Source organism: Balaenoptera physalus, assembly GCF_965194825.1.
Source record: "Balaenoptera physalus genome assembly, chromosome: 5".
Classification (NCBI taxonomy): domain Eukaryota; kingdom Metazoa; phylum Chordata; class Mammalia; order Artiodactyla; family Balaenopteridae; genus Balaenoptera; species Balaenoptera physalus.
In genome coordinates, this window is record NC_138884.1 from 133,525,628 (window position 1) to 133,669,806 (window position 144,179).

A 144,179-nucleotide genomic window follows, 5' to 3' on the forward strand; every position below is an offset into this window, starting at 1 on the left:
TCAGTGTTCTCATTAACTGCAAATAAGAGAATTCTTGACATTCTCTCTCTTTTTTTTTCATAATGAAGATTAGTTTACTTTGTTGCCTTAGGAAGTAGATTATATTAAATATGACAGACATTTTTAAAAGAATTTTACATATTTAGGGCATATATAAAACTGTTATATGGTAAAGAGAATAGTAGGTTGGAAAGTTGTTTTCTGAATAGGTACAGATGTGAAAATATGCTCTGGAAGTTTTTAGTGGAAGCTTTTAAAGTAAAACTTTGATATAAGCTTATTTTTTGTGTGCTGCCTCATTTTTTTTCAGCTTTTTGAGAAAAAAATAGTTAATTAAGGGTTCCAGTTAGACGAGTTAAAGTTAATCAGGATTGACTGCTCTGGAACTAAATTCTTGAAATGACACACATAAACTTGGTTAACTTGTTTCTTTTAAGGCCCCCATATTGCATTAAGGTCAGTGGTTACCTAACCCATCCATGATAAATGGTAGTTTTCTTTTGCCAACATCATTTTAATTGCAAGTTCCAATTTCTTCAACATTTTGTTGTTTGCTGATATGAGGCCAACTTACACAGCACCTTGGTTTGCTGTTCCAGGTAATGTGTTGGCTTTCTCTCTTGCCCATAATTTACTCCAAGAAAATATAGCCCTCAACCTACAGCTTATAATTAGTAGTTAAATATATGAAATTTTCCATTAGTTATGTTTCTATATTTTAAGAATTTTAATATAAAAAGTTGGGTTAGCAATCTATTTCTTAAAAGTCTAATTTATTATTTTAAATAATAATAGACTTTTTGTTATTTTATCACTTAATGTAAACTCAAATCCTTTTACCAATAGTTATAGCTTTCCCTTTATGCCATATAGATAATTTCAGCTTTAGGGACAGAAATTCCAATCCTAGTATTATTTTACAGAAATGCAACTTACATTTTCCAATTTTTCTTTCTCTTTGTCTCTTTTTGCTAAATGTAGACACACCCCTATTTATTTAAACAAACAGTGGTTAAGAAAACAGGCTTGAGTTTCTCTTTACTTGATTCTGCTGTGTATTTCTTTGGTGTAAAGTATGCTTTACTAAGGAAAAATAGTTTTCCCTTCTCAGCAAGTGAAATGAATCACTGATCAAGCAATGACATAAAAATATAGAGTAAGTTTTTACTTAGTATATGTGACAAAGTGACACAAGCCCACCATGGCTGAGGCCAATGAGACAGAAGGATGGCTCCCTGAAAAAGATCTATCATCTTATCCGATTATCTGCTTATCTTATCATCTTATCTGCTACTGGCTCAGGTAGATTACTCACTAGCACAAAAAAGGAAGACTCCCAAGGAGGGGTTGGTATATGGGCAGAATAACCAATCATCTGGCATGCTGGCTATAAATACAAATTCACACACCTCACCTCTAGAGTTTCTGGTTAGAAAGCTTGGAGTAAGGTACAGTTAACACCACTTTAATAAATTTATTTCTCCCCACTACATCTACCAGATGTAATTCTGAAGCAGATGGTACATGGGCCAGACCCTGAGAAAAAATACACTAGACGTCATACTTCTGTGTTGAAAATTTTTTTCTGCTGTTCTGGTCAAAATGGTCAACTAGTAGCAATTTCATATGATTCAAAATAATATTTTTCCTGCCATATTTATTATATTAAACCATAAAGTTGGGTTGCTCAGGGGTTGGAAAACTCAGTGTTGTGGTGAAATAATATTTTGAAGTATTAACCAACATGTATCCCCTATATTTATGCTACTTGTGACACTTTGGCATTAAGGCAGCTAACATGAAGCAACTATTGACTTCTGGAAGAAATGTACTTATAGAATCAAAGAAAGGTCTGTTGAGGGTCACAAGCCTATATTTTTTTACAGGCAAAATCTAGCCAACAAGTAAACTCAAGGCACAAAGATACTAGATGACTCAAGGGAAATTTCACTGCTCTGTCCCCTTCTCTCTCCTCTTTCCCCACCCCAACATGAAAAGTAACTCCAAAAGGTGGAGGGAAGAAAAGAGTGAAAAGGAGATCTAAGAGTGGGTGGACATAGTGGGGTCCGAGGTGGAGATATCCATGCTCTGCTGAGCAAAGTCTTGAGGGACTTGTCTTGAGGGACAGGAGGACTCCAGATAGTTTGTAGAAAACAAGTGTAGAGGGAACCTTTGCCTCATTTTTCCTGGCAGAGATGAAGAAAGGGAAAAGTCCTGAGTCATACTGGGTTCAAATAAATCCACGAAGCCTCATACAATTTCTCTGCACTAGGCATGGATGATTTCCTTTTCCCTGGTAATCAGGGAGGGGTAAAGAGCTATATGAAGCCTCATTCAAGTTCTGTGGTCTCAGCATGACAAGAATAGCAGAGTGACTGTGTGCACCCAAGAGGGGCCCAAGCACTGAGTCATCACATGACCCATGGAGCCGCTGGACAAGATTAAATGGTGTCACAGTAGCAATCTACATGGGCAAACACACAAAGACCCGACTAAACAAGGCTGCTGCAGGAGATGCCGGGGTGGAGAGAGAGGGTGGCTACCTGGAACAGATGTCATCCTTAACTGCGTGGCACTATGTAAGCTCCTTGAAATAGTGTAGATACAAGCCCAGAGAAGGGGGAGTGGGTAATTTTGCAGGTGGGTGGAGGGATGGCTACCTAGTATAATCACAGTTCATGTTAGATATATCAGTTGGAGAAAATTTTTTTTAATCTATTTCTTAAACATCTGAATTTTGTGGATAAAATGACAGCTTGTTATGAGAATCCAAACTACACACAGTAGCAGTACATTTCAAACCAAAACAGATGATTAAAGCCTTTAACGGTCCCTTTTAACCCTGGATTGGCAATGCTTTTAGTGCATAGCCATTCTAAGCCTCTCCATGAGAAAAGTAGCTGTACTTGCTATGTCATCCTTACAGACCATCTTGCAGCCCAGGACTCTACTTATTATGTCTTAGCCACATTAGAAGCTAGCGAAATAGGTTCTCTTTGTGACTTTTGAGGAGCACATCGCTTCTCTCACTACTTTAGTGATTGCCATCAAGTACTGTCGCTCAAGAATCCAGTTTTTTACACCTTAATTCCTTCCCCTATTTTAGCGTGTGTGTATATATATGTGTTTTTACTTTTATTTTTCATATTTCTTCATCCTGCTTTATTTAATCTAAGCCCACTTATATTAAAGTTGTATAAACACAATTATGAGAGGTTCTGATTTTTAGAAACTAATGTACAAAAATTCAGTTTACATAAGTGTTATGGAGAAATTCTTTACGCCTGTGATGTTTTAATAGTCGGCCTCTTTCTAATACACTGAAAGAAACAATTCTTGCCATTCCACTGAAAGCACTGCCCTGCACAGCAGATCATTGCCTCTGTGCTAAGAAAAAGGAATCTTTCATATTTCTAAAAGAACTTTCTTTTCTCCCGAGGAGATACACAAAAGGGTTTTACTTGTGTTATTGTTGTTGTCATTGTTGTTTTAGTGTTTTTAGAGGAGTGTAAAGCACAGGTGTTGGCTCTACTGAATGTTTGAGGGAACCAGAATTCAGTAAAGTCACAGAATAAAAATCAGAGACATGAAGCCACCTCCTGGAACGCTTGCTTGCTCTGTGTCACAACCAGTATTAAATTCCACCTCTCTATAAGAATTAGTCATTGACCACCTCAATTTTATGTAGCATTAAGTTAAGTACTCTAATAGGATGTACTAACTTCTCAGTCTACAAAATGACAGCCACCTAGTTAATGTCTCACCATGCCTTGGTATAGAGGTTCCATGTGAAATCTTGGCTATAACCTCACTTTTTCAAAGCCCAGTATCTTTTGCAACCTAGATTTACAGTAAGAGCTATGTTGCCTGGTTGTAATACATATAAAAATCAAAGAAAATATTCAAAATTTCAAGCAGATAATCATCTTTCTCGCATAAAACTATTTTTTACATGTCTTCATAAATATATAATTGTCCTTGCCTGTACTTAAATATTTTTATCAGGTGTTGCCTAGTGGCAAATAAACACTTGCATGTCTAAATTAGAGAAGAGAAATAACTGAACAAGCCTAGGAGGAAAGTGAAATTGCATTTTCAACATAATTAGCTCCTTAATTGTCAGGCCCAGCTTAGTCAATGTATCTAGAAACATAAGTAATTATGATTTATTTAAACACAGTTTAAAGTGCATTCTTCTTCTTCTAAAAGCTGAATTACAGAAGGAAAAATTCAATCTTAAAATCAGCAGTGTTTACAAACATCTTATTATAATTTTTTAATGTTAATGCTGTAATTATAAAGTTAGCAGCAATTGCCCGAATGTAATTTTAAAAAGAAAACATCATGCAATATAAAGAACTATAAATTACAAGAAAAAATCAACCAGTTTATATCAAATCATCTCCTAATAGAAACATTTCTTTTTAGGTAAATCCAAACATTTTTACACCAACACACTCTAATCATAATTTACATATTGTGGTTAAAAAACACATAGCATAAAATTTACCATCTTAACCATTTTTAAGTGCACAGTTCAGTAGCATTGAGTGTGTTTACACTGTTGTGCAACCAGTCTCAGAACATTTTCATCTTGCAAAATCAAAGCTCTATACCTGTTAAACAACAAGTCCCCATTTCCACATCAACCCCCAAGCCCCTGGCAACCATCATTCTGCTTTCTGTTTATATAAATTTGACTGTTCTACATACCTCATCTAAGTGGAATCATATAGTATTTGCCTTTTTTGTGACTGGCTTATGTCACTTGGACACATTCATTCATGTTGTCACATTTGTAAGAATTCCCTTCCTTTTTAAGGCTGAATAATATGCCATTGTATGTTTATACCACCTTTTTTTACCCATTCATCCATTGACGGACACAGGTTGTTTCCACCTCTTGGCTATTGTGAATAGTGATGCTCTGAACATAGAAGTGCACTATCTCTTAAACTCCTGCTTTCAATGCTTTTGGATACACACAGAAGTGGGATTGCTGGATCATATGGTAATTTTACTTTTAATTATTTGAGGAATGACCATTCTGTTTTCCATAGTAACTGCACCGTTTTACATTCCCACCAACGATTTACAAAGGTTCCAGTTTCTCTTCAACAAAACTTATTTTCTTTTTTTTAATAATAGTCATGCTAATGGATGTGAGGTGAAACCTCATTGTTGTCTTGATTCACATTTTTCTAATGATTAATGATGTTGAGCATCTTTTCACATACTTGTTGGCCATCTGTATATCATCTTCAGAGAAATATCTATTCGAATCCTTTGCCTAAAGACAATTTTTTTAATCAGCCTCGTATATTCACTACATTTTCGAAACAAAAGAGAGGAGAATTTTTTTTTTAAATCAGAGCTAATTAGGTTCAATATCAGAGCAGAAGGAATTTGTGAAATTTTATTTTGCTTTACATTTTATTTTGTCTTCAGTACTAACTGATTAAAAACAGGAAAGAAAAAGAATTGTGCATTGGTTATTCAATTGGGTTTGCAGAAAATAAAACCTGACCTAGGTTTGATTGGATAAGGCAATTCTGGTGCCCTTAGGTGGATAAGCAGTAGGTAGCAACACCACAGTCTCAAGTACTTTTAAGATCCAGCGGAAACTGGACAGCTACGTGTAAAAGAATGAAATTAGAACACTTCCTAACACCATACACAAAAATAAACTCAAAATGGATTAAAGACCTAAATGTAAGGCCAGACACTATAAAACTCTTAGAGGAAAACATAGGCAGAACACTCTATGATATAAATTACAGCAAGATCCTTTTTGACCCACCTCCTAGAGAAATGGAAATAAAAACAAAAATAAACAAGTGGGACCTAATGAAACTTAGAAGCTTTTGCACAGCAAGGGAAACCATAAACAAGATGAAAAGACAACCCTCAGAATGGGAGAAAATATTTGCAAATGAAGCAAGTGACAAAGGATTAATCTCCAAAATTTACAAGTAGCTCATGCAGCTCAATATCAAAAAAACAAACAGCCCAATCCAAAAATGGGCAGAAGACCTAAATAGACATTTCTCCAAAGAAGATATACAGATTGCCAACAAACATATGAAAGAGTACTCAACATCACTAATCATTAGAGAAATGCAAGTCAAAACTACAATGAGATATCACCTCACACTGGTCAGAATGGCCCTCATCAAAAAATCTACAAACAATAAATGCTGGAGAAGGTGTGGAGAAAAGGGAACCCTCTTGCACTGTTGGTGGGAATGTAACTTGATACAGCCACTATGGAGAACAGTATGGAAGTTCCTTAAAAAACTAAAAATAGAACTATCATATAACTCAGCAATCCCACTACTGGGCGTATACCCTGAGAAAACCATAATTCAAAAAGAGTCATATACCACAATGTTCATTGCAGCTCTATTCACAGTTGCCAGGATATGGAAGCAACCTAAGTGTCCATCGATAGATGAATGGATAAAGAAGATGTGGCACATATATACAATGGAATATTACTCAGCCAAAACAGAAATGAAATTGAGTTATTTGTAGTGAGGTGGATGGACCTAGAGTCTGTCGTACAGAGTGAAGTAAGTCAGAAAGAGAAAAACAAATACTGTATGCTAACACATATATATGGAATCTAAAAAAAAAAAAAAAAAAAGGGTTCTGAAAAACCTAGGGGCAGGACAGGAATAAAGATGCAGACGTAGAGAATGGACTTGAGGACATGGGAAGGGGGAAGGGTAAGCTGGGACAAAGTGAGAGAGTGGCATGGACATATATACACTACCAAACGTAAAATAGATAGCTAGTGGGAAGCAGCCGCATAGCACATGGAGATCAGCTCCGTGCTTTGTGACCACCTAGAGGGGTGGGATAGGGAGGGTGGGAGGGAGGGAGATGCAAGAGGGAGGAGATATGGGGATATATGTATATGTATAGCTGATTCACTTTGTTACAAAGCGGAAACTAACACACCATTGTAAAGCAATTATACTCCAATAAAGATGTTAAAAAAAAAAAAAGATCCAGCGGAAAGTTCCACCAACCCTGCGGCTGTGGTCCTTTGAAGACCACTAGGAGTTTCAGGGTAGTCCTGAGTCACCACAGTTTGAAGGCCTGAATCACTCACTGGCCTTAACTTTATTTGTAAAGAACAGTCTTTGTTGCTCTTTTTCTCACTAGCCTGATAATTTCTTAGTATTTTGTTATGGTCACATGAACAGGATACTGTCTGATTCTTCCGTAACTATCAAAAAAATTAGTCCCAACGCTCATCCCACATTTTAATCTCTGCATTCGCTTCCTTGGTCCTCCATCCCCCGTACCAAGGATTCTCAGTTTAAGCACAATTGAGCATTGCTCTTTTATTCTTTTTCTTTTTTTTTTAAATTTATTTATTTATTTATTTTTCTTGTTTTGGCTGTGTTGGGTCTTCGTTTCTGTGCGAGGGCTTTCTCGAGTTGTGGCGAGCGGGGGCCACTCTTCATTGTGGTGCGCGGGCCTCTCACTGTCGTGGCCTCTTTTGTTGCGGAGCACAGGCTCCAGACACGCAGGCTCAGTAGTTGTGGCTCACGGGCCCAGTTGCTCCGTGGCATGTGAGATCTTCCCAGACCAGGGCTCGAACCCATGTCGCCTGCATTGGCAGGCAGATTCTCAACCACTGCGCCACCAGGGAAGCCCTGCTGTTTTATTCTAAGGTGTGTTCTCCACCTGCAGTTTGGTTTGTTGCACAGTATTAATCCCTTTATTAATCCTAGTTGCAGCCCTTTTATTTGCAAAGCTATTCATTTCTCCACTTTACCTTGAATTTCTCCAGCTGCTGGCAATGACAATTCCCTACCTTCCTCGCCAGAGTTGATTTATCCAAGGGTGGGCCATTCTGAATTCTTCCCTAGGAAGGGAAGAAGTCCCTCTCTAGTGGCAGGTTTATGAGATTTGAAGACCCCAAACTATGAAAGAAGCTGTTCAACAAACAGAAGAGGGGCAGTCCAGAGGGTGTCACATTCCTGGGTTCAGTCACTCCTTGGGCTAAACTACACCCCTCCTTTCTATGGTTAGGCAATCCAGACTTTCAATAAAGTCCCCTCTTTGCTGGAAATAATTTGAATGGATTTCTATTACTTGCAAACCAAAAGACTCAAGATGAATATATTTGTCACCTGTGGCCATTAAATCACCTTCCTTTTATGGGATCCTAACTCTGGCCTGGTTAGGACTTAGCTTCTCCTTATCTGGTTAACATGACTTTTCCTTTTTTTTTTTTTTGTATATACCACAATTTTATTTGAATCGCACAAATGAAATTAGCATGTACAAAATTTAAATGAAACAGTACGTTAAAAATAGCAGAGAACCAAAAAAATCTAAAAAGGAAGTACACCTAAAACATGAGAATTCAACATTCATTAGTGTTCCATCTTCAGTTTTGATTGATACTTGATACTTGCAAATTTTGAAACAAACTTTGAGATCATGATGACTATTCTGAAGAGATTTCAGCACCAGCACTAAGATTTGTACATTCAGTTGGTTTGCAATTGACATGTTAGCCATTTACATAGTGTATAGTACAGATGTGTCACAGGTCAGATCACAGTGTTGAAGGAAAGAAGTACCTTCCTGTAATTATAGAGTATCCCCTAAACTACACTCAGCTTAAGACATCCAATGTACAAGAGCACGAAAACCATCATAAATAATGTGGCTCCAAGGAACATAGTTTTGATAAGGAAAATAACCTAAGCTTCTGTTTCCCATTTTAATTACTGAAATCTCTAACAATGACAAAACTGTCACAAAGGACAGTAAACGTATACAGTAATTCAATCAAACTTCTTGGAAAGAACACATTTAGCAATCTGGGATAACGTGGAATGACAGAAAATATAATGTGATTCAATACTGGTTCTTTTTGTCATTTTACACAGACATCATGTTAATATTAGATCAAGGCACAAAACGTTTAGTGCATAAACCAGTTTCTTTTTTAAGATCTGATCAAAGAAGACTTATACTGAGATCAGCTCAGGGAAGTAAGGGTGAAGATAAGAAAACTGCCTTAATGTGATGGTTTCAGCTCTGTAAGGTCAGAGTGGGTTTGGGGGGTTGGAGCCATTTTGGTTTCATTATGAATTTTACAATGAATGCCTATCTATGAGTGGTAGGGCAGAGTACAGCACAGTTCTGTAAACAAGTCATCTATGCAGAAAAGCAGATTTGAATGGAAGTTTGTAACGGATCTACCACCCAGGGGCTTTTAGCAGCTCACTTCACAGAGCTCCAGCCTCACGGCCTAGCCCATGCCCTTATTCTGATGTAAGGAGATAGTTCAAATATTCTGTGAGAAATACAACTCTGTACATGTTGAGAAAATCCTTTGTGTTCTTTGCTCCCATTAAGGGTAATCAAAAACAGACCAAAAAAACCCAGGGCAACACCTCTAGTCATGAACTAATCATTATTTTACACCTCGTATGTTCATGCCTGCTTCAGCAAATTTCCATGAGAATTCTAAATGTTTTGATTGCTCAGTAACCACTGACAAAATGCAAGGGGCCTGAGCAGCCATAGCAGGCCTCCCCAAGTGCGAATTCCCAAAACCTGCTTATTTGCTAGCAGCTGCGGTCTTCTGAGCTCCAAAGGTACATTTGCTTGGAGCCCAGCCTTTGTTTAGATCAATTAAAGTGCCTTGGGCAAAATGTATGTCTTTTCCTTTAAGGTACTTTTCCTTCTGAGTTGCCTGCAATGTATTGACTATAAAGAAAACTTAAGAATATAAAGAAGCTTATTTGGGGGATTAAAAACAATGCTATTAAAAATAATTCTAGAAATTCATCTTTCCTCTTACCCTTTGATTCATGAACTGGAAATGTCATTGGAACCTTCTTTTGGGGGAATTTACTCTTGAATCTTGTGTCAGTTACAATTTCATAGTAGAGGAGATACAAGCATATTTTGAAAATATATATATATACTTTTAAAGCTTCTGGCTGTTCCTATTTTGACTGAGCACCTTCAGGGAACATATGTCTTTTCCAGTCTTATCAGAATTAAGGAACGCTTTGAAACTGTTTGTTAGTGCCTGGTGCAGTGTGAAGGGTGGGTGTGGACCTCAAGTTTAAGCTGGAAGAAAAGAGAGAAGTGACAGGTTAACAGTAGGGATCCAAATGACCAGGTAGTCTCCCCCAAATCAATAAAAGACTGGATTACAGGATGGAAGACACAAAGCAATATTGCCACAGCCCAGGGTTATAGGAAGGCTGACCTGAACAAAATGCAAACAGATTATCAACTACTGTCATAAAATTAAATTCTCTTTCAATACTGGAATATGGTTTTAAACTTTTCTCTCTTCATTTTGCCTGCTTGTTTTCTTCTTTGTAAATGTTCGAGATTTCATGTCACCTGATTATTGGGAATATACTGAAATTTATTACCACTCAAATTTAATTCTGAACATTTTAATTTTATTAAAATTTATGAAAAATTGTAAATTGAGTCTCTAGTGTTACCAATCAACAGTATCTGAAATTTAGGTATACTAGCTCTCATTTTATGCTTTGTAAAGTATTTTCTTATAATTGTATGAAGAGCTAGAAGAAGATGAATTATTATTTCTAATTTATAGATGATAGAACAGTGGCTCAGAAAGTAACGTAGAACAAAGGACAGCAAAGCATAAGTGACTTTTTCAGGTCTCCTGGAAACTCGGTGCTTTTTTCAACACATCACATGCCATTTAAAAAAATTCTCCAAAAATTAAATGACCAAGGGAATGGTCCCTATAGAAACCTAAGAAATGAAGTTTTTGAGGTTTTGTTTTCTTTAAGTGTTCTACATACAATTAACATTGATGCTGAAGATAATTTTGCCAGGAATAAAGCATACATGTAAATGCAAGAGATTTTGCAATTTAGCATTTGAATCATTAGCGGATAGAATTCATGTTTCATGTGAACAGAAAACACAATGCCATTAATCCTTCAGTGTCACTAAAGGGCAGCTAACAATACCTTATTTATCCTTGCTAGTTGATGGATTGCTGTGAAAAGGTAGGAATACATTTTTTTGTTGTAGTTTTAATGAATAAAAACACTTTCCGTTGTGGACTGGTTTTTTAGTTGGTATTTTGTTTGTTTTGCTTTCTCTCGTTTTGTTTTGGTAAAGGCACTGAGTGTGTATTAAGGCCCTGTTCCAAAATCAGTTTATATATAATAGCTTATTGTATTTTCATCTTAGTTCTTTCCTATATTCAAAGACAACCAAATGCCCATGGCAACTGTTTCTCTCCTTACACGTTCAAAGTCCTATTGACAACCAGCCAGATTCTCACTTTCTGAAACTTGTTGGGAATCCTTCTGGAGGTTTTCTTGAGGCCTGAAGGTCTCTGCCTACAAATTTGAGAAAACAAGAAGAAACTCACGTGATCATCTGGCCTGTGGTTCACTTCCACTAGTGTGTCTTTTCCCATCTCATAATTAAAAGATAATAATTAATAAATCATGTCTTTCCAAATCCTCCCTACAGGCAGATCTTTTCTATCAAAATCATAGGTATATTTTGGCTGCATCGGTATTTGGGGGTCTTAGCACGGCACGTGGGATCTTAGTTCCTTGACCGGGTATTGAACCCATGCCCCCTTCGTTGGAAGCCCAGAGTCTTAACCACTGGACCGCCAGGGAAGTCCCAAAATCATATATTTTTATTTTTTAAATTTTCTAAGGATTGTCACCCTTAAACTTTTCCTATTACAAAATCATTCATTAACACTGAACATTTTTTAATGTAGGTTATGCCCATTTTTCTTGTTCTCTATGTAAAGGTATGGAATAAGTACTAAACATTTCCTTGTAGATTTTATGAATTGGGAGGTACTATTAAGTCATCCTTCACCTTTTCTTTTCCACATTTTACAATCTCAGTGCTTGACTCTTATCCATAGACCCTAAATTGCCAGCTATTTCTTCAGCTTTTCCTTTAACTTAATATTCAATAGTGACAAATACAAACTCTTGGCTCTGTCTTTTTACCTACTTTGTTGAAAATGAACAAGATCCTAAAGCTCTCTTAAACTATTTCCTTAATTCATAAGATATGGATAGTAAAACTTATTTCATAAAATTTTGTAAGGATTAAATGCAAAGTAATTGCATACAATGCACTTAGCACAGTGCTGGGTGTATAAATACTTGGTAAACAGTTTACTCTCCAGAGCTCCTAGGCTGAGGAGGAGAGTTCCCAGAGAATCTGTACCTTACAAGGTATTTCTTTTTTTAAAGAAAGAAAACTGCTAAGTTAGCCTTTAACCAAAATTCATGGATTCCCAAGGAAAGGATTTTCTCCCCTTTCTTGTCACTTCCCAAGTGCTGCATGTCCTGTAACTATCCACCCTGATGGTGTTTGCTGGACAGGCTCTGTTTCTGGCTTTGACTATTGGCCTTGTCCTAAGCAGGCTATTTCTTTGCAGAGGCGGCCTCTGATTGCTTTACACCCACGTGTTCTGCCTGCTGTTCTCATTTCCCCAACTCCTGTGCTGATGTTACTGTTCTTCAAATTGAGGGCACCCTGAGGATGGAAACCTGCAGGGCAGCAGAATGAATTTAATCCCATTGTTAGTTTCTGTTCTAAACTGCTCAGCAAGCAAAGAGCAACTCCTTACAGAATGTGTTGCTCCTGAGGGTGAAAGGGTAATGAACTGTAAAACCAGATGGCTCCATCCCCTAAAGCCATTACAGGGTTAACTTCCCACAGTCATGGGAGCAGCAAGGGTGCCATCTCCTGCTGATTATCTCCTCAAATTCCCTGGATAACTAACTGTGTGTCTTACAAGAATTCTCCTTTTATTGGGAAAAATATTAAAATTTGTTGCAATGAACAAGAAAATGAAAAATTCTCAATTCCTTGTTGTAGAAAACTGATAGGTAACTGTTTAATTTTCCTCTCAGCAATTCCAAAGTGTTGATACTTTAATCTGGGAAGGTAGATGGAAATTTTTGCCTGTGGATTGAAGGAGAATACAAATACAGGTGACGCTTCCAGCTGTGTGCTGTGTAAGAGACTTCATGCCTCTTACATGATTTTTACTGTGACTTTTTCTTCCCTCTTTTACTATGGCTTTTCTGTTTATAATTGGATTAAAAGAATTCACCTTCAGTGCAGGCACAAGTTCTCTATAAAAGGCTAACAGGAACTGCAAACAGACATCAAGGGGAGGCTCTTTTCATGAAAAAAATAAATAAATAAAGCTTTTACTACAAATAAAAGAAAATTGAAAATAATAATAACCCTGGTCATTTCTGCTTTCTATATACCCTATTTTTTAAATAATTTTTTAGGGACAATGAATGGGCCATTTATGATATTATTATCAATCTATGTGGTTCTAAAGACATCTTTTTTCTCAGAACCTGGGGAAAAGTGCCTTCATCCAATAAAGGCAAAATGAGAAGAAGAGAGAAAGCTAGTTTTGTTCATTTAGTCCGTATTACAATTTGCGTTGTCCTTTGGCTTTTTTAAATTGCAAAACTGTGCTAAGTCAAACACAACTACAAATCTTGCAATACTATTTCCCTTATAGATTGTTCTCAAAGATAACTATCCACTTATGACTTGAAATTTCAAAATAGTTCTTCAGAAATTTAATTGGGGGAACAAGTGCTATCACTTTGAAGAATTGTGTACCTATGTCTCACCTGTAAATCTCGACTTACAGCTGTAAGTTTTATCACTAGTTTCTACAAGTCTCATCAATCTCTTCATGGGGATTCCCAAATAAATCACACGTTCCCACTGAAGGACCTAACCTGAGGTTTCATTTTCCTAAGTATAATATTTCAGAATATTTATTAGTCTTTGAAGAGAAAGCTTATTGCTAATGCTAGTTTGGCTTTTAATTGGCTTTTGTCCATTTTTAAAAAATTTATCTCTACTTTACCTTGATTACTAACACGGCATTTATGAGGTATAAAATTTTGTGCTGTCTTAGTCGCTAAATCAAAGCATATAGCTGTGTACACTACAACTAATCCTGATTAGTCAGGGGGAAAAAAAGTCTGCACAGAAAAATCCATTTAGTTGTTTTGATGGAATTAACTTGTCCCAAGAAATCCGTAAACCAGCAATCAGTCAACATTTTGTGAAGGAATATGCTGTTCATTTCAATTAGTTACCGAGACTGAACATGCAGAGGCTTTATCAATAGTTTTAGTCACAATACCAGAAAAATCAAAAATCTGATATGGCTAAAGGTTAAAGCAGAACTATTCACACTTAATCAGATCATCAATCACTACAAAAGTTATTAATGAATGAATAAGGGACAGTTATTAAGCTGGTTAATTTAGAATATCATTTGTTAAACTAGGCAAGTCACATGGAAAAAAAAAAAAAGGAAAAAGCAACTAACATTTGTTTTGTGCCTCGGCAGGTGTTTTATATATTAACTCCTTTAATCTTCCCAACCTTGCAGTGAAGATATTATTATCTTCTTTTTGGGAAAAATAAACTGAAGCTAAGAGAGATTAAGGAATTTGCCTAAGGTCATAGTGCTAGGAAATGGTAGATTCTGGATTTGAAATTAAGGCTGACTTGAGAAATTCACACCTTTTTCCAGGCCTGCCGCCCAGGCAGGAAACAGTTTCACATTCTTAGCTAATTCATGGGGTTGCAACCAGGGTACGCTGAAGTGATGCCCTAATGAATCATCGTGGCAGGGCTGCCACCGATGTACAAATTGGCAAATGGGACCTACTTACGTGCAGGAAAAAGAAGAGATGGGCTTTGAGTGAATGAATAATATTTTAAAATATTGACCTAGAGGATAAGTTAAAAAAATTGATTTCATTGACTTTTCTTTTTGAATTGGGTAAATAAATAAGCGGTATCTAGCTTAAAAGTCTGCCTCCACCGTGGCCTCATGGGTTTCCATTCTCCTCCTTCGATATGTGAGCTCAACAAGATTGTTTCCTGCAGATCTTGTGGTCTTTCTTATGCAAAAGGTAGCAGGCACATTATTCTGCACTAAGCTTTTTCCTCACAGGACAAAATATCTTGGAGATTCCTTAGTGTTATGTTACTACATTGAACTGTCTCTTTCTTATTTGCAGTGTCCATTGTATAGATAGGCAACAATTTATTTAACCAGTCTCCTATTGCTGGACATTTTTCAAACTTCTCACCATTTCAATTTTCATTTCGTTGCTGTGCTTTCGTTTTTGTTTGCCAACTCTTTCGATTATTCAAACAATGCTTCAATGAATAAACGTGTACCTTCATCATTTCAAACATGTATAGGCATATCTGCAGATAAACTATAAACGTGGGATTGAGGGATCAAAGAGTAAATGAGTTTGCAGTTTTCTTGTGTAGTAAATTGCTTTCCATAGGGATTGCAGCAGTTTTATGCCCACCTGTGATACATGAGCACGCCTACTTTCTCACAGACTTTAAAGAAAAAAGTCTTTTAAATATCAAATTTGGGGATTTTTGTCATTCTGATAGATGAAAAATGCCATTTTAGTGTACTTCTTTCACTGTACGTTCCACTTGGTTATTTTTTGTATGTGTGAAAATTACTGAAAATATGTGTTAATTGTGTCCTTATTGCTTTATTGAAATCTCTAATTGCCTACTGTGGTTTCTCAGTTGATTCACTTGGGTTTTTCCAAGAATATGATGACATTGCACACAGTGATAACTTTACCTTCTTTACAAACTCAACTTTTTTTTTCTTTTTCTAATTGTGTTGGCTACTAATGTCAGAACAATATTAATAATGGTGGTGATAGTGAATTTTCTTGATTTATTCTGACTTTAGTGGGAAGGTAACTCATATTTCTTTATTAAGCATAAAGCTGACTTTTATACTAAGAAACAAATTTTATTCTATTTCTATAGTGTTTTTATCAAGAACTATTGTTGTCATTTGTCATATGTCTTTTCAGCCACCATGAAATATATATGTTTTTCTTTTTAGCTATGTAATTAAAAGAACTGCTATATTAATAGCTTTCCAGATATCAAATCTTGCTTGAATTCCTGGAATAACCCCACTGGTTATAATAAAATATTTTTTAATGTGGTGTGGGCTTCTGGTTGCTGATATTTACTTAAGATTTTTTGCATCAAAAATCATAAGTGAGATCAGTCTATTGGTCTGCTATTTTCTTTTTGCACAAGCTTTGCCATGATTTGCTATCAATTTACACTGGCAGTCCTCACTTTGCACTATAGTGTGAAACTGTAAAAATGACCATGCATACTGAAACCCTGCACAGTGATCTTAATAATCCTTGGAATCTGGGTGCAAACTTCACAGCAGCATACATATTTGTGTTAACAGTTTCACCAGATAACTTCACATAAGTCAATATACACTATCTTCTGAGACAACAAAAACCAGCTTTTACTGGCAGTGAAGGCTCTTTTCGGTCTCCTCATGGTCTCTGTTTTCTTTCAATGCAGCAACTAACTTTAATGTTTTAGCTTGAATCCTAGCTAAACTGGTTGGGATTTTTTATTACAGTCTCCACTTAAAAGTAGAAGCAAATTCTGTGTTTCAATCATAGTGGCTTTCTGTGCTTAGTAAATTTTAAACTAAAAGATGTTAACGCAACTTTAGCGTTGTTCTTATAGTCATCAAACTTTTTCAACATGGTTTGTACCATAACATCATGCAGATCTAGATCTCATCCTATCTTTGCTTTGCTGTTGCCATTTTCAAATCTAATTTCATCCACTTTCACTCCAGCATCATCAGTTTCCATGTCTTTGTCACACTTTAATCTTTGTTGGCCAATTTCTTCTTTCAATAATCCATTTTTGAAAAATGTTGCATGAGTTTATCACTGGGAGATAAGAAAGCAACGCAATTATATGTTTTTCTGTCTGTTCATGAAGTAACAGATACTCAGTGACCAATCAACCAGTCACCAACAGACTTTGAAAGAGGTGACATGATGATCACTGATCATAATGCATATCTGTTATGTACATAATGATTTGTGGACTAAAGAGCTAGCAGTGAAGTTTTTTACTTTAATACAGTTATTCATAGTTAATATATCATGGTGACTGAAACTTGAACCCTGCTGTTGGGGAACTGGTGTTATTTAACTAAACTGTAACAACTGAAATTCATGTGTATTGGAACCATGCAATATGAAGCTGCATACAAAGTATTAGGAAGTTGTTTTTTTTTTTAACAGCATTTTAGAACAGTTTTAAAAACATTAGAATTTTCTGCTCAATATCAGGTAGAGTTTCCCTGTGAACCATCTACTCTTGCTTCCTTTTTTTCCCCAAGATATCTATGTATCTTCTATGGAAATAAGATGCTTAGATTTTTAAGACTCTTTCCAGGGTCATTCATGGTAACTTATATGTTCTAAGGAAATGATTCATGTTATCCAGGTTTCCAATTTATTTGAATAATATTAAACATTAGCTCTCCAGGTGTGCAGCAGATATAGGTTGGTTACCTCAGGTGGATCCCTTACCATAAGAAAGTGCTTTTTTGCTGCCTTTTTTTTTTTTTTTTAGATTATCTGGGATCTGCTGTCATTGGCCCATCTTGCTATCCACTTTCCCTGAAACAATATTTGCTGCTCTTCATTGCAAGAAATTTGGAGGCACTCTTACCTGCTCATGGCAGACCTGACCCTTTTAATGGAGTCTGAATTATCTGACTTCTAATTTCACTGAAAATGAAGCATTCAGATTTTGTTAGTGTTCATCTTGTAACTTTTGCAAAATATTCAGAAGAGAAAGGGAAATTGCTGCTTTGCATTTCATGTTTGTACGAGAAGTAATCAATCACTGGTTTTTCAACACAAAGCTAGACAATTTCATTAATGAATATATATATATGTAATTCAGTGACATTGGGTTTTTAAATCAAACTTATTTATGAATTCGTTTGTCATTGTAACAACTAGGGACTTGGTTTGTGGGAAAAGTGTGGTTATAAAGGGAGAGTAGGTGACAGTTTTGGGGGGATGATGGAACAGTTCTGTATCCTGATTGTGGTGTTGGTTATATGAATCTATGTGCATGATAAAATTTCATAGAACTATTAAAAAAATGAAGAAAGTGCATGAAAAACTTGTGAAATACAAATAAATTCTGTAGCTTTTTATAATTGTTTCAATGTCAATTTCCTGGTTTTAGTAAGTGTACTATGTTTATGTAATATGTTACCATTGGGAGAATCAGGTAAAGAATACACAGGAACTCTGAACCATTTTTGCAAGCAAAATAAAAAGTTTGTTTGCATTTGAGCAAATTCTTGCTCTAATTATTAGATTGATTTCTTCATACAGAAACTTAGACCTCTTAAGTATTTAGATACGATTACAGATAGTAGGAAACTCAATAATACTGTTTAGTCTATGCACATTCAAGGTTCATAATGTATTTCATATGTGTCATGGTTGTATTTTCATATAACATGGTTATCTCTCTTCACTTGAAAAATTGGATTAAAAAATTGCAGACCACTGTGTTATACACTGCTGTTTTCTATACTGATCTCTGACAGGAAAACAGAAACTTCTCTGTTCATAGTGTGACAGGTTGAAAAAGGAAATACGATCCACTGTCCTTTGAAATAATCCAAGTTCACTCTGGATTCCCTTGTGGGGAAGGAAGAATGTCAGAATAATCAATGTGAAAAGTGGAACAAAGAGTCTTAGACATTGGGGTGGGGATGGGAAATCATTCAGCTTGGCTTAAGAAGATCTGTCATATGATTGAGACTAAGTTTTCTGAGTCATTCTGTTAAAGGCAGAAGTTGAACTAGATGACCCAAGGCAGTGCTTCACAAGCACAACTGATTTTCAGAAAATATTGGGAAGTTGCTCAAGTGATTCTGATGGCCAACTGGGTTTGGAAATCCTTTGATCCAAGGTAAATTTTACATTAAAAATATTGATTTAAGCAGGATTATAACAACATTCATTTCAGAGATAAATAATGTTCCCAACTAACAACCAATTAATTGAAAAAATGTGAGGGTTTTTAAACCAATCCATACATGCATTTTCAAAACTTAGAGGAATAATTATTCTTATTTAAAAATTGTTTTTTATCCATTAGAAATTCTGGATCACCTTCAAATCTTCATTCTCAAATGAAGAATGTATTTGACTGAAATATATACTAAATAGCAGCTTTAGTACAATGAGGTCAAAATTCTCTTTGATATATTACGAAGTACTGTGAGTAATTCATTACTCAAGATTTGAATAGGATCACTACCAAAAGAAGGAGGAAATACTTTGGATAAAGCTTCTATATGACTTTATAAGTGGTTACACATTTCTTGCTTAGTATAAGTTTTATTTTATATTCTCGTTAACTTTTCATTGCTTAATTTTCAAAATTGACTGAGAATTTTTTTTCCCTTAAAATATGTTTTAAATTGTTTAGGTAGAACAATTTTAAATTGTTTAGGTAGAAGCATCTACCTTTATGGGGCTAACTGCTTTAAATCCTGACTTTTCAATCTATATTACTGTATGCTTCAGTTAAAAAAAGTTTACCTTCAGACTGTTTTTTCTTTAATACTAATTTTTACCCTTTAAGCCATTGACATATTTTTAAAACAGAAACCAAGAACTGTTTCTTCAAATATTCCTAAGAGGAACATTACAAGAGAGATAATAGGCAGGATAATGAGAGATGTTGCCCACACTTGCCCATCTTCTCCCGTTAAGGTTCTAGGGTGTCACTCTTAGTTCAAGGCCCACACTTGAACTCTCATCACTGCCCTGTGGGAAGGGCTGGGGTCTGCACTGACAGAGAATGGCTTTTTTTCCTCCCAAGAAGTACCTGTAAGCTTGGACAGAGAAGACATCTATATCATACATAGTTAGGCTCCATGGGGAAAATATTTCAAAGCACGATGGCCACAGCCTTCTTCCTTCTCAGGAAATTATGAAGGGCCCAGGTACTACTCTGGGAATTAACCAAAGCACAGGTCATTTAGTGCAGCATCACGAGTAAGAGCTCTGTCATTTGGCAATGGCGTAGAGCTGATCTCTTGGTTGAATCCCAAACTGAGCTCTGCCTGATTTCAACGTGTTCCTGTATCTTCTTCATAAATACATTTATATAATTCCTCAAGTTCTACCAAACAGATGGAGGCACAAACTGACAAAATGTCCACCCTGTTCTTGGTGTTCTAAGCCTGTCTGACCCAAACAAGTGACAATGAGGGGTTTTGAGGACACCACCAACACCTGCACCATCACCACCACCTCGGTCTCTCTGAATCTGCAAAACCCAAATCTTTCAGCTCTTTGTCCTTAATCTTTGTCCTCTAGTCCTTTTGAACTTGAGTTTTAATGTCTTTGACATTGGCTTTCCTTCCATCTTTGATTTGAATCAGACGTTCATCTATCAATATTTCTTTGCCTCTGTCAGCTCATCCTCTGACCTTGCTGGTAGACAATTCTCCCTAGATCTCTCATGTTTCTGCCTGTCTTGTGACATATTTTGTTCTGCACTAGCTTTTCAAAGATGTTTGTTTAGCAAACAGCCTTGGAGATAGAATATCTCCTTCCAGTTCAGAGGGCAGATTTCTTTGCTGTCCAAAATAATAAAGACAATGGCTCTCCCCGGGGTAAGGATTGGGCAAGTTTGCTAGCAGCCCCTTTATAAGAATGAGGGTTTCCCAGGCTCTGAGTTCCTTAGCTTTGATGTACAACCACTGTGCATGTAGCATCTTTCTGGACCTGCCTCCCTATCATCCCTGTAGAGCTCAGGGAGAGGGAGAACCAAAGCAAACATGAAGCTCATGCTGCCTGCTGTGGTATGCATAATAAAGTCTTTTGTCTCTGATCCAGAAATCTTGTGTCTTCTGCTGGCACCTATGAAACTGTGGCAGGCTTGTGATTTGTGAGCTTGTAAGTAGAGTAAAATCTCAGAGCTTTCACAGTTCTTGATACACCTCAGTTTACATAAGCAGTATAACTGGCATTTCCTAGTTGGGGTTTCCTAGCACTTATTTCCCTTTCCTAATAACACCCTGATTCCCTCTTGAGAATTCTGTATTTCCTATTGGATACTATCTTCAAGAATATAATTAAATGTCCGTCTTCTCCCTCTTAAGAGATGGGGATATGACCCAGGCTAACCTCACTGGAACTTAAACAGAGTAACAAAGACAATGAAAACAATTGGCATTTATTCATCCCTGCAGTGGTTCCCTAAACAAATATTTCCTGCTATTTCTGAACATCCTTTTTCTAGAATCTAGGGATAACTTGAACTCTGCCTATGTCCAGGCCAGGTTCTTCACATTTCTCATGAATTTTTTTAGTTTCTAATTTCCCCCAAATACATTTCCTTTGGCTTAAGTTGACACATTTTCTTTTACTTTCCATCCTGATACACATTTTCTTCTTTTATTTCACCAATTTTATTTCATTTTTAATGGGCTATATTCCCCACTGATTCAACTATTTCCATTTTAGCTTCTATTGAAATTTACATCAAATGACTTATTACCAGGTCTCAGATCGAATGCCTGTATTATTGCACTAAAAGAATTTATGGTGGATTCTCAGAGAAAGGGGTGGTTAGCCGGGGAAGTGATGTGTTGGCGACGTGGAATGGGGCTGACAACCCACACTTATTCTTTTTTTTTTTTTTTTAAATATTTTACATAACAAATATCAGGTGAAAATGTAATCTCAGTTCAAAAGTTTAACAATACTAAATTGATATAGTACCAAATAGAATTTTTTAAAATGTTTTTCTGTTAAAAATATAATCTCATATCCAAATTTCACAAGGAACCACTATAATACGGAGAAAGGATTCCTAGGAGAAGGAGGCAATTTTGCTTGATGGAAAGTATCTGGGTTCTGAGGTTAGCAAGAGCTAAGTTCAAATCTGAATCAAATGTCCACACTTATTCTTTTGAATCCGTGAAAACTGCTGGGTTTCCATGTTTGCTGAATAATTAAAAGCCACGTGTGTTTTCTTGACTTTAGTGACAGCTATCAAGTTCTTCTTAAAATAATTAACTGAATTCAACTTAATAGTCTCCAATACAAAGAGGTCAGGTCAGGTTATCAGCTAAAAGCAATCAAGCAGTCAATCACATATGTTCCAACTAGTAAGTGATGAATAATTGGCTTGTTCTGTTATATTCAATACAAACTGAGTGAGTACAATACAAACAGATGGGAAAGCAGGAATAAGAAAATGCATACTATTTTGTACTGAGTTTGATCCCTCTTTGAGCTTGGTTAAGCCAAGAGTGTGTTTTAACAAGTGGCCTAAAATAGCAGGATTGAAATGTTTCTCCATACCATGCAGCTGTTTCTGAATAAAAAGAAACTACAATAAAAAGAATAGTAATTGAATGCTTACTATGTACAAGACAATCTAAAAGATACAAAGATGAGTAAGACCGAAGTCCTATCAAAAAGAAGATTACAGTGGGAGAAAAGAAGACAATTTGTTTAGCAAAACGAAGAAAAAGAACAATAAAAAACAAAAAATAAAATACAACAGTAATGAAAAAGAAGTGCTTCCTGGCTGGGAGATGGGGACCAAGATCAACGTAATCAGGGAAATATAGCTGTGAAGGAACATGGAGGGTTCTAGCAGTAGCAAGTATTTCTATGGAGCTGGAGACCAGAGGGTTTGGTGCATGTCCCTGGGGGTAGAGTGATAGAAGAAATGGAAGAAGCAGCAACTGGAAAGATAGAGTCTGTTAAGGGCTTCTTGTACCATGCAGTAACTCTGCCATTCTGAGAAATGAGAGCTTTTGAAGGTTTAGAGGCAGGAGTATACCATAATCCGAGTGAGGTTCTGAAAAGATAACTGGTGGCCACATGAAGGACAGACTGCAGAGGAGACAGACTGCAGGGCAGGCTGGCTCAAGTCATGCTGTAAGAGAATGAATGGGCCATCAGTTTGCAAGGTTTGAGAAGGCACAGCACGGAGGAGAGGAGCACTGGTTTCAGAGAGGGTTCTAGGAGAGTAGGTGAGGCCCTAAACAAAGATGGTGGAAACAGGCAGGGGACAGACTAGGAATGTCAGAAATGCGGTGGAGTTAGTGCCCATAGGTAACGACTGCTTGGGTGTGAGCAGTGAAGAGAAGTAAGATGACTCAGGGATGTATTTGCTAACCCATGTTTTAACAGGATTTTTTTTTTTTTTAAGTGCAGAGCTAGGCACTCCATCACCAAAATTTTTTGAAAAAACACTAGTTTATGTGACATTAAATTATTTTATTTTTTCTTGAAGGACCTCTCAGAGACTTTAATATGATAATGTGCATTCTGATTGCTCAAGAGAAAAGACTAGCATGCAGAAATTTCTAAGCCTAGTATAACATACAAATCTACCTTAGACCTATTCATACATATTGGAAACAAAATGCAGGGCTTTTAAACCTATGTGCCTGGAAGAATGAATTATAAAATAGAAACCCTCTTATTAATTCAACCAGGATGGATATTTGGTTTTCTAATCAAAATATTTGGTTAATTATTTAAAATTTTTAGTCACAAAACGTTTTATTTTAACTTCAAGCATGTAACAATACATCCCTTGACTAATTTCTTGAGGAAGGACCAGAACCTTTCCTACCAGTAAGGACTCTCTGAGAGAACGCCACTGTCCTCTTTCCTTTATAAGCCACACCCATACAGCATCATCTACAATATCCAATTTCAGTTTCTTTAAAATGATAAACTCTACATATTCACAGAGCAGTTAAGGAGACTGGTGGTTGGGTGGGGAGGTTGATGGTTTTAGGTTTGGATATACTGAATTCACAGTGTTTTTAGAATTTGCACAAAGAGTTTTTCTAGCAGGTATTTAGAAATTCATAAATTGCCTTTCCCTATGAGAATTAATCACAGTTAAAATATCAAATTTAATTTTTTTGCATGTATATAAGAGTGTTCGTGTTTGTTGTTTCTTTACCTACTGAAATCTGCTAATGAGGTTATTAAATCACCATCAAATCTCATAAAATCACATGGTTTATTTTAACATCTACCTTCACAAAAAACATTTTTTCAGACACAAGAGGTTTACATGTAGATATTAAAAAGACACATGGATACATTGGTTCTTGTCCCCACTAAGAATCACAGAGAAGCACAAACAGGAGCCACACTAGTGACAACACACACTTCTTGTTGAAAACCCATCTACCTCACAGTTATAGGAATGTGAAAAAAAAAAAAAACTTCAATGGGAAAGTCTTGAAACTCTATTGAAAAATATCTTGAAAATGGTCATTTCTTTGGCAATGATAGCATACCGTTCTATTGTACATCCCTTAAAAGTTTGACACTACTGCTAAGTAGTAGTATCATATTAGAAGTTTTCCCTAAAGGAAATTGAGTTTTCCACTTACTTGGAGCAAACCAGCCAGTTTCTCAAAATGATTTGACTCTCCTTGAGTGTTAATGATTTGTGTGAGTGGGTGTATGAGTTTGATCTATCGTTATTGTACCTATGTGGATATACCCTTATGTTCAATGCATGTATTGTGGGCACCATGTATTATTTTCTGAACTCCATGTATGGAGTTGAACATTCATGCACATATAACTAACTTGTGGTTTTTCTTCATATATAGTTAATCAAAGTAAAGAAAATTACAAAATTCAACTTATTTTATCTTGGAAATTCTGATAAAAATGTAATATTAGTATGAGAAATTCTCTTAATTATTATGGCTAATTTATCTCCTTTATCATGTTCTTGAATTCATTTTTTAAAAAATTTTACTGTATTAGGATACTTTAGAGAAACAGAATAATAAGAGAAAGACAGAGACAGAGAGATACAGAGATATTTTAATAAATTGGCTTATACGATTGTGGGACTGGCAGGTTTGAATTCTGCAGATCAGGCCAGCAGGGTAGAGAACAGGAAAGACTGATGTTTCATCTTGAGTCCAGAGGCATCTGGAGGCAGAAATTCTTCTTTCTCAGAGGACCTCAGTCTTTTTCTCTTAAAGTCTTCAACTGATTGAATGAGGTCCACCCACATTATGAAGGGTAATCTGCTTTACTCAAAGTCCACTGATTTAAATGTTAATCACATTTAAAAAATATCTTCACAGCAACATCTAAACTGGTGTTTGACCAAACATCTGGGCACTATAGCCTAGCCCAGTTGATACATAAAATTAATGTCATATGTAATAATGGTGCTGTATGTATCTAATATAAAATTCATCCTCAAATTCTTAAGAGAAAATGTTCAGATTCAAAGTAATGCGCAAATACCCACTATGCTCCAATTCCTAAACAATTGAACTAGGCTAGATCACAAAGGCTAGGTGTGGTTAAAAGACTGACAAGAATGATGAGTCATCTGTTTACCATTGTTTCCACTTAGATTTATTACCAAATCAGTAAATAAGCAGTTCTGGAAGTACTCAAATCAAATATGTGAACAGACATGACTCCCAGCATCTCCTTTCCCTCCTACAAAAGCATGACTGATGTGATTTCAGAGAGTAGTGTGTTTGCACTCTCAGTGCTGCTCAGAGCCACACACTCACCTTTCACAATATTGGCCTTGGAGAAAGCCACATCCACATTCAGTGGTCCACCTTATTATAAGGAATTTCTTGCTGTGCCATTTCCATGTGATAATTCTTACAATGTCTGGCCATGGCTGACCTTTACATTTAAAAAGAAATAGTTCAAGATTCAGAGTGGTGATAATAGTCAAAACCTAAGAATCTGTTAATGTTAGATACATATCTAACACTATTATCACTAATGGGATTTTGAATAAGTCCACAAACACTCTTTAAAATTTCCTCCCCCAAATTATGTTATTGTTTTTAACATAGTACATTCTTAAATAGCAGATTTAAATATGAGTATTTTCATAGAGGTTAAAATTAGGTTCCGAGTGTTGAGTAAAGCTAATCAGATGACTGAATGGAATCTTTAGGAAATTTTAAATAGGTTGCAGCAAGCAGGTTTATTAAAGAATTATTTATTAAAAATTTTAGCCTAATACACTGAGAAAACATACAATATTCCATTTGCCATAATGATGCATTTATCAAGTGTTTTTGGTAATTGTTAGAACCTTAGGTCTAGAGAATCCTTTGACCTAGTATTTGGGCATTTCATAATACATAAAGATAGAGCTACTTTTCATTTACAGCAAGGTAGTATAGCCACAGTGATTAGTCATATAGGTACTAAAGCTAGACTGCTGGGGTTCACTCCTAGCTTTTTGACTCATCTACTATATGCTCTTGGGCAAATTACTTAAACCTCAGTACAAACCTTGAATGTCTCATATGTAAAATGATGATGATACTAATGCTTACCTTTATTGTGAAACTTAAATGGATAGATAATATAAAGTATTCAAGCCAAGTTACAAGTTGAAATTTCATATTTTAATATATAAAAACCTATAAGATTCTCCTGAAATAAAAACCATGATAATTAGAAGTGAAAAATTCTTTCAGCAGGATTATCAGCAGACTGTATACTGCATAAGAAAGAGTTAATGAACTTGAGGATGGATGGTTCAGTAGAAATTATCCAAACTATAAACAAACATAAAAAAAAATTAGTGAAAATAAAACCACAGAATAGAAGATCCAACTCTGGGACAATATCAAACAGTCTAATATGTATATAGAATTGAAGCCTCAAAAGAAGAGAAAAAGGGGACAGAACAAATTTAAAGATGGTCTAGTCAAGATTTTTCCAAAAGTAATGAAGAAAAACAAACCATATATATGCAAAAAGCTCAGAAAGTTCCAAGCAGAGTAACAAGAAAGAAAAACACATTTAGAGACATTCTCTTTAAATACTAAAAATAATACATAAAAAGATGATCTTAAAGGCAGCCAGAGGTTGTCAGGGGGGAGTAGTGGGCAGGGTGGTCAGGGGAGGAATTAAATACAAACAAAGAATCACAGTGTTTGCCCCACTAGAAACTTTGGAAGCCAGAGGACAATGGAGCAACATCTTTAAAGTACTGAGGGAAAAAAAAATCAACACACAGATGTATATACTCAGAAAAACTATCTTTCAAAAATTAAATAAAAGTGAAATAATAACTTTTCAAACAAATGAAAAGTGAAAGAAATCATTGCCAGAAGACATGGGCTATAAGAATTGTTAAAGGACTTCTTGATCAGGAGAGAGATGATAATAGTTAGGAAACTGGATCTAAAAACAAAGAAATTGTTGCTTTTCCCTTGCTGCTTTTAATATTTTTCTTTGTATTTAATTTTTGATAGTTTGATTAATATGTGTCTCAGCATGTTTCTCTTTGGGTTTATCCTGTATGGGACTCTCTGTGCTTCCTGGACTTGATTGACTCTTTCCTTTCTCATGATAGGGAAGTTTTCGACTATAATCTCTTCAAATATTTTCTCAGGCACTTTCTTTTTCTCTTCTTCTTAAAAAACACAAATACATGGAGGCTAAACAGTGTGCTGCTAAGTAACCAAGAGATCACTGAAGAAATCAAAGAAGAAATCAAAAAATACCTAGAAACAAATGACAACGAAACCACGACGATCCAAAACCTATGGGACAGAGCAAAAGCAGTTCTAAGAGAGAAGTTCATAGCAATTCAAGCTCACCTCAAGAAACAAGAAAAATCTCAAATAAACAATCTAACCTTACACCTAAAGCAACTAGAAAAAGAAGAACAAAGAAAACCTAAAGTTAGTAGAAGGAAAGAAACCATAAAGATCAGAGCAGAAATAAATGAAATAGAATGAAGAAAACAATAGCAAAGATCAATAAAACTAAAAGTTGGTTCTTTGAGAAGATAAACAAAATTGATAAACCTTTAGCCAGACTTATCAAGAAAAAAAGGGAGAGGACTCAAATCAATAAAGTTAGAAATGAAAAAGGAGCGATTACAACTGACACCACAGAAATACAAAGCATCCTAAGAGACTGTTACAAGCTACTCTATGCCAATAAAATGGACAACCTGGAAGAAATGGACAAATTCTTAGAAAGGTACAACTTTCCCAGATTGAACCAGGAATAATTAGAAAATATAAACAGACCAATCACAGGTAATGAAATTGAAACTGTAATTAAAAATCTTCCAACAAACAAAAGTCCAGGACCAAATGGATTCACAGGTGAATTCTATGAAACATTTAGAGAAGAGTTAACACCTACCCTTCTCAAACTCTTCCGAAAAACTGCAGAGGGAGGAACACTCCCAAACTCATTCTACGAGGCCACCATCACCCTGATACCAAAACCAGACAAAGATATCACAAAAAAAGAAAATTATAGACCAATATCACTGATGAACATGGACGCAAAAATCCTCAACAAAATACTAGCAAACAGAATCCAGCAACATATTAAAAGGATCATACACCATGATCAAGTGGGATTTATCCCAGGGATGCACGGATTCTTCAATATACACAAAACAATGTGATACACCATATTAACAAATTGAAGAATAAAAACCATATGATCATCTAAATAGATGCAGAAAAAGCTTTTGACAAAATTCAACACCCATTTATGATAAAAACTCTTCAGAAAGTGGGCATAGAGGGAACCTACCTCAACAAATTAAAAGCCATATACGACAAACCCACAGCAAACATTATTCTAATGGTGAAAAACTGAAAGCATTTCCTCTAAGATCTGGAACAAGACAAGGATGTCCACTCTCACCACTATTATTCAACATAGTTTTGGAAGTCCTAGCCATGGCAATCAGAGAAGAAAATGAAATAAAAGGAATACAAATTGGAAAAGAAGAAGTAAAACTGTCACTGTTTGCTAATAACATGATACTATACATAGACAATCCTAAAGATGCCACCAGAAAACTACTAGAACTAATGAATGAATTTGGTAAGGTTGCAGGATACAAAATTAATGCACAGAAATCTCTTGCATTCTTATACACTAACAACGAAAGATCAGAAAGAGAAATTAAGGAAACATTCCCATTTACCACTGCAACAAAAAGAATAAAATACCTAGGAATAAACCTACCTAGGGAGGTAAAAGACTTGTACTCGGAAAACAATAAAATATTGATGAAAGAAATCAAAGATAACATAAACAGATGGAGAGATATACCATGCTCCTGGATTGGAAGAATCAATATTGTGAAAATGACTATACTCCCCAAAGCAATCTACAGGTTCAATGCAATCCCTATCAAATTACCAATGGCATTTTTCACAGAACTAGAACAAGAAATTTTACAATTTGTATGGAAACACAAAAGACCCCAAATAGCCAAAGCAATTTAAGAAAGAAAAATGGAGCTGGAGGAATCAGGCTTCCGGACTTCAGACTACACTACAAAGCTACAGTAATCAAGACAGTACAGTACTGGCCACAAAAACAGAAATATAGATTGATGGAACAGGATAGAAAGCCCAGAGATAAACCCATGCACATATGGTCACCTTATCTTTGATAAAGGAGGCAAGAATATACAATGGAGAAAAGACAGCCTCTTCAATAAGTGGTGCTGGGAAAACTAGACAGCTACATGTAAAAGAATGAAATTAGAACACACTCTAACACCATACACAAAAATAAACTCAAAATGGATTAAAGACCTAAATGTAAGGCCAGACACTACAAAACTCTTAGAGGAAAACATAGGCAGAACACTCTATGACATAAATCACAGTAATGTCCTTTTTGACCCACCTCCTAGAGCAAGGGAAATAAAAACAAAAAATAAACAAATGGAACCTAATGAAACTTAAAAGCTTTTGCACAGCAAAGGAAACCATAAACAAGTGGAAAAGACAACCCTCAGAATGGGAGAAAATATTTGCAAATGAAGCAACAGACAAAGGATTAATCTCCAAAATATACAAGCACCACATGCAGCTCCATATCACAAAAACAAACAACCCAATCCAAAAATGGGCAGAAGACCTAAATAGACATTTCTCCAAAGAAGACATACAGATGACCAACAAATACATAAAAAGATGCTCAACATCACTAATCATTAGAGAAATGCAAATCAAAACCATGACGAGGTATCACATCACACTGGTCAGAATGGCCATCATCAAAAAATCTACAAACAATACATGTTGGACAGGGTGTGGAGAAAAGGGAACCCTCCTGCACTGTTAGTGGGAATGTAAATTGATACAGCCACTATGGAGAACAGTATGGAGGTTCCTTATAAAACTAAAAATAGATCTACCATATGACCCAGCAATCCCACTACTGGGCATATACCCTGCAAAAACCATAATTCAAAAAGAGTCATGTAGGGGCTTCCCTGGTGGCGCAGTGGTTGAGAATCTGCCTGCCAATGCAGGGGACACGGGTTCGCGCCCTGGTCTGGGAAGATCCCACATGCCGCGGAGCCACTGGGCCCGTGAGCCACAATTACTGAGCCTGCGCGTCTGGAGCCTGTGCTCCGCAACAAGAGAGGCCGCGATAGTGAGAGGCCCGCGCACCGCGATGAGGAGTGGCCCCCACTTGCCGCAAATGGAGAAAGCCCTCACACAGAAACGAAGACCCAACACAGCCATAAATAAATAAATAAATAAATAAAATATTAAAAAAAAAAAAAAAATATTAAAAAAAAAGAGTCATGTACCAAAATGTTCATTGCCGCTCTATTTACAATAGCCAGGACATGGAAGCAACCTAAATGTCCATCGACAGACGAATGGATAAAGGAGATGCGACACATATATACAATGGAATATTGCTCAGCCATAAAAAGAATCGAAATTGAGTTATTTGTAGTGAGGTGGATGGACCTAGAGTCTGTCATACAGAGTGAAGTAAGTCAGAAAGAGAAAAACAAATACCATATATTAACGCATATATATGGAATCTTAAAAAGCGGTTCTGATGAACCTAGTAGTAGGGCAGGAACAAAGACACAGACATAGAGAACGGACTTGAGGGCATGTGGGGGAAGGGGAAACTGGGAATAAGTGAGAGAGTGGCATGTACATATATACACTACCAAATGTAAAATAGATCGCTAGTGGGAAGGTGCTGCATAGCACCAGGAGATCAAGTCGATGATTTGTGACCACCTAGAGGGATGGGATAGGGAGAGTGGGAGAGAGGGTCAAAGGGGGCGGATATGGGGACATATGTATATGTATAGCTGATTCACTTTGTTGCACAGCAGAAACTAACACAACATTGTAAAGCATTTATACTCCAGTAAAGACGTGAAAAAAAAAATAAAACATTAAGAGTGCTAGAAATGGTAAAAAATGGGTAAATATAAAGTTTTGGGGTTTTTTTAATCTTTAAAAATAGCTGAATGTCTAGAGCAAAAATAGTAAGAATACATTGTGGGGTTTAAGTCATGTGTAGATATAAAATATATGATAACAATAATGCAAAGTGTGGGAAAGAGAAAATCGAAACATATTATTATAAGGTTGTCAAACTATATGTAAAGTGTAATCTTATCTGAAGGAACACAGTGATAAGTTAATGATGTATACAGTAGACCCTAGAGCAATCATTAAAAAACAAAATTAAGAGCTATAAATAATAGCTAGTAGTTGGAATAACATGGAACCATAAAATAATACTCCAAAATAAAACCGGAAAACAGAGAATAAAGGAACGAAGAACAAAGGAGACAAACATAAAACAAGTAGCAAGACAGTAGACAAACTCAGTCATATTAGCTATATTAAATGGAAATGGTCAAATACTCCAATCAGAAGACAGATTGTTAATTGGATAAAAAGAAGCAAGGACCAACTACATACCATGTATAAGAAACCCACTTCAAATATAAAGAAATAAATAGGTTAAAAGTAACGGAGGTTAGGATTGACATATATACACTACCATGTGTAAAATAGATAGCTAGTGGGACCCTGCTGTATAGCAGAGGGAGCTCAGTTTGGTGCTCTGTGATGACCTAGAGGGGTGGGATGGTGGGAGAGATCCAAGAGGGAGGGGATATATGTATACATATAGCTGATTCACTTCATTGTACAGCAGAAACTAACACAACATTGTAAAGCAATTATACTCCAATAAAAAAAAGCAGAAAGTAAAAGGATGGAAGAATATACTAGGAAAAAAGACTTCGAAGAAAGTTGTAATGGCTGCATTAATATCAGACAAAAGAGACTTCAGAATAAGGAATTTTGCCAAGGATAAAGGGGTACATTGAATAAGGATAAAGGGGTCAATTCATCAAGAGGGCACAATGGTTCTAAATTCATAAACAAAATCTGAAAGATCTGAAACGAGAAAGACAAATCTGCAATTATAATTAAAGATTTTAGTACTCCTTGTTCATTCATCGATAGAACAAGTAAACAAGAAAACGTAAGAGCTGAACAATACTTAACCAACTTGACATAATTGACATATATATAACATTTCATCCAACAACAGCATAAGTGTTTTTTTCAACTGTACATACATGAAACATTACTAAGATAGGTGTATTCTGGGCCATGGAACAACCTCAACAAATGTAAAAAGATTGAAGTCATAAAAAGTATGTTCTCTAATGCCAATGGAATAGCCAAGAATGAATAATCAAAATGTATCTTTCTAGAAAAATCTGAAAGTATACCCAAATATTTAGAACGCAAACAATACATATCTAAATACACTTGGGTCAAAAAGAGAAATCACAGGGTAATCAGAAGATACTTTTGACTGAATGCAAAAGAAAAACAATATGCCATTTGTAGAATGTGGTTAAAGCAGTGCTTAGAGGAAAGTTTGTAGCATTAAATTATTATATTGGAAAGAAGATCTCAAATAAATAATCTAATGCAAATTTTTTTCTGTAAATGGAAAGATAGTGAGTAATTTTGGCTTAATGGGTCATACATACAATCTCTGTTGCAACTATTTAACTATATTTTCATAGTGTGAGAGCAGCCATAAGGAATATGTAAAACATGGGTATGACTATGTTCCACCTTATTGGAATAGAAAGTTCTTTGTCAGCCTTTTAAAAAATTTTAGCCATTCTTGTGGATATATAGTTAAATCTCATTGTGATTTTAAATTGGTTTCTCCTACAGATTAATGTTGAGCCTCTTTTCACATGTTTATTTACCATCTGTATATCTTCTTTAATTTAGTATCTTTGAATATTTTGCTCATTTTTTCAACTAGGATGAAATTAGGTTTTCTTATTATTGTGTAGTACAAGTTCTTTATTTTAGACACAAATGTTCATTTGATGAAAATACTATCCTTTCACTATTGAATTACTTTGGCATTTTGTTGAAAGTCAATGGAACAAATATGTGTAGATCTGTTCATTAACTCATTTCTGTTCCATTGATCTATCTCTATCATTATGCCAATACCATACTATCTTGATTACTTTTACAGTAAATCCAATTTTTTTCTTTTTTCAACGATATTTTGACTACCCTAAGTCCTTTGCATTTCCATGTAAATTTTCAAATCATTTTGTTAATATCCACACAAATACTCTGCTGGGACCTTGATTGTTATTTCACTGAATCTATAGATAATTTGGGGAGAATGCACTTCTTATGAATATTGAGTTCTCTGATTCATGAAGACAATATATCACTCTATTTCTCTCAGCAATGTTTTGTAGTTTTCAGTGTATATTTGTTGCACATATTTTGTTAAATTTATCCCTAAGTATTTCAATTTTTTTCTGATGCTTTTGTAAATAGTATTTTAAAAATTTCTTTTTCCAATTGTTTGTTGCTAGTATAAATAATATTTTTGTGTTTGTGTACTGACCTTGTTAAATTCACTTAAATAAAAACGAGTGAATTCTGCAAGATTACCCATAAAAGTTAGTACACTAACAAAGAACATGTGTAAACTGAAATTAAAAGCTCAATCTGTAATTGCTTCAAAGAACATGAATTACTTAGATATATACTTAACCAAACATTTACAGGATCTGTAAATGAAAAATTACAAAAGCTGATGAAAGAAATCAAAGATCTAAATAAATTTACTTAGCTCTAGACTAGTTAAAATTTCCACTGAGAGACACAGGCCCTAGAAAATCTGAAAAAAGTAATATGGGAGGAATCATGATACTTTATATTAAGGCTTACTATATATCTACTGCAATCAAGATAGAGCAGTATTGGCAGAGTAAGAGACACACAGATCAAAAGAACAGAATAGAGAACCCAGAAATAGACCCACACAAAGATGCTGAACTGATTTTTGACAAAGGTGCCAAAGCAAATCAGTGAAGGAAGAATAAACTTTTCAACAAAAGTTGCTGAAGTAATTGGACTTTCATAGCCAAGAAAAAAAATGAACTCAACCTAAACCTAAATGTAAAGTGTAAAAACTGTAAAACATTTAGAATAAAAGGACAAAAGTCTTCGGGGTCTAGGGCTAAGAAAAGAGTTCTTAGATTTGACAGAAAAAGCACAATCCATAATTTAAAAAATTTGATAAATTGGAGGGCACCAAAATTTAAAACTTTTGCTCTGTAAAAGAGTATATGAAAAAAATGAAGACAAGCTACTGACTGTGAGAAAATATTGCAAACCATGTATCTGACAAAGGATTCGTATCTAGAACAAATAAAAAACTCTAAAAACTCTACATTAAAAAACCCAAAAAAATCCAATTGGAAAATAGGCAAACAACGCAAACATTTCACTGAACAGACTATATAGATGGCAAATAGACACATGAAGAGATGTTCCACATCATTAGTCATTAGAGAAATTCAAATTGAAACATGAGCTACCTCTATATATTTATCGGAATGGCTGAAATAAAAAACAGTGACAACGAATTCTGACAAGGATGTGAGGAAATTGGAGCACTCACACATTGCTGATGAAAATGTAAAATGATATAGTTACTCTGGAAAAGTGTGCCTGTTTCTTATAAAATTAAACATGCAATTACCATGTGACTCAGCAATTGAAGTCTGGGCATTTATTCTAGAGAAATGAAACCTTATATTCACAAAAAAAATCTATACACAGATATTGATAGCAGCTTTATTCATAACAGCTCAAAACTGGAAACAGTCCACATGCCCATCAATGGGTGAATCGTCAAATAAACTGTGGCATGTACACACCATGAAATATTCAGCAGTAAAAAGAAAAACAACTACTGACACACGCAACTTAGATAAACCTCAAGGGAACTCTGCTGAGTGAGAAGCCAAGCCAAAAACATTACATACGCTATGATTCTATTTATTTAACAATTTTGAAATAATAAAATTATGAAAATGGAGACTGGATTAGTGGTTGCCAGGAATTAAGAATGGAGGGGCTGGATAGGAAGCAGGTGAGTGTAGTTACGAAAGCAACACAAGGGATCCTTGTAGGCACGGAACTGTTTTGTATTTTGACTGTTGTGTTGGATATAGGAACATACACAAATGATAAAACTGAACGGAAATAAATGTGTGCATGTGCGCGTGCACGCACGCACAGATGAGAACATGTAAAACGGAAATTGGAATAAGATTGGTGGATCTTATCAATGATAATATCTTGCCTGTGATATTGTTCTGTAGTTTCCCCAGATGCTACCATGGAGGAAATTAGAGAAAGGGTACATAGGGTATCTATTATTTCTTACAACCGCATGTGAGGCTACAGTCATCTCAATGACAATTTCAATTAAAAAGACTGACAATTCCAAGTGTGGGTGAAAATGTGGAGACACTGGAAATCTCATCCACTGTTGGCCAGGATGCAAAATGGTAGAGCCACCTTGTAAAGGGTTTCATTAATTTCTTACAAATGTGAAGGTATACGTACCTTGCAACTCAGCAATCCCACTCCTAGATATTTACCCAAGACAAATGAAATCATATGTTGACACAAATATCTAAATGCAAATAAGATATTTCTAAAAAGGCAAAACTATTAAGAAATCAGACCAGTGGTTGTCAGAGGCTGGGGGTGAGAAGAGAGAATTGATTTCCATAGGGCATGTACAAAGGAACTTTATGAAGTGATGGAAATATTCTATATCTCAATTGTGGTGGTGTTGATATTGTATACATTTGTCAAAACTCATCAAACTGTCCTTAAAAAGGATGAATTTTATTGTATGTTAGTTATACCTCACATTAAAAAATTCAGCAAGACTTATGAATATATGATCAATATACTGAAACGATTTCTATATATAACAAATAGAAAATGAAATAAAAATACCATTTACAACAGCATCAATGAGCAACAAATTATCTAGGAATACATCTAATAGATGCACATACCTCTACACAGAAAACTAAGAGACATTACTGAAAATAATGAAAGATACACAAGTTCATTGATTGGAAGACTAAATGTATAAACAGATCAATTCACCCAGCTCCAAATTGATCTGCAGATTCAATGCAATCTCAGTCAAAATCTCTTGGCAAGTTTCTTTTTGAAATGACAACTGAGAAGCTGATTTTAAAAGTTCTATGGAAATGCAAAACAGTGCTAAGAAGAGCCATGGCAATCTAGAAGAAAAGAGTGGGAGGATTCACACTACTAGATATTAAAACTTCTAAAGCCACAGTAATTAAGTGTGTCTGATATTGGCTCTAGGATGGACAAAAAAGATCCACCCTTATAAGAATACCTGATTTATGACAAAATGATACTAAAATACAATGAGAAATAGATAATGCTGGATTAATTTGATAATTCATCAAGGTAAAACAAAAACCTATTAGAAGAAAACATAGGAGACTATCATCATGACCTTGGGCCAGGCAAATATTTATACAATAGGACACAAAAAAGCATAACTTCTAAAAAATATTAAATAAGAACCTCTATTAAAACATGCCATTATGAGAGTGAAAGGGCAAAGCACAGAATCAGAGAAGATATCTGCATTGTATATATTATAACAAGGATTTATATCCAAAACATAAAAGAATTTCTAAGAACCAAGAAACCCAAGGGGGAAAAGGGGCAAATTTCTTCACAAGTCAGCATATACGAATAGACAAAAGTCATATGTAAAACGTCTAATTTCTTTAGTCATCTGGGAAATGCAAATTCAAACCTCAAATGCAATACTAGAATACAATCAAACAGAATGACAAAAAAAAGAGAAAAGAAAAAAGAAGAAAATTAAACAATACCAAGTATTGACAAGGATGTAGAGCAATAAGAGACTAGTGTGTATGGCTGATGTGTGTAGAAATTGATACAATCACTTTGGAAAATTGTTTGACATTATTAAAGCTAATCATACACATACCATAAGATGCAGGAATTTCACTCATCATGAAAAAGAAATGTATACATATGGACACCAAAAATATGCACAAAAATGTAACTGCCTGCAGAATTTCCAAGAGCCCAAAACCAAAACAATCCAAATACCCATTAGTAGTAAAATGGATTTTTGAAAGTATGGTCAATTCACACAATGCAATATTATACAACAGTTTTAAAAGACAAACAATACTATAGCAACGAAAAGGGGTACACCACTGTTACACATAGTGTGGATAATTATAGAAACATAACATTAAGGGAAAGAAAATAGCACAAAAAGGACATATTGTTTGATTCCATTTCTATGAAGCTTAAATAAATAGTCAATACTAATCTATCATGAAGAAAGGCAGAATAGTGGTCTTCTTTGTTGGGGGTAATGTCTAGGAAGTGGCAAGGGAGGTTTCTGAGAGTATGATTACAGCCTACTTCTTGATCAGGGCAATGGTTAAACAGGTATGTTCACTTTATAAAAATGTATAGGACAGGAACTTAGGATTTGTGTTTCTTCCTGTGTATGTTATATTTCAACCTAAGTTTACAAACAAAATAGGAGTAACAGACACTCATTAAAATTGCAGCATCAGTTCTTTTGGGACATACCTTTGTATCAATTTAGAACAAGAATAAGTAGAAAGCTAGATGTACACAGGGGCTTTTTCTAAACATTAAAAATATATTCTTCTAAGAATACGGTCATTAGAATGTAGCTAAATTTTGCCAGTGTGGTAATGACAGTGTGTATTTAAGAGTAGAAATCTAAATATGCAGTAAATTTCAAATGACTCCATTTTAATATTGGATAATTCTAATTTTACTATATTAACAAGACAAGCAAGCAGAGACCCTATCTTAAAGATGAGATTAGTGCATATATTTGCATGATGAATAAAATTTTCCCAGAAATTCAGGAATCTATGCCTTTGATATGTATCTCACTACTATTAGTTGGATTCCCTCCAACTGTTAGGCCAAAGGAGTGAAAACATTAGTCATTGCCAAGTTCCCAGTGTATTTCCTTGGACCACCAGCTAGAAAATTCCATGTAAGTTTATTTAGTCAACCGGTCTGTTTTAAAATTCTTCTATGTACATCACCCATTTGTGTTTTAAAAAAAAATTATTAAAAATTTTTAGAGTAAGACTTTTATTATTCCAACAATTTTATAAAGAATGTGAGGTAATGACTATAGAACCCTGTAATTATTGTAAAATTACCTAACAGAACATGCCTTGTTGGCCCTTTTAGAAACCTCTATGGAGTACAGACACACACACACACACACACAATACTGTGTTCTGGTGGAAGAAGCAGAAGGTCTTGAAGAAGTGACTTAAGTTTACTGAGTGAAGCATACATAGAAAATTATTTAGAAAATGAATGACCATTGTTTGCAATAAAACCCCAAAATATCAAATTTAAGATGCCCATGATATTCTGAGGATCAAGGAGCACACACACATGCACACAATTTATTGGATTACTGCAATTTCAGAGGCAGGAAACCTGACATGGTGAGATACAGTATGTTTTTGGGGGTGGGGGGAGAATATTAAGTCCTTATAGAAACTTTAGGAAGATACTAAGGCTAGATCTTTTTGTTTTTCTACCTTCCTTTGAAAGGTTTTATATCTCATTTCTTTCTTTGTGAAATGTTTCCAAAATTCATTTGCTCAGTATGTACTTAAAAGAAGTTAACTTAAAACAACTAGCAGTTGTTTTTACTGCAGGCACGTTCATGGATGTTCTATTGGTTCAAGGATAAAATTAAAACAAGATATCCTCTGTAAAGCAAATATATTTATTATGCACTTTCATATACATAGGGATCTTTGCTTAATATAATACAAGGAATAAAATAAAACTTTTACAATGTGAAATTCAATGTACATTTTAGGCTATTTACATACCCCAAACCAAGGGAAAAATGAAAAAAAGAAAAAGCGTTTGTCTGAAACTACATTTGCTGAGAAGTGTAAGTGGAGGACGTTAAAGTAAAACAAACATTTGCATAGGCAAACAACATTGGAAAAAGTACTTACTCCTGTTTTTTCAATCAGTGAACTATTATTGGTGAGGATCCCAGGAGGCATGGGGGTGAGGGTGAAGGACAACATAACTGGCTGTACTTTGCAGGACATACTGAGTTCTGGTCAATTTTCCTTCCAAAACCTTTCCTACAAACATGGAGATTTTATTTTTCATTGCTGTATTTTTTATCACTTCCTTTATTATCAACTCATGACTGTTAGGGAAGGAGCACACATGGAATGGTATAAAACTGTTATAAGCACATGGCATCATGGTTGTGTTGTGGCATCAGGTGATTTACAAAATTTAAACATTTTTATTTTAAAAATAGCTATTTAGGAGTTTTATATTTGTGGGACTATTTTTACTCTCTTAATGAAGCAGAAGCTATTGTCGGTCATGGTATTAAATAAATCCCCACAGAAACAAATAAGCAAAGCAGGGCATCTTCAGCCCCCTTTTCATCCTTATTCTAACTGAAAGCCATTGCTGTTCTATTCCAAAACTTAATTAATATAAAAACATCCAGAGGAATATTTACTTTTGAAAATCATATTTTTCCAATAGGTTCTCTTCCTACCAACTGTTTCAAGTGTATATAGTATGGATATGAAAACATTTAGCTCTTCAGAAAACATAAATCCCTTATGTAATGAGTCATATCTTTGCCCTTTGGCCACAAGGTGCATTTTTGTAAAAACAATAAAATTAAATAAATACAATTCCAATAATTCAAGGTTTACTAGAAAAACTGGCAGCTTTCAGGGTTCTCTTTCTAAAGAAAAATATACCTAATAAGAAATTGGAGCTTCATCTTCTAAAATTACGTAAATGTACTGTATTTGAGATATGAGTAAAGTTGGTTATAATAATAGGATGTGTTCATATTTATTAACAGAATCATTAACACTTTTAAGGCTACTTTGCAAGAGTCCTATTAAGTGTATTTAATCAATGTCCCATAGGGACAAAAATTCAATACTTGAAACATTCACATTCGAGTAATCAATATTGCCATGTCACCTTAATATTAATTGAACTTATCTCCTATTCTTGATTATGACTTACTGATGACATAAACGCATGAGTTTTGCTGACTTTAAAAAACAGAAGCAAAAATAAAAGCCTTATAGGAAGATCAAGTGAAACATTTATCACAACCAATTATACATTTCTATTTCTGTGAACAATGTATCATGTATATGTCCTTCATATATGAAGATGACATTACTGACCTCAGTTACTAAGACATTTTCTAAAGATTTTTTCCAGTAGTAGCAATGGTTTTGTGCTGAATCTCCAAATTCTCTTCCCTTATTCCTCCTTATGCACATAGAAAGAACAGAATTTCTGGGTTTTGTAAGATCCCAGGGCTTTTTCAAAGATGAAACCTACAGCCTTGGTTTCTAAACAATAAATTTTAATCTTTCCAGACATGCACACAACCCACTAAGCTAGCTCAACTGGTTTAGAGTCCACCCAGGAGGCTAAAGCTCTGGGTCACATGCTCATTTGAGTGGTCAACTTTGTTTTCCTTGGTTACAGACTTCACCCTTAACCCTGGCATCCATCATTCTGGAAGCGATTGTCCAAAGAGAAAAACAGGAAAGAGTATGTGGACAGAAAAGTGCAAATCCATCACTACCATTTATCAAATAGCAGTAAAAAAAAAAAATACACCTGTGCTATGGCCGATAGGTTAGTGGTGTCATCAGTGAAGGAAAACATGTGTTATATTCATCAAGAATATTCATCCAACTAATCACTAAAATTGATCCAATTGATTCTGAGTGGGGGCTATTTTGGTCATGCAGTGATTTACAAAATAGAAACAACTGAGAGAGAAGCTAGCATCACAATTTACAGTGGTAGATATTTTATTTAACTGGATGGAAGAGAGAAGGGTAGTCAATGAATTGTTCAGGGATCAAAAATCTACCCTCAGATAGACAGGTGCATCTCCCTCTACACACATGCCACTGAGGCCTGGCTCTGTCCCTGAGAATTTTCATGCCTCAGGAATGATCATCTGTCTTCTTGAAGGTGGAATGACAAGTGAGTGGAAGGTGAAACTGCATCCCAGTGAATGAAGCAGAACTTTATTCTGCCTATAGTCTGTGTGTGTGTTTTCTTTTCTTTCTTTTTTCTTTTCTTTTGCTTTTTTCTTTTTTTTTTGACACCTTTAGCCAAAGATTAGGAGGATTCTACCGGGAAATCCAAATATAAACTACTTGGAGCAGATCCCTAAAATACTAGACATTTTAAAAAGCTTTCATGAAACTATTTTTTCACCTCGATGTGGCATTAAATAGAAACACATTTTTAACCAGTGCTGAAGGTGTAGTGAACGTAAAATAGTTGCATGATTTATTTTATTGAGTGACATTTTTAAGGATACAGGAAACAAGCCATACACTACAACAAGGCAAATACAACTGAAACAGTATGCTTAAGTTTTGTTTGCCACAGAAAGAAAAAAATAAATACAAAGAACACTGCCTTTTCATATATATTTGATCATGGCACATGCACATTTATCAAATCTTAACTTAAAATACTTTACTCAAAATCTTTTTCAGCTTTTATCAGGGAACTGCAGTATGTATCTGCATTTAAAAAAAAAAGTGCTTATGCTTGGATAGTGAATACAAAGCACACAAAATGAGATTTTTTTTAAGTATAGAGGGTTACACTGAGAAGGCAGCCTTACTATTTAGGCACATTACAGTATTTAAGGTAACTGTACTGCAGATATCACATTCTTCATTTTTTTTTTTTCAGCAAATCAACAGGCATTTTATGTTTTCATCCAGTAGCTGAAGAGTCACTCCAATCACAATGTCTTCTGTTTCACAGAATAGGAAACTAATGCAAAAGTTAAAAAAAAAATTAATTTCTATATTATACTTATTATCTAACTACATCGTTTTAAAACCCTACAAAAGAATATATACATATATTTACTATGTAAAGCACAAAAGTAGACCTTTTAGAGATTCATTATTTAACATATAAATCACTTTTAAAGATTCCACAAAGTGTTTACCTTAATTCATATGTTTTACTGTATAATATATATCTACACTTAACCTTTACAAAAGATAGAATGAGTTGGAGGGCTGTACCATCAGAACTAAATATTTTTAAAGTAAATCACATTGGAGAATGTATTAACTACTTTTAGACAAAGTATTGTTAAATGAGATTTGACTAGTCGTCTGTAGAATCACAGTGAAGGGTGTTTATTATTATAAGGTATAGGAAATGTATTTATAATAATGTTTTACCTAAAACATCCCTAAAAATATATCTCCAAAGACAAAAAAGCAAAAGAAAGATTTCAAGTTTGTTAAAGAAAAGAGTACAATTTTGTTAGAGGATGAAAAATGATTAAGCAAAGTGGGATAAATATACTTGTAGTATAAGTTAGCAAAAATTCCTAGTGAAATCTGAATTTATCTCGAATATGAGAAATGTATTTCCGAAAAAGTATCCATAATATAAAATTATGCATCTGTTTTCCCATTAACTTCCCCTATGTAATTACTGTAGCATCCACTGTAGTGAAAAGGAGGGAAAAAATGTTTTTATTTAATAAATATAACTTTATTTTGAGGTTTTAACATTTAATTCTTACGTCTAAATATACTGGGTCCTAAATACCCTCTTGCCAATACATCCATTTATCATCTTTCCACACCTATTCTTGATATGTGTAAATTTTACTTGGAAGATTCTTATGAGATTTGTCATAATAAAAATTACCTTTCATGATTAAATCTTTTATTTCTTCCAGGGTGGAAAAAGGAAGGAAATTAACATTCACTAACTACCTACTAAGCACTATATACACTACCTTATTCAAACCCAAAAGGGAATATTACTGAAATAGCCCCTGCCTCTGTTACCATCAGAGAACTTTTAAGAGGGGAAATGACTGTATAGGAAGGAATTCTTAATCTGAGATCCATAAATAGCATATTCATTCACCCACTCATTCATTCATTCACTTACTCAACACATTTCTACTGAGAAACTACTATAGGTCCAAGCAGTATTCCAAGTACCTGGAATACAGTGGTGAACAAAAGAGATAAAAATCCCTGCTCTCACAAAGCTTACATTTCAGTAGAGAGGAGATAAATAATAAACATAATAATAAATAAAATATATAAAGCATGTTAAATAGTAAGTACTGTGTCTAATGTAAAGCAGGAAAGGGGGAAAGGGAGTGCTGGAGGTGGGAGAATTCAAATTCCAAAGAGTGATGAGGGAGGTTCTTGCTGAGAAGACGACAGGAATAGTGATGAGGTGGGGGAACTGGCCGTGTGGATTAGGGAAGAGTATTCTAAGTAGAGGGAACTACACTTTGGACATTTATTCTTTATGTTGATGAAATGTTACCTTTTATAATGGTGTTTCCTTTTTATAGTTGAAGCTTGGGTCAGAACCCTCAATCTGAAGCTTCAGGGCTTGTTTAAGGCTTAATTCCGTCTCCGAGGAAGGATATCCTTCCAGCACTTCCTGATGCCCTCTATCCTGTACTGTTCGTGGGACTGAAACCCTACCAAGAAAAACCTGGTTGCTCTGAAGATGATAATTTGGATTTGTCATTATTCCGTTTCTCTTCTTCTGTTCCCCACTTTGTTGGTGAATAAGAAACTGCTGTTGCGATCGACCGATTTCTTGCTGAGCTGAAGGTATAATTTTGCACTGCGATTCTGCTGGCATCTGTTTAGATGGTGCACTAGTCCCAGATTTGGCTGTAGGTCCTCTTTTATCAAACTGAGTCATTTCATATTCTAGAACCTTTGGCTGTGAAGAATTATTTTGTTTAGCTTTTTTCCCAGCTGACCCAGATTTGCTGGCATTTTCTGATTTCCCCCCTTTATTTGTTTTAGTTGACTTCAAACTGGGCTTTACTTGACTCCACTCAAACTCACTGCTCGGTGAATGATGGCTCTGTCCCAAGGACTGTGTTGTGGAAGACGGGGAAACAATTGACTGTCGACTTCTACTGCGCGGCAACGAATGCTGCTGAATTTGTTCTGTAAATGACAAGCTGTGAAAGCTGTCAATTGGCACTGTTTGAGCCGTTGCTGTAGATGAAGTAGTTCTCAAAGATGAATTTTTTGAGCTTTTCAGGGAATTATTTGACAATGACGACTTCTGCCGATCAACTGTCGAGTCTGGCGATTCTGAAGGAGAACTGAATGCGTGAGCTGGCCCATTCGGTAACCCGCGCAGCGAAGGCTGCACGTCCCCTCCACCAGTACTGCCAGAGCTATTTGATTTAATTGTTAATGACTGCATTTTTGAAGACACTGACTGTAGAGGCTTTTGCTCCATTGTGTGGACAGGGGATGGAGAACAGCCATTCAAACTGGATGCACCATATTTTTCTAATAATTTAATTATTTGAGAATGTCCATTTTTGGCTGCAACACGCATAGCAGTGCGTCCAAATTGATCAGCATGGTTTGGATCAGCACCGTGCTCTAATAAAACCTGCACAACATCAATGTGCCCTTCCTGGGCCGCAATGCAGAGCGCAGTTGCACCTTGATTACAGGTATGGTCCACCATGGCGCCATGCTCGATCAGAAGCTGCACCACTTTTACATGGCCCTGCCAGGCTGCAGACTGCAGAGCAGAGCGCTTTTCATTGTCTGCAGCGTTGACGTCAGCATGGTAGGTGATCAGAACCTGCACCATTTCCAAATGGCCTTGCCAGCAGGAAACATGAAGTGCTGTCCTTCCTTCAGCATCACTTGCTTCTACATTTGCACCATTTTCTAAAAAATATTCAGCCATTGTAAGTTGGTTTTCTAAGGCCAAAATATAAAGTGTAGGCCTACCATCAGCATCTTTGTAGTTCACATCAGCTCCGTGGCTAAAAAGTAATTCAACAATGTCCCTGTGTCCTTCTAATGCAGCAACCCGCAGTGCATTTCTTCCATCATAACCTCTGTGATCAATGTTGGATTTGTTTTCCAATAATACTTGAACACAATCATAATGACCCTCTTGCGAAGCTAATATGAAAGGTATCCGCCCATCATTATCGATTTCATTTGTTCTAGCACCTTGTTCAATAAGTGCTTCACATATTAATCTGTGACCTTCAAAAGCTGCCATGTGCAAAGGTGTCCATCCAGCATCATCCCTGTGATTTTCATCTAACCCCCTATCCAGTAGAGTACGTACTACTTCAACATTTCCTTGGGCTGAAGCTATGCTGAGGACTGTCCTCCCTTCACTGTCAATGCTGTCCACAGCTGCACCCCAAAACAGAAGTGTGTTTACAACCGAAGCATGACCCATAGAAGCTGCTGCTAACAGGGGTGTACGACCATTGTTATCTGTGTGGTCGACATCTGCTCCCCCCTCTAGAAGCAAGTCAACCACATCAACGTGTCCTTCATAGGCAGCCACCAGCAGTGGAGTCATGCCATCTTTATCACAATGATCCACTTCAGCACCTCGATCGATTAAAAGGCTAACAACCGATGCATGTCCTTTACTTGCAGGAACACAAAGTGCAGCCACAGAGAGTGCAGTCCTGCCATCGACATCCTCGTGATTCACTTCTGCTCCATGGTCCAGTAGGTGTTCCACAATCTCTCTATGTCCCATGTAGGCTGCTGCTATCAAAGCAGTTCGACCTTCATTATCAGCTTTGTTGACTTCAGCACCATGTTGTAGCAAGTTCAGTACAATATCCTCATGTCCTCCCCAGGCTGCTGCTCTCAAAGCTGTTCGGCTATCAGCATCTGCACAATCCACTTTGACGCCAGCATAAAGTAGTGCAGAAACAACCTCAGTATGACCACCCCAAGCAGCAGATCTTAATGCTGTCCAGCCATCCTGATCAGTATGATTAATATTTGCTCCACAACCAATCAAACAATTAACCACCTTGGTATGTCCTTGTCTAGCAGCTAGGGTAAGTGGTGTGTGCCCATGAGCATCTTCTATCTCTAAATCTGCTCCCCTAGAGACGAGTAAATTCACTACATCAAGGTTGCCACTGTAAGCAGCATTAGCCAGTAATGTTCTCCCATTTGAATCACACTGATTTACTGATGCTCCATTATCTAATAATGTCCGAATGGAATCCTCTCTTTCTAAGGCTTGTCGGACTATGCATGACGTGCGATCATCTTCACTGTTGACATGAGCACCAGCTTTCACCAACAGCTGTAGCACTTCTTGCTCCTTGGGTATTAGTGTAGACAGGGAGTCTCTGACAGGTGTACCATTCCATATCATCCACAGAGCTAACTCAGCTGTCTCTAACTGTAAGTTTGAATTAATTAAGTGCAATGCAAATTCTTGTGCTTCCAATGGTGTTAAATTCTTGGCTTGACAGGTATAACTCATAGCCAACATTCGGTGTCCTTCTGCTGCATTGCATAAATACTTCTGAGTGCAGTGTTTCACATCCAGAAGCCACTCTGCAAAACTATAGTGAAACAGTATTTTAGTATCTCCTAGTCCATCAACAAGAAGTTTGGAGAGGACATCTAACTTGCGCTGAAAGTCTTCCAAGCTTAATGACATACTTTTGGTCCATACTGCATGATATAATTCCGTTATGGTCAGAGGTCGGCAGGCTGCAAGAATCACATTCAAAATAGGCTGAACCTTTGCAAACTGTTTTCTTACGAAAAGTCTCTGACACAGCCAGAGATACAGACCATTTAGAGTTCCTGGGATGTCACGAATCTCTCTTAACATAATAAAATTTTCTACAACTCCATCGAGAACTCGTTCTAGATAAAGAAAGCATCCGCTGCTCTTAATGTGCAGTTGATTTAACATCTCTGCAGTTTCTTTTGTGAGGTGTTGTCTCAAAGCTTCTTCTTGATCTAAGCGATGAAGAATGTACTGCTGAACATCCTTAACAATATATGCCTTCCGAAGGTCATCTAAACTTATTTTTCGAAAACCTAAGGACAAAAAAGTAGATGTCAATTGAAAATGATTATCAAAGTTGCCATATATTCAAAGAGAATGTCTTCAACATGTGACAAACTGAGAAGCAAATAAATCAATAATAAGTCAATTAACACTAATAAAACAGTCAATAGATATCTAGAAGTATATGAATCAGTTTTCTTTTCCTTCTGGAAAAACACACTGATGGCAGATAAATGATTTCATTTTCCTATCCACAAATGGAACTATTTCTTATTCGTTTAGTGGCTCAGTGCTCCTCTCAACTTCCATGATAAGAGATACTAAACTGAGCATTAGACATCTTACATACATAGCCAAGCACATCGGGAAGATTTTCTGATTCCCCCAAATGATTAGGAAAAAAAGTTGCAGGAGACATAAATAAGGTTTGTTTGTTTTTGTAAGCTGATCTTTTCCATGTGAAAAATTTACATATTTCTATCCACATAACTGAAGGTACACTAGTCTTAATTATGGAATTGAATATTTGCATATAGTTAGAATATCACCTGTCGCTTCCTTTAAATTACATTATTTTACATGTTACCAAGTTAAAATAATTAAATCTTAGATTGTCAATAAACAGCTTGAATCTGAAGATGCAACTTGGTCAAATTATGCTAACAAAATCTCAGCACTGTGATAATATAGCAACTTAATAAACTTCAAACCAACCTAAAACCATACTAGTTACAGCTATTCAAAACTCACTTTAAGTTCTTTAAAGGAAACCATAATATCATCTTCCGAAGGGAGATGATATCCTGTTTTATAGACATGGATAGACTAGACAACTGTAATTCATCTTCCAGAAGAAAAAACTGCTAAGTGAATGAACTCTCTTAAGAGTTATAAATCTAGAAATTCAGCAAAGATTAGTGATGGTCAATTAATACTGAGTAAAATACTCTTACTCAATTGAATAAAACAAATGTATATATCACCTACTATATGCCGGGTACTATGTGAGGAGATGAGACTTTCACTTTGTGGTTAGAAGTCAGTGAGGACCAAGGCAGATCCGCATTCTGAAAGACTATTCTAACATCACTAAAGACGAACAGGTGGAGTCAACACTAGAGGCAAAACCTCTTACAGAGGCTGTGATAAAGTCTACATAAGAATCACTAGGACTTCTCTGGTGGCGCAGTGGTTAAGAATCAGCCTGCCAATGCAGAGGACACGGGTTTGAGCCCTGGTCCAGGAAGATCCCACATGCCGTGGAGCAACTAAGCCCGTGCACCACAACTACTGAGCCTGCGCTCTAGAGCCCATGTGCCACAACTACTGAAGCCCGCGCGCCTAGAGCCTGTGCTCTGCAACAAGAGAAGCCACCGCAATGAGAAGCCCGCGCACCGCAACAAAGAGTAGCCCCCTCTCTCCACAACTAGAGAAAGCCCATGTGCAGCAACGAAGACCCAATGCAGACAAAAAATAAGTAAATAAATAAATTAATTAATTAATTTTTTAAAAATGGGGTGGTGGTGGTGAGATGAATTGGGAGATTGGAACTGACATATATACACTAATATGTATAAAATAGATAACTAATAAGAGCCTGCTGTATAAAAAAATAATAATAAAATAAAATTCAAAAAACAAAAAAGAATCACTGAAAACCTCAACAACCAAAGCAGTAGCAGCAACAGATAAAAATAAAAGTTGGATCTGGAAATTACTAGTAAGAGCTAGATTACGTAGAGCTTAGTAAGTGTGGAGAAGGAAAGAGAACAGGAGTCAAAGTTGACATTCATTTGTGGTGTGGCCAAAAGCATGGAAAAAGAGACCACTAAAGGACAAGTAACAGGTTTGGAGAGAAAGTTGATAAATTCAGTTTTGTGACACTAATCTTGAATTACTTAGATGAAATGGACAAATTTACTGAAAAACACAACCTAACAAGAATGACACATGAAGAAATAACACATCTGCATACCTCTAAATCTATATAAAATGGAATCTGTAATTATATATATTTACATACATTCAATTGATTGATTAAACATATAACTGATTAGTCTCAACAGAATTAATTTCAAATGATAAATTTTAATTACGAAAAAAGACACTCCTGATCTGAAGAATTTAAAACATGCCTAGAAGTGTATAACATTCTACATTTATCAGTGATATGAGATAACTTGCCTCCAAACCTTTTTTGTGTGTTCATTTGCTTTTGACTTTATAAATTCATTAAAACAATTTAAGCTGGAAAACACCTGGCATGTTGCTAATAAAAAGGATTTTAAAAAATAATAACTACCACCTTACGTTGTACAGTGTTTTAAAGTTTCCGAAGTGATCTTGTAGATAATGATTGGCATGAAAGATCATATTGCCTATTATGAATAAATATCTGTAATTTAAACCTACGTAACTAAGATAGCATGATTGAAACTTGAGGTAATTAAGACAGAATCTAGGCTAACCCTCCACAGTAACAGGTTTGGTTCTTGGTTTGGTTCTGAAAGAAATATAAGAGATCAACATTTATTGAGAGTCAATTATTTTTAAAGCAGCACTTCCAGTACTTATCATACATAACACTTCTTATGTCAAGCCTGTGAGATAAGTTGCACCTGCCAATTCTAATTTGGAATGCATACATCTCAATTCAAAATCCATATATTTCATTAAAACATCAGTAGAAAGCAGAAACATGTAGGACATAATATAAGGAATGCTGAAAAAATTTTTTAATAAGTGAAAAAAATGCTATGTTCATGGACAGAATGAAAGCATATTTTAAATGTCAAACTTTTCCTAAATTTTAACTAAATGTAATAATTTTTTGTTTACATCATTGGTAGTTATAATTTTTAAAAAGCTGTTCAAGTCAATCTAGTGGCATAAAAGTTAAAACACATATTTTAGAATAATATTGATGGCAAAGATGACTGGGAAGTAACTGTACAAGAAAATTTAAAAAAAATTTTTTTAATTAATTAATTTATTTATTTATTTTTGGCTGTGTTGGGTCTTTTGTTTCTGTGCGAGGGCTTTCTCTAGTTGTGGCAAGTGGGGGCCACTCTTTCTTCATTGCGGTGTGCGGGCCTCTCACTATCGCGGCCTTCTCTTGTTGTGGAGCACAGGCTCCAGACGCGCAGGCTCAGTAGTTGTGGCTCATGGGCCTAGTTGCTCCGCAGCATGTGGGCTCTTCCCAGACCAGGGCTCGAACCCGTGCCCCCTGCATTGGCAGGCAGATTCTCAACCACTGCACCACCAGGGAAGCCCAGAAAATTTAAAATATTAAACCAATGTGACAGTTGCATAAAAATGCCAACAGACAGTTTAGAAGAGCAGACAGATGGTTTAGAAATACATCAATAACACACACACACACATATATGCACATATGCCTACACTTAAGGTAAAAGAAGCACTGACAACTAGTGGCACAGGGAGTTAATAAACAGTGCTGAGAAGATCTGTGATTTGATAAAGTATCCAGGTTAGAGTCTTATTTCACACCATTCGGTAGAATATATAAGAATAAAAATCACTAAATGTAAAAATAAGAATATACAATAGTAAAGGACAATACATTAGAGTGAATATAATGGACTTCAAAAGAATTACTACAGTTTTAAGAAGCTGAAGAAAATAGTTGCAAAGAATAAAAAAATATGAAATAAAAGCCCTCTTAATAATCAATAAGAATATCACTAACTTCCTGGAGGAAACCTAGGTAAAGGTGAGAAAGTAATAATTCAAAGGAAAAAAAAAGAGACAAATTGATAAATTAAGCATAAGGGAAGGATTCAATAGTAAATAAGAAGTATAAATAAAAATGAGATACTATTTTTCACACACTAAATCTGCAAATATGAAAATATAATTCAATACTGGTGGAAGTTCCGAGAAACCAACACTCTCAGGTAGAAATATGTAACATATATCTTTTGAAAGCAACTTGAAAATATGTATTCATAACTTTAGTAATATTCTTCAACGTTTACTCCCAAATTCCAAACCTATCATCAATGGAGATGTGATCTGATGCTTATTACAGCTCAGCATTTTTAATAATCAACAACATTTGAGAAGAAGGAGTATGGCAAGAGAACAAGACCATATTCAGTTCCTCCTTACTCCTTCTTGGTTCACTGCTTTTTCCACCAAGACATAGTTCAAAGAAACACAAATTCATTTATTTGCTTTGTTCCAAGCTCTGATCTAGATGTTGAGGAGATACAGTGGTGGACAAGACAAGCAAATTTCCTGTTCTTATGGAGACTGTATCTTAGTGGAGGAGACACCCAAGTAAGAAAACAAATGTAAAATGTAAACAGCTTTAAACAGTAATAAGACATAGGAAGAAAAGTGTGTGACTAAGTAGTTGAGGTGGCAAAAATAGAAATCGGATAGAAAAATACAGAGAAGGCTGCAGGAGACTGGTATTTGAGAAGAGATAGAAATGTTAAGACAGTAAGAAGTTCAGGAGAAGGTCATTCCAGTCAGAGGGAACATCAAGCACAAGCCCCTAAAGCAGAAAATGCAGATCTGAAAATAACAAATGTGAACTGACGAAAACATAGAGAAAAAGGGAAATCTCATGTGTTGCTGGCAGGAGCATAAATTATTTCAAGCACACTAGATAGCAATTTGGCAAAATTAACTAAAGCTCAAAATGTACACACTCTATCCTCTAGTAATTCTGTCTAGGTTTGTAATGTAAACCTTTAGCACACACGCACAAGATGTGTTCGAGTACGTTCATGAAGCATTTTTTGTAATATGAAAAACTGAAATAATTAAATGTCCATGAATAGGATAATGGAAAAACTGGAGATTTATTCATGGGAAGGAATAATATACAGCAGTTAAAACCAATGAACTGCGTTTATAAGTAGTAATAGGAATAGGGCTCAAAAATAATGCTATAAAACAAAAGGATATAGTGATAATAATAATAATAGCAGCAATACACTTATGAAGCACTTATTATGTACTAGGCATTGTTCTAAGTGTTTCACATGTAATTTGTCATTTAGACTCACAAAAACTCTGCGGGGAAAGTAATAGGCATGTGTAATCCTCATTTTATAGATAAGGGCACTGAGGCACAGGTCATATTGGTAAGCTGCATAAGGTCACATAGCCAGTAAATGGGAATAGCTAGGATGGTGTATGCAGTGTTTCATTTATGTGAACTATAAAAATATACAGAATATAAATATGAGTTGAAAGGACAGAAAATAAACTAATAATACTGGTTGTCTCAAATGAAGAAGGGAAAGAAATGGGATGACATAGACCAAAAGGGGCTTTAACTTTATCTGGACCTGACATACTAAGAGCTACATTAAGTATTAGCTGTTATCCTGTTAATCCCCCAACTTTTATCAACTAGATTTTCAATAACAACAGAACAGAATAGTATAATGGAAATCAAATCAAAAGTGCTGTTATTAGTAGCAAGGGAATCTAAAAGAGGGAATAAATCTGGTTAAAGGAAACCATTTTAACAAATTAGTAGGGTTTCACCATTCTGTAAAATGTACAGAACTATTTACAAGTGATATGGCTAATTAACCAATAACTTAATTATCTCTCCAATTACACTATAAATCCTGTGAGTGGTCCTTGTTTTATGCTTTTATTTCCCATAGCACAAAGAAAAAAAGGGCTTTACATAATCTAATAGGAGTGACCACAACTTTATTGTGGTAGTAAAAAAAGAAGAAAAAGTAGAGTTGGGAAACAAGAAAAGTAAAGGAAAAAAACCTGATCAGGTACTTTTATACATTGTATAGATTGTTTTCTCACACATCAGAAAAGGGTTAAAAAATGGATCTACTTCAAGAGGTATCCTAAATGGCTGTTGACTCTGTCTCTCCTCTTAAACCAGGAAAAACGTCTTAGAGAAACTGCCACTGATTTTTAAATAGGCATATTCACTACTCTCAGTCTAGTTAGAAGAAATATCATAAGCTGATCAGGACACATCAGCATAAAAAATGCAGCCCTACAGATATAAAGCAGCTAATATGGCATGAAATACTCGTAACCTTTACTAAAGATGTTAGATAAAGAATCTTGAAAAAAACAAAAGGTACTATTAAATGATCTTAAAATATTCTATGGCTTGTTTTTAATACAACCTTTAAAAAGTACAGTTGAAAACAGCTGATAGAACAGATAGAACAGCTGACAGAATAGCAGAAGCAATGACCAGATTTTCAACTGAGTACTCTCCTCTAAGAAAGAAACACATGTATTTTTTTTTTTAAATCCTAATGTGATTTTTTTTTTAGTTTTATTTATTTATTTATTTATTTATTTATTTATTTATTTATTTATTTATGGCTGTGTTGGGTCTTCGTTTCTGTGCGAGGGCTTTCTCTAGTTGTGGCAAGCGGGGGCCACTCTTTATCGCGGTGCACAGGCCTCTCATTATCGCGGCCTCTCTTGTTGCGGAGCACAGGCTCCAGACGCGCAGGCTCAGTAGTTGTGGCTCACGGGCCTAGTTGCTCCGCGGCATGTGGGATCCTCCCAGACCAGGGCTCGAACTCGTGTCCCCTGCATTGGCAGGTGGATTCTCAACCACTGCGCCCCCAGGGAAGCCCCACATGTATTATTTAGTTCATCAATGAAAAACATTTGAAGACGGCAGGAATTACGCTTACCGGTAAACATTTTAGTAACAGCTTTGCTCTGTTTTCGGGCAGAACAGAGAAGTAATAGCCATGGTGGAAAGAACTCGTGGTGACCAGCTAAAAGCTCTGCCACAGTCCCAGATAAGCTGGTAGATGTCTGTTCACCTTCGGTAACATTACACCCTTCATCCACAGAATCCACAAGCAGATAGAGGCTTTGCTGGGGAGGCTTCATTCCCAAAAGAGGGAGCAGGACACACCTGTAAAACACATCCATATGAGCATTTTGAATGTTATTGGCTATGATATTAAGGTTTATTATCCAAACACTAGAATTACAGGTTATAAATATTGTTTTAAGAAAAAAATTAATGTTTTAGAATAAAACTATTGTACAAGTTTCAATTCCTTACTTTAATGAGAATACTGTTCCTAAATAGTTCACATTTCCAATAACATTTTCCACAATAAAGTGTGTGTGTGTGTATGATTCAGTATTCTTAAGAAGGGCAGTAGGAACCTGAAACAAGATTTCACTATTCCTTTCCTGAAATTTTTATCAATAATAAAAGCTTGAATTGTTTATAACGAAGCTAAAATGTATTGAAAGGAAAAAGAAACTGGGGATCACTTCAGTAATAAAAAAGATATCAAGAGTTCTCTAGAATTTAGAAGATTTTATCATCATGTCTCTCACAAAATGACTGCACTTCATCTAGTTTGTCATAAACAAGTTGTATTTTAAAAGACTTTTCAAAGATAAACTACAGTCTAGATTCCATTTGATGTATGTTCAAATTTCAATGTAAAGAATAAATTATTAGGTTTAATCCCACTGCAGAACACATTTCCTACTCAGATAATTTATACTGAAGTTGAATGCAACTTTTTCATAACTGAAACAATACTCATTCATTTTCAACAAATATTTACATGAGCATTCCATGTGCTGAATGAGGTACTGAAAGACACAACGGTGAAGAGGACAGAATCCATCTAATTATGAACACCAGAAATGTACAGATAATCCTTTCTACAACTCTCTTCTTAATCTTTCAATCCTGATAGCAACCAAGATCCAATGTATCACTAAGTCCTGTCAATACTTCTTTATAAAAGTCTTCAAACCCACCCTGGTCTGTATCATCACCCTACTCCAGACTGCTGTCGTCTCGTTCACCCAGGAACCACACTAATCTACATGCCTCCAGCCACTCCCTCCAGAGCTCCTACTGCAGCAGATCAAACTTTGCACAATGTTCCTCCAGCCATACTAGCTTTTTCCATGACTTTTACTAGATACAATTACACAAGGGCCTTTTGGTTTGCAGTCTCCTCTGCCTGGTCTGTGCTTCCCTTCTCTCTTCATGTGATTAACTCCTCCTTGGTCTTCAATGGTAAGCTTGAGAGTCACTTTCTCAAAACCGAGACCCTATAATGTGCTTTCACAACATCAAGTATTTCTCTTTCACAGCATTACCAAGTTTGTAATGTTAAACTTACTTAATGTCATTAATTCTTATTTCTCTCTTTAGAAATTAAGCATCAAAAGAACAGGGACTATGTCAGTCTTGCTCATGAGTATAACCCCAGAACCTAGCATAGTGTTGTACCCATAGGAGATCCCATAGGAAGTAAAGACTTCACACTGTTGTAGCCTAGAATGGAAAACAAATAACTTCAATGTAGGCTGCTCAGTGCTACCAAAAAAAGCAGTAAAATTACTAACACAGTGGATAAGAAATGATCAACTCAAGGGAAGTAGATAAGAAAGGCAGAAAATGTCAGGGAAACGTTCAAACATTAGGTGCTCAGGATGAACTAAGTTTTGAAGGATCAATTAAAATTCTCCAGGAATAGTAATAAATTTGCAATAAATTTTACAATAAAGGGAAGGCAGGGCCATCCTGGCAGAAGGAATGTTATAAATTTAGGAAAATTTACGTTATTGTACCTTCTGTATATAGTTCCTCTACTATGAGAACAAAGAAGATTGACGAAAAACCAGTGCTATATATTTACCTACATATATAGTACATATATACATATACAGTATATATATATTTCTATATATAGTACATATAAAGTATACTATCATAATATACTATAGTAATATCCTATAATCAGTGCCACTTGAGAGAGACCATAACCTTAACCACTTTTTTTTTTTTAATTTTATTAATTTTATTTATTTATTTATTTTTGGCTGCGTTGGGTCTCCGTTGCTATGCACGGGCTTTCTCTAGTTGCGGCAAGCGGGGGCTACTCTTCGTTGCAGTGTGCAGGCTTCTCATTTCAGTGGCTTCTCTTGTTGCAAAGCACAGGCTCTAGGTGTGCAGGCTTCAGTAGTTGCAGCACGTGGGCTCAGTAGTTGTGGCGCACAGGCTTAGTTGCTCCACGGCATGTGGGATCTTCCCGGACCAGGGCTCGAACCCGTGTCCCCAACATTGGCAGGTGGATTCTTAACCACTGCGCCACCAGGGAAGCCCTCACCTAACCTATTTTTGATCAGGATAGGGTAGGGGGAGAGGTCAGCAAAGTTAGGAGAGGAGCTTAGTCAGGAGAAAGTTCTAGAGTAAGGCAACAGACACAGGAAAAAAAAATCTAATTAAGGCAATAGGACATGGACAGGCTGGGGGAAGAGAAAGACCAGTGAACAACATACTGAAGAAAATTACTGAAAGAGTAAATGCTGGGCCTTACAAACTTTATTTTGAAATGTGAACTCTGACCTAAGGGTATTAAGGAGCCAGTGAAGTACTTTAAGCACGGAACTGATTATGTTTATATCTGTGTTTAGAACGATAACTGGCTACAGTTGAAGGAAAGCCTGAAACAGAGTAAGTCTAGAAGGAAAGAGTGCGATAGGAGGCCACTGCTCAGAATTTAAGGGGAAAAAAAAGAAAAAACAATCTCCATCCTGAACTACTGTTACCAAGGCCATCACTGCTAACTTTAATTCAGTGCTGTATTGCATTTAAGTACTTCACATTTGCATCAACTCACTTGATTCTCACATTAAGTCTTTAAGATGGGTACTACTGTAATACCCATTTCCAGATGAGGAAAACAAGGCACACGAGGAGAAGTCACTTATCCAAAGCTCAAGGAAGGGATTGAAGTTCAGGGTCTGGCTCTAGAACCTACACAAGGGTAGACCATTCAGCCTGGTTTGCCGAGGACTTTACCAGTTTTAAGCACCAAGTGCTGAGAACCAGCCATTCCTCCTCCCTGTCCATGCCCCCCACGCCCCACTCCTGGGCAAACCAGGATGGTCAGTCACCCCCTAGTCTACACTCTTATCCACAACGGTCTACTGTCTATCTAAAACCAATGTTATAAATAAGGTAGTAAGCAGCAGGGTCAGAATGAAGTGGACAGATCTTAGGGAAATTTGGTGGGTGAAATTGATAGGATTTGATGATTATTTCCATTCTTTTGCTTACTCCAGGTTGTGTGTTCTTCTTTTCCTAGTTCCGTATAATACAAACTGAAATCATTGTTTCATACTTCTAATATAATCCTTTAATGTCATGAATTTCCCTCAAGTATTCTCACTATCATCCAATTCAAAATAATTTCCCTTTGATTTCTTCTTTGAAACAGGTTACTGAGAAGTGAGTGGTATAGTTTTTAAATATTTGGGGACCTCCCAGGTATTTTATGTTCCTGTGTTACCATTATTTAAATTCAATTGTGATCAGATAACATACTTTGTATAACTTGCACACCTTTAAATTTATTAAGCATTGTTCTATGGTCCAGAATGTCTAACTTAGTAAACGTGTGAGCATTTGAAAAGACTGTGTGCTATTGTTGGATGGACTATTCTATAAATGTCAATTAGGTCAAGTGGTGATAGTGTTGTTCAATTGTTCTATATACAACTGACCCTTGAGCAACCTGGGGGTTAGGGGCACCGAGCCCCTGTGCAGTTAAAAATCAGCATACTGCTTGGAGAGGGTGTGGAGAAAAGGGAACCCTCTTGCACTGTTGGTGGGAATATAAATTGATACAGCCTCAATGGAGAACAGTATGGAGGTTCCTTAAAAAACTAAAAATAGAATTAACATACGATCCAGCAATCCCACTACTGGGCATATACCCAGAGAAAACCATAATTCAAAAAGACACATGCACCCCAATGTTCATTGCAGCACTATTTACAATAGCCAGGACGTGGAAGCAACCTAAATGCCCATCAACAGACGAATGGATAAAGAAGATGTGGTACATATATACAATGGAATATTACTCAGCCATAAAAAGGAATGAAATTGGGTCATTTGCAGAGACGTGGATGGATCTAGAGACTGTCATACAGAGTGAAGTAAGTCAGAAAGAGAAGAACAAATATCGTATATTAATGCATGTATGTGGAACCTAGAAAAATGGTACAGATGAATTGGTTTGCAGGGCAGAAATAGAGACACAGATGTAGAGAACAAACATATGGACACCAAGGGGGGAAAGTGGCGGGGAGTGAGGGTGGTGGTGTGATGAACTGGACGATTGGGATTGATATATATACACTAATACGTATAAAATGGATAACTAATAAGAACCTGCTGTATAAAAAAATATATAATAAAATTTTAAAAAAAAATCAGCATACTGCTATCTCTGCCTCAAAAACAAAGGAACCCAAGGGCAGTAAGCTAAAACAGTCAGGTATATATTTTTTCATTTTTTAAAAATTAAGTTATATGTCTCTTTATATGTATTTGTCTTAGGCAACATATAATTAGATCTTGCATTTTTATCTAATCAGACAAACTGCCATTTATATTAGGGTATTTACCATTTACATTTAATGTGATTATTCATATGATTCAGTTTAAATTTACTATATTCTTATACATACCATTTAAAAATATACAAGTATATCTGTAGGATATATTATTAGGATTAGAGTTGCTAGGTTAAGGGGCATATCTGGGTATATCTTCACAGATATTGTCAAAATACCCTCTAGAAATTATATAAATATACCCTCCCAACAGTTGCGTAAGAGTGCCTGTTTCCCTAGCCCCTCCATTATAGCAATTAACGTTATTTTCCACAGATATGCAGAAAATGGCATCATTATGCTTTTAATTGACATTTCCTTATCATGAGGTCCATCTTATTTACAAATGTCTAGGAGTTATATTTCTTTTTCTTTAAACTGTGTCTTCATATCCTTTATCCATTTTCCAAAAGATTAATGTTTCTCTTTTTTGGAGTGTATTAAGAAAATGATTTTGTTGCTAATATTTTCCATCATTTGTTACTTTTCTTTTGACTTTTTAAGTGGTTTTTTGAAATGTACAATTTCTCTGTTGTTTTACTTTTATATAACATATCAGTCTTTTTTCTTTTATGAATTCTGAGTTTTATATGTTAACATATCAGTCTTTTTTCTTTTATGAATTCTGAGTTTTATATGTTTCATTTCTGAGGGGACTTCCCTACTCTAAAGGTTTAAAAAAACATTTCCTCATGTTTTCTTCAAAAGCTTTGAAAATTTTATTTTTTAATCACACTAGTTTTGACATAAGATGTGAACTAGGTTTCCAATTTTTTTTCCCCACATGACTCCACAGTTATCCCCAAACTATTTACTAAATTATCTTTCTCTTATTGACTTGATTTGAAATATCTCTCTTTTCACAGAGTAAATCCCCATATATATTTTGGCTAAGTTTCATCTCATTCTGTTGTCTCACCATCTCTTTTCCAAGCATTTATATCTCTGCTTAATGCAACTGTTTAAGTCAGGCAATTGCTCATTAATTATGTTTTCATTTAAGACAATATGTTTGGCTACGGTTTTCTTTTTGTTCCATGGCAATATTTTTCTGGTGAGCATTTCTGGTGCTTTTTTTTTTTTTTTTTGGGGGGGGAGAGGAAGAGTAAAATGTAGAGCTTTATTATGCCTTCAAACTTAAATTGTTATTCACTTAAAATAGACTGTTAAGATTTTTTTTTACTAGATCTTTATTAGGTATAATTGCTTCACAATACTGTGTTAGTTTCTGATGCACAACAAAGCAAATCAGCCATGTGCATACACATGTCACCATATCCCCTCCCTCTTGAGTCTCCCTCCCATCCTCCCTATCCCACCCCTCTAGGTCATTGCAAAACACCAAGCCAATTTCCATGTACTACGCTGCTGCTTCCCACCAGCCAACTATTTTACATTCGGTAGTGTATATATGTCGATGCTACTCTCACTTCACCCCAGCTTCGCCCTCCCACCCCACGTCCTCAAGTCCATTCTCTATGTCTACCTCTTTATTCCTGCCCTGCAACTAGGTTCATCAGTACCATTTTTTTTTTAATTCCATATATATGTGTTAGCATATGGTATTTGTTTTTCTCTTTCTGACTTACTTCACTCTGTACGACAGACTCTAGGTTCATCCACCTCATTACAAATAACTCAATTTCATTTCTTTTTATGGCTGAGTAACATTCCATTGTATATATGTGCCTTCTTTATCCATTACCAAAACCAGAAAAAGATATCACAAAAAACGAAAATTATAGACCAATATCACTGATGAACATAGATGCAAAAATCCTGAACAAAACACTAGCAAACAGAAGCCAACAGCACATTAAAAGGATCATACACCATGATCAAGTGGGATTTATCCCAGGGATGCAAGGATTCTTCAATATATGCAAATCAATCAATGTGATACACCATATTAACAAATTAAGGAATAAAAACCATATGATCATCTCAATAGATGCAGAAAAAGCGTTTGACACAATTCAACACCCATTTATGATAAAAACTCTCCAGAATATGGGCAATAGAGGGAACTACCTCAACATAATAAAGGCCATATATGACAAACCCACAGCAAGCATCATACTCAATGGTGAAAAACCAAAAGCATTTCCACTAAGATCAGGAACAAGACAAGGATGTCCACTCTTGCCACTCTTATTCAACATAGTTTTGGAAGTCCTAGTCTGATGCTGTTTTTAGATGCCTTCTCCCTACTGTTTTTGAGATATATTTTTACATATCTTGTGACAGCTCTTCAGTAAGATAACTTCTTTCTGGATCAGCAATTGCAGGTTAGTGTGTCCAGTGTCCAGGCTTCTAAGAATCTCCTTATGACTCAAGAGTTATGGGAATGAACAACTTCTTTGCGCTTCTACTTCTCCCCAACCAGTTAAGATGAGAAGCTGTGGGGATGTACACAAGGAGGCCTTTCTCACCACAACCCCCTCGCCATTACCCCCAAATGTCTGACTCTTGCACATAGCTCATGTGGGTGACTCATTCTTCCCAGCCCTCTTTGTTCTTCCTTTCTGCTTAACTAGGTCCAGGGAAACTTCTAGCATAAGTCTATAACCTGTCTCCATGGTTCCAAATGAGGGTCTTTATGCTCTTGATGATGTTCAGGGTATACATTTATTTCAAAGAATAAATGTGTCAGTTTTGTCTGCATCTCAGTTTGATATTAACTTCCACATTTAACTTGAGGCTGGGGTTTAAAGGCCTCTCATAGTTTCAGTTTCTTGCTATTAGACTATTTCCCAGGCCTTAGTCAGTCATGTTAAAACCAGAAGCCAAACTATGGCTTTAAAAATGTTGAGTAATTTTTTCTAGCCTTGACCTCACCTCTAAACTCCAAACTGTCTACTACCATCTCCATGTGGATGTCGTACAGGCATCTCAAATTTAACATGTTTAAAGAAGCATTCTCTCTCAATTTACCCCCCAAATAAGTTCCTCCCCACCCGTCTTCCCCATGTCAATTAGTGGTATCCCATCACCCCCCTAGTTTCTTAAGTCAAAATCCTAGGACTAATTCCTGAGTCCTCCCTTTTATTCCAGCCACGGTCCCCCCTTTCAGTCCTAACCCCAAGCTTTCCTCCAGTCAGGGCCTATGTACTTGGTACTCCCTCTGCCTAGAAAGCTCCCCCAGGCCGAACTTCTCTTCCTTCAGATTTCAACACAAAGTTTATCCCTGAAGAGGTTTTCCTTGGTCACCATGTCTTAAATGGCCTTCATCGTCTATTACTGTTCCTCTAACAACTCATCCTGTTTTCTTTGTAGTGTTGATCCCATCCTCAAAGTAATTTATTGCATTATCTCGTGTACTGCATTCACTGTAAGGCTGGGGTGAAGCTCCTCCACTTCCATGCTGCCTCCCCTGGGATGGCGCCCGTCCTGTGCACTGCTAGATTCCCAGCACTCAAAACCATTATTTGCACATCACAAACAGTAAAATTTGCTTCATGAATGAATGGTAATTAATAGGAAAATTGCTACTCTGAAACACTAGATAAAAAATTTTCTAGACTCAGAATTCCCATATTCAGTTCCCTTTCATTTATTCCAACAAAAGCACCATATGGGTATACCTACACCACCAAGAGACACACAGGTCCATATCTCTACCAGATTACATTTTATCATTTTATAAATGACAATCCCATCAAAGTATACAGACACAAAGCAAGAGTGCTTTAGAAGTCTAAAACACATTTTCCTCTGTTTGTGAATATGTATGTATATATTATCTTCAAAATGAGATAATGTAATAGTATTAGATTATCACATTCATACAAAGATAACCACCGTCTTTAAAAACAGCAGTGTGCCACAGGGTTTTACCTTTGTAGATACATGTAATTAAATGTCTTACATTTCTTAGGTACATTATTAAAATTCAGGCAATATATATTACATTCTTAATACTTTTATGAATTTGAAGTCCTTGAGCTAGCTTTCCCCCCATTTTCAATTCTATGTTGAAAATAAGCACCGGCAGCATCATGCTTCTGTAGCTGGCCTTCTGATTTTCAGGCAGAAAGGCAGCTAAAAGACCATTAGGGCAATTCTGAAATGAAATCCATTCTTTTTTTTTTTTTTTTTTAATACAGTGAATTTACTTACTGCCTCTTTCTCAAGAGGCTAATTAACTTTTTTTTTTTTTTGAGGGGTGCTCTAGATCAGTACTTTTTTTTTTTAATTTTATTTATTTATTTATTTATTTATTTATTTATTTATTTATTTATTTATTTATGGCTGTGTTGGGTCTTCGTTTCTGTGTGAGGGCTTTCTCCAGTTGCGGCAAGCGGGGGCCACTCTTCATCGTGGTGCGCGGGCCTCTCACTGTCGCGGCCTCTCTTGTTGTGGAGCACAAGCTCCAGACGCGCAGGCTCAGTAGTTGTGGCTCACGGGCCTAGTTGTTCCGCGGCATGTGGGATCTTCCCAGACCAGGGCTCGACCCCGTGTCCCCTGCATTGGCAGGCAGATTCTCAACCACTGCGCCACCAGGGAAGCCCGAGGCTAATTAACTTTTAAAAGCTCCTACAAGTATTATAAGGAGTATACTATTAGACAGATACTACATGTACAATAGTTCCTTAAGGTTTTCACTGTTGAACATTGAGTTTCATCTCATTCTCTGGCTCACACCCTCAGGTGTAGAGAACTAATTAAGAGTCTCCCTCCCAGTCTTACAACAAAATAAGCCAGGCAAACTGCAAGTTCAAGACTTTTCATGAACCCATGAGAGTGCTTAGGTCACAGGGCAACCAACTAGCCCAAAATCTAAGGTGACACAGACATCTGCAGGCAGACACAGAACGCAAGCACTTACTTACCTGGGGCAGACGCACCTGGACACTGGAAAACAAACTGAATAAAAAATAGGCAAAAGACCTGAACAGACACCTCACCAAAGAAGCTACAGATGGCAGGTAAGCATATGAAAAGAAGTTCAACATCATATGTCATTAGGGAATTGCAAATTAAGACAAGCTGCTACATATAAGCTAGAATGGCCAAAATCCAAGCACTGACAATACCAAATACTGGCAAGGATGTGGAGCAACAGGAACTCTCATTCGTTGCTGGTGGGAATGCAAAATGGTATACAGCAAGTTTGGAAGACAGTTTGGCAGTTTCACAGAAAACTACACATACTCTTCCCATACAAAACAGCAATTCTGTCCCTGGTATTTACCTAAATGAACTGAAAAGGTATGTCCATTGAAAACACCTGCACACATGGTGTATATAACAGCTTTATTCAAAACTGCCAAACTTTGGAAGCAACCAAGATGTCCTTCAGTAGGTGAATGTTAATAAACTATGGTACATCCAGACAATGGAAAATCATTCAGCACTAAAAAGAAATGAGCTATCAGGCCATGAAAAGACATGGAGGAATCAAATGTATATTACCCAGTGAAAAAAGCCAATATGAAAAGGCTACATACTGTATGATTCTGATTGTCAAACATTCTTAAGGCAAAACTATGGAAATGGTAAAAGATCAGTGGTTGCCCGAGGTTACGAGGAGGGAGTGATGAATAGGCAGAGCATAGAGGATTTTTAGGGCAGTAAAACTACTGTGTATGATACAATAATAGTGGATACATGTTATTATATATTTCTTAAAACCCATAGGATGTACAACACCAAGAGAGAACACTAATGTCAACTATGAACTTTGGGTGATAATGATGTGTCAGTGCAGGTTCATCAGTTATAACAAATGCACCACTGTGATGCAGGATGTCGATAGTGGAGGAGGCTGTGTGTGTGCAGGGATGGGAATAAATGGAAACTCTCTACACGTTCCCCTTAAGAGCAGTGAACCTAAAAAAATAAAGTCCGTAAATTAAAAAAAATAGTATGGTATTTGCAAAAGACAGACACATGAAAGTCTAGAAACAGATCAGTATAAATACAGGAAGCTAATTTTTCACAAAGTTGCAAAGGGAATTCAATTGAGAAAGTTTTTTCAACCAAAAAAAAAGTATACATAAGATTACCCACTTTGAATTCTGCAGTCTAAAATCTCACTACTATCTGGTGAAATTTAGCATCAAAATATTATACATTTGAAGTTTACCTAGAAGGGTAATCCTAAATACCTAGCACTTTCAAAACCATCTGGAAGTACAATGCTGACAAACTGGCCCGTCATTTTATTAATGAAATGATTAAATTCTTTCGAAAGGCTATGCTTTAAAATAAAAGTTTTTTAAAAAGATGAGAAGCAAGTAGAAAAACTAAATCACTAATAATTCTTACTTAATATATCTTGTCTTACGAAAACAAACACAGGTTTTACTTTTCTTTTTTTCTCCCATTTCATTAAGATATATAATTGACATATTACATTGTATTAAGTTTAAGGTATATAACACATATATGTACATATTGTAAAATGTTACCACAATAAGCTTAGTTAATATCCATCATCTCATAGTTAATAATTTTTTTCCTTGTGACGAGAACTTTTAAGATCTAGTCTCCTAGCACCCTTCAAATATACAATACAGTATTGCTAACTATAGTTGCCATGCTGTACATTACACCTCTTATAACTGGAAGTTTGTACCTTTTGACCACCTTCACCTAATGCCCCCACCTCCTAACCCCTGCCTCTGGGAACTGCAAAGCTGATCTCCATTTCAATGAGTTGGGTTTTTTAGATTCCAAACACAAGTGAAATCATATAGCATTTGTCTTTCTATGTCTGACTTATTTCACTCAGCATAATGCCCTCAAGATCCATCCATGTTGCCACAAATGGCAGAATTTCCTTCTTTTACTATGGCTGAATTATGTGTATATATGCGTATCAAAATTTCTTTATCAATTTTTCTAAGTCAATGGACACTTAGGTTGTTTCCCTATTTTCTTAGGAATGAAATTACCCTCCAGTAAATTAAAGCATGTAAAAATGTGAAACGGTATAAGATACCTCAAACCAGTTAGGGATCAAATTTATATACTCAATAAAAAAAATCTAATAAGTACAATTGATAATTAAAATCAGGTCAGGAGCTTGGCCAAAATGTAGGGTAAAATTTCTCTCTAAACTTTGACCAAGATATTGGTGTAACTTCATGCTTTTATGAACTGTTTCCCCTTTGCTAAAATATAGCAGGGAATGATGGAATATAAAAACAAAATGAAATAAGAAAAACATAACCAGAGTCAAAGATAAGAAGCATAATGCTGTGAGTGAACCAAAAACTTCAGCTTGTCAAACAAGTCTGCAATGGCAGCCTGGGGATTAGATGGCGGAAGTAAAAGGGGCGAGGTAGTAGTCCTGCCTCTACTAATAGGACTCAGATTCACTGAAACTAGGGGCTGGAACAGGGGCTCGCCTTATTACTAATGAAAGAAGGAAACAAAAAGCACAGACTACTGCCTAGAGCAATGGCTTTTAAGAAGCAGCAGGGAGGGCAAAAAATCAGCCTCCGTGGAGACAGGAACTGAACCTAAAATGATCATGGGTCAGTGACTAAATCTACAAAATCACTTGTATCGGCTTGGAGTGCGAGCTTCGTATCTCAATTATTGGCCCTCATCCTAGACTGCACTGAGGGTGGGGAGTGGTGGAAGCAATCGGCAATCAGAGCAAGGAGAGCAGAGGTAGAAGTGGTGAACCAAACAGGAGAGTGAAAAAAAAATTACAAAATTTATAGCGCTCAGAGAGGAAGCAGCAAACTCAACAATCAGAATACGTGTTCATGTCCAAATGAAAGTAGCTTATAAAACTGCCAAAGAATGTGAAGAAAATGTAGTTGTGATATTCAGATAAATAAAAGAGGGAATAAAATCCATTTTTTAAGAAAGGAATTATTTACCAAGCAAAGCCACAAATCAAATAAAACAGGAGAGAACCAGAGAAATCTTCCTCATCGGGACTTCCACTGCCAGGTAAAATGCAGTAGGTGGCAGCAGCCCAAAACTCCCGCTGCAATAGCTAGAAAAAAAATGTTATCCGTTACAAAATTTACATTTTTAAAGATATGAGAAAGCTGTTGAAGCAAGAGAACAAAATGAATTAGAACTCCAGAGGATGGGAGTTGATCCAAAATGAGCAAAACAAAAACAAAAAACCAAACCACCTGCTGCTTTCTCCTCAGGGGTCATTTGCTGATTTGAGGCATATAGTGATTTTAAGTATAGACTGAGAATCAGGCTTGGGCCACCCTGAGGGACTCTACCAGAGGAATAAAATCAGCACAACTTTCAGAGGTCAGCTATGTCTCTTTCAGAGAAAGTGCAAATCTGAGGTGTCCCTAACAAGAGGCTGATTTTCTCCAAGGTACATTTGCTAAATTCTGGGTTGTATTTAAAAAGCTGGGGAACTAGGATGAGTGTGTCTAAAAGCCAGCATGAAATCTCCCATAGTCTGTATGTTGAAGACAAAATTCTGCTAATGGGAGGGTACTTGCTTTAAACACAAAACCCATCCTCTTCAAGACATTTGTTAGAATTTGAAGGTATAAAGGGCAGGAAGTCAAAGGACTAAATAAATATTTCTTGGGGAAGAACTGAATTATCAAGTCCTTTTGGAACTCTCAATCAAAAGCTTAGAAGGTCCACACCAAAATAATAGAAATAAACTATCAGTCTTACTAAGACTACAAAGGAGCCCCAGCCCACCTCCATCCCTGATTATATCAGCCCCTCACTCTGAGAAAAACGAAAACCTTCTCTGATGAAAGATATTATCTGGAACTCTAGTCATTTAACACACTGTCTGACATACAATCAAAAATTATCAGACAGAAAAACGGCAGAAATACGTGATTGGTAATCTAGAGGAAAAAGAGACAATAAATACAGACTTAAATAATCTAGATATTATTGTTAGCATGATATTCATGGATTAAGAGATTCAACACTGAATTAGGAGATATATTCATAGATTAGGAGATTCAACAGTGAATTAGGAGATATATTCTTGGGTTAGGAGATTCAACACTGCAAACAGGTCAATTCCCACAAATTAATCTAAAGATTCAATGCAACCCTAATCAAAATCTCAGCCAGAATATTTGTGCACTCAATCTCTCATGTGGCCTCCACTATACCCTCAAAAGAGAACAAGAGTGAAAAAACAAATACTGTGTTATGTGTTAGTATTATTTTAAAAATAATTTTGACCTTGCAGGGGCCTACACCACACTTGGAGAAACACTAAACCATCCATGCCCCACTTGCCTAGATGATATTTTACACTTCGTTCTTCTCAAACTTCCATGATTTCCTTGCTCCCCATATTCACTTGCATCTATTGACTTTGTTTCCTAGATAATAAAAAATTATTTAAATAAGTATAAGTAACACTTAATATATAAATGTGTGCATGCACACACACACACACACCCTTCTAGGCATATATAATTAGAAGAGAACTTCCACAAACTCACTGGAACATCTACTCTCCCAACCCACCTGCACTTATATCTACATACACTGCCTTCCCTCCTCTAACTATGGATGAACCATCTGTGCTCCCATCCCATCCACTCTAATAACAGATCATTCTTATCTTACCTTCTCAATGATTTATTTCCAGCACTTTGCCCTTTCTCTCTCGAATCATCAATCTCATCTCTTCTTTATCACCCTCAAACACATATCCTTCTCCAGCTATTATTCAACTTTGCTGCTCCCCTTCTTTACAGCAAAATGCCTCAAAAATTCTGCCGATATTTACTGTCTATTTATTCCTCTCACTTACTCATGATCTTATTATAATCAAGGTTTATTTTCCACTCCACCTATACCCCAAGACCTCCATGTTACTAAAATCAATCCTCAACTCAGCAAATACCTGACTTAGCTTATCACTTCCTCCTTCTAATGACACTGTCTTCACTTTGTCACCTGGCTTTCTGCTCCTTTCATATTAGCTACTTTTTCTTCATATATTCTCAACCTTTGAATTTTGAAGTACACTAAGGTTCAGATCTTGGATCTTCTGTCTTCTCTATTTACATTCATTCCTTACATAAGCTACTTAATGCTCTTAAATACCATCTATATTCCATTGAAACCAAATTGATATATAGAGACAGCACCTCTCTTTGAATCTAGCCTTGTAAATCTAACTGCTTACCTAACTTCAGACGTCTAATGTTGAACATATGCAAAACTAAACTTCTGACCTCAAACTCCATCTTGCTCCTGTTAGTCTTCTTCTTTTCAGTAAAAGACAACTTCATCCTTACAATTTCTCAAGCCAAGTATCTTAGAGCCAAGTATCCTTGGTTCTAAGTATCCTATCTAAGTACTTGGTTCTAAGTATCTAACCAAGTATCCTATCTCAAGCCAAGTATCCTTTACTCCTCTATTTTTCTCATATTCCACCATCCAATGTGCTATCAGGTCAATCTTAAAAATAATCAGAATACAACACTTCTCACCACCTCCACCGCTTCACCTTAGTCCAAGTACACTGTCTCTCACCTTGATTGCTGCACTGGCCACTTACTGGTTTCCTTGCTTCCACATTTACCACCCCAGTTCTCAACACAGTAGCTAGTGTGATCCTTTAAAATCATGTCATATGATGTTTCACTACTCTGTTTAAAAGACTTAATGGCTTCCAATCTCCTCAAAGTAAAAATCAATGTCCTTATAGTGGCCTCCAAGTCTATACATTATGTGGCTCCTAACTACATCTCTACTTGTCTCATCTACTCAACTACTTGCTCACTCTGTTCCAGCCACACAGGCTCCCCCTTGTTTCTCTTGGATAATATTAAGCCAACTCCCACCTCAAGACTTTGCACTTGATATATCCTCAGTCTGGATACTTCCTTCAGGATGCCCTAACTTCCCCTATATAAATAGCAACGCTCCTCTCCCAACCTACTCAGCGCATCACTCCTACCATCCTTACTCTGCTTTGATTTTCCACGTAGCACTTATTGCGTAGTGATATGCTATGCATTATATACTATCTTCTTAACTTTTCATTTTTCTACTAACCACCCACCCCAACCCTCAAAATGTAAGCTCCATAAACACAGATGATATTTGCCACTTCTTTTTTACTAATATATCTCAGTATTAAGAATGGCATCTGGTGCATTCCTGGTATCTAATACATATTTGATAAATCAATGAATGAATGAATAAACCAAAGTAAAATAGAGAACTCAGAAATACATGCATGTGTATGTATGTGTGTGTGTGTATCTCACCGCAGTGGTATTACAAATCAATAGTGAAAGATGAGCCATTCAACAAATGCTGCTAGAACAATCAAGTAGAAAACAAGTTTTTGAATATTAAGACCCAAAAAGGCCAAAGTGTAAAGGAAATCATAAAAAGAAAAGATTGAGGGACTTCCCTGGTGGTGCAGTGGTTAAGAATCCACCTGCCAATGCAGGGGACACGGGTTCGATTCCTGGTCCAGGAAGATCCCACATGCCGTGGAGCAACTAAGCCTGTGCGCCACAACTACTGAGCCTGCGCTCTAGAGCCCGTGAGCCACAACTACTGAGCCCGTGTGCCACAAGTGCGCCTAGAGCCTGTGCTCCATAACAAGAGAAGCCACCGCAATGAGAAGCCCGCGCACCACAATGAAGAGCAGCCCCCACTCGGCGCAACTAGGGAAAGCCCGCGCAGAGCAACGAAGACCCAACACAGCCAAAAATAAATAAAATAAATAAATTTATAAAATAAATGAATAAATAAAATTATTAAAGTTATGAGAACTAGAACAATTTTAAAAAAAGAAAAGATATATTTGACTATATTCTTTTTTGTACATTTCAAAACAAAAATTTCACAAGCAAAATGACAAGCCACAGGATCAAGGATATTTAAAATAAGGTACCATTTCACATTCACTTTCCAGAACATAAAGAACTCTGACATTATGGCAAGTATTGGTGACCTAGTAGAGTAATGGAAACTCAAATTACACAGTACTACAAGAGGATAAACTGATGTAATTTTAAAGGGTAGTTGGTACTATCTCCTCAGAGTTGAAGATGGATATACACACCTTATGATCCAAAATTTCACTTCTAAGTATTCAACCTGGAATCACCCTTCACTACTATATTCCTAGTATAAGCACACCAGAATACCCAAGAATGTTCGTAACTGTTTTGTAAAGTTGAAAAAGTTGAATACATCTTAAATGAGTATCAACATGACAACAAATGAATTATAGTATAAAGAATGAAATTATATACTGTATGGTAAAGTGAATCATGTAGATCCACATATAAAAACTTGGCCAAACATAAAAAAAAAATGTTACACAGAAAATGTTGCAGAATAGTGCTAGCAACACAGTACTATTTATACAGAACAATGGTTTTCAAAGTGTAGTCTGGGGATCCCTAGGAGTCCCCTATTTGGGGTCATAATAAAACTAAGATGTCATTTGCCTTTTTCACTCTTGTTCTCTCTCAAGGATAAAGTGGAGTTTTCTAGAGACTGCATGCAGAAACAGAACCATGATAATCCAGCTGTCTTTTATTAAGCCTAATATTAAAAAGATTTGCAAAACAATGTAAAACAACGCCCCTCTTTAAGTGTTTTTTTTTTGGTCTTGGACAGTATAGTTATTCTTTCATTAAAACGTTATTTATGTTAATAGATAAAGATTTATTATTATTAAATATATTAATACATATTTAAATATCAGTTTAAATTTTAAATAAACAAATATTTATAAATACAACCCACATAAACAAATTCTTTAGTGTCCGCAACAATTTTCAAGAGTATAAAGGGGACCTAGAATAAAACAGTTTGAGAATTGCTGATGTGGAATCAAAAATGTACAGAACTAGAGCATGTAACAAGTATGTGTATATACATATATATCTATCTCCCTATGTATATAAACTGGTCAAACTGCATAGGCATAAAAAGTAAATTCACAGGAGGGGTCACCTATGGGGTGTGAGTAGATCAGACTTAATGGGATACCTGGGTGGCTTCAAATGTGGATTATTTTTTCTTTAAAACAGAAACAGGAAACCCAGATTTAGAGCAAATATGGCAAAATGAGGAAGTACATGCATCTTTGTTTTTCTATTTTATTAACTTTCCTGTATAACTGAACCTTTGGGGGTAGGAGCAATCTATCATTTCCTCTGTAAATTTATTTTCTACAATTTCTTCCCCTTTAGTACCATTATTTTTTCCCTTTCAATTCCTGTGAAGTCCTCCGTTTGCAAATTGCTTCTCTCCCTAAAGTAGCAATTTAACAAACATATCAGCTGAGATTTAAGCTACAAAAGTTTTTTCTCCTTTCTAAGTGAATATGAAATTTAAATGACAATGGCTGAAAGAATGATAAGAATTCTACAGATGAAACTATGGATTTATGACCTCATATGACTCACATCACATAACATAAATCTGATGCTATTAAAAAGATTTTCCATTGATAAAAATTAATTTCAATATGAATTGTTGACACTGATGAAATCATCAAAAATACTGGTTTTAAATACTTTTCATCTATAACTATATAATCTACATATATAGTATTATTCCACAGGAAAACAGAATATTTCAAAGCTGAATATGGTTAGAGCAATACAAATTATCAATGTGACAAAATTATAACATTTTAAAGTAAAATACAGTTACTCATTAATTCAGGAAATACTGAGTCTCTGCTATATTCTAAGCCCTGGAGATATAAAGACACAAGACAGACAAGTACTCTGCTCATTCCAGAAGGCAGACAGAAAGTCAAAGTGAACAAATGCACAAAATAATTCCCAATCATGATAGACACTGAAAATTAAGAAATAAAGAAAACAAAGTGAGATGTTGTGATTTAAGAAAATGACTGGGTGGGGAGACTTCTAAAGATTCAGTGGACAAGGGAAGATCTCAGAGGACGTAACATTAAAGCTGGTACACTAAGTGATACCAGAGCAAGTAGCCATACAAAATTCTGTTGGCCAGAATGTGACCTATTTCAGAACAATAATAACAATGTGGATGAAGAACCAATGAACAAGGCTGAAAACAGTACAGGCTGAAGTCAAAGGCTAGGTAAGGGCTAGACCATGTAAAGCTTAGATTTTATTCGGAAGGTAGTGAGAAGCTATCTGCAGGTTTTATGCAGAGAGTTATTAACAAAATCTGATTATCCTTAACTGCTTTGTGAAGATAAGAGGGACAACAATAGCAACAAGAAGACCAGTTAGGACACCACTGAAAGGGATAATGGGAGTGGCAGCAATGGAGATGAAGAAAAGTTGAGGTATTTGTTTTATCTTGGAAACAGAACAAAAGTACCTGACAGATTTGAGTGTAGGGGGTGAGTGAAATTGAGGAATCAATGAGGACTCCTAGATTTTTGATGAAAATTAATGATTTCCTATTTGAAATATTATTTCCTTAAGTTTTGTATTGTTAGCTATTTCCACAACAGTGATATACCACAACCACCCCAAAACCCGGTGGCTTGAAATAACAATCATTTATACTTTCTCCTGTGTCTATGAGTTCGTTGTACTCCAGGCTTGGAGTCAAGCTTCAGGTTGGGTCAGGTTTACTCCACATCTCCCTCATCCTCTTTGGACCAACAAGCTCACCAGAACATGTTCTTCTGAAGGTAATGAGACACAAAAAGGACAAGCCCAATCACTCACGCACATGTTAAGCCTCTGTTTGGGTAATGTCTACTAACATCCCACTGGCCAAAGCAAATCACATGGCTGAGCCAAAATCAAAAGGCAGAGAAGTACACTTCTCTAGCAGAAGGACTGCAGTATCACATGGCAAAGACCAAGGATACATGGAGAGAAGAAGAACAAAAGCAAATAATTCAATCCACACCAGTTTCTATATATTCAAATCATGAGTCACAACTGTAAAAGGTCACCAGTTTTTGGAATGTTCCAAATCATTTCTCAAGATAACCACAATTAAGATATAATTAGTTCTCTTAATTAATACCTATTTTTATTAAGTAATTACATGAACATTTTCAAATTCTACTTTATTACCAAAGACTATATTTAGCTACACTACATGTGTTGTAGAAAAAAAATGACATTAGGGATATTTCTGAGATTAAGATAACATGAAAGAAAGAAACTGGTTTGAAATTTAAAACAATTGTATAGTATGGTCAAAGACATCACTAGAACAACTAGAGAGTAAAGACAGGCAACCAATCAGAATACACTTCAAAGATTTTTTGAAGGGGAGAAAAATAAGTATTTACTTATTTTACTTCATAAAATCAAACCATTTCATTGTATAGAAGCCATTATACTTCATAGATATTTTCTAAAAAGCAAAATTGCTAAAAACAAAGTTAAGGGCTAAAAAACAAACTAAAAAAAAAAATCTGCAAAATATATAACAAACAAAAGGTCCATATCCTTACTATGTATATCAAGTTCTTACTAAACACTAAGAAAAGTAAGGCTATTCTTATTCATATCTCATCGACTTTAACATTGTCTCATATGCTTAAAAATATTTCTTGAAAGAATAAATGAGCTTAATGTGTTCTGGTGAAGTTTGGAAACGTGATACATACTTTAGATGGAAGAGAACCAAATTACGAAGAGCTTTTGAAGCCAAGCAGAGAAATTTAAATTTGTTGTAGAGGTTATCACAGGCTCAGAGGAATGGCCTAAAGAAAGCACTGTTTTACTATGGTTAATTGGCCAACTGTTACCAAAATGAAATACATATAGAGAGGCTAAGATTAAGTAGAACATCCAGGAGGTGATGAACAAAAATTCTAGATTAGGGGAAAAGAATTCAAGAACCATTCCAAGAAAAAGATTAAATACCGTAGAATAGAGAAATATAATAGAAAATAGTCAAAGAAAACTCTAGAATCTAGCCTGGGCAGTGCTTCTCAAACTTCAGTGTGCACAGAATTCACTTAGGAATCTTGTTAAAAGGCAGATTCAGTTCAGTAGATTCGAGATTCTGCATTCATAGTAACCTCCCAGGTGGTGCCACTATTGTTGCTCTTAAGATCATACTTTTAAGTAGAAAGGGTCTAGGAAATAAGAGTAATTATGGAACAACTTAGATAAGAGAGTCAGTTTTCCCAGAAGCCAAGACAACGATCAAGCCTCATATTACGTGCTTTCTTATCAGCCTGTGTCCCTCCTTCTTAGCACTCACCAAAGCTCCATTTTTACATTTATTTTTGTGATTATTTGTTCAATGTATTTCCCCCCACTGAGCTCAGTGTCCTGTTTGGCTCACCACTTTAGTCCTGTTATCTGGACATTGGCACACATCTGGCACATAGCAGGTGCTGGTTATTTGTTTAAGAAATGAATGGGGCTTCCCTGATGGCGCAGTGGTTAAGAATCTGCCTGCCAGTGCAGGGAACACGGGTTCGAGCCCTGGTCCAGGAAGATCCCAAATGCCGCGGGGCAACTAAGCCCGTGTGCCACAACTACTGAGCCTGTGCTCTAGAGCCTGCGAGGCACAACTACTGAGCCTGCGTGCCACAACTACTCAAGCCCACATGCCTAGAGCCTGTTCTCCACAAGAGAAGCCACTGCAATGAGAAGCCCGCGCACCGCAACAAAGAGTAGCCCCCGCTCACTGCAACTAGAGAAAGCCGCGCACAGCAACAAGGAACCAAAGTAGCCGAAAATAAATAAATAAAATAATAAATAAATTTATTAAAAAAAAAAAGGAATGAATGAGTCAACGAAGAGAAATGCTAAAAGAGACGCTGGATTGAACAGAGGAAGGTAAGTGAGAGACACTCCAGTGAAAAGATACATGTTGATCAGAATGAAGACAAAGGCAGTTGATGTAGATCTGATTGCTATCATATTAGACATGAGCATTGGTAGCCATGTAAGTAAATAAAATTACTGAAGGGGAGTGTATATACAAAGAGAGAAGATCTAAGGAAGCTTTGTTGGACAAACAGCCAGAGAGAACCTAGAGGAAGGGCCACCAAAGGATACAGTCAGACAGGAGATTCTGAATGCGAGAAAGCACAAATAATGAAGAAAGTTCTAACATATATCATCTAAGGCTAAAGATCGACTGAGTAGTGGATTCAGAAAAGCTATTATGCTTAAACATCTTTCTGTAAATATGTAGACGTAGAAGTCAGATTTTAGCATGTTAAGAAAAAATGAGGTGATAGGGAAGAAGTAGTAGTACTTGCATGTACAAATTCAAGATAATATAATAGCAAATTTGGGGGGAGATAAAAATTATAGTGTTTCTCTACTCAGAGGAATGGAAAACATGTTCATGTTTGAAAATGCCCACAGGAGCCAGGCTGGCATATATAAACAAATGAAGTAGTCTTGGGATAGAATAATAGAGAGTGGAGGAGACGGAATCAAATTAGAATGTGTAGGCCCCACATAAAGACAGCAGCTAACACAGTGCCACCAGATTATTGCTTCAAAAAAAATGAAAAGCTAATAGTGTCAAAATTTCCAATTTTTTTTTTCAAGAAAACCCCCAAATCTGGATAGGTGTGTGAAATTTCCTGAATTGGATAAAAAATATATTCAACCTATAGGGCACTACTTTACTTCACTCTTTCTGATCCAAAATAAAATCTGAGTTATCAAGAAGTAAATAAAAAAATGGCCAAGCAGAATTAAGAACGTGGCTAATGTTAAACAGTATAAATATGGAGCAATATGTTATGCCACTACAGAACTGATTAAATGTTGAGGACTAGTTCAGCAAATGACAAAGGTACCAGGAACCAAAGGAAGCAGCACTTAGACATGAAGTATAAAAGAGAGAGAAAGGCCGTCTAGGGTAAAAGGAAAAGATTTTAGGAAGGGAAAGTGCGAGGGTTTGAATGCATGGAAGTCCATATCAAAGTCAAAATAACATAAGAGTTGGAAGCAACAGACAATTCAGTGGAAAGTGACACTATTACACTAAAAGAAATGTAGAATTTTGATTATGAAAATTATATTTTCATTTATTTTATTCAAAATGTGAACTGTAAAGACACTTTTACAAGATCTTTTAATCCGACAATATTTAAGAATAGATAATGATGGTTATCTTAAATAGTCTTAGATATTCAAGACAGATAATGGAAAGGAAATATTTTGCCTTGAACATACCCCACAACTGAGGGTAAGAAGGAAGCACACGCTCCAGTCCCATTCTGTTCTTTGCCCCTTTGTTGAGTTTGCCAAAAATACTTGGAGCCAGTTAAGACAGAAGACAGACATCTGGCCACGTAAAACTATCTGGACCAATCCACATTCATACATACTAAAGAGCAGACAGCAGGTTAATAAATTAATAATCACTATACCAGTCTGGTCTGCATTTAAAACTGACCTAAATGATATAACATTTCAATTTCCTTTCTTATGCAAGCACTTCAGCTGTCCTTCAATCAGGTTCAAGCACATTCTAGATAGGTAAGTAGTATTATTCACTCCTTCAAATGATAATCATTCAGCACTTACTATATGCAAAGTGCTCTTCAAAGCGCTATGGTAAACATAAAATATTAATCAGTCATGAATAATGTCACGAAGAAACATATGCCTAATAGAGGAGATTACAGAACATGTATGCATAGATAATTACAAGAGAAGTTAAAAATCTAAAGAGATACCAGTGAAGAACTATAAAATGTTCAAGAGGGAGATAAAAAGATTAGAAAGAAAATTTCACCATTCAAGGATTCTTAGTCAACATAAAAACAAAGGTCACAGTCCAGTCTTCCAGCTCCCAATCCTTTTCTAACAAGCCACTGTTGTCTTTCACCACTTCTCACACGACTTTTCTACTAAACTCTCAAAGTTTAGAGTCGTTCATCCTTAATTCTTCATCACGATTTTATTCCATTTACACTTAATCTGTGGTACCACTGAAGATGTTTAATTAATTCCTATCAACATTACACAGAACAAAATCTTTTTACTCGACTCCGAAAAATTGACATCACACACAGAATTGACTCACACCTGGCCTTGCAGATTGTTAACCAGAAATAAAAGAGAATGATATCCACTAGGAACAAAGCTTTGTACTTCTACTCCACATCCATCTAACTCTCCAAAAAAGACCCTTGGGGGTTCAAGGACCATGATAGTAAAGTTCAGAAAGAAGTTTCTGGTTGAAAAAATAACCATCTTCAGTTGTGCTTCTAAACCAATCACAGGATCTAAAACCACTAGCCCCTCCCTCATTCCATAACTTAGATGCCTTGATCCTTCTGTCAAAAACAACTGGAATTTGTTTTACAGTTAGAGGACTACTAGGAAACTCTACCTCTAACACTAATTCTAGAAAAGACAATTCAACACAAAAGGCAAAGTTTTGCAATAAAAGCCTGAAGCGGGAGGCAGAATGAAAGAAATCAGCATTTGGTTCTCAAAACAAGTAAAAATGTAATTGTCATCAACTTAGTTCCACCAACAGAAACAGATAAAATATATATATTCTAAATGTAGTAACAATAGCTTTTCACTTTAACCAGTGAAGAAAAATGGAGAAGAACAAAAATAAGAAATTAATGTGTCTTCATTCATCATTCTCTTCAACAGATAATCTAATTCCATTCGTGTTAAAATGTTCATGTGCTGCATCTACAGTATCTATATATTGATACCTGAAGTATCAATATTATTTCTTTTTATAGAAATAAGATAAATATTAGCATAAGAACTTAAAGCTCCATGAAGACGGTATTTTGTCTGTTCGGTTCACTGATTTATCCACATCTGAATACCTAACACACAGACAGTTCTCAATAAATATCTCCAGCTGAACTGTGCTTAAAACACAAAAGGCTCTCAATAAACATTTGCTGTAAGAATGAATGAATGGATGTCAGAAGAAATTTCTTGACAACTAAATCTCAGAATCAACAGACTATACTCTACCATGTCAGAAGAAAAAGAAGTAGCAATATTTAACATGAAGTTTAAGATTAACATGAAGTTCCTTTCAGTCTTTTTTTAATTATCGTGAAGAAAATGTGATTTCAAAAAACTGGTAATTAACAAGTTACCACTTAGCTATGTGACTTCATGTAAGAAGTTAGCTTGCAGCACTACATACTGTATCTAGTATCATTAAGGGTAAAAAAAATAGGGATAAAAAATTAGGACGTAAAACTGAAGAAAAGCAGATAAAAAGCATTAATTACTGAATCACTCTGAAATTTCCCCAACTTTGTGGATCTGTGAAGAACTAAGATTTATCTTTATCAATTTTCTATTTCTATTAAATTGTTTCACACATGAATATATAAAGCCATCAATATTATCTGGTGTTAGATGTTAAGAAAGTAACAATACACAAACTGGTTTGGGAGGTTGTTTTTGTCAAAAATGAAAAAAAAAAAAAAAAAAACTTTTCTTTGTTTATATTTCATCTCCCATCATGTTATAATTACCTCCAGCTCTGTCTCCCTCAAAATATTGCAACTCTTTGAAAATAATTATCTTTTGCTCCATTGTCTACTTGTTGAATTACATCTAACCCTGCCTAAATAAAATTCCTATCAAAAATACATTCCTATCAAAATTCTCTAAAGGACTTATCTAACAAGTCAATCAGTCACTAATAAAACCCACAATGAAATCTTAACTATTTGTCCAAAAGCAGAGGCCTAGATCATCTAATACCATAGACTATGTAAAAATATTTCTTTTTAATTTTTAATTGTGTTCTCATGTCTGCATTCGACTATGGTTATTTTACTGCTTCACAGTCTTGAAGGAAATGTAGCTCTGTGAATTATCAGAAACAGCTTTTCCAATATCAAAGTTACCTAATTTATTTAATGATTCATTACTTTAATGAAAAAGAAAGTGACCCAAGTTTTTGAAAGATCCAGTGGAAGATTAATAAGAGCACCAAAATGGTCCAAGTGGAAAGACTAGGCTTTCCCTAACCAAGTACAGACCGGGAATACAAAGTGATTAGCTCCTTCTGTCAACCAGAAAATCAATACTGGTGTGGTTTTTACACACAGCTCTATTGGCTTCTTATTCCCCTTCAATGAGTAACTAAAACTCACAGGAAAAAAAATTACAGAAAATCCATCTGAGTAGAAGGATCTTTTTCAAGAAAATCTCTGACACTATAGGGAAAGATTTGCTTAGAATCAGAATATATCAAAAATATAGTTATCAGACTTGATTTTAAATATTTAAAGGTATTAGAAATTTACATAGCTAATTCCAATAAAACAAATTGCTTAATTACATAATTTAGTTAGACTAAGTTCAACTTAAGACTATAAGCTCTTTGAAACATTTCCTAAGGTGTCAATAAATGCAGTTTATGAAATTACTTATAAGAAATGAAAACTCAGCTCTTCAACTAGTGATAGTATCTCCAGAAAAAGCAGTAAGTCAAGAGGAAAAGAGCTGTTTATGGTCAGAGACTTAAGTCTCTTAAAAGTTAAGTTTAATATTAAAGACTGCATTATTGATTCCATACACAGTGATTCCATATTGAACACTGTCTATCAAACCTGGCATCTCATACTTGTGATACAGGTATTGCCTAACCTATTTCCTCATTAATTTAAGAATGATATAACAATTCTAACGCTGATTTTGATGGCTAACAGCAGAAGATAACAGATTTGCCCTGAGTTTTACTGGATGGCACTTACACATTAAAAAGTCTGCAAGAATATCACACCTCTCAAATTAAGTTTCTTCAGTGCTTCACGTTCTGTTATTAAACAAGTAAAAGATATACTTTTAATCCATATCCTTACAATACAAAGCTTAAATTTTATTTCCTTCAACAAAGTAAACAGGTGTATTCATAACCCCAGGTTATCCCCAAATATACAGCGGTAGTAAAAGCACTGGCAAAGTTAAGAAACAAACAAAAAAAAAAAACGAAAACAACTTTAATCTTTGCACAGAAACCAGAACACCATGACATTCTTATTGTTACCTTTTAAACGCTTCAGCGGGGTTTCTCTCACATTCCCCGGGCTGTAGGAGGCTTTGAACCGCTGGATCCCTTAGCTTGTCCTCATATCCTTGGAGAAGTCCACTGCGGCAGATCTGGGCAACCAGACCTCTAATAAACCCTCCAACACACAAAGTATCAGAGTCCTGGGCTTTGCAGAAATGAAAGGCCAAAGCCTGGCGATGTAAGCCTCTCTGCAAGCTTGTAGGTGAACTTGGCCACAAGAGCTCAGTGCATAAGGCTGTCTTGCCACTGCCAGGCCCTCCTACCAATAACACGCCCCAGGCAGCTCCTTTGCCAGAGACAACACTAGCGTTATTCCCAGAATTCATTACAAGGGGCGGTGTGTTGACAGCGCTGTTGCAGCAGTTAGTTTTCTCCTGGAGGCAATGCTGAAGCTTGTGGAAAACCCACTCCCTACAGTAAAACTGCTTCCCCTGCAGTAAACTCGTTTGAGCCATTTTGCAGACTTTCTCTTCCCAAGGATTAGTCATAATAGGTTTCTTAGCGTCAACATTTGCTAGAATCTGGGTACGTCAACACAGGTCTTTACATCCATTAGGACGTAACTTGCATACTAAGTTGACTTTGAATGACAAGAGTAACCAGTTACAGTAAAATTCAACAGCTACATAGTCCGTCTGCCAACAGAATGTGCATGACTTTATTTGGCTCTTTATTCCTGATAATCAGCAGAGAATATAATAGTTTATATTAATTGTTGAACTGATGGAAAACTGCCTGGTCCCGAACCTTGGCCAACACTTTTCCTATATCTTGATGGGTCGCAAAACTCCATGGTTACATCTGGAGTTCATGTGATTGTGGATGTTTCAAGTATGCAGATGAGACAATACATCTGGAAAACTGAAGAGAAAGCCCAATCTTTCAATTTGTACAAAATGCTTTTCCAGATCGCAAGCGTTAAGTCTGTATCTGAAAATTAGATGCAGAAAAGGTGTCCATTATAGTAAATGCTACCAAAGAGATTACATTTATACAGTAGATTGTCAGTGCTCTACTCCTTGTTGAAGGATAGTCACTCAAAGTACGAGACCCTGCCAGTTTTAAGTATATGGGCAACTGCCAGGGAAGGAACTGTTTCAGATTACTGTCTCTTATGTGGCAAAAATGGCAAACCACTGTTAACACCTTCTTAATTCAAAGCATTCATAAAACGCATTTTTCAAGATAGATTCTTAATGAACCTGTTCACAGGCTTCTCGGTTTAAGATGTCCAGGTAATCAATAATTCCCACCAGTAACTAAAATAAAACAAAAATATCTCAGTGCAAAATATCACATGCTAAAAGCTTACTTATCAAAGAATACAATTTACCAGTTACAGTAATCTCAAAAACCCATACACTTCATCTTCGGCACTTTCAAAAAGTTGGACAACTACCCCAAAATCATAATTACATTTTCCTTTCTGTATTTTTCTTCCTCTATAGTTAGGCTTCCCAAACAGCTACATTTTAATCAAGTTACCCTGGATTTTTAAAACCTCATTGTAGAAAGGAGAGAAAAAAAAGACTTTAGGCACATGCAGTAACATCCTTAACTCTAGCCAAAAAGGTCTTTCCGACCAGCTTGGTAGAACAGCGCCAGTTCAGGAAGCTCCATTAACTTGCACAGCCCAGCCAGTCAAGGGCTCTGTTTACGCGACTAGCCACACTTCTTTGTTGATAGTTTGCAAAACCTAGGGGATGATTATCAGGGTTGTGGCTAGATGGGAATGGGTTGGAAAGAAAAAAAGGCGGGTGAGCTTACATGAATGATAAATCCGAACACAAGTACTATGGGAATGCTTCCTTCCTCTGAGCCGAAGGGGGGAACGTTTCGGAGGGGGGTTAGGAATGAAATCTACTACTGTGGCCGCAGAAAAGGCTGCGGGGCAGAGTGCCTTCCAGGCAGGAAAGGGATAAGGAGCGGAGGGCTTCAGGACCGGTGGGTGTTCGCCTACAGTTCCGGCCTCTAGTTTCAGCTGATAGACAAAAGGAACTCCGGGATTCCCAGCGACGGGAACCACCTTTGGTTTCAACAGCCCCAAGGAGCCACAGGGGGGCCACCTTGGAGAGGCCACGGACGGAGGTGCAGCCTCCACCCCGAGGTCTTCCTTCCAGAAGGCTGGGAACGCCTCGACACCCCGCCCCGCCCCGAGATCGGGGTGTGTCTTTTGCAGGGGGAGGGGGTGCCCGACGTCCTTGCCAATCCTTGAGGAGGGGTCGCCTCCGGGCGGCGTCCAGCTCCGCGTCCCTACCCCGGGCGCCGCTACCGTCCCCGCCCGGCCCGCGGCGGAACGACGGGAGAAGTCGGGTCTGGGGCCGGAGGCAGGACAGGGTGGCTGGGTGGGTGGGTCAGGTCGTAGCCCCCGGCACATGCCCCCAAGAATCCGACCTGAGCGTGGGGCCTCGCTTCCACCGCCGCCGCCGCCGCCCCTCGGTTACCTCGGTCCCGGCCGCCGCCGCCGCCGCCGCCGCCGCCGCCGAGGACTCTCAGCTTCAGACACTTGCTTCGCTGAGAAGCCGCAGCCGCCGCCGCCGCCGCCGCCAGCGCTCTCCGGTCTCCAACTGCAGCCGCCTCCTCCGCCCGGCCCGGAGCACGCTCCGGGTTCCAGATCCTCCTCTTGGCCCCCGGCAACTGCCAGTTCCAGCTGCCCCAGCAGCCTTGGCTGTGCTCCTCCCAACCCCCACTGGCCAACCGCCGCCGCCGCCGCCGCAGCCGCCGTCGTCAGGGCAGTGACTGTCTCAGGCAGCCCCGGACCGGCCGGCTCCGCCCCGCCCCGCAGCCCCGCCCCCTCGGCACAAGCCCCGCCCCTCCCGGCCGCAAGGCCTTTCTTCAGCCGCCGGCTCCGCCTTCTTGCCTCGCCCCTCCCCCACCGGGCCGTCCAGTCGCCGCCCGTGCCTGTGCGTGTGCAACCGCCTGGGACCCGTTGCCTGCGCCGCGGGGAGACCATTCTGGGGGCGGCCTCGGGGCTCCGCCTTTCTCGGGGACGGGGGCGGAGAAAGGGGCGGGGGCTGCGTTCTCGCGTCCCCGAGCTCACGCGAGTCGCTGCCCCCCCTTCAGCACTCGGCCCTGAGCCTTCCTTTGTCTTCCAGGCTGAGGGACTCCGCTGGCTTTGGGGGCCGTGTCCGATGCTAGGAGGGGCAGTTGAGCTGGGAGAGTTGCCCCTTGCCACTCCCTTAACCCTCTTGTCCCCAAAGGCCACTCCGGGCCCGTTGTATTCCTCAGTCATCCGGGTCCCCTTTCAATCTATTAAATTCCGGTGATGCTTTAACTTTCTCAGTCTGGGGCTAAGAGAAGCAAGTAAAGACAGGGTAGAAGGTTGTAAAACTAAAAATCGTAGGGGTGTGGGGCGATGTTCCCACCTGCCTCATGTGAAGGACATGGCCAGATGGAGGTTGAAAGCAATCACGATTGGGTCTCAGGCCCCTGCCCTTCTGGACCGATTGATTACCCACAGAGGCCACTCTATGAGAAAAAGACCATGGTCGAGGTCAGAATGCAGAATAACATGAACTGCCCTAGAGGACCTGACCACAGGGCAGTTACTTTTGAACTAGACAAGCCAGTTGTTTGCATTCACGTGCACCTGGATCAGATTCCAAATTTCTGCTGGGAAAGTACTGTCAACTGATGGAGTAGGAAATGTATCTTTATTATTTTATTATTTATGCTAAAACCATGAGCTTTCCTCCCATTCTCCATTAATTTAAATGTGCTTATTTCTTAAATGTTGAGCCAGTCTCCCATCTGTTTTTAGGAATTCCAAAGTTTAGCTATCACTCTTAACTAGAAAAATGGATTGTGCTTTTGCTTACTCTTGCATTCTGTTTATTCCCTGGCTATCCATGGCATTTGAAGTTTGTTGATCTTAATCTTTAACTTTAACACATTTGTTGCAAATTCTGATGTTCTTTTCCAAAACACAAGCAAAAAAGGCAGAAGAGTATAAATCCTCAAGAATTCGAGTGAGGAAAATTGATTTTTTAAAAGATACAATTTTGATATTCGTTTGCTTAAGCAATTTTAATTACCACTTAACTTGTTTGCCATACATTATTGTCATTGGAAAAGTTGACTCCTTCAGTTTCATGGTTGTAAAATTACATGTTTAGAGAAAATTTTAAATAAGAAATATGTACATCATATAATCATTTCCATTAAACTATTTGCTAATACAATAATTAAAATAATTTCTGCCCAATAGGGAGAGAAGTTACAGAAACTTTTGATTTAGTGAGCCTATTTTTTAAAGGTAACTAACCATCATGGAATGCTGTTCTAAATAACTTTAGCAACAACTAAGCTGTAATTAATCATCAGACCCATTTAGAATTTTTTTTACTTTAAAGTTTATTTCACGTTTCATTTTTATGGCTTTTTGCTTTCCCTAATAGAAAAACTTCTGAAAAGCAGGGACTATGCCCTCCACACCCCTGTAGGTATGTAGCAAGTTTCCGTGCATGTAAAGCATGTCTGTTCCTTTTCGTCACACTCACTTACTTAGAGACTTGCTACAGGTATGGTATTATGCTGGGCATAGTGCTAGGTTATAAAGATGGATGGACACAGATGGCAAAGGAAACTTGGGACTGCTCTAGCCATTCTTTCTTTTCAGAATATCCATTTATCTCACCAGTTTTTGATATGAAGCAATGATGTTTTTTAAGCTCTTTCCAACTCCTCTCGGCCAAATTACTGTCTCTCTCACCAAAAGTCTGAAATCTCCACTGTTAAAAAAAAAATAAAAAGTCTGGCTTAGTGGGCCTATTTATTGACCAAACCAGGGCATTTTTGAGAACAAAAAGGAGACAATAAAAACAATTAAAATTGTATAATTCTTAGATATACTTATTTATTGACTGAAAACTTGGTTCTATTGTATTTGACAGATATTCTATTTAAACATTATTTTTCAAAAAATACAATAAAATATATATTAAAACATAAATATATATTTACATACCAAATTTTACAAAACATCTTTTTTTTTTTAAACATCTTTATTGAAGTATAATTGCTTCACAGTGGTGTGTTATTTTCTGCTTTATAACAACGTGAATCAGCTACACATATACACACGTTCCCATATCTCCTCCCTCCCGCATCTCCCTCCCTCCCACCCTCCCCATCCCACCCCCCCCACCCCCCCCACCCCCCCACCCCCCACCCCCACCCCACCCCCGGGCGGTCACAAAGCACCGAGCTGATCTCCCTGTGCTATGCGGCTGCTTCCCACTAGCTATCTATTTTACATTTGGTAGTGTATATATGTCCATGACACTCTCTCACCCTGTCACATCTCACCCCTCCCCTTCCCCATATCCTCAAGTCCATTCTTTAGTAGGTCTGATAAAACATCTTTTTACCAATTACCTGAATGCTAAAAATGACATAGGCAGAGTATTTACGTATTTACAATCAGTGCATTTTCACATACTTTAATCAATTTCTTAGCATATTTTCTCCACCATCAAGTACTGGTATTTTTCTAAAGAATGCATTTTCTTAAATATGATTTTCCTTATTTTTAATTTGTTCATAAAATTGCCTGAAATCTTCTTCACAGTTGCATAAATTTGAATTTTTTTTCTTTTTTTTTTAAACGTTGGCTTTTTTAAAATTAATTAATTAATTTATTTATTTTTTGGCTGTTTTGGGTCTTCGTTTCTGTGCGAGGGCTTTCTCTAGTTGTGGCACTAGTTGCGGCAAGCAGGGGCCGCTCTTCATCGCGGTGCACGGGCCTCTCATTATCGCGGCCTCTTGTTGTGGAGCACAGGCTCCAGTCGCGCAGGCTCAGTAGTTGTGGCTCACGGGCCTAGTTGCTCCGCGGCATGTGGGATCTTCCCAGACCAGGGCTCGAACCCGTGTCCCCTGCATTGGCAGGCAGATTCTCAACCACTGCGCCACCAGGGAAGCCCCTAAATTTGAAATTATTGACACCTTCAACTAATGCTTCTTGGTGGACCATAATAATTCTAATGGAAAAATGTTCCTGTAAGTACAGAGGTACCTAGTAAGTTCAAAGCAAACTCTGATAAAGAAAATATATTCTTTTTTTTTTTTTCTCCTGGGACTCCAAGAAAATATATTCTTATAAAATACATTCTAATTTCTTTTTTTCAGCTCAAATGTACAATTTTTTCAGCTCAAATCTTTTTTGAGGGGTGTGTTTTTTAAAACAGAGTAACATCTTTCAACAAATATTTTTACAAAACAAAGCTCCTCGTATAAATTTTCTTTATATATGTTTATGTTGACGGTTTCAATTAAATTTAGATACTGCAAAATTATATGTCTTCTGATTTTTAACCCATTTGGATACAAAATATAATTTTATCCAATTAAAAACAGCAGCTCCATCAAGATTCTCCCCACAAGTTGAGATATTCCAAAGCCCAATTATAAATTTGAAAACGGGGTCTTTTATAATATTTGTACTCTCATCAAGTAATACATTTAATTCCTTCTTTGATTAGTAGAGATAAATTTCAGTATCTTCCTCTTTGAAACCTTTGTTTTCAGTAATTGCGATACTTTAAAAAGCTGCAGAAGACGAACACTGATTTTGGAGTTTCAGTGATTCTAAATGAAATGCTGGGAAAATTTAGAGGACTCATTTTAGTCCTCTGGTTTAACTAGTGTAGGTCACTCAGGTTTATTTACAGAGTAATTCATCTTTTTTAATTGAAGTAGAGTTGATTTACAATGTTATATTAGTTTAGGTGTACAACATTCAGTATTTTTTATAGATTATACTTCATTTAAAGTTATTACAGAACAATGGCTATATTTCCCTGTGCTGTACAGTATATCCTTGTTACTTATCTATTTTTTACATAGTAGTTTGTGACAAAGTAATTCTTTAAGTAGTTATCACTGGCAGTCTTTCAGATTATGTCACAAATTTAAAAGAACGCTGTTCATTGTGAAAGCATTCAGCCTACTTGATATACGCTCTATTACAGGGTGACTCAGCCTCTGTTTCATGTATTTCAGATATACCTTACCTTTCATTTTCCGCGTTTGCCACTGATTCTCAGAAGTGGCAGCCTGGTGAGTTCATGCATGTCAAAGGCAGCAGCAGCAGGCCAGGGCACACCTGACTAGCACACCAAGTACCTGGTAGGATCAGCTTGAAAGCTTGAAAGTTTCACTGAATACTACCAAGACCAAGAGTTGGCTATACCTAGCCTCTCATATCAAGCTGAATTTTGTTTTTTCAGCTAGTATCCTGCACACCATCCTTGAGAGGAAGGGGTTAGTTACTTTGCATCTGGAAAGAGTCCAGAAAAGAGTTATTGCTGGCAGTCTTTCAGATTTCCCCGCAAATTTAAAGAACTCTGTTCATTGCTAATGTATCTCACACACTATTAAACACGACCACGGTAGAAGCTGGAAATAAATATGAAGGAAGGTCTACTAAACCTATTCCAGATTATTTTAATACTACTAATAGTAACAGTGCTTGGTTTACACAGACATGCACAAGTTATGTTAGTTATGTTAATTGGACTTGATGTGGTCCTAGACTATAGAAAGCCTTTGATTGACAAAGTAAGCATAATGATAGGAACATCCAGCTGTGGCTGCCCTCTTAAATACCCTTTTGAAAAGAATGCTTATTTAAGCCTTACATGTTAAAATTACTGTTGCCAGCTGTATTTGTCCCTGTTCTTGAAGACAAGCCTAAAAAGAGTTTTTTACTTACAAAATGTGTAAGGTATAGGGCCTTTCCTTCAAAGAATTAAACAAAGTCCAAAATAAGATCTATTTTGCAGAATTTCCAGCCAAGGGGAATTCAGACACACGAGCTGTGGTTACTGAGTAGCTGCTCGCAAGGCTCCACCGTATCCTCCAAGCTTTTAGAACAAAAACTCTCAATAGACTCCAAAATTACACCTACGGTACACATGACAGAATGAATCCGGAATTCATCTTCTGGTCCACCTCTCAAATACAGCAAGGAATTTAAAGAAGCAGATTAGGATCCTCTAAAATATGTCCCTCCCATGGATTCTTATAATTGCATTTTCCTACTTTTTCTTCTATAAGCCCATACCCAACCACAGAGTCGCCATATCCGTTTATCAGATCTTTCATCCTAGTAAAGGTCATTCATAAAGTAGTCTCTGAACCTCATTTTAAACATCTGAGGACAGTCGAAACTGATTTAGCAATATTACCTTCCTGACTCCTAGGTCACATGGTTATATGTACAAAAATAGCAATAATTAGATATAATTATAGTAACTTGAAACTAGTGCTAAATGTCATTGATCAAAGTAGACTTGCATAACTTTATTATGTCCACTATGTCTTCTTTGACCAAATTACAGTGAAATATTAACATAATTAATCTCTTGATTTGCTGTACATAGTTATTAACTTGATAGGTTCCCAGAGAAATGAGAGATATTATTGTCCTCAGTCTCTCTGCTCTTCTAGAAGCATTCCTTATTTTGTCTTTTTCCAGGCCTGTTACTCACTAGGCCAACCTGCCTTGGTATTAGCAAGCTCTGGGAGATAGGTTTGTATTAATTTGGAAGATAAGTATTATATACTAGAAAGCATAAAAATAAGCTGAACGAAGTGTCTGTGGGAGTAACTCATCTTGGAAGGCATTTTTCTAAGGTCACAGAGGCTCCTGGGAATCCCACGCTTCCCATCCCACACACGTTGCCAGGGAACTCGTTTATATTAATGGTGATGGTGCAGGCAGAGACAGTTGTACAATATAGCAGCGCCAAGAGGCCCATGGCAGGGCAGTTAACTCCTCAGAAAGCTTGTTTGTTTTATTTTTTCTCCATTAGGCTAGATGTCAAATGACCTCCAAAAGGTAATTGATAATTTCCTTAATAGTCAGTTTTATCTGGGTGCCTATATTTCTTATTAGCACTCTTCAGTTAACCTAAAATGTGATCATTCCTTTAGCTCATCCCTTACATGTTCATTTAATTGTGAGTAAGCCCTCTCTGTTTTTAAAAATTCTTCTGACTGAAAAATGTGACTAAAATCCCAAGTCTGGAACTGAATTGTTTGAGGTCCGCCATCTGCCAAGTCTTTTAACCATGAAACACAGCAAGCACCCTATCAGAGATGATCACTATTCTAGAACCATACTGAAAATACCATCCCAAATTATTTTCTGAAAGGCACATGTATAGATCTCCATGCTCCTGAAAAAGGAAGCAATGTTTTTATGCCTTTCTTCCAACTGTTAATGCGACCAGTCCGGAGTAGGTAGGACAGAGACACTCCCAAGGAAGCATACCTGATGAAATTTACACGCTTAAGCAGTTGTCTCGCCACTGTACCTGGTCTGACCTGTGACTTGCATTAACCAACGGAATGTGGCAGAAGTGATGTTATATTCACTCCAGACCTAGATCTGAAGAGGACTGACAGCTTCTGTGTCCCGTCTTGGAATGCTCAACTTTGGGAATCACTATTGAAGAAGTCTAGCTACCCTGCTGAAGAGACCATGTGGAGAGACCACACAAGAAGGCCACATGGAGAGGACTTGAGGTCAGATGGAGATGTGGAGAGGTCCAGCCAGCCCAGCATCTTAGTTGGGCCTCCTGATGACTCCAGCCCCAGCTACCACTAACTGCAACCTCACGAAGAACCCCAGGTGAGCCCACTGGCAGCATTGTCCAGCTGAACCACAGAACCATAAGAGATGTCAAAATGATTGCTATTTTAAGCCTCTAAGTTGTGGAGTCATTTGTTATATAGTAATAAATAACTAAAGCACTACCTGATGGAAATAAGAAATATCCCAGTGTTCTGCAATTATTACGTTATTTCTCTGTCTCTCTCTTCATCTAGTCTTTTGGGCAATTGAAATAGTTCTGAAGAACTGAAACATTATTTACACCATCCTAGTTTTCTATCCATTTGAGAACTAGAGAAATGAGACAGAAGTGAACTCTTAAAAATTTTATAGACTGAATGAGAATTTATATTTATTTCCAAGTTTCTTTTCTCCCCACTGCATATTTCTTATCATATTAGAAACCTTTACTCAACAAGAACATCTCTGATTCTAGCCTGCCAGACAGCCATATGATATTTTCAAACAAAAAACATCTGGTTCTAGCAAAGTGCCTTAAAATAAATGAGAATCAGAAGCTGCCCTCTCAATTTGCCAACATAGTTTTATATATAACTGGGATGGTGTGTCAGGGGGTAATCTAAATCAGAAGCACATAATCTCAATAATGTTGATTTAATTTCTGAATGCCTAGAGATTGACTACTTCAAAATTTAAAAAGAATAAAACATTTTGGTTTAGCATTAGCCTTAAGTAATAAAAAGGTTTTGTTTCATTTCTGTTTCTTTTTTCTTAGGGGATTCTATATTTTGCTAAGAACACATAATTAAGAAACATGCAGATAAAAGATAGATCTAAATTTTGGGTGAACAAACTCATTAAAAATCAAAATGTTACTTTTAATACTAGAATATCTAACATGGGGACAAACTGGTTTACCCAAGGATCATACCTTGATGTGAGAATCTCATCAAATTGGTTGTTATAATCAAAAAAGGATAATAAAACTGAATATTTTTCAATCAAATCAGGTGAACTGAGAGCCCAGAGGAGGTGGGAAGAGAAGTGACCAACTTTATCCTGGGAGAGGTACACTTTGAGAAGGAGAAGTAATCCTTTTTTCTAAGAGTTCACATGGAAGAAAGAAAGGGAAATGGTTTGGAGATATTTTGAGAAGGAGTGTATCTGAAAAACAGCATTGTCTGTAAGGTCAAATCATGGTTGAAACATTAGGAGGTTCATGGCTTTAGGGAAGTATAGTTTGGGTAAGGGTCACCACATACAGCTGCATAGGCTGTTCACTGCACAACTGCAGGTTACACCATTCAAATGGACTATGGTCCACTTCAAACGGACCAGATTGTATGAGGGTAGTGAGAGCAGTTAGAGATTGTGTTTAAACACGTGTAACAGAACCCACATCCAATGGTTTAATACATAAGGGCTTGTTTCTCTTGTGTAATGAAAAGCCTGAAGGCATGGCTTAGATAGTAGCTCAACAGAACTCGGGAAGTCCCCTTCATCTTTCTCTCTGCCATCCTAAGTATCTTTCACTTCATTGTCAGCTCATGGTAGGATGACCAACTTGTCCTGGTTTTAAAACTGAAAGTAACACACTGAGACACCTCCTTAGTCCCTGGTAAACCAGGACAGTTGGTGACCCTACATAGTCTCCAGATGACATTCTACCTCCAGCTTCTCATATCCATTGGGGCCAGGAAGAAGATGAAGGAAGAATTAGGGAATAAGAAATGGGTGGCACCTGTATCAGGAAAGTAAAACTTTCCCAGTCATTCTCAGCACACATCTAATTTACCAGAACTACAGAAAGTAGGCTGGGAAATAAATTGTATTAGCTAGACACATTGCTGCCCTGAAAAAAAATCAGGGTTCTATTGTAAGAAGTAGAGACAGTTCATTGTGAAGACACTTAGCAATATCTGAATAGCTTTGTGACTTTCTCTAGGAATGCTCAGCATCCTTGGAGCAAGAATGAAGGAAGCAGACAAGGAGGGCAAACCAGGGCTGGGGATTGTCAAAGAAAAATAGCAGAAGGCTAAGGAAACACATTATTTTGGTATATGCATGTCATTATTGAAATGGCCCATTATGCAGTGCATACTGGGGAAGAAGTTCAATAAAGCTAGGAAGGATGTCACCTATTAAGAAAAATGATAGAAGACTAGAAGTTTATAATAAAATATCAAGATTCTTTTTAAATCCTAGGAAAAAAATTGACATGAGAAAGTCAATAATTTCTTTCATTTTATTGGCATCAGATTATTTCCCTTCAACTTAATATTCACCAAGTAGTTCTATTTTATTTATTTTAACATTCTGAACCTTAAGGAGGAAATTTTACTTGAATTTGTCTTAAAATTATAATATTTCTGTTACACTGATAATAAATCAATAAAGACATTAACAATGAAAATCTAATATAAAAACAGGTGGTGAGTTGATAACTGAAAGATTTTTTAAAATTTTATTTTAATGAAAATGCGTGTGGAAATCTAAGCATTTTAATGTCACATGACAATTGAATAAATCATGGATTGAAGAGCAGCGTCATTTATCTGTAAACCATCAGTGGCAAGTGAATTGAGATCAACTTCTATTTAAGTTAGACCACATTTCAATTCATATTATATGCATTCATTCAGACAGGGAATAAACAGGTCAAAGAAGATATGGAATAAATGATCTAAATATATAATTATTTTTGAGTCAAGACAGTGAATGTAAAGTGATCAATTTCTCAGAGGGAGAATTCTCCCCTGAGAGAGCTTTTAAAAGTTCAAATTGGAGATTCTATATGTTTGCATAAAGAAGGTCAAGAAATTCCACTGACAATGTTGTAAGAATTTGGGCTGAAGAAAAATAATAAGGTAAGCTTACTAGGCCCTTAAAGAAAGCAATTGCCCGTCAATGTAATAGGCGTATCGCGGTGTGCGATCTGCTGAGGCAGGTAACCCTTTTGCTTCTCAATCTAGAGAACAAGATTTCCTAGATTTGCGCTCTATTTCCTACATTGGCATAGATCAATTTTACCCCCACAGGATTTCTTACTTCTCTGTGCCAAGGAGGAAAAATCAAGAAAAAAAAAAAAATCAGGGAATAATAGGGCAGAGCAAATATTACCTGCAAAAGTGGCTACCTAACCCTGAGAAGCTGAATATGAATTTAGGCCTGTGAACTCTTGTATTGATAAAATAATCCTGGAAACTTTGACTTCTTCAAAGGAAACAAAATCTATACATAATTTTTACTTAATAAAAATTTATTTTTAAAATATATATATATATATATTTTGCAAAGGAAGGAAGGAAAGAAGGAAAAAAGAGGGCCATTGTTGATAACAAGTGATTTCTGACCATAATCTACTCCATTATTTATTTCCAATATGGGCAGTAGGGTGGTTTCCATTTCCCATTAAATATATTTTTATTACAATATAGTGTAAAATAATACATTTTTCTGAAACTCAATGTTAAGTCCTTTTGACTTAGAGAGCAGAAGAGAAATATCATCAAATGTTGATAAATAGTCCCCTTTTTTAACACATTTGTCCAAAAGGCTCTGTAGTAAAGGGAAAAGTATTTCAAGGTGAACTTGCTTTTTGTCTCTCAACCAGTTTTTTGTGGAGTGTTAGATTTTTACCTAACATCACATGCTACATCACATACCCTAACCTAAAAGGTGGCTTAAAACCACACTAATTTAGTATTTCTCACAGTTCTCTGCATCAGCTGGGTGGTTCCTCTGTTGGTCTGCCCCGGGCTCCCTCATTTAGGTGCATTCCGCTGATTTCACTCCCATGTTTCGGTCATCATTCTTTGGCTGCAAAGAGTGAGGTGGCCTTCTCCCCAGGCTTCTTCATAGCAAGGTGGCCTTGGAGTACAGTGACAGCTAAGGCAGAATCTGGAAGGCCTCTGAGGCCTTGCTCTGGAACTCACCCAGCATCCCTTGTGCCAAATTTTATAGGTCAAAGAAATTCACAAGGACTGATTCAAGAGGGGGGAAAGACTCTACCTGTTGATGGGATGGTCCTGTTTCTTTAAGTATGACAAATAGAAATCTTTAAGAATTTGACAAATTACATAAACTCTCCACCAGAAGAAAAAAATGTACACATACACAAAGTCTGTGTTAATTTTAAAGGAATGATACCCTTCTGTGTCCTAGGACTCCAGATTAAGAAACTAAGAAATTCTGATTTAAACATCTTCCCCTAAATTCAGCGTGCCACCTAACAGGAATAAACAGGAATACAGTCAAAAAATTTTTTTAAAGTATGTCCATCTGCACTGACATTTTTCTCAGTGTTAGGTTTTGTATTTATAAAAAATTATGTTTTTACTCAACAGGACTTTGAGGAGTTAAAGCTCAGAAAACGTGAATATTATAGTTGAACAGAGACTGATAATTTGTTTGAGTTTGAATGGAATATCACTTATATAAATTAATACATAACAAAAGACAATATTTTCTTTCCTAGTTCTATAAAGATGTTCTTATTTTAATCAACTTGTCATTCTATCTCTAACTTCTTTTACTCTAAAAATGTTAAAAGCAACTTAATTTTATCTTCTTTAGTCATTGGTGGTTGAAGGAAGTTCCCTCAAACAGGAAAGTGAAGTAGAATTTTTGCTTAGTATCAGTCTTTGCTTAGTTTTAGTTAATTATTAAACAATTAACTGGTGTGTGTTAAAAGATACATCAACATGAATATTTTTCAAAAATAACTTCACACTTAGTAACTGACATCAGCAATATCTTCTCAAGATATTGAGAAATATTTCTTATTTAACATAACCTTTGTAATGTTAACAACTATTATAATACATGGTAGTTTAATTTGGCTAACTTCCAACTAAAGTGAATAAAGAATATTTTATTTTTTACTTGTATTTGTTTGTGTACATTCATTATTTGCTTCCAGAATAATTTAGAAATGTTACATAAGTACGTACCTGGCATTCAGTCTATAATCTGTAATTGATAAGATAAAAGCAAGACTTTCAGATAGGTACACAGTTTACATAAAGGAAATTCTCACACAGTTCCTGAAATTCAAGAGGAACAAGGTGCTGTTATTTGATAACAAGAGTTAAGAGGTTGGAGAGAAGAACGTATTTTAATCAAGGTATGTTCTCAGGCCAAGGCAGAAATGATTATTGAAAAGTTCACGTGGGGAGGTTACATTAGAACTAAAGTCCACAAATTATACACTAAATAGAAATGAAACATCACAGTTGAAGCCTCACAGTAGAACTAAACCCAACCATAGGTGATAATTTTAAGGTAGAATCTTTTCTTTTTTTTTTTGATACAAAAAGATTGAAGTAGAAAAGGATTTAATACACGATTGTTGCCTTTGGAGTTGGACAGGGCCGTGTTCAAGGATTAGAGAGTGGCTGCAAGGAGCTGAGAGTGACTCCTGGCCAACTGCCAACAAAGAAATGGGGATCTTAGTCCTATAAGTGCAAGGAACTGCATTCTGCCAATAACAAGAAGGAGGCTGGAGGAGAACTTTGAATTCCAGATGAAAACACAGCCAACTCGACATCTTGAGTTAAGCCTTGAATTCCTGGAACCAACTTGAGCCTGCCTGGACTTCTCACGTACAGAAATTGTGAGGTAATAAGTGTATGCTGTTTTAAGCTCCTAAGTTTGTGATCATTTATTTTGGAGCAATCGAAAACTAATACAGATTTTGGTACCAAGGGTGCCACCGTAACAAATGCCCAAAAGTGTGGAAGGGATTTTGCAAGCAGGCAGTGAACTGAGGCTGTTAGAATTGTGAGGAGCATGAGAGAAAAAGCCTAGATTGCTTGAAAAGACTGTTAGTCTTGTGGACACTGAAAACGCTGCTGGTGAGGGCTCAGCAGAGAATGAGGAACGCGTTACTGGAAACTGGAGGAAAGGAGATCCTTGTTATATAGTAGTGGGAAGTTTAGGAAAATTGTTTCCTGCAGTTATATAGAAAGCAGAACTCGTAAATAATAAACTTGGATATTGAATTGAGATTGTTAAGCAAAAAGGAACCAGGACATGCTGATTTAGGACATTCTAAGCCTATAGAGATGGCAAAAGATACTAAAATTAAGAGGTTACTCCTGAAAGTGTGTACAGAGTAAAAACTGTAGGTGTGGCTATACAACCTTTTGCTGCAACCCTGAAAAGATCAAAAGTTCAGGGTGTTCAATCACCAGAGGTTAAAGGTGTGCTTCATAGATCTCAATCAAACCAGGAGACCTCTGAGAAGCTTATTGGCAGTGTCCTTCTGCAATCTCAGCTGAAGCCAAAAATAGAAAAGAATTATCTCAGGGAAAAAAATCTGTGGATGAGCCTTTTGTCTAATGGAGTGATCCCCAGAAATCCACATAAAGCCACAAGGTACTTGGGAATATTTTTTCAGCTGGAGCACTGCCAACTGAGACTGTAAGGGACAGAAAGAGTGTGAAATAAAAGGAGACTCTCAGCATCCCCAAATTCTCCTGGCAGGAAGCAGGGTTACTACTCAGCTGCAAATAGGATCTATCTTTCATGAAAAAGGAAGGATGACTCAGAGCTAAGATCTCAGAAGGCAGGGAGGAAAGCCACTGAAGATATTCTTGGGCCTTGAAACCTAATGGAGCCTTCCAAGCAAGACTGATTCCATTTTCCCTAATTGGGGGGCAGAATGTTTATAACTGTATTAGTTTTCTATAGCCATGTAACAAATTACCTCTAATGCTGTAACCTAAAAAACTCGAATCTATTGTCTCCCAGTTCTCTAGGTCAGAAGTTTGGTATGGCTATTCTGGTCTAGCTTCTTAGAGTCTCACAAAGACAAAATCAAGATGTCAGCCAGGCTTGCTCATGTAGAGCTCTGAGGAAGAATCTGCTTTCAAGCTCCTTCAGATGGTGGGCTGACTTCAGTTCCTTGCAAGCCCTCATTTCCTTGCTAGCTGTCAGCTGGGGCCCTGTCTTATCTCCTAAAGACCACACACATTCCTTTGTATATGACCCGCTCTTGCTTCAGAGCCAGCAAAGACACGTCACATCCTCCTTGTGCTTTGAATCTCTGTGCCTTCCTCTCCTTGATTGCAAATTTTGTCCTGTTATCTGAGTGTAGGAGCCCATTTTAATTGTAAGCAATCAGAAGCTCTCAATACCTCAATGATACATGTAAAATCTGTCCCCTCAGTTGAAATCCGGAGCACAAGCCAATACCTCTGCAGGAACCACCCTTTGATTTTGTGTGTCCTTTCCTACAGACACACCTTCTTTACTTTACTGAATGTAATCGGAAGAGAATTGATGAAATAAAATGGCATAGTTAAGTTGTAGTCTCTTTTATTGGCCACTCAGATAAAATTGTTGGATTCTCTGAGAGAGCAAGGCCTATCAGAAGAGTAAACTGGAAACCCAGAGGGCAGGTTTCTACTTCTAATCTTGGGCAAATCAAATTAGTTATTGGATTCATTTTTCATCCTAGGATTCTTTTTTCATAATAAAAGCCTTAGAAAAAATTATTACTAAATAAAGGCAAAGCAATGTATTATTACTAATTATTATTTCTGTAACACTGCTGCTGTAGCCTTTTTTGGTATAAAAGTAGTTTCCACATTTTTTAAAGATCTCTTTCATGATGACCCCACTGGTATTCTCTGTCTCACCTGTTGTGTATTGAATATACACTACCTGAAATTCCCTTGACAGGCCGTTTGCTCTCATGCCTCCTGACCTTTTTACTCTGCCCTAACCTACAATATCATCTTTTTTTCATCTGCACTTTTCAGCCTTTGGATATCAGATCACTAAATCTCTGACACTTCACTTAATATTAGGTGCCCTTCTATGTGCTTTTTATAGACTAACTGTGTCTCTCCTCCCCTCCCCAAATTCATATGCTGGAGTTTTCATCCCCAATGTGACTTTATTTGAAAATAGGGCCTTTAAGGAGGTAATTAAGGTTAAATGAGGTCATATGGGTGAAGCCTTAATCTGGTAAGATTAGTGTCCTTATAAGAGGAGGAGACACCAGGGATGTCTAAGAACAGAAGAGAGGCCATGTGAGAACACAGCAAGAAGGCAGCCATCTGTCAGCAAGGCAAGGAGGGAGATGTCACTAGGAACCAGCCCTGCCTGCCAGCACCTTGATCTTGGACTTCCAGCCTCCACAATGGTGAGCAAATATATTAATGTTGTTTAAGCCCTATTCTGTGGTAGTCTGTTACAGTAGCCCTAGCAGACTGATACAGACTGTGTAGCTTCCTGTGCATAGCTTATCAGTTTATTTTCCAGTAGCAAAACCAAAACTAAACAACAGCAACAATATCCACTTGTAAGCACAACTAGGTGGAATTTTTTACTTGTGTCCTTAATTTCAAACTTCTGGAAATGTTAGGACAGATTCAATGTTTCCAGTTTCTTACCTTCCATTTTCTCTGAAACTTCTAGTCATCTAGCTTTGACTTTCACAACCCTGCCCAAACTGTTTCTGGCTATGTCATTAATGACCTTCTACTGAGCTGCTCCCCACTCTTCATTTAATCAATCCTACTGTGTCAGGACAACACAATTGAACATTCCCTTATTTCTAAGTTAAGGCTCTGTTGTTTTTTTCTCATAAACCTTTGGCTGTCTCTTCCAGTCTTCTTTTGCTTGTTTCTTTTCATTTCTGTTTCCTTTAAACATGGACGTTCCCCAGGGTTCTATTCATTGTCCTCTTCTCCCTTTACATATTCCCATTCAAACCTTCAACTTCTGCTATGGTCTGTATGGAAAGGGTCCCCCAACAGATATGCACAGTCAATCTCTCTTCTCTGAGCACGCTCTCTACTGCACATTTCCACCTGGATTTCACACAGGATTTCAAATTCAATATGTTCAAAATGGAATGCCAATCATAATTTTTTTTTTTTGGCCGTGATGCACAGCTTATGGTATCTTAGTTTCTCCACCAGGGATTGAAATGTCCCCTAACTCCCACGCCACACACCACCCCCCGCCCCCCGGCAAGAAGTGCAGAGTCCTAAGCACTGAACTGCCAGGGAATTCCCCAATCATAATTTTAAAAAAGAGGAAATTGTGCACAGTAAATATGGGAGATAATGTAGATCTCACAGTAAATATTTTTCCAGTGCAACTTTGTTACAGATAAAAAAAAGCTAAAGCAAAAGACAGCAAAGCTCTCAAGTCTGCAGTTCTGAGGGAGAATTGGGAGGGTCGGATGACTGGTCAGTTACGGTGATCTCTAGATTTTGTTATGCTGTTGTTATCAGGGGCAGAACTAAAACTTTGAAACCTTTTATTATGAGACAGGTCAGAGAAGACACCCTTGAGTGTTTTCAAGTAAACTGTAATGTAAGTTGTTTAGATCAGTCACTTACATGTGTTTTTATCCTTCAAATCATTTGTGTCAGTTCTTGGGATTTTTTTTGTCTTAGGATACCTTCACACTTTTAATAATTTCTGAAGCAGCTAAAGAACTGTGTTTATGTAGATTATATCTACAGATATTTACTATATAAGAAATTAAAATGGAATATGTAAATATACTATGTTTAAATAACTACCATAAACCCATTACATTGAAATATAAATAATTTTATAAAAATAAGTATAATTTCCAAAAAAATTTGAGGTACAGGTCAATGTTTTACATTTTGCAAATTTCTTTAATGTTTGGCTTAATAGAAGCGGCTGGATTCTCCTATCTGCCTGTGCATGCACTCTATTGTGATACGCTATTTTGGTCAAAGTATGTAAAAATAATCCTGCCTCCCACAAATAAGTAGTGGGAAAAGAGAAAGTATTTTAATAGCCTTTTCAGATGTTTAATATTCTCTTTCACACAATACCAAAACTCATCAAGTGGTGACAACTTAAAGCTTTAGTTTCAATATGGAATCTGAATCCATATCAGTGAACTTTTCATACTCTAAGAAATTTAATTGGTGTCTTAGTCTGTTTGGGATGCTGTAACTATAGCATAAAACACCAGAGACTGGGTGGCTTAGAAACGACAGAAATTTCCTTGTCATAGTTCTGGAGCATGGGAAGTCCAAGATCAAAGCACCTGCAGATTTGGTGTCTGGTGAGAGCCTACTCCCTGGTTCACAGACAGCAGTCTTTTCTCTGTGTCCTTATATGTCATAAGGGGCAAAGGAGCTCCTGGGGTCTCTTTTATAAGGGCTAATAACCCATAGAGTTGACCTAATCATCTCCCAAAGCCCTCACTTCCAGACACCATCACACTGGGGATTAGGTTTCAACATATCAGTTTTGGGGACACAAACATTCAGTCTATAGCAATTGGTCTATCTTGATCTTTGAATTGATCTTTTATTCATACGTGCTATTATAACATCATGCATTGATCATTTTGAAAATATTAACTCACTGAGTTATGCAAACACGTTTCATTATACAACATCATAAAAACCACATTTGTTAATGTCACCACAAGTCACATCAGAAAAGTTGGTCAAGTTCACAGAGGTAGAAACTAGTAGTCCAGAATTCTAATTTTGGTTTGAAAGCTTAAATTTTGTCCTTGGCAATGAATACATTCACCTAGTTTCCCTAAAGCAACAGGCTCACTTCATTCATTTTTGAAAAAACATCTGCCGAATATTCATATCTAAATAACCCTAGTTTGTCTGTCAGTTGTTCTTTCAATTAAAAATGGTATTCCATGAAAAAGAGTGGCCAGTTCAACTTGCAACTCATACCACACACAAGTGTTTCTCATTGAGTTAACTATCATAACTTGGTATGTGATAGAATGTGTACTCACCCATGAGATTTAACGAAAAATAATATTTTTTACTGCTCAATAACAAATATTCTTAGGTGAAACTGGCTGTTTTTTCTTTTCTTTTCCTCTTTTTTTTAAACTATGAGTTGTGGCAGTGAAAATGCAATGATTACTAGAACCGTTTGGTGCCATTGCCTTTTTTTTTAAAAATTAATTAATTAATTTATTTTTGACTGTGTTAGTTCTTCGTTTCTGTGCGAGGGCTTTCTCTAGTTGCGGCAAGCGGGGGCCACTCTTCATCGCGGTGCGCGGGCCTCTCACTGTCACGGCCTCTCTTGTTGCGGAGCACAGGCTCCAGATGCGCAGGCTCAGTAGTTGTGGCTCACGGGGCCCAGTTGCTCCGCGGCATGTGGGATCTTCCCAGACCAGAGCTCGACCCCGTGTCCCCTGCATTAGCAGGCAGATTCTCAACCACTGTGCCACCAGGGAAACCCTGGTGCCATTGCCCTTGAATCACGTTAAGGTGCCAGCAGTTTACTCACTATTACTTTTGGACCTACCAGTGCAAATGTCAACAAAGTGAAAAAGTCAAGAGATTCTTAGTATTTTTATGAAAGTAATTTTGACCAAGACAATCCCCTGCAAGGGTCTTAGCGACCCTTAGCAGTCCAAAGACCATATTTGAGAATGGCTGAACTATACCACTCTTGTGTCTTCAGAGATTAGATGATACTAGAAGGTAGGTATAGAGATTGTATTCATTATATTTTTCTCTAAACTGGCTCCTCTGCCCATAATCCCTGTCTTATTTTGTGGTACCATTGATCAATTAAGGTCCTGGCAGGAAAAAGGATGACATATCAAACTGGGTGATCTAAAGATCATAATAAAGAGGCTAACCAGAAATGTGTAGGCAAGATTTATGGAAACCAAGAAAGGACAGTGCAGCACCCTGAGGTTAACAATGGCGGAAAGTGTTATCTCCCTGGGCCGGAAGGGACAGGTAGAGAGAGTAGTTACTGGAACCTGGAGGCAGCAGCATAGGAAGATGCATGACTCAAGCTGGCTCTTAGTTAGAGGGCAGAGCCAGCCTATGGTGAGCCCGAAGGAAAAGAGCTGGAAGAGTATCCTGACCTCCCGTTCCTCCCTTCTCCCACCTCCTTTCCCTCCCTCCTACTTGCCTAACTCAGTATGAAACCAGAGGGCAAGGGTGGAGTCCAGACAGATTATCAACGGATGTGTCTTTTGTTCTAGTAATTTCTTTTATCCATATAGCCTATTTTCTATTCAAAGTAGACAGTGAGTGTCAATTGCCTCAAAGGAGGAATGATTCCACCAAAAATGAGAAAAAAAGTTGTTTTCATTTCTGAAGCAAAAGCTTTTGATGTATATAACATCTTAGGTATCAGAGCTTCCAAAACTAACCCTTCAAAGATGCAGATCATAAATTTTATGCTGATAAATCATAGACTTTGAAAACTGTATGATCATCTAAAAGCAAAATTTTCCCATTCTAGAGGAAAGAAATATTCCATAGGCTGGGGAGAAATGGGAGAGTCAGAATGGAGGTGGGGAGAATGAGTTGCTGGGTGCATCCTGAGAGCGGACCCTGAGCCCTTTCTTTTTGGCCTCATTTCATAGGAAAATACAATGGAAAGCCTAGAGGGCTTGAGGAAGATAGAGCATGAGAGCAGAGAGAACATGTGCTTGGCTGCCAGACTGGAGCTCTGAGGGCTGAGAACAGAAATGCCTGAGACAGACTCCAGAGTTTGCTTGTACCCAGGGTGGTGTAAGGAAAAACCAATTGTTTGTTATATGCTTCGTAAGGGCTCATAAATACCTAAGAGATCTGTTCTTCTGGATTAGGGTTTAAGTAAGATTAAAGAAGAGGAAGAAGAAACGTGCATGGACCGATAACTAGGCAGCCAATGATAATATGAACATGTTAGCAGAGACAAGTATTAATAGACAAGTATAATAGACAACTATTCATCGGAGTGTCCCTTTTCTATTCCTGCACTGTATCTGGGCCCTGAGCGATCCCGTAGAACATAGATATAATTCTAAGGATTAGTGGGAGGGTGGGCTCTGAATTGACCAAGAAAACTCTGAAATGACTAATGGAATTCAAAAGGTTTCCTGAGGCTATCTTAAATTCACTGAGATTCTGAGATTAAACCTCTGTTATCCAGCAGAATGGGAGTCAAAATAGAAATAGGTTGAATTCCAGAAAAAACAAAATCACATTTCATGCACCTTGAATTTGAAGGCTAAGATTTTTTTCCATGCTGAACTTCTAATATAGGTTTTATAACACTTTATTTCATTTATTTGTTTGCAAGTCTGTCTTCCCCACCTATAATATAAACATTTGAAAGGCAGGAAATCACTACCTGCCCACAATGGTTCTTAAATGTGTGTGGAGTTAATACAAGATCTTTAATCTTTGATTCTTTCATGAATAAAAGGAGCTATTTTGGAATGGTCACTATAATGGTTTAAAAATATAATGTTTATCTCCTTTATTCATTCGTTTCTCTCCCTTTTTGACTGTACTGCTAACATGAAGAAAAGGAAAGTGAAAGAATAAGAAGCAGCAGTTATGTTTTGTTTTTTTTTGACTGCAGTGTGCAGCTTGTAGGATCTTAGTTTCCCTACCAGGGATTGAACCCGGTCCCTAGGCAGTTAAAGTGCAGAGTCCTAACCACTGGACAGCCAGGGAATTCCCACAGTTACGTTTTAACGATAAAAAAATTGGATTCTAATCTTCAGTATTCATATATACATATTGAAAGTAGAGAGTGAATCGCTGGCTCCTTTTTTGAGGGTGCTACTAGCCTTTGAGAGTTAATTAATAGGTACATAAATTAATTCCACATAATGAAAAAGGAAAAAAGATAATGACAAATATAGTTAGATCCCTTCATGCTATAAGAGTGAGTGAGCAGAAAAGCCTAAAGGAGCTTGCTCTCACTTTTATATTTATATAGCTTCACATTTTTAATAAGTATAAGAAACGTCAAATGCCAAATAGTACAAGACAGGGAAGAGCGATCACATATATGCCCTTGCTTATGAAATTTCCCTGCAGCAACTCCTTTATCACTTATGTGGGCTTGGGGGCAAGAGACATTAATTAGTTATAATGTATAGGCATCTAATAACGTGTCTGTGTGCGTGCATGCACATACACGCCCATATATATGCACATAAATATCAAACCTCTTAAACTTTAAATTAAAAACTGTGAATTCATAAAACCTGAAATCAATCAGCCATCCGACAACTTTTCTTTAATTGTCTACTCACAATTCTGTTAAGCTTTATGGGAGAATACAATATTAATTGAAAACACTGCTTGACTTGAAGTAGTTTATCTGGTAAATGGAAAAAGAAAACGTACTAATAAAATAACAAAAGAAAATCTCTAAAATATAACATGAAATAAAGTCACCTCCACATTTAAGACTCTATTCTATGATTTACAAGTTGAAATCAAACAAAATGCTTTACCACCAGTTGCATACAATTTAACTTTATAAGTTCAATATGATCATAGCAGTTTATTAACAATAAACAGTTGATTATGTTAATTTCCTAAAAGTTTCAATGTACACAATGAGGAATGTTTTTACTTAAGTAAATTCATTTATCTTCCATAGTATTTAATATAATCATGGTTTGATGTTTCTATATTGCTTTTACAGACATAATATTTACATAAGTCAAGTCATTTTGAATTAAACATATGCACTACTAACAATTGACGTCTAATGGGAAAAAACTGTGTTTGTACTAGACACCTCAATGACACTCAGAATTTGTAATGAGCAGATAGCATGAGGTGGCCACATTTTCCATCATCAGACACCCATCTCCCCACATGATCTTAGTTGATGGGGCCGAGAATGAGCAGCTAACCCAAGTCAGGAAATTTAGAGATTAGCCAGGAAACCTAAAAGGCGAATAAGCCTGAAAAGCTCTGCAAAAACTGGGATGATGTGGGCCAATAACACTGTATATTCTAGATCAGATAGTAAGATCTACAGAGAAAATCAGGCAGATAACAGACACTAGAAATGAAGGAATGCAGGGGGCCTGGGAATTCAAATAAGGATCCTAAGGCATGATGTTAACGCAGATGTATAAGAATGCAGAAATTATCAGTAAGCATAAAGTATAAAGTAAAGAGAACTATAACATCAGTTTGTAGTAGAAACAAAACCGACTCAAAAAGGAGGAATGGGAAAGAAGGTAGGGGGCTCGTATTCATCTCCTATCTCTAAAGGGAAGAGCCGTAAGTTCTTGCTTCTGAGGTCCCTATTGCTACCTTGAATCTAGTTCCCATCCCCACATGTCCTAATTCTATTCTGGATCCTTCTCATATATTTCAGTGCAAGCCTCACCTCTCTTACTGAGCCTTATATTAGACCTCTATTCCTGGAGCATGTTTAAATGACTTTGTTCATTGCAACCAAAAGAGTCTGACCAAACATTCAGCAATGACACCTACTATGTTCTAGGTTCTTGAGATGTAGAGATACCTTTGCACGTACAGGATTCAGTCACCTGAAGTAGGACGAACATAAATAGGTGATTCAAAATATTTCGGAAAGATGGAATCATTATTTTTACAATGGAGATCATATATTACTGATTTGTATCACCCTGCAAGTCTGTAAATCCAGGCTTAAACTCTTTCTTGACGTTTTGTTTTTTGTTTGCAAAAGGCTGCTAGACAACATCATTTGAATGCTTCAGGGCATTCATCCTTGGCCTTTCATTGTTTTCTCCTAAAACAAGTCTTTCTCAATGTTAGTTAATGTCACTATGATACGTCCAGTACTGTTGGTTTGATACCTTAGTGTCATCATTTATTTCAGTTCTGCCAACTCCAACAATCAGACCCTTTGTCTTCTTTTGTCTGTAATAGCTAATCTTTTTTTAGTTAAGCCCTGATAACCATTTAAAAGCCTCCCTGCTAAACCAGCTTCAAAATTAATCTCAGTAAGAACAGCTGTGGTAGGTCATTCATTCCCTTTCTCAGAAACTCTCAGTGGATTCCCACTGTTACTAAGTCAAGTCCTGATTCCCCGGCTTCTTTCAAGGGCAAATTGTAGCTTTCCAAAATTACTGCTCATTACTACTTTAAATATAATTCCCACATCAATCAAACTGGGTAACCACGAGATGTTTCTACATGGTTTGCCCTCCCTGCCCATTCTCTTTTTTCTCTACTTGGAATGCCCTCCCCAAATTTTCTATAAAAATCCTTTTCTTTTTTTAGATATAATTTAAATCCCATTTTTTCAAGTATATTTACTGGAACTTGCCACTAAATATTATCTCTTTCTTACCTGAGTTCTCATAGTAATCCTTTTGAATATCTCTGAAGATACAAACTGATCATTTGTGTAATTTATTGCCACTCTCCCGCTCAAGTGTAAGCTTCTGAAGGGCGGGGACCATGCATATTTATTATTGCACTGTCCACCCCTACCCATCACCCTGTCTTGGCATTGTTATTCCTCTGCAAGGATGTTGAATAAATAAATGCACTATGACTAATACAGAGAGCCATGGAGCTACTTTTATAAAAAGCAACCTCATTTAATATACCCACAACATGATATTTTCATCTTAATTCAAATGAACATATCTTCCCATCCCACACAAATCTGTTCCTCCTCCTGGATTCCCTCTTACTGTTTGGCTACATAATCCACTTCATCGCCCAAGTCAGAAACATAGGAATCACCCTACCCATCTTCATTTTTTTTACTCTTCACGTTAAATTCCATTTTTTCTCCTACTTATCTTTTATATCTGTCCTTATTTCTCTTTGTCATTACGCATTAGTTCAGATTTTTTCTCTCTCTTCTGGTCTTCCTACTTCTAGTCTCAAACTTCATCAATCCATCTTCTAAAACTATGGAAAAAGTAATCTCTTGAATACAAAAAATCTGATCATCATGCGCCTTTGTTAAAATTTTTTTCTTCCCCATTGGTTGCCTTTAAATTATGTAAGAGCTGAGCTCCTTTGTACAACTCTTCATGATATGGCACCTCACTAGCATTCCTGATTATTTCTCAGCTTTTCTCCCCATACGCACTTTGTACATTCTAAATTACTTTAGCTCTTTACACTTCCAGACCTTTGGCAACATTCCATGTAGAACACTTCCTTCTCACATCTTCAGTTCACCAGAAAAACGCCTATATAACCTGCAGCTTTAAGCTTCTTTGTGAAACCTTTCCTGAATTCCTTCAGCAGTCTTAGCTATTCCTTCCTCTGTGTTTACATTATATGTGTTATGCCTATTCCATTAAAGCAGTCATGTTGTGTTTGTCTACTTTGCCATTAGACTCCTTGGGGACACAGATTTATTTTTTTAAACGTGTACCTTAAGAATCTAGTGGAATATATTTCACACAGTCATTCAATAGACACATGATAAATTCTTGTGAAAAAAATTGGTAAATAAACATAAATTATGGAAAAGGGAACCTCCATATTTCTTAAATTTTAATTTATATATTCCATTGTCAGTAATTGTCAAATCATCTTTTTTTGGGTGTAAAAGGAGCATTAGGCATAATCTGTGTTCATTGCAAAGGGCTAGCCATGAATAAAACTTATAACATGAATCAACAATAATATAACCAGAATTTTTATTTCCTTTAGTAATAGAAAGTAAAATGAGTAACCAACACTACACGTAGTATACTAGATTATGCTTAAATTTATAGTTTCATAAAATTGAAAAACACACATATATTGATACTACATTCTGTACTTTCTAAATGTGACACCCTGAAACGTCCATTTTCAATGATGAGGATAATTGAGTTTGCTTTGTCAATAATGATTATCACCATTTTTGTCATGCCAATGCCCTTAAAAATCTATATAAGTTAAAGAGAAAGGATGAAGGAATGTCTCTTCCTAGGATGATACACAAGTTTTTAAGCCCTTAGCAAAAACTATAACATAATAATAAGTATTATACTGCATTAAAAAGTGAATATATTTTATACCACAACAGTTGAATTGGGCAACATCTATCTAGGGGTCCCACATTATAGATCAGAAACACTCAAGTATTTTAGAGAATTAATAAGCTCCATGAATCTATCATCAAGTTAATCTAACTTTTATTTCTCTATTGTAACTAAATTTATATTCATTTCACATTCTACTTTAGACATGTAAGTCAGAATTTTAAATATAATTAATACAATTAACTTTTAAGGATATGTCAATGTTTTAATTATCCAGAGTTAAGACAGGTTCTTTGGCATTCAAGTATATATTCCAGTATCAACGGTTTATGCCAAGAACACTAGAATAAAAACATGAACAATAGGATTTTTTAATGAAAAAAAGTACCTTGGTTTTAATGTCTGAAAAGAAATGTTCCAATATAGTACACTGTAAAATATTCACTTTTTCTTGAAATGATCATGAAAGACAATGATACTAAGATGATTCAGATGTTTGTTTTATAGCTTTATAAATCAAACTTCATCATCTATTGATATAAGAATCTAATTCTTGAGCTTTTACTACAAAGAACTGTGCTGGATCCTAAAGTATATTATTTTAGTTAATCATCACAATTCTCTGAAGTAGGTACCGTCATCGCTATGTTACCAACAAGGAAACTGAGACAGATGATAAAAACTTTCCCATGGTCAAGCAAAGTAATAGTGGATTTGAAACCAAATAGTCTGAATCCAATCTGTGTACTTTATTGCTCAGTTATACTAGCCTACATATAATTTTATTTTAGATCAACATTGGAAGGTATTCAAGAGGAGAAGTACATAGCAACAGGGTAGTGATTGCATAAAAGAGATTAAACATTAGATTGGAAGTGGGATTTAACAAAGTGTAAGGGTGATTCTCTCCTTGTAATTCCATAAGTCTGTCTCTACCTTCATTTCACCATATTCTTTCAGCCGGACAACAGCTTTCACTGCTTCCGTGCTGTCTCTGATTTCACTCTGCTCTATCTCCACTCTATTCTCCCCACTGCAGTTAGAACCATCTTTCTAAATCTGTGTGATTTTACAAGTTAAAGTTCTGAAATGGACAGTAATACTTAAAATGATTTTTAAACCCAATATAGTTTAACTCCTGTCTATCATTCCACCCCTTCCTTGCACTACTGTCGTTCTTTTTGACCATACTTGCAGGACCATTGCTTTCAGCCATGAAAGGCAGCCAGTGAGTAGCTCCAGGGGCACCATTCACACAGTCTACAGGAGTGGGGGGCATCAGTCAAGGTGAGCATCATAATTCCTTCTATCAAGAAACCTTTGCAAAGATTGTTTCCTTTGCATAGATTGTTGTCCCCTCCACTCTTGCTCACCCCAAAGATCCCAGTTCACTTGTCATTTTCTGATGTCAACCTTCCTTGAGGCACAAGTTTAGGACAGGTTCCTTTCCTCCAGTACAAAATTATGGAACTGGTAATGTAATCATCTTTAACATCTTTCTTCCATATTGGACTCATGAGAACATGTTGGCATTTGCCACCCTCGTATCCTCAATACCTAGCAATGTAGGACAGAGTAAGTGCTCAATAAATATGTTGAATAAATGACAGTATTATATGAATTTAGGTCTCCTCCTCCAGGATTTATGGAGACTATATCAAGGCATTCTTTGAAGAATTTAACTGAAAATGTAGTAAAAAGGATAAATTGTCTATGATAACATACATCTTGAATAACATGTATCTTGAATATTTCCAAATGTAAATGGTTTTGTAAAAATACCTCTCAGATTTATGTATATATGATACTTTTATTAAAAATTTATAATTCAAAATTATAAAAAAGTAATGTTTTCAGAAGACTGGGAATGAACAAGTTATAATAGTGTTCAAAAACATTAAACATCACCACAGAAATCAAAGTATAACAAACTTGACAATTCATATTAATAAAAAAATCGAGGTATTGATGATGAAAATGTGACATTTTTTCCTCTCTAAGTTTAACTTCCCACTTAAACCCTTACCCAGGGGAAAAATTTAAAATATTTACTAACCTCCAGACTATAGGCATTGGCCAATCAGAACAGATGCTGTCATACCCATAATGAAAGGCAACTGAAAATAATTGCTTCAACTGTGCCCATACATCTTTGTTGATTACCAGCCCCAATTATTTCCTATCTCCTCAAAGTAGGGCATCTTGAAATATTTTGACATTATTGTATTTTTAATTCATTCAGTCCATGAATATTCACTGTGTCAGATATTGTGCTAGGGTTACAATGGTAAACAAAACCATGTGTAATTCTTGTCTTCGTGGAGCTTATGGTCCTCTAGCACAGCTACCATGACTCCCTGCCTTCTAGAAGCCAGCCTGACCGTTCTTTAAGTCTTTCTGTCAGCCTGTCTGGTAAGAGGCTGTTTTGTTGATCCAGGTGCTGTCTCTCTGTCTTCAGGTGTCTGGCTGGTTCTCACTTTATCATATGCTCACTTACTCTTATTAACCCTCCCCACATGCCTTCCCTCTACCCCCAATGCACTGCTAAACATGCAGGCCCTAAAACACACATTCAGTGTAAGGATAGGAGGCCTCACTTTTGGCCTGAGGTCAAGTCACGTTCTCCTGCTGAGCCTTTACCAGACAGCTCCACATTGTCCATCATATTCTGCTTGCACAGATAATCATAAAATTAGTTTTCTTTTTCCATTTGGCTAATGATCTTCGTGAGTATACTCCATGGGTTCGGACTTGAAGGGGAGATTGAATGAGAGGCACACCAAATTCTCAAAGACTCAGGATATATCCCAGGAGTAGAAATTCTGGATCAAGCAGTTTGCATAGTTTTTAGGCTCACTTCCTGAATTCACCTCATTTTTTCCTCAATCTATTACAATTTGACTTTTATCCAAACTGAAATCGTCGTCAGGATCATCAGTGATTTATTAATTGCAAATCCCACAGTTAATATTCAGACCCCAAATGAAATGACTCATTTTCAGTTACAGAAATTCAAAGTCTTTATACTGTTACTCATAACACTTGAAAATCATGTCCCAACCTATTTTTAGTCTGTTTAAAATCTTTTCCACTATTCTTAAGTCCTTTTATTACTTCATTTATCTTCATTATCAGTTGTTAAGAATGTGAAGAAAAAGGAACCCCAGTACACTATTGGTGGCAATGTAAATTGGTATAGCCATTATGGAAAATAGTATGGAGGTTCCTCAAAAAGTTAAAAATAGAACTGCGATATGATCCAACAATCCCACTTCTGGATATATATCCAAAGGAAATGAAGTCACTATCCCAAAAAGATATCTACACTCCCATGTTCACTACTGCAGCGTTATTCAAATAGTCAAAATATGGAAAAATTTTAAGTGTTCATTCATAGATGAATGGGTAAAGAAAATGTGAGATATATACATATCACACACACACATACACATACACATACACACACACAATGTAATATTATTCAACCTTAAAAAAGAAGGAAATCCTGCCATTTGTGACAATGACAACATAGATGAACTTGGAGAACATTACACTAAGTGAAATAAGCCAAATGAAGAAAGACAAATACTGAATGATCTCATTTATATGAGGAATCTAAAAAATTTAACTCACAGAAACAGAGAATAGAAGGGTGGTTACTGGGGGATAGGAAGGTTGGGGGTAATGGAGAGAGATATTAGTCAAAGGGTACAAACTTTCAGTTTTAAAATGAATAGAGTTCTGGAGACCTAATGCACAGCATGATGACTATAGGTAAGAATAGTGTGTTGTGTACTCAAAATCTGGTGAGAGAGTAGACCTTAAGTATTCTCGCCACACACACACACACACACAGCGGTGACTGTATGAGATGATAAATATGTTAGCTTGATTGTGGTAATCATTTTACAATGTATATGTATATCAAAAAGTTACATTATACACTTTAAATATATACAATTTTATTTGTCAATTATACATCAATAGAGCTGAAAAAAAATTTTTAAAGAATGAGCTAGCTTTATACTTCACAGATAAAATAAAATTTATCAGACGGATGCCACCTCAACTCTCTTCCTTTCCTGCACCACCACTCGCCCCAACGACCTCACCTGCCTGTGGGTCAAGGTTTACCTCCATCCCACTACCCAGTGGAAATACATGTTCCTCCTTCTGTCTAAAACCGGTTCTTACACCAACTTTTCAGGAACTTCACTACATCATCTCCCAGCTTTTACTCATTGAACTTCAACATTTCTCTCACCTGTGCATTGTGCATTTAAAATTACTCAATTATATCAAAGCAAGAGGTGTCTAAGACCCACCCAAGATCTCTTACAAATCCTCCCAGATAGGAGGCATGAGGAAGGCATAAGGTGGGGAAACCTTTGGTTTACCCATATCCTGAACGCATATAAGTTGAGTATCCTCTATGCAGAAGGCACTGTTCTTGGGTTTTACTTGAGATAAACTGCAGGAACCAAATGAAATTTGGGATTCAATAACCTAGAAAAGGTATGATGGTCAAGTTCTTCTGGAGAAATATTTTAGTGGAGTTTTCTAAACTTATAAGGTAGAGCTGTAACAACAATCCTTTCCTATGTCAAAGCCTGTTAATTGTTATTTTACTTGTATGTGATCCACCTAAGGAGGAAGAGGTCTTAAATAATAATCCAAAGTACCTTAAAAATCGTCACTGAAGGAAAAAAATACCTGCAACAAAAACCACTTACAATTATAATTTCACAGGGTGAGTTTGACTGATGAGGTTCTTTACATTGCTTTTAAAAACATGTACAAATAAACTAGTTTTGGAACAAATCATGTTAAAGTACCTACTTTAAAGAATCTGTCAGTGTTCTTGTTTATTGTAAAGAGAAATGAATTCATTTATTTCACAAGGACATGGCTTATAGAATTTGGTCCTTCATCTTTTGTAATTAATATTATCTGGGGAATCATAGTTTTGGCATGAACAATGAGGCAATCTTTTTGATTTTCTTTGGTGATACTTAAAATTGGATATCTGATGACTAGTTGTAATTTCCACTGCATAAATTTTGCATCCTGCTGTACTGTACCCTGCAGGAGATGATGGCACACCATGGGTCAGGACTGGCCTGTTCAGGACAGGGACCTCTTGGAACATCGCTATGTTAATTGCTATGAGTAAAAAAAAAATTTTAAAGGACTATCAATCTTTTCAAAAAATCCCATTTAGCTAATAAAAAATGCCGGGGTCAGGGAATTATGTTGGCTCAGGAATAATTAAAATCTAGTCATCCTAATGGACTGAAGATCACAAGGGCATCTTGGAAGAACTGTTCCAGTGAACTGTTTCATATGATGCTAAGCTTTGTTGTGACAGTTTTGCACAGAGTAGCAGAGTACCTGCCAAAAGAATATACTGTTACATATTTTCTTTTTTTAAATTAATTTTTATTGGAGTACAGTTGCTTTACAATGTTGTGTTAGTTTCTACTGTACAACAAAGTGAATCAGCTATACATATACACGATTGATACTATGTATAAAATAGATAACTAATGAGAACCTACTGCGCATATTTTCTTAAGAAATATGTGTTTGTATTGTGTAAGAAGAATAAAAGATAATTTCTCAATAAGACGTTAGAAGATGAATCACCCAGATATAGTTTTTTTCATAAGCTCCATCTGTGGGGAAAATGGTAAAATATGCTTGACAAGCAACTGAGGTTTTCAACATTATCTGTATTTACAATTTTAAAGTTCTCTTTAGCTTGTCACATGCATTTAATTAAATCAGTGGATTAGAAAATAAAATAATGAAAGTGGCTGTTTGCAGGAAAGGCTCTGGATAAAGCCTTTATGCAAGGTTCAGTTTGCTTTCAGTTACAACCATGTTTTAAAAACATTGTGGCTAAATCCTTGTTACCTTTTCTTGACTCCTTTGGAAGGTTTCTGAGTTTTGTTTTCTTAACAGGAAAGTACCAATTTAATATTTTTTTAATTCTTGCATTTAAACTCTCTTTTCTATGTAGTCAATAAGCATTCTTTTGCTTCCTAAAGAACAAGTATAATACGGCCAACACACTATAAACATTGCTAAAATTCAGAAACACGTTTAAAGTGATGTCATTGATAAACACTTAGCACAGGCACTCAGATAAAGGCATGACATGGTTCCATTTGGACTTCATGACTCTCCTTCCTGTTGGCCCAAGCAACTTCCTAGGGTGCTCTGATGTCTACAATCTTATCTTTCTTTTCTAAGCCAGATGTACTTTTCAACTAGGGTTGTAAATTATTTGCTTTATAATTAATAACTTTAAGGTCTGGATGTCAACAGTAAGAATAGCATTTAAACTGCTAAATATGTGGTTGTCAACATGCTAAAAATTAAGAGCCATACAATATTCTCCAGGGTTACCATACTGTATCCCTCTTTATCTCAGTAAAATGTGTCCATTTGTATAGTGGTGTTTTTGGAAACAAAAGAGTAAAAATGAAAAAAACATTTATTTTGTGGTTGTGTGCCAACCTCTGTTCAAATACATCAATGTTGGCAATTCAATACAAGAACCTTCCAGTCATCTGGGTTGTTAAGGGGAACCAGGAAGATAATTGGAAAATACTAGGAGGTAGCTGGGAACTACCTAAGACCGCAATGTGGATCACCATCTACTTTGCCAAGAAAACGATTAGCTTACTATATTTTTAAAGTTTAGTAGTAAGTGCTCTAAATGCAGATGCACAATCAATGATTCTTTGTTGCAAGTTGTATACAGAATATTCAATATAGTTTAGCATTTTTTAAAACATCTTTATTGGAGTATAATTGCTTTACAATCTTAAACTTATCAGCACTCAGTTCCTCGTTTCCAACAGCTTATTTTACTTGCTTATAAAAGGCATGCCACTGAGATCTCTTCTTACTCTCTTTTTCACTCTCTTTTTTTTTAGTTGACTTTAACACCTAGTGGAGAAAGAGCCAGAGAATCTAAAACAGTGGTTCGTGTTCTCTTGTTTTTCCCTAGCTCCCACTTCACTGCATGCAATTTCCATGTCGCCAGAGAAGTGTCTTAACATAGGGACGATCCTGCTGTGTGAAATGTGCTTATGTTTATCTTACTGTATTGAGACCGTCATTGAAAATATTTCAATTACGTCACTGATAAGACCTTTCATTCTCTAGATTAGAAAAGAGAAATCCAAAGTCCTTTGTCCATCAAGAAAAAACTTCAAATAGGATTAGTAATGGAGTTAAATAGATGATGCAATGTGTTTGGAAAAGAGAAAAAAAAAATCACAGACCAGTTTCCACTGATTTCTCGTTTTAACTCTTAGGCTACAGCATTGCCAATGTGATTGAGTGAATTTTTCCTTTCTCCCTTCCTTTAACTCCATTTTTGTTTGCAAATAAAATTAAACTTAAAATCATTATTTGAAATCATTCTCATTGTACAACAAATGGGGCCATAGACAAATTTTAAATAAAACCTGAACTTGGTAGAGTCTATTAAATGAGATTTCACAGGATATAACTTTATGGAATTTTAATTTCAAGTCACAGGAAATGTAAATACCAGGTGGATTTAACATGAACCTGATGAATCTTCAGCTTCAGGGATCCTCACTTGCACAGTCGCCTTGTAAGGCTCAGTTATTATTTATTTTTGAGTAATATTGCCTATTTCTATGAGGAGAGCTATAACATTGAAAACATGGTTGGTACCAGGCAAAAATGTCCTGCTTTTTCACCAGTTCCTATACTTTTGAATTTTCTGTCTATTTTATACCATTCATTCAAAGAGAAACTACCTCTCACAGAAGCTATTACATTTTTTTCTTGAGTTGGTAATTACACTTTTTATTTTAAAAAATCAACTTGAATGAAGTATAATTTGCATAAAGTGCACAAATATTAATGGTACCACATTGACAAATGTATATATCCATGTAATCACCACTACAATTAAAGGCATGAAGGGTCACAATGCTTAAAAATATTCATAGCCTTTGATCTCATAATCTTACTTCCAGAAATCTCTCTTAAGGCAGTAATTCTAAATGTCATTAAAGATTCAGGCATAAAGATGTTCATCATCAAGTTGTATAATTTATAATTGCAAAAAATTGGAAGCAAACTCAATGTCCAGAATAAGGGAATGGTTAGGTGATAGCACATTGAGATGATAAAATATTGTGTTAACAAATGTTATTAAAGAGTCTGAAATAAAAACCTGGAGACTGTTTATTTTGCAACATCTTACGTGGAGAAAGTGATACAAAATTGATTGTATGATATGATTTCATTTCTATAAACAAAAAATGAATAGAAATATATTTGAAAAGAAATACGCCAAAATGTTAACAGTGGTTTTTTTGGAGGCTGGGATTCTTTCTTGCTCATATTCAGTTATTATTTTTATCAGTATGCTTTTATTATTAGCAGAATAAAATATGATTGAAGTATAAAAATCTTTTTAAGAAATCAAGATCTTATTCATCTCAGTATTCGTGATGATGTTTCTGAGAAAGCTGTCCGTGATCATGGTTTGCTGAGCTGTGCTAATATGCTTTTCAAGTTTCCTGCCAAAGATTTCTTAAGATTCATCAGCTTCCTTCTCCTCATGACAATAGAGCTTACTAGAGCAATCCCTGTAGTAAGTAAAAACAGCCATCAGCCCTTGAAATTTTAATTAATTTTAGCACTTTGCAGCTATTACATGCAGTTCTTTCAAGCATCAAAGTATCCAATAAATCCAGAGCAGACTCTAGAAAAAAATGTGATGTGGGTGGTTTTCTTCAACATCCTACCTCTTTCTCAAGACTCTTATCCAATTTTCACTGGCAAATTCTTTCTCAGTTTATTCCTCTGCCTGTCTCCCAAACTGTTGGCTCCTTTCTGGATTCCACTGGAAGCTGCCCTTCTACAAGACTAATCCTTATTTTCTAGATATTCTACCCAGTCATCTCCCCAGTTCATTTTCCACTAAAATGATTTATATTTTTCATATCTTCAGTGCATTAATTTTTGCTAAAGTAAAATAATCTCTACATATATTACAAATGGACATGCGGCTACCACCTCCACCTAGATAACATACATATTTATTGAGGTACTTGCAATGTAGTAGAAAAAGTAACAGATTTATACATTCATATTTATTTTTTATTGCTTTTAAATAAAGTAGTGCATAAAACCTCTACATGTTTTTCTATTTATAAGAATTCTCTTTCTAAAAAACAATTATAAGTAAAAAACCTCATTAAACACTTTATCTTATTACTCTTCAAAATTTTTCATTTTGACACCATCGTCTATAACAAGGGTCAGTAAACTCTTTCTGTGAAGAGCCAGATAGCTAATATTTTTTAATTAATTAATTAATTAATTAATTAATTTTTGGCTGTGTTGGGTCCTCGTTGCTGCGCGCGGGCTTTCTCTAGTTGCGGTGAGGGGGGCTACTCTTCGTTGCAGTGTGTGGGCTTCTCATTGCGATGGCTTCTCTTGTTGCGGAGCATGGGCTCTAGGCACGTGGGCTCAGTAGTTGTGTCTCACGGGCTCTAGAGCGCAGGCTCAGTAGTTGTGGCGCACGGGCTTAGTTGCTCCGCGGCATGTGGGATCCTCCCAGACCACGGCTCGAACCTGTGTCCCTGCATTGGCAGGCAGATTCTTAACCATTGTGCCACCAGGGAAGCCCCCAGATAGCTAATATTTTAGCTTTTGCAGCCAATCTGATCTCTGTTGCAACTATTCACTCTGCTCACATGGTTTGAAAGCTGTCATGGGCAATACTTAAACCAATGAGCATAGCTGTTTTCCAGTAAGACCTTACTTACAAAAGCAGGAGGCAGGGCAGGTTTGGTCCACTGGCAAAAGTTTACCAAACCTAGTTTATAAAATAAAGACTAATCCATATAACATGCTATTAATGGCCCTTCCAAATGTGGCTATAGTCTACTGTTTCCTGGACATCCTTATTAACTCATTTCTCTTGTTCAAGCTGTTTTTTAATTTAAAATACCCTCCGTCTTCACTCTGTTCTTTCTGACAACGAGCTCTCAAACATTTAAGTTGTAGACAAGATAATCACATTCTCTATGATCCTCTCTATTCCCTCCTGTATTTCTATAAGAATTTTTTGTGCCTATATCATAATACTTTTTTTTTTTTTTTTTTTTGCGGTTACTATCACTCTATTCTTTTAAATTTTCCCCAGGTTTATTGAGGTATAATTGGCAAATAACACTGTATATAGTTAAAGTATACAATGTGATGACTTGATATACATATACATTGTGAAAGGATTCCCACAATCAGATTAATGAACATACCTATCACCTCCTATAGTTACCTTGTATGTGCGTGTGTGTGCACACGCATGTGTGTGTGGTGGGAATGTTTAAGATTTACTCTCAGCAAATTTCAAGTACACAATACAGTATTATCAACTATAGTCACCATGCTGTACGCTAGATCCCCCAGAACGTATTCATCTTATAACTGACGGTTTGTATCCTTTGAGCAACATCTTCTCAATTACTCCACTCCGCGCCCCTGGTAACCACCCTTTTACTTTCTGTTTCTATGTGTTTAACATTTTTTTAAAGATTCCACATATAAGTGAGATCCTAGAGTGTTTGTCTTTCCCTAAATTATTTTATTTCATCCATGTTGTCTTAAATGGCAAGACTTCCTTCTTTTTAAGGCTGAATAATATTCATATACATATATACATACACATTTTCTTTATATATATATAAAAATAATATATATATGTATACCACGTTTTCTTTATCCATTCATTTGTCAACACTTAGGTTGTTGCTATATTTTGGCTACTGTGAAAAATGCTATGGAGAACACAGGAGCACAGATATCTCTTAGAAATAGTGATTTCATTTCCTTTGGATACATACCAGAAGTAGAATTGCTGGACCATAAGGCGGTTCTATTTTTAGTTTTTTGAGGAACCTCCATACCATTTTCTATAATGACTGCACCAATTTACAATCCCATCAACAGTGTACAAATGTTGCCTTTTCTCCACATTCTCACCAACATTTGTTATCTCTTGCTTTTTGACGATAGCCATCCTAACAGGTGTGAGGTGATGTCTCCTTATGGCTTTGATTTGCATTTTCCTGAAGATTAGTGATGTTGAAGTTATGTTCTCAACCCCTCCCTGACCCTCAGTCATGCAGAACCCCTCAGTGTTCTGGATGGGGCAAGGAAGAAATGGACCTCTTTGACAGCATCCTACATGGCTGAGGAAGCCGTGCTCGCAGGCTCTCACTTTCCCACACAGGAGAAATTGAGTGTCAGGGGATCTCTCTTGGCAGTGAGTTGTGCCTTCTGAGGGGAGAGGTGACAGGGGTAGATTGAAACTATTCCTCTACCTCTTTAATAAATCCAACCTCAGATTTTTTTTTGCCCCGATGGTGTGCTAGAACTTCTTAGCTGGACTTCCAGACTCCTAAAATGTATTCTTGTTTGTGGGTGTTTGTCAGAATCGGTGTCCTTTGTGGGGAAGATGGTAGAAAACTCCTATTCATTGTCTTACTGATGTCACTCCATGGCTCTTGATTATTTAGGGAGAGATGAACTAGATTTCACATTACACAGTCAAAAGAATAGACACTGCATCATTGAAAAATCTCAAACTCTCATGAATCAGTAAGAACTTCTTAAAAAGCTTCCATTATTTTGGATTATAAAGAGCCAAAGATGTCATATTGTAGCTAATATAGAGTGAGAAAGCCAATTTCTCTTGCCCATTAGATATATAGCTCAATAATTTAAATGTTTGATTCAATAAAAAATATCTAGTGCTTTACATTGAGTAAAATATGTAATAATTTAGAACAATTATAAAAAGAAGGGACTACTGAACAACTTGAAATACACTATGACTAAAGTATTGCTTGATTTATTTTTTACTTGAAAAAGATAGATAATTTATTTCATCTGCAATTTTGTCCAGTTTTGTAAACAGTTTAAAAAGGTAAAAAATCATGAATTCTTCTTCATAGGATGATTGCAAGAAGGTAATTCTGGCTGGTTTGTCAAAAAATGGGTACAAGAAGTTCCAGCATCTGAGTTAATTCGCTGTGGAAAGAACAAACTTTTCCCTTCGCACTCTTGGAATGTTAGATAACATCTCTAAAATATCTTTTGGCAAACTACCTGATGAAAATAACATTAATGCATGACTTGACTCTTACATGCGTGAATCAGAGTTTGAAGAAGTTGAGACTAATTGTTGTCAACATAATTAAATGATTTTGTAAATCCTGATAACATCAAACAATAATAGACTGCTAGGCCCTATTCTAAATACTTAACATTTATTAACTCATTTGATCCTCAAATTACCCCGTTTGACAGTTGAGGGAACAGGCACAGCAAGTTTAAATGAGTAGCCCAAGATCACACAGGTCCCAAAAGGCAAAGCCAAGACAGAAAATGAGACAGTCTGGCTCCAGAGCCTGTGCTCTCGACCACTGTGCTTTGTTTTGCAAGTAGGATTATCATCAGTAAGGTAACACATGGGCCTGGACTTACTCACATATGCTCTCTACATATGGGAAGTAACTCTGATTAAATATATCAAATCAGTTTTAGACTTGCTGAAATCTTCTCTTTCTTCCCTCCTATCCCATTGACGAGTTAATTGAAATTTGACTCTCTATGATATTATTTCATAGTTTTTAGTTAGTTCTGCCATTTTTTTCCCCCATGAGATTATGGAAACTTCAAATGCAGTAGACGTTCTTATTCCAGTTTTAATTCTTTTGGCATTCAGAACTCTTGCACAGTGCTTGGAATTTAGGAGATGTTCAATAGAATGCTTGTTGAATGGTTGAATAAATGATAAAATGCAATGAATAATATTAAGATGTTTGAGAGGGTTCAATAACTAGAATCAAACTTCCCTGCTCAAGTGCCCAAGTAATGACAACAAAGACGAAAGATTCAGGTTTTGGAAGGTAAGATTTCAACTCTGATATTTCAAGCTAGTACAGGAGAATGTAGTTTATGTCTCATAACAGATGTAAGATTGAAGAGCACTTAATCTTTTATATTAATTATCGCTGTATAAAAATTATCTCAAGACTTAGAAGCTTACACAACAATAAACACTTAGTCTGTCACATTTGCTACAGGTGAGGAATTCAGAAGCGGCTTACCTGGGTGTTCTGGTTCAGGGTCTCCTATGAGGTTGCAGGCAAGATGTAGGCTTGGGCCACAGTCGAAAACTTGACTGGGGCTCGAGGATCTGATTCCAAGAGAGTTCAGTCATATCACTGACAAGTTGATGCTGGCTGTTGGCAGTTTCTTTCCATTGGCGTATTTGAATGTTTTCATGATTCTGGCAGCTGGCTCCCCCTAAAGGGGGTACCGCAAGAAAGAGCAAGATAGAAGACACAATTTCTTTTATGGCTGTGCCTCAGAAGTCACACATTGTCATTTCTGCATTATCTGATTGATTTTACAAGCCAGCTGGTTTCAATGTGGGAGGAGACTACACGATGGCAAGAATATTAGGAGGCATGAATCATTGGTGGCCTTATTGGATGCTGGCTACCAAGCTTCCTGTCACTAACGGTGTTGAACTGGAGTAGGCCTCCTCCATCAGCTGCCTAGCCTGCCCGTGGGAAACCACAGTAGAGGAAACACAGACTTTCTACAGAGCACACTACCAAAAGAGAGAGAAAGGAGGGGTTAAACTATAGCAAGTCTCTACCACAAGGTTTCACCACTTAATAACTTGTTTACTTATTTGATGGCTTCCTCCCCAACTCAGTTATAAGCTGTAGGGATCAGGGACCCATTTGCCTTGGGCACCTCTGAATGTCCAGCACTCAGCATAGCCCCTGGTACAACACACCCTGGTTGAATCTTGAATGAACAAGTTAATGTGGTCATGATCTGCAACCTCCCACAGAAATTTCTGAAATTCAGTGGTTGATGGAAAGGATTCTCTTCAGTAGCTTTAGGACTTATATTTTACACAGACCTCTATGCATACATTAATCTTTCCCATTTAAAACTTTAAAAACAATAAGTGCAAAATAACGTCGGTTGATAATTCACAGCAGTACCTTTGGGATATTATTTTATGATGCCATCCTTATGGCCAACTTAAATCTTTTTCATGTGGGAGACGTTCTGAAGTACAGACAAAGAAACAGTGGCTGATAAAATTTATCCTTGATCGAAGGACAAAAACTCCTGTTTAAAAATTCTCAAACTGATTCATACAAAGAGGAACATGGAAAATTAACTGCATTGATTAAATTAATATCTCCAGAAAAATTAGCCCTCCAATTTTCTTGGACTGTTTAGCATCAGAACAAAGAAATGTCACAAGCAGCATCTGAAGAGAGAAATTTGTGGCATTAATTATATCCAGTCCTGGCTTAACAAAACACTACAGTGGCCCTTTCCCTCCCATTCTATTCTAAAATTTCAGTCCAGTGTATTTTCAAGTTCTATAGTCAACTTTTATTCAGTTCCACCAGTAGTGTCAAGGCTACTTTTTTTCAAATTTATCTCAGACAGCCTGCATTACCTGTGCTGAGAAGAAAATCTGTTTCAGATTCTGAGACATCCAGATATAATGGTGAAAGTACTAAGTTTAATCGACATGAATTTTATCCTTAGTATTACTACATCTTATAAACTACATTTGTTACTTTAATTTTACTCTTTTTATCCAACTAAAATATGAGGATAATAATGTATTGTTAGAATTAATGAGGAAGTCGACATCAAGAGCTTTTTAACTGCAAAGAACTTTACAAAGTTGGGTGGCTATTGTGGCCATCTTCATCAAAACTCTATGAATTAAGGCGCTAGCTTAAAGGCTTTATGCTCATAAATTCATATGATGTGTTAGTGGTGGAATTATCATTTCCCAATTTTAAGGCTTTCTTCCATTTTGACTCTCCTAGCCTCTTGCCGCTTGCTCTCTTACTGTCTCTGCTCCAAGTGAACTGGGACCACTGATCAGATTGTTGAGTTTGGAGAAAGAAACTTGGGCCAAGTTTCTTGGTACTATGCTGAGTGCTGGCCATTCAGTGGTGCCCAAGGTAAATGGGTCTCTGATCCCTACAGCTTATGATTGAGTTGGAGGGGAAGCCATCAAATAAGTAAAGTTATTACGTGGAGAAAAACTGTGGTAGATACTTGCTATGGACTGAATTATGACCCCCCCCCCATTCATGTGTTGAAACGCTAACCACCCCCTGCAACTGTACTGGAGATAGGGTCTTTGAGAAGGTGATTAAGGTTGAATGAGGTCATAAGGGTGGAGCCCTGATCTGATAGAAGTGGTACCCTTCTAAGAAGAGAAAGAGACACCAGAACTCTTTCTTCAATATGTGAAGACACAGTGAGAAGACAGCCATCTGTGAGCCAGGAAGAGAGGTCTCACCAGAGCTACATCATACTGGCACTCTGATTGCAGACTTTCAGCCTCCGGCACTGTGAGAAAATAAATTTCTGTTGTTTAAGGCTTTTAGATTATGGTATTTTGCTATGGCAGCCTGAGCTAACTAAAACAGTACTACACAAGAAAAGTACAGTTTTATTTGAAAGAATATAAAGGGCCTGCTTTAGACTGGGTGATTAGGGAAAGCCTATCCAAAGAGATGTTAAGGCTGGATCTGAAGACTGAATAATAACCAGCTGTGAGCATTGCAGACTGAGGTCACCAGGTTAATAAAGATTTTCCTCCACTTGGTTTGACTCTGTATCTGTGAATGTATGGTTAGACAGAATAACATGTTTGTTATCTCTGTTTGGAAAGCCTTTCTAGTTCTTACCATGACGTCACTACATTATTTCTGTTTTAGAGATGTTGTTACACTGAGGAATAATATGGGAGGTTAAATAGGCCCCAAAGCAAAACATAAATCTATCAGAAACATCCAGAAAATGCAGTTTCCAACATATTTTCTTGGCCTAAAATTGGATAATTTCCCATAAAATTTTCATTTGAATGAACTGTTAAAATGTGTTTACTTGATTAGGGAAATTGTTGTCTTTCAAAATGACTTTAACCTGACCTTGGAAAACAGTTTAAATCTAAAAGTCTTTTTATTTTCATTTATACAAGACCTAAAAGAAAGTCTCAATGTGTATACATCTTTAATTCAAATAAATTCTTATGGTCATTTTATTACTTAAAAAATATCTTCAGTTAAGCTCTCCATCTGATGTTTTTAATACAATAAACTCTTAACAATTAAAAAAAAAAAACAACCCTTGGTTTACCTTGTTTGTAGCATCTACACCAGGTTTTAATTTTTCTGTTTTCTGTATATATATTTTCAGATGTTAGGTGTTGTCCTATTCATGTGAGCATTTCCAAACCCTAGCATGGTAATCGACACATGCTGAGGGTTTCATGAAGCTTTATTGACGTATCCTTTTTAATTTAAAAAGGTTAATGATGGGTGATTGTCTTTTTAAGTAAAATATGACCTATTCTTGGTGGAAAGATGACTTTTAGGTTTCTATACCAAATAATGACAAGCTTTGGTGCTATCATTGTTAAATATGGGTCAATTTTCCCTTGGATGAAATTTAAAGAAGTGCTTTTAATTGATGATATGATGGTTTGTTGTTATGTTGTGATATTTTTGGTTCAAAGGGATCGGGTGACAAGGAAACAGGCGGGGAAATGAGAAATATGAGGCTCGGTCCAATTTCTCTTGTAGCATTATAATCCATAGAATGCATTTGGGAGATGGTTGGAATAAAACTTCTTAATTAGGAAACTGAAGAAAACCACAGCATATGATCTGGATTTTGTGAAATAGTATCTCTCTTCCTTTTCACAGAGTAAGCGTTTCCTATTACCTACACAATAATAATAGTCCTACGTCATTTGCCTGAAAACTATTAAGATCATGTTGTGTTTTGGGACCTTTAGTTAGAACCATGTCAGGGCCATTGACTGTGTAGCTGGATTGCCAAGGTTAGAATCCTGCCTTTGACACTGACAAGCTGTATAGACTTGAACAAGTTAGTTACCCTCTCTGGACCTCATTTCTTCACTTGTAAAGTGGAGATGATACTAGTGCCTGCTTAATAGAGTTTACTGAAGGCCAAGCACTTTATATATGTAGAATACTAAGAATAGCAGCTTGCAAGTAGTTAGTGCTGCAAAGGGTGTTTGTTCAATAAATAATAATGAACATTCATATTAAAACACAAATGTATTACTATAAATTGTAGACAAAGGAATTGAAGAATCTTTATTAAGTGCTCCAAATCATTGAATGGAGTTCATGGGAGAATAGCTCAAACCCAAAGCTTCTGATTTTTAAGTCTGTCAGCCATATGTATGCCTGCTTCTCTCTAATTAAGCTTCACAGATTTAGAAATTCTCTGCTACAGAGGGCTGGAGTATAAGAAGAGTTATATATAGCTCTATAAAGGATAAAAATCAAAGGTCTTTGAGGAAAGCTGATCTGTATGTGGAACATAAGGGCTATCCCCAAGAATATGATGGGCTGCCTCACTGGAGCTGTTGTGAGCCACGTAGAAATGCATGTGACCTTTACTCTGAGAAGGAACAAAAAGCTTCAGGGGAAAAAAAATTGTCCAGCTCATAGCAAAAGGACATAAAATTAGCTACGTCATTGAAATCAAATGATCAACTCTTTGCCACTTAAAATTCCTTTTGGAATGAACAAGATGTAAATCAATGACAAATGGATTAAATTATTTATTACAACATACTTCAAAGAATACTTTTTGAATGTATAAATTAATGAGGACTCTGGAAAGGTCAGAACAAAGCAAACAAAGGATTCCTTGGGCAGTCTCGACAGAGGTGAACTAGTAGGCTGGGCTGATGTTTAGCCCCTGGACCATGAAGCTTGGAGAACCAGAACAGACGTTGAGAACCCGCTGAGCCAGACAGAGTTGCTGAGGCTGAAGCCTCATGCTGGAGGCTCCGCTGACTGATGAAAGAACAGCTGCCTAGCTGCTCACCCTGATCTCTGCTGCTCATTTACGATATTATGAAAAGTATAACTCTACATTTTAGGGAGGTGTTAGAATTAGTACCTAATTCTAGGTACTAGAATTCTAGTAATTCTAAACCCATTCTAATTCAAAACCCATCTTAAGCCTCACTTTCTTTGGGAGAGCCCTCATGACAGTCATTTTCCTTATTTCTGTATTTGAGCCTGCGCCTGTGCTCAGTCCATGCCTCATTATCATCACGCGTCCAAACAAGGTTCCCCTCTTGCTGTAGATATTTATTACCTTTGAGCCCCTCATCCACTCCTGTCTCTACCTCTACCACATGCAATTCTAATTCTAGGTACTCAAGGATACCTAAAGGACCTTGAGGTATTGACTATGACTGTCACCAAAAATACAACATATGCAAAAAAATGTATAATGATTCTTGACACGAGGTATGAATAAGTTGCCTTCTGACATGTGGAAATGAACATGGAATTGGAACTGGGTCACATTTATGTCACCTTAGCTGATTCCTAGTTTAATGAGTTTGGGTAATATTCTCTTTTTTTCACTCTTAGCCTTGCTTTCCTGAAATCTTTATCCTTCAAATATGTATTAAGGTCTTTGGGTTTTAATGACCATTAATTTTATAGGCTAGTACAGGCTAGATAAACAAAAAGAGACAGAAAGTGTTGAGGAGTGGTTTCAGTAAAGGTTTCTCACACACTATTAGACTGGACACATTAGAAAGCTGAATAATGCCAAGTGCTGGCTGAGATGTGGGGCTGAGGGAACCCTCAGCCATTCTGGAGAACAGTCTGGCACTAGCTGGAAATATTTACTTATCAACATGGCTTATCACTCAGCAGTTCTCCTTCAGGGTCCAGGTACCAAAGACGTTCTTACATGTTCAAAATGGGACATTTAGGGCATTGTCATTGCAACGTTTATGCATGTGTGCAGTGAGTGTGTGTGAGTGTGTGTATTTGTGTGGTGTGAGTGTATGCAAGTGTATATATGTGAGTACGAGTGTGCATGAGAGTGTGTGTGTGTGTGTGTGAGCGCACATGCACGTGTAATGGAAGGTTCGTCTAGGCAACCCAAATGGCCAGCATTGGGAGAGTGGACGCACCATGGGTTATATACAACAGTCGGATATACAGATTACCTGTAGTAAGAGCAACATAGATGGATCATAAATACACAGTATTTAATGAAAAATATCAATAGAAACAATGAGATCTTTAAAACAGCACATTTACATACATTTGAAAACACGTGTGTTCAAGCTCTATACAGTTTGTAAATATACACAAATAAAATAATTCTCATTAAACATAATGAATAATGGCAGTAGTTGCATGTGGTAGAGGTAGAGACCGGAGTGGATGAGGGGCTCAAAGGTAATAAATATCTATAGCAAGAGGGGAACCTTGTTTGGACGCAAGGTTCCAGGAATGACAGTCATTCTTTGGGAGGGGTCTTCCCAAAGAAAGTGAGGTTTAAGATGGGTTTTGTGAGGTGAATAGTAGTTGACCAGGCAAGGTGATGGAGAGGGAAATCTTACTAGAAAGAAGAAGACTTGAGAATATTCTGAGCAGTAGAAGCTGCCAATTCAATGGTCTGAAGTCAAAAGCACTTCCCTTCTCCTTCGGGTTGCACCGCGCTGTGCGTGACAAGAGTATAGACCTCAAAGTGAAGTTGTGGGATGAAAAGACAGAGAAGCAGACACTCTCTACATGAAGCAAGATGCTATACTCCGCATTTCCACATCTGCATGGGATTCTGAAGGTGATGGGGAGGAGGTTCAATTAGAGAGTGATAGGACCCTTCTTTGTACTGTATCTGTATTGTAATATTTTAAACCATTTTGTCTCTAATTTGGGAGAGCCTATCTATACATAAAGCCAGTTCAAGTCTTGTTTCACCCACAAAGGCTTTGAAATAAAAGGTTAATACTTTTATTAATTGATAATAAAAATTTGATGAGTTAAATATAATACAGGAAAAGTTTCATTGTTTCCTTGAATCCAATTGATTAGATTATATATTGTGAAAATTTCTGAATCTATCACTTTGAACATTACTGCTGAAGTCTTTTATAAATAAAGTGAATGTTTGGTAAATCAATTTCTTAGTTAAATCTTTCCCTGCCAGCTCAACCACAGAATTCAGAAATAAATATAAATTTCATGTCAAAATTTTCCAAAAGATTTTGTTAGTACAGTAATAATTCCCAAATAATATGGCAACAGGCCCATGAAAATGTTTATTAGTTATCTCCCCATGTCCCAAACTTCCCACCGTCTCTTCCTGCCCCACCTCTTTCTCCTCTAACCCCTCCTATCAGCTAGGAATTCTCATGGGTTTTCAGTGGCTTTCTATTGAAAATGTTTATAAAAACTTTTGTGTAGTTATAGTGATGTAAGCAGTTTCAAAAATCTGTTTGGTCCCATGTTCTTAGCAGTGATAGGCTTCTGTACAAGTATTTGGAGGAGTCTATTCCCATTTCACTACACTCCATTTGCCAGTACAAAGGCAGCCTTTGCCAGATTTAGTTCCAGCAAAGTGTTTGCTTCATTTAGAATATTCCTGTGGTCAAATATTTACACGGAGCCCCCAGATCCTCTGGCTTGAATCTTTCATATTATTTCCAACTCACTGTCTATTTACAAAACTATTTACTTTGGATAATGGTATAGACCTGGCCTAGTTTCCGAGGGGAAGCATTGAAAGCGCCATTACTGGTCACTGTTAAAACAAGATTAGCCAACACATGGGGAGTTGTACAAACAGAAGAAAGCTTACCCATTCTAAAGTGTTCTTTTTTCTTCATAAATTTATCTTTGAAATACACTGAAATGCACTGGGCTTTTTTAAAATTAGTTCTTGGGATGTTATTCTGAAAGTTTCCTGAAGTTGTGACTGATAAGGGCTACTTAGAACTGTGTAGAAAAATTTTAAAGGAAAGACAAAAACTAGCTGCTTGGGCAGCTAAAATATTAAAATATTAAATATTAATATTAAAATATGCAAAACATATGCAAAATATGTTAAAATATTTGAAAACTTGCATGAATGTAGAGGATCATATTTTAGTTAAAAGCCTATTCCTTCAAATGCAGTTATCTCACTGATACTGCAAAGCCAATATTATAGGCATTCTCTAGACAAGGATTTATTATGTGGAGGAAAGAACAATGTGTTTTATATAACATTGTATTTCATGTTCTGGGTTAATATGCTAGACAAGTTCTAAGTATGTTATGTGCCAACTAAAAGTATAATTCACATTGATGAACTGCAAGAGTCGTTTAGGTTAGTGAGCTGATTTGCTCACTGCTGCATGAGAGATTTATAGACTAAGGAAAGTTCTACTCTGAGGACAGAAGGTCATGTCTAACTGCATTAAAGATACTTAATTACACACATATTTTAAGACAGCAGTGAGCACACCTATATCTACAAGCATAAATTTTATATTGTCCAGATATAGTTTATTGTATATATATTGTTCATTCTGGTGCTATTTCCATTATATAGTCAACAAGGTTTGCTAAACAAGTATTTTTTTTTTTTTTAATACTTTGTGATTTTTTAAAAAATTAATTAATTATTTATTTATTTATGGCTGTGTTGGGTCTTCGTTTCTGTGCGAGGGCTTTCTCTAGTTGTGGCAGGCGGGGGCCACTCTTCATCGCGGTGCGCGGGCCTCTCACTATCGCGGCCTCTCTTGTTGCGGAGCACAGGCTCCAGACGCGCAGGCTCAGTAATTGTGGCTCACGGGCCCAGTTGCTCCGCGGCATGTGGGATCTTCCCAGACCAGGGCTCGAACCCGCGTCCCCTGCATTGGCAGGCAGACTCTCAACCACTGCGCCACCAGGGAAGCCCCTAAACAAGTATTTTAATGATTGCTGTTTGGTCAGTACAAAGTGTCATTAAGAGACAGTGTCTCTCTGATGGTGAGCCATTTGTCTGCATAAGGGAAGTTGCAACCTTGGCTTTATGATTTTATATATTTTTTTAAAATGCTATGCAAATATACTGATAGACAATGAATTGGCAAATTAATATTTTTAAATTGTGCATTTAGATTTTTAAACTAAACTCAATTTCTCTTTATCCTGAACAATTTTCTAAGAGCAGTCATTTGGTCTTCCTTGATCTAGACTCTTTCAACAATCCTACAGTACTTTGCATTTGCTTCCACTGCACTGTATTGTCATCTTTTAGTATATTTTCTTGACTAAATCTGCTCCCAGGTTAGATAGTTGAAGTCTCTGTTGCAGGAAATTATAAACTCAACTCTTTATTTTCAATGTAGCCTAGAATCTGGTACACTGTAGAAATCTGATACATGTTTCATAAATGTTGAATACAAATTACCTTTTGAAGCACAGCTACTTCTTGCTCAAATATGCGTATGGTGAGAATGAACTCTATTAATTGCTTTGCTGATTTAAATTTGATGTTCTCTCATCCATTAATTTGTGCCAATGAAAGTAAAGGAAATACTGATACTAGTTTACGCTGCTTTTTCTTGAACTTTCTAATAAATTAAGCTGTGAAAAGTTTAGACAAAGCAGGTCCTTGAAGCAATAGTTTTGCAAAGTCATTAAGTATTAGACCCAGGAAACCTTACATTTTCTGCAGAACAGCAAACTTGTTTCACTGATATGCTTAAGACAGCACATAAATATTATTCTTGGTTTCTTTGATAGCAGTGGAGTGCACAATCCAAGCCTTGCTGGTCTTTAAGTATTTTAACAGATATTTCCGCGGATAAGTTTGCCTTTTTCCTTTTCTGCTTTATAAAAGGAAAAAACTTGGCACTTCTTAAAAATAAAAGTTGCCTGTGCCCTCCTGGATAAAGATTTTTGTTGTTGTTTTTGTTTTATATGTTAATAAATTTGGAATTTTACAAGCCCCCAAATGATTCTTATTTTAGTGAAGTTTAATGAACTCTTGGCAAATGAACTTAAAAACTCTCGTGTTTTAAATGTAACACCTTAATAAGTAATTGGCATCTGTTTATGGGGACGAGAGAGGGGAGGAGGGAGACTGAGAGACATTGAGACGTTGAGATATACAGTATTATGAGGGTGAAGGAAAAGTACAAGCACAGTTGGTGATCTGTGATTTGTTACTTGGTTATAACCTTTCCGGAGGGTATATGATACAAATTAGAAGTCTTCAAATGGTGCACATATTTTGACTCCTGAATTCCTCTTCTAAGAATTTATTCCAAATCAGTCATCATGAAATTATGCAAATATTCAGCTCCAAGGATATACCCGGGAGTCAGTTTTTTAATTAACAGTGAAACCTTGGAAACAATGTGAATACCCAAGAATCTGATTAAAGGAAATATGTTACAACACTAGGTTTCTCTTTCCTGACCCCGGAACAGGTTACATCCTGTACCCTCTTAGCACCGTGCCCGTCTTAGTCCTCTGTATACTTAATAGTTCTTTGTTTCTATTTGTTTTTCTCCTTATATTATAAACCCCATAGTGACAGAAACTGGGTTATTATATCTGCAATAATTAGAACAAGGTTTGGAAAATAGGCAACTTTTTAAAAATGTACGTGTTAAATGATAAGGAGGAACTCTGCTGCCAGAAAATATTCTTGAAAGATATTTATTATCTTAGAAAGTTAATGATTTTTTTCAGTTGTTGAAAAACAATTAGAAAACAGTAGTTAGATGATGTCCTTGCATTAAGAAAATGGATTTGTGCATAAAAACTTGGAAGTTTAAATACTTCCAAATACTTATTTAGATAAATAGTCACAAGACATAATTAGGGGCACTGGTAGCAAGTACAGGCCTTTTCAACGAATTACAGAAAGTGCTCCTGTGGGTAGATGAATCACAAAAAGATGTCCCTTTCTGTGGGTACCTCAGTCCCATCCCAGAGAGTAAGTTTTTGTAATGTTCACAAAATGCAGCAGCCCACTAACAACACAGTATCAAGAGATAAGACAGAGTATTAAGCTAAGCAAATGGTGTATAAAGAAAGATGTCTAGATTTAAATGTCTAACTCCTATGTATGAGTGTATAAATTAAATAGATTCAAATCCTATTGCTCTAACTTCTATTGGAATTTTGGTGAAATTTTCCTTGTAGTTTTTAAATTTTTTAAAAAAATTTATTTATTTTATTTATTTATTTTTGGCTGCATTGGGTCTTTGTTGCTGTGCGCAGGCTTTCTCTAGTTGTGGCGAGCAGGGGCTACTCTTCGTTGCGGTGCGTGGACTTCTCATTGCTGTGGCTTCTCTTGTTGCGGAGCACGGGCTCTAGGAGCGCCGGATTCAGTAGTTGTGGCACATGGGCTCAGTAGTTGTGGCTCACGGGCTCTAGAGCTCAGGCTTAGTAGTTGTGGCACATGAGCTTAGTTGCTCCGCGGCATGTGGGATCTTCCCGGACCAGGTCTCAAACCCATGTCCCCTGCATTGGCAGGTGGATTCTTAACCACTGCGCCACCAGGGAAGCCCCTCCTTGCAGCTTTTAAATTAGGTTGTTTTTAAAATTAGTGTATGCATCAGTCTTTTTATTTCACTAGGTTATAATGAATTGATAAAATCACCTTATTCTTTGAATTTGTCATGAAATATGAGTTTCTCTTTAAGCTTAGAATCAGTCAAGCACTTCTGGCTCAGACACAGAGAAAATTTTCTAGAAAGGGGTGGTGTTTTAATGAATTGGCTACAGTAGCCTCTACATTCTTAAAAGGTTTAATGTTTTGTTTGTTCATATCTGTATTCGGAAACATATGTTATATCAAGTAGTTTCATCACTATATATGACTATATATTTGGGAAATTTATTTCTTGATTGTTGAATTTAGTTGGGAAATATATAATAAATAAACCATTATATTTGGACTAAACAAGGCTCATCAGTATAATTTTAGAGAACTATTCTCTTGTTAGTAATAGTTAGCACTATAAGCAAAAATATTCATTATCCCAGTGAATATTTAAATGACACTTGTTACTATTAATTCAATGTATACCCTGGATCAAAAATTTGTAAATACTCTTGCACTAACTTGTCTTCTTTCTTTTTCTCTTTCTCTCTGAATATGTGTGCGTGTTTATATAGTTATCTACAAACATGCACTTTAGAAAAATATGGACTCCATTAATGACTTGATGGATGATTGGACTGTATTGTTTGAGCATTAACATTAGTGATCTCTCTAGAGATTAGCGTCACCACTACATTACATTACCAGCTGCTGATATGATGATAAACATGGTTAGTGGGATACACAGAACCAGTTCTCCAACTTTTTCTTATATGAAAATCAATAAACAATTTAATCCCAGATACTATTAAATTACCTCACGTGTGTGTGTGTGTGTGTGTGTGTGTGTGTGTGTGTGTGTGTGTATTCTTTCTGGGCCTTTTTACTAGGTATGATTATCTTAATAACATTGGAAAGTCATTTTTCATATTCACCTATTAAAAGATAAATAAGTGGGACTATTTCAAACTAAAAAGCTTCTGCACAGCAAAGGAAACCATCAGCAAAATGAAAAGACAATCTACTGAATGAAAGAAAATATTTGCAAATCATATATCTGATAAGGGATTAATATCCAAAGTATATAAAGAACTCATACAACTCAATAACAAAAAATAAACGATGCAATTAAAAAATGGGTAGAGGATCTAAATACACATTTTTCCCAAGAAGACATACAGATGACCAACAGGTAGATGAAAATATGCCCAACATCACGAGTCATCAGGGAAAGCTATCAAAAGCGCATTGAGATATTATCTCACACCTGTTAGAATGGCTATTATCAGAGAGATGAGATAATAAATGCTGGTGAGGATGTAGAGAAAAGGGAACCCTTGTGCACTGTTAATGAGGATGTAAATTGGTCCAGCCACTATGGAAAGCAGTATGGGAGTTGGTAAAAAATGTAAAAATAGAACTACCATATGATCCAGCAATTCCACTCAGGACTTCTGCTGTTATCAGAAGAAAACAGAAACACTAACTCAAAAAGATACATGCACCCCCTGTTTATTGCAACATTGTTTACAATAGCCAAGATATGGAACAACCTAAATGTCCGTCCATGGAATAATGGATAAAGGAAATGTGGTATAAGTCTATATCTAAATTATTCAGCCATAAAAAAGAATGAAATCTTGCAATTTGTGACCACATGAATGGACCTTGAAGGCATCATGCTAAGTGAAATAGGTCAGACAGAGAAAGACAAATACTATATGAACTCACTTATATGGGGAATTAAAAAACACAGACTCACAGATACAGAGAACATATTGGTAGTAGCCAGAGGTCGGGGGGGTGGACAAAATGGGTGAAGGGAGTCATAAAGTACAACCTTCCAGTTATAAAATAAATAAGTAATGGGGATATAACGTACAGAAATGGCAACTAGAGTTAATAACACTCTACTGCATATTTGAAAGTTGCTAAGATAGTAGATCTTAAAAGTTCTCATCACAAGAAAAATAGTTCTCTAACTATGTATGGTGATGGATGGTAACCGGACTTATTGTGGTGATCACTTTGTGACATATACAAATATCGACTCATTCTGTTGTACACCTGAAACTAATACAACGTTGTATTGCAATTATACTTTAATTGACAAGATGAAAAATTTGAAACAGCAGGTTAATAATAAGCGCCAATATACATAGGTCCTGTCACATATGTGAATCTAAGGAACTATGACAGTTTGTATTTATAAATAGTATTTATAAATCATTAAAATATATAAAACTCTCATAAATATACTAAACAATTTATATACCTGAAAAACCAGAGTCTCTTAATCTTTTAAAATATTTACTTAGCGGTTCATCCTTACTTCTTTGCAATAAAATGTTAATGGGCACATGATTTTTGAAATTCAAACTTTTGTGAGTAATATGCTTGTGAAGCCCTGCCAGGAATGACACTCCCATGAGATGTAAAGAGTAATGACTTTAGATTCATAAAAACTGAAATGCACTCCTAACTCCACCGCAGATCAGCTGTGTGAGTTGGGAAGTCACCGAATCTCTCCGGGCCATTTTCCCGTAAGGGTTCAGACAGATCAATTCTAAGACTTCTTTCACTTCTGCTCTTCTTCACAGTTACTTGTATTCTTTTCCATCTCTCTTGGACTTCACGCTTCTCTCTGCCACAGCAACAACAACAACAATAATAGTAGCAGTTATCAGTGGATGCCAGGTTCTGAGCTGAGCCCTTTGTTCACATCAGCTCATTTTCTATGCCAGCCCCCCTCTGAGTGACAGCCTACTAGTGCTATTTCAGACCTAAGTAAACTGAAACACAAAGTTCAGCATTCCCCTGAAGCTTACACAGCAGTGTTAGAGCTGGGCTGCTGTTGACATCTGGTTCCAGAGCCCATGCCCTTAACCGTTAACCGGTGGGCCCTTTGCCAGCCCGAAGAAGAGCCCCTGCCTCTACATCCACTGTTGATTTCAGCCAGAGATCCTTAACTCTGCCATACTCTGAAGGCTACGTGTTGGCAAAGGGGAATGTTGTAAGAGGTCAGAAAGGGGGAGGAGAGCATCTCAGAGACAGTGTCTGCTTTCATGACGATGGACTCAGTTGCTCTTGGGCTATGGGTTAGCCTCAGCATAACTGTGTGATGATCCTGCACCTACGTTGGAAAAGACATGAATGGGGACAAAGCTAAATATTTACAGTTTTCTTCTGGTTTGCTGTCTAACCCCAATGCTTTCAAAACTCTGGTACATTGATCAGCCAATTGAAATCAATTTAGTGATTTTTATCCAGCATTCAAAAATGAAATAGAATCAAACATTACAGAGTTCATCATAAATAGTAAAGATAAATGCTATCTTTTGAAATGCTTGTTTCATGGGGATTCATGTGCATGTGTGTGTGCCTGAGTTTGCTCGCTGGGTCATAATTTAAAAGCTATTTCTCATTGTGAGTAATATTCAGAAAAGTTTGGCAACACTCTCTGTTACAAAGATAGAAAAAGGAAGGGGGTGAACAAACTATGTTTTTACAAGGTGATCAGCAACGTTCTGTTTACATATCATGAGAGTTTAAATGTGAACCAATTATGCCTTCTCCACCTAGATTTAAATTCTTCCTCAAATGACGTCATTTCAATGATCTCGGCCAAGAAGAAACAAAACATTATTATTCTCCTACCAACTGGATTTGTAGGAAGATCTGAAAATATCACTCTCCTTCTAATCCATTTTACCTTGAAAAGAGATTTTTTATTGTTAGGTTATTTTTCTTTTTTAATTTTTGTTTTGCCAAATTTTTCCTGTCATTTTTTTCCTCAAGTGTAATAGCACATAGCGCAACTTCCCCCGAAAATCACTAATCCTGTACAACAGAAGTTTTACTAATTATTTATTTTAAAGCAAGAAAAGAAAGCATATGGAAATAGCATGAATGTTTGAGTTCAGGATGATTTGTTTCTGAATATACCTATTCCACTTATAAGCTGTGTTACCTTGTATAATTTTCTCAAGCTTCCCACGCCCAGTTTCCTCACCTATGAAAGGAGGTCAATAACAATCATGGTCCCACACCCCCAGTATCACCCAAGTCCCTGCCTTCAGCATTTCTCCTGTATCACTGCAGTAGACTCCTGATGGCATCCTGACTTCCACTCTTGCCCCCTTCCAGTCTGGCTCCACTCAGGGGACAGGGTGATCTTTTGAAAACATGAATCAGATCACTTCAGTTTCCTGTCCAAAACTTTCCAATGGGTGTATTCGTGTATAATTTAGTTTTGGTTATGTCTGCCATCATCTCCTAACTCTTTTGTCCAAACTCATTCTATTCTAATAATTTCTGGCCTTCTTCATGTTCCTTCAACACTTGGGACTCATTCTTACTTCGAGGCAGTTACTCACAGCTCTACCTGTATCATTTTCTCCCAGATGTTTGTATAGCTACGCCCTCACATCATTTCTGTATCTGGTAAAATGCCATTTCCTTAAAATACACCACCTCTGCCTTCACCCTTTATGTCATTACCTGCTTTAATTTCTTCTTAGCACTTATCACTAACTAACATATGTCACATATTTGTTTGTCTATTGGTCTATTGTCTGTCCTACCTCACTCGAATATAACTTCCACGAGAGCAGGGACTTTGTCTTGTTTACTGCTGTGTGCACAGCCCCCAAACCATGCCTGGCATACTGCAAGTGCTAAATAGTTGTTGAATAAATAATAAAATATTTTTACTCCCTTACAAGGTTGATATGTGGATTAAATAAAATAATTGATAAAAAGCATCTGTGGTAATGCTTGGCATAAAATTAGCACTTAATGAATGACAGCTAATTTTATTGTCAAAGCTGAATTTTATTTCCCCATGCAGTTGGTAGTCATTATCAGGATGAAACATACAAGACATATTCATTTTTCTGTAGCGGTTAGGCTGCTGTGATGATTAATTTTTTGTATCAACTTGTCTGGAAGATGATACTCGGATATTTGGTCAAACATTATGCTGGGATGTTTCTGTGAGGGTGTTTTGGATGAGGTTTACATATCAATTGGTAGACTTTGAGTAAAGCAGATTGCCATCCATAATGTGGGTGGACCTCATCCACTCAGTCTGAAGGCCTAAAACAGAAAGGCTAACCTCCCCAGAGCAAGAGAGAATCTTCTAGCTGACTGCCCTTGGACTTCCTCTCCAACATCGGCTCTTCCTGGTTCTACAACTGAGTGCCTTTGGACTTGAACTGCAACTCTTTCCTGAGTCTCCAGCTTGCTCACCCACCCCATGATATTTTGGTTTCCCCAAGACTCCACAATCGCATCCGCCAATTTCTTAAAATAAATCTCTTTCTATACGTATACACACATCTCTGTTTCTCTGGAGAAGCCGGACTAATACAGATACTTTCAGCTGCAAATATGGTTTACCATCCAGTCTCTACTATGTTGATGAGCATCAGAGACTAAAATATTAGGGATTTTTTTCTCATAATGCAACGTGTTTGCCTAGTAGTTCAGGGATGGGAGCTTCTTGGCCAGTCTTGGTTTTCTCCTCATAGTCACAGTATGGTAGCTTCACTTCTAAACAATTGAGTCCTTACACGGCCACATCAAAGGTAAGAAGAAGCAACTGGTGCTTCTCCTCATATATCTCTCTCTTTCATCAAGGAGGAAAATTTTTACAGTTGTCTCCCAAATTACTTCCCTTTATGTCTTACCAACATGAGTGTATTCATTTTCCCATATCTTACCTGCAAGGGAAGCTGGGAAAATGCTATGAGAGCAAGAAAGAATGGTGGAAAAATAGCTCTTGTTAAGTAACTGTAGCACTGGTCTTATGTCTTAAGAAAATACACCATAATATAATGGAAAAACTGTAGAAGTCTAAATGAGTCAGATTGGGTGTATAAGCTTATTATCGCTACATAAAAAACGATCACAAATTCGGCGGCTTAAACAACATGCATTTATTATCTCACAGTTTCTATGGGTCAGAAGTGTGCGTACGGCTTAGCCAGGTCCCCTACTTAGGGCTTCTTGAGGCTGAAATCAAGGTGTGCACCAGGACTGGAAACTCATCCTCGAACAGGTGTCCTCTTCCAAGCTCTTGGAATTTTGGCAAAATTCTGTTCTTTGTGGTTGTAAGGCTAAAGTTCCCTGTCACATAGCCCTCTCCAGACATGACATTTACTCCTTTAAAACTAAGAAGAGAGCACTCGTGCTGCTTCCTCCTGTCTCTTACCTCTTTTGAAGGCGTCTCCCTTGTAATTAACTTAAAGTCAATGGATTAAGGAGTCTAGCTATATCTGCCCAATCCCTTCACCTTTGACATATAACATAATCACAGGAGTGCTGTCTCATCACCTTTGCCACATTCTATTGGTTAAAAGCCAGTTGTAGGTCCCTCTCACACTTAAGGGGAAGAAATTGTACAAAGTGTGGATCAATGATGATCATCTCAAAATTCTCCTTATTGCACCTGGCTTCACACTTCAATTCCATTACTCTTATCTCTATAACCTTTACTAGTTACTTCTCTGAGGTTCATCTTTTCCACACAGGCAAACCATGTTTTACTGTGCTTTGCTTTATTTTGTTTTTCACAGATTGAAAGTTTGTGGCAACTCTGGGTTGGGCAAGGCTATTGGCACCATTTTCCAAGAGCATTTGCTCACTTCATGGCTCTGTGTCACATTTTGGTAATTTTTGCAATATTTTAAACTTTAAAATTATTAGTGTATTTGTTATGGTAGTCTGTGATCAGTGATCTTTGATGTTACTACTATGACTCACTGAAGACTCAGATGATGGTTAGCGCTTTTTAGCAATAAAGTATTTTTTAATTAAGGTATGTGCTTTTTTAAAAGACATAATGCTATTACAAACTTAATAGACTACAGTTTGGTATAAACATAAATTTTATATGTACTGGGAAACGAAAAAATCTGTGTGACTTGTTTTACTCATTTTATTGAGATATTCGCTTTGTTGTGGTAGTCTGGAAAAAACCTGCGTTATCTTCGAGGTATGCCTATATATAAAATGGGATTAATTAACTTATGAAATTGCTTAAGTATTAACTGATACAAGTATTTAAACACATTGGGGCAAGTGGGGAGTATGGAGCTGAAAACTCCAAACGTCTAATCACATGGATGGTTCCCTAGGCACCTGGACCCCATCCTTAGGGGCTTTCCAAAGTCACCTCATTAACATAAACTCTGGTGTGACTGAAAGAGGCTTGTTATGAATAACAAAAGAACACCCATTTCACCTTTATTCTATGGAGCTATTTCAGGAACTGGAAATAAACTAAATATTTTAGCAAAAGATGCTCCTGTGCCTCTTACATAGAAAATTAGAAGAGTTTTATGAGCTATGCACCAGGAATAGGGGAATAAGACCAAATATATATATTTCTGATTATAAATCACAACATCATAAATGCCTAACTCAGTAGTTGGAACATAGAATGCAAATGTTACTCTCCTGTCTAATCACCTACGGAGTTAAGTAAGATGAACTAAGTGAAATGCTTAGTACAGAGTCTGGTCCGTAGAAACAATATAATAAATATCAGTTTCCTCTCTCTTCCATTTTTACGTGATGCCATTTAAGAAGATATACTGCTTTTTTTTTTAAATGATGTGAGTATCATAAGAAAGATTTGTAGTGTATTTCTGAGCCAGTTATTTAATTTTTATGTTTTTATAATTCTAATTGTATCATAAAGGAAAAATGGAAACACTAATATGTTTGATCTTCTGACACTATTTAATTTTAAAAGAATTTTTTTACAATAAAATTTCTTTAAAAAACTAGAAAATTAGATTTTTATAAAAGGCCCTTCATTCTTTATGGTAATATTTCTGAATGTTTTCAATGCCTAAAGATGATTTGATAAAAAATTTGAAAAGAAAATATTATTATAAATTTTAACTATTGCAAATGTTACATTTAAAATATCACCTATTTGTAAAAAAAGAAAACTTGAAGCAGCTTACAATAAAAATAAACAGTAAAAACATTCTTTAAAAGATTTAAAAACAAAATCAGAGACCATTTATTTAGAGAAATAGACAAAAATGCTCCCAGAAATTTGTTACTAGAAGAGAATATAAAATTTAACCCCATATTTCTTAAAGTAAAAATCAATCAATTAATCAATAAAGGAGCAATGAGTCAGATCACTAAAATTCTCATAAGAAGAGATTCATATTTCTTTAACCTCTTTAAGCTCTTTTAAGAGAACAATTTTTTTTCTATAATTGTATCACTTTGGCCTGGCCAAATTCCTTAAATCTTAGGCCTTAAATACATGTTTGATGAACTGAACTGAACTGTCACAAAAGCTATTCTTTGTAAGATACTTAATTGAGAAAGATATTGCATGGCTACTGACATAAAGGACACCAACATATATAATGGGTAAGATATTTCAGTGCAGGTTTGAGAAGATGTATAAATGTTCTTCTTATAGTTGTTCTTGTGTCTAGTATATATAGAATTTAATCTTGATAAAGCCATTTCTTTAAGGAGCTAAGCATGGTCTTAGAAATCCTTACTCAAATATAATATTGCAATTGAACATTTATTTATTATTAGGATTGGCTAAGTCATTGAAGATTTAAATGCTTTAGATCTGGTCCCTGCATTCCAGGAATTCACAAGGCAACCAATTTGGGATTGGCTTCTCTGACAAGCTCTGAAATGTTGACATTCTGGAGAAGTTTGACTGAAGATAAGGGGATACAGTTTGTATTGGCTATTGTGTTACTGAGCCTAACACATATTTCACCCTGACTCAAAGGGCTGTCCAAATTCTGCATGGAAGGCTATGCCTGTGAGTCCAAAACTGTCCGCAAAGAGATGAAACTACTTGAATTCTTGATTTTGATCCCAAGGTCTGTTCCATACAGAATGAAAGAGAAAAGCTGGCCTAGAAATTTAAAAGCAGGTGTTGTCAATTGCCCATTTCAATCGTTAAAGATCCTCAGTATGGCTCCCAAAGCAATTTGCTTTTGAGTAATATCACAAAGTAATGATCTTACCCAAATAAATTAGTAGGACCATATATATCCACATTTGACATGAATTACTGGATTCAGAATTAGTATTTATACTTGAAATTTGGAGAATACAGAGCCAAAGTCAACAATTTTTGTTGCTGTTCCTTTTACCAGCAAATAGTCAACAGATTTGACTGCTTCTGAAGGACTATTGGCCTATAATAGTGAAATATGTCAACAGCACTGAAAAAAGTAGTAGGCATGTGTGGTAGACAAATTCTAAATGGCTCCCTAGGAGCCCCAGGCCCTGGTGTTTATACAGTTTCTCCTAGTTATTCAATTAAATGCTAAGTAGGTACTGCTATGAGTTGATTTTATAGATGTAATTAAGGTCCCAAGTCAGCTGATTTTATTATAGGGAGATTATCCATGTGGGTCTTTAAAAGCAGAGAGTTTTCTCTAGATGGTTGCATTAGGGAAAGTCAGAGACACATTTTAGCTGCCCTGGAAGAAAGCAACCATCCACACTGAAATGGGCTATGGAAGCTACATGGCAAGAAACTGCAGGAGACATCTAGGAGAAAAGAGTGTCCATGGTCAACAGCTAAATGGAAAATAGGGACCTCAGTCCTACAACCACAAGGAAATGAATTCTCCCCAAATACAGTGAGCTTGGAGGAGGACCCGGGGCCTCAGATGAGAACCATAGCCCTGACCAACACCTTAATTTCAGTCTGGTGAGACTCTGGGCAGTGAATTCATTCATGGTGTACTAGACTCTGACCTACAGAAACTGTGAGATGACAGATTTGTGCTGTTTTATGCTGGTAAGTTGGTGGTGATTTGTTACACAACATGCATTTTAATGCAAAATAATATAATATGCATTTAATTAATTTAACGTAGAGCCAAATTATTAGATACATTGAGAAAAGAGATAATAAGATTCATCTGTTTTATATTTTTTAGAATTTGTGCCTAAAATATACAGAGGTAATTTCTTCCAATTTTAGCTCTATGTGTAGTAATTTAATTCCACATGAAAAAAATGCACAGAGAAAGAAAAGCATAGAACATATTGAGTCCACCAAGTAGTCTCATTAAGTTGTTGTGTGAGGTATTTGAAAGTAATTGTAAACAATACTGGAAATAAAAAAAGAAAGAAAGAAAGAAAGAAAACCAGTTTGGGGTCATGTCAAGTAGGACCAACAAAGGAATTTGTACATTACTCAGTGGTCATGTGAGCCACTGAACATTTTTGAGTGGTTGGGAAGGCCGATTAGAGTTGTACAGCAGGAAGATTTCTCTTAACAGTGTGAGGCATAGATTGGGAGTGGAACATGAAGCTATTGTAATAGACCATGTTAAATTTTGTGCCATGAGCCTACATGAAGATAATAGAATGACATGTGGTTTCAAAGTCTAACACTGTAGTGTTTAAGCCTGAGTGTGATTATGGTGATTGTAATGCTATTAACAAATACGTGTAAGTCACAAGGTAACAAGTTTTAGGGTAAAAATGATAAATTTAGTCTGGATAAATCAGATTTGAGATGTTAGGAAATCATTCAAATGATGGGATGGACAAGCAGTGGGCCATTGACAAAAATTCCAAAGGGAGATTGTTGCTGCAGAAATAGATTTGAAGTTATCAGGATGTAACTTTATGGCAGATGCCTCCTTCAAGGGAAGGAAGACGAAAAGTGGAGGAGACAAAAATACATGAGTGAGAAAATGTTACGTTCCGAAGACAAGAAGCTAAGAGAAAAAATTGAAAAGGCTATAACTTTTATAAGACAATGTGAGAACAGATGTCGTGGTCTGAGGGACAGGATATTTTTTAAAGAAGATAATGGTAAATTAGTCCAGCTATTCCAGGGGTACAGCATGAAGAGCAATGATAAAAGACCTTTGAATTTGGTAACTGGAATGTGATAGTGAACTTCAAAACAGTTTCAGTAAAATAATAAGAGAAGCAAAATTTACACAGAGTTAGACGTCATTTACTGCATATGAACTTTTCTTCAATGTGAAGTTGTAGGATGAGATATGATAAGATAAGAGGGGGCTAATTTACTCATTCATACATTTTTCTTCTACCAAATCCTAAGGATAGTGCTGAGCATAAGTCTCAGATAAGAATAAAACCAATTTACGTATATATATAGTAGTTAAGTTGATATTTCTGGTAGGCTTCTTGTTACATTGCAATTCATTGCATCCTCTTCAACATTATACATACATAGACACACACAGATACATATACATTTATGAATTATACATGTATAATATATAATATATGTATTTACAGGTGATATTCAATCTAGTAAACTAATTTAAAAATTTAGTTTTTAAAATATTCAATTAAATTGTCTTTTTAATATTTTTTCTGAAGATTCAAAATGCTTTGCAAATATTAATTCATTAATCCTTGTCATAATTTATTGAAAAATAATAATTTATTATTATGAATAATAATTTTTTTAGTATAGAACTGGCTTAACCTCAGGCCTTTCTTGAATTTTTATGAAAGCAGTGTATTTTTTTAAACCTCAAGCATATTTCCATTAAAATAGTTAAAATTGTAGATATTTTGTATTTAATCAAATAGAGGTTATGGCCAGCATAGATTCCATTGCAAAGGCACTTAAATGATTAAAAATAATCAGGGTAAACTCATGATGGTCTGAAAGACAGACAATTATATTCAAGTTCTTTTTAATATATTCACATAAATCAAATAAATTTCCATTTTCCCTAAAAGGAGAAACTTTTTCTGATTCTGTGTTTGAAGAAAGACTATTCACAGTGTCAACGAGTAAAGACTGCACTCATTGAGGAATATCTATAGAGGAAGAACAGGAAGTATCCTTCCGCTAAATATAGCAC

At 36.5% G+C, this 144,179-nt stretch overlaps 1 protein-coding gene across 16 annotated transcripts; it reads right to left on the bottom strand.

Moving 5' to 3' along the window:
- Positions 1 to 16,213: 16,213 nt before the first annotated feature.
- On the bottom strand, positions 16,214 to 83,241 carry ANKRD50 (ankyrin repeat domain containing 50). Of its 16 annotated transcripts, XM_082462071.1 has the most exons (7): positions 80,468 to 80,584; positions 80,175 to 80,236; positions 73,042 to 73,163; positions 67,784 to 67,869; positions 53,821 to 54,050; positions 43,634 to 47,181; positions 16,214 to 42,094 (listed from the first exon to the last, which is right to left on the bottom strand). In XM_082462071.1, exons 5-6 carry the CDS (start codon positions 54,023 to 54,025, stop codon positions 43,637 to 43,639), a joined length of 3,750 nt encoding a protein of 1,249 aa, XP_082318197.1. In that variant the 5' UTR covers positions 54,026 to 54,050; positions 67,784 to 67,869; positions 73,042 to 73,163; positions 80,175 to 80,236; positions 80,468 to 80,584; the 3' UTR covers positions 16,214 to 42,094; positions 43,634 to 43,636. The 16 variants fall into 16 exon arrangements, with proteins under 16 accessions (XP_082318197.1, XP_082318210.1, XP_082318211.1 ...); XM_082462084.1 differs by lacking the exon at positions 80,175 to 80,236 and having other exon boundaries at positions 80,468 to 80,602; XM_082462085.1 differs by lacking the exons at positions 67,784 to 67,869; positions 80,175 to 80,236 and having other exon boundaries at positions 80,468 to 80,602.
- Positions 83,242 to 144,179: the final 60,938 nt, after the last annotated feature.

Bases quoted from the DNA above. Each gene is read 5' to 3' on its own strand.
- ANKRD50 (XM_082462082.1), bottom strand. From the start codon at position 80,979: ATGACTAATCCTTGGGAAGAGAAAGTCTGCAAAATGGCTCAAACGAGT. The intron at 54,051-80,467 runs GTAACAATAAGA...TGTGTTTTACAG, and splicing joins CCCGCTGAAGCGTTTAAAAG to GTGTGTCCTGCTCCCTCTTT. The intron at 47,182-53,820 runs GTAAGCGTAATT...TTTTGTCCTTAG, and splicing joins TGTTACTAAAATGTTTACCG to GTTTTCGAAAAATAAGTTTA.